This window comes from Bactrocera dorsalis, chromosome 2 (assembly GCF_023373825.1).
Source record: "Bactrocera dorsalis isolate Fly_Bdor chromosome 2, ASM2337382v1, whole genome shotgun sequence".
NCBI lineage: Eukaryota > Metazoa > Arthropoda > Insecta > Diptera > Tephritidae > Bactrocera > Bactrocera dorsalis.
In genome coordinates, this window is record NC_064304.1 from 93,459,985 (window position 1) to 93,604,163 (window position 144,179).

General features: G+C 35.9%; 1 protein-coding gene and 1 long non-coding RNA gene across 15 annotated transcripts; one reads left to right on the forward strand and one right to left on the reverse strand.

The window, feature by feature from the left end:
* Window positions 1-10,317: 10,317 nt before the first annotated feature.
* Window positions 10,318-116,717, forward strand: LOC105230845 (uncharacterized). 13 transcript variants are annotated; one of them, XM_049449740.1, is made up of 25 exons: window positions 10,319-10,668; window positions 15,516-15,792; window positions 32,313-34,407; window positions 37,156-37,360; window positions 41,214-41,336; window positions 41,402-41,734; window positions 41,801-42,563; window positions 73,803-74,749; window positions 78,241-78,463; window positions 79,761-80,027; window positions 80,470-81,002; window positions 81,149-81,286; window positions 81,403-81,537; window positions 83,407-83,598; window positions 87,816-87,938; window positions 90,540-90,950; window positions 91,013-91,353; window positions 92,610-95,719; window positions 96,751-96,873; window positions 101,250-101,433; window positions 105,523-105,703; window positions 105,772-105,939; window positions 106,753-106,884; window positions 110,459-110,576; window positions 111,047-116,717. In XM_049449740.1, exons 3-24 carry the CDS (start codon window positions 34,298-34,300, stop codon window positions 110,528-110,530), a joined length of 8,814 nt encoding a protein of 2,937 aa, XP_049305697.1. In that variant the 5' UTR covers window positions 10,319-10,668; window positions 15,516-15,792; window positions 32,313-34,297; the 3' UTR covers window positions 110,531-110,576; window positions 111,047-116,717. The 13 variants fall into 13 exon arrangements, 10 of the variants coding, with proteins under 10 accessions (XP_049305697.1, XP_049305699.1, XP_049305700.1 ...); XM_049449742.1 differs by having other exon boundaries at window positions 10,319-10,637; XM_049449743.1 differs by having other exon boundaries at window positions 10,319-10,510.
* Window positions 116,718-130,566: 13,849 nt separating this feature from the next.
* LOC109579869 (uncharacterized) lies at window positions 130,567-133,006 on the reverse strand. 2 transcript variants are annotated; one of them, XR_003846049.2, is made up of 3 exons: window positions 131,466-131,519; window positions 130,970-131,386; window positions 130,567-130,889 (listed from the first exon to the last, which is right to left on the reverse strand). It is a non-coding gene; the product is annotated as an uncharacterized LOC109579869 (long non-coding RNA). The 2 variants fall into 2 exon arrangements; XR_002184008.3 differs by having other exon boundaries at window positions 130,970-133,006.
* Between the last annotated feature and the right edge of the window lie 11,173 nt (window positions 133,007-144,179).

Genomic DNA, 144,179 nt, shown 5'->3' on the forward strand with positions numbered 1-144,179 from the left:
TCTTATATCTTTGCATGCAATATTTTCTTCTTCCACAAATCTTAGCTTAATTTTATAATGTTTTTTTGTTTCAAAAGTTGTCGAAAATACAAAATATTCGCACAAAGTTTACGATATAAGCAGGCTTTCGTTTTTCGGTGTTTTCGTTAGAAATAACCCTAATTTCTGTATAAAACGCTTTGCTTTTTCATTTCTGTAGTTTTCTTAAATTATTTTTTTTCTGCGGCCGCCACAAATCACTCATATATAGTAAATTTCACTGTAATAAAAGTTAGAAAATAGTGCATTGCGCCTAAAAGCGCACTTCACAACAATTGATTTTTATACAGAATTATTTTAATGTGTTTGTATGTGTGTCTACGCGTCGCATTCTTTCATTCACACTTAATTTATACTTTTGCGGCGTATTTCTAGACACAATCGGAAAGCAGTGTAATCAAGTTACACAATAACCGCAAGGAAACGGCACTTTTGCGAAATTTGTTTAAAGTTGGCTCACAAAACTGAAACACACTCAGCGCCACTTGAATTTGTTTAAAGAAAAATTATATCTTCTCACTTATTTTTCCATTTATTTCGGGCCTACAGCGTTACTAAAACGATAGACCATCGGTTTTTCCGAATTACTCACTGATGCTGTGTCTGCGTCGAGATGCTAAGCCTACATTTATGAATTCTTCATGAATTTTCATTCGACTTTTGGCGTGTGGAGATTGCGTATAGTGAGAGTAAAAGCGTTGGCGTTGGTAGTTTGGGGGTGGCCGCAAACATACATACAAACAAATATATTGGGAGAGGATTTTGATTGCGCCGTCGAGGCATTGAGACGGCCCAATTAACATAATTGTGAAAGTACTTGTTTCTTACAAAAGCTTCTGTAACAAAGTGTTCTACAGTTAAGTTCTTCAAAATCCACATACGAGTTTTTTAAGAAAGTTAGTTCATAATTCCTGTAGTACCAATCGGTGTTTACATATTTGGGGGTTGTTTATGATGCAAATAAATATATATGTGGAGTTGGGGTATGTGAGCGGCTCATGCTCCCTGCTTGTTCAAATGTCATATTTGACATATTTGACAGTTGCATTTCCATTTTCGTCATTCTTCGCTCATTGCGCAAGTGCGGAGCAAAATATCGAAATAAAATCTATTACAATTAAGCTTAAAGCTTCTTAGCTGCCCTCTCTTGGAATTTACATTGCATTAGCGATGGTTTGTGAATCCATTAATAATGCGGCATTCAAATAAAGCTATAAAAACATGAGAAAGTTTGACTAACTAATTTCCACACCGGAGTACTTGCGTTGTCCTTGTTAGTGGAATAAAAGGAGCTTTAATTATGGGTTATTTAATAATACATTTCTTTCAAATTCTGCAAATCAACATAATAATAAATTTAAAAACTGTTTTGATGTTCAATATCTCGATTTCATAATCATAAGGAAACCTTCGAATATACATAATAAAGAAGTAAACTTCTTCAGGAATAAATTAATCGGTTCGTGCTCACTTTTAACTGGTAGTACATTCCATCTTCTGGCATAAAGCCAAGACACACACCATCAGTAGTGGAGAAAGCTTGGTTTAGCACTTAACAAACAAACTAGCGCTAAACTGGAAGTTGCTACGATATTTTATGTCTAATTTAAAGGAAGCTTTGCAAATAAAATACAAGACTGTTGTTTTGGGAGGATAGAGTCATGTGTAGAAGTTCACGCAAGTGAGGAAGGTTTTCTGATCGCCATTCAGAGTAGCGAGAAACGATTCTTTTTTCTTTTTACATATGATTTAAGCAGCTCACGACTTCTGGTCCTAGACCAGGTATCCTCTGGGTATCCTAAGAACATCCGTTGGAAGACGAGCTAAAGTGAAAAGGCGAAACATCCCCTTCACAGGGTTGTGCGCTGGGTTTGGGACCCGCCATGTAGAAAACGCTCCCACTGAAAAAGTACTCGGCTATAACCACGTAAGCGGTTTCTACGACAGAAGAGAAGAAGAAGTTGTTGTGTTTTGATATTGCGTCGTTCCTTTATTCCTTCTTCGTTGTTTATGGACCTCCATCTTTAACGGTTTTCTTCAGATAAGGAGATAGTTTTCTGAGTAGAATCTTTAACAGAATGGTTTCAACCAGTTAGTAAAAAATATGATTTATTTCTCTATTGCCTCCAGAATGTTTTGCGAAACTATTCTTCGAAAGGTTTCGAATAACTTGCGCCGTTTGTTGTTTCCTATATTAAGTAGATAATAATGTACCAAAATTAATATTTATAATGATCATTTGTAATTTTGTTTTATTTGAAAATGAATCATGTAGCTCACTTCAAGACAGCATACGAAAAGCAGGCACTAAGATGGGGTTTTCAAGCATAGTATTTCATCCTTGTTTATGGACTTCAATCTGCAACCTAGCATTCAACATTTTTCTTCAGATAAGAAGCACATACTTACTTTTTAAATACACACAGTGCCGTTATGTATATTATTTTTGTCTTCCTACCTTAATTTGAATCCATCAATCATTAAAAAAAAAAAAATACCGATGGCTAAGTGCAGACATATGGTCACAGAGGGCAAGTGGCTTTCCATTCAAGGCACTTGAATTGATGATTGTAGTGTTATCCTTTCGCTGATATGAGAGATTAAGGTATTATAAATCAATTTACTGCATTTCCATTATCTTTTGCGTAACGCGAGCGCTTATCATATTTCCTCTTACGAAAGTCAAAGCAAAAGTTTAAGAAGAGATTAATCTTTACCGTGGAACACAAGTGCAGCGACAATTAACAAATGACGCTACGAATGAACAGTGATGAAATGATTTGTAAATTCATTTAACAAATTTTACAATCAATTAAAAAAAAACAATTTCATGTTAATCAAGTGTCGTGGAGATAGCTTATGAAATAAAAAAGTTTTGCATAGAAGTCTTTATTTTGATCGATCAGTTTGCATGACAGCTATATGCTTTAGTAGTCCGATATCGGCAACAAAGGTTAAATTTAAAATGTTGGTTGTATGAGGAAGGATTCATACCGACCAATATCATTAAAACATCTCACAAATTTTCTCCAACACAAAAGGTTTGAAGGTAGCAGAATAGTTTGTACTCACTATATATGTACATAGGCTATAGTGGGGTTGCAAAAGGACTGATTGTATTAATTTTTCAATTTTAATTTTACTTAAGTATAATGAACAACATGTTTTCATGCATAGATTTTTATTTTTTTTTTTTTGTAACTTTAATACCACTTTGTTGATTTTTGATCAAGAAAATTTTGTGAGCCCGAAAATGATCCGGTTACGTCCAGCAGCAACATCACCCTCGCAAAGATACAATTATATCCAAAATCGGAGATTGATAAGCAATTTTAACGAAATACTTGTTGGTTTAAGCCATTGGTTGGCATTTAATAGCACAATTGTGCCAGCATACATTATACAGTGTGACGAAAAAGTACCCGGAAATTGTAAATAAAATGCAAAATATTTAATTGTTCATCAATATATATTTTGACGCCTTCAAAGTAATTCCTACCAGAAGTTATACACTTATGCCAATGATTTTTCCCTTACTTGAAAAACATTTCATAAGCACTTTTTGGAATAGTCTTCAGCTCCTTCAGCCAATTTTATGTTACCTCTTCGATCGACTGAAAACGGGTTTCATTCCGATGATTGCAGACTTGCTTGCATGTCAAACTCATTAACTCCTGTGTTATCGACAGTTATAATGCTCTCCATGAATGTAAGATCGAAATTGGCAGGACCAAGCATGTCCAAGTGGACCTGTTTACGGTACTTTTTATGAAAAAATTCAGCTTTATCGGGTCGAGTCAAGCAAGAATACCAAAATATCCACAAAAATCATTCGAACGGACTCGCTAGAGATATCGAGCTCTCTTGACATTTCTCTGACAATGGTCTGATGATTTTCAAGCACCATATCCTCCACTTTTTTAATATTTTCATCACTTGAAGAGGACGAAGATCGTCCAGAACGAGGCAACGATCCCTGGATCGTCTTTTGTGTCTGCGGTTATTTCTCAAAATGTAAGGGTACATAGTTTGCATTGCATGCCTTTATTTTCATTCTCACTGACATCGTTGTAGTTCCTCTCATGCCGGCCACTTTGTTTGAACTTTGCTTTTCAATGCCTAGTGTATGTATAAGCTGTAAAGAATTCTTTCTGAGAAAGATGCGATTATTTGAAGCTTCTGAAAACAGCTACGTTCAAAATTCACCTTAAGGAGGGAGCCCGCTTGAGAGGTTTAAAAGATTCGACTTTTTGAAGCTTCTAAAGCAGGCTCCCTCCTTAAACGCCAGCACTTAGTTGGAAATCAAAATGTTATTTCGGGCTTACAGCGAATCTGCTACGCATTTAATTGAAAATAAGATACTTTAACAAATTTTAATAACATATACAATTCAAGCTAGTTGCCGATAAATGGGCGTACGAAACATTTTCCAAGAAACTCTTAAAAATTGCATGTATTATGAAACATTGCTACCAGAAAGAAAGGTGCAGTCTTATGTAAGATGTGGAAAAGTGAGTTCAAAGAGAGCAAATATGCCATGATACTATAAGTCTGAAAGCAGCGATTCCTGATAATTTTGCTACCTGATCTAAGAAATCTGCGAGCTGTCAACTTCGATTAATCGAGTCACGCATGCAGCTTGAATGGCGCCAAATGTCACTAACTCTGGAAATTAGCATTTCAGCGAAGATTATAATTGGAATCTTGGATGAAAACTTAACTAGTTGATTAAAATTTGGTTCGATTTTTAGACTAATATGTTAAAAAATGCACTGTTAAAGCGGTAAAATTTTTGCTTGTTTCTAACGGATATGAATGCGGACTTAGACGATACTACATAATTACTTAGATAGTCGGACATAATTTTTGGTCGTAATTATTATCTTTACCGAAATATTTGCGTTAACACATCAATGACTTAAACTTCCCTTATCCTCTTACATTTACAGAATTTGCTATTTAATTGTTTGTCACAACAAATATCTATGCATAAACATATTAATTATATTTACAACAACGTTAACTATGTTCACCAGCTCCAAACAATATACGCTGGAAAACAAAGTAGTTAATATGCAATCAAAGCTGTCAGTATATTTACACCTACATACACACACATATATGCATATGTATAATTATATGATATATTTGTATTTGTATAAGTGCCTAAGTATTCGCCCCAACTTCCCAGCATTTTGTCTATGTATATGCTACAATTTCTAGGAGTCGGACATCTGTTTACCAAGTGAGGACGGTATTGGAGAGTGAACGGTACATACAGACGAGCGTAAAAAATCGATGAAAAAGCTCATTGACGTCAGCCAAGTGCATGAAGCGGGAACAGAAGCAGAACACAGCAAGCAATACTTCATAGATTGTGGAACCGCAAGAGATACATATCGTAATCAGTTAAAAACAAAAACAGAAACAAAAAAAAGGCGAAAAAACAAAGGCATTGCGGAATGGCCAACAAAGCACGTGACTACTTGTATGGTTAACTAGCTAAAAGAACAACAACAACAACAACTATGGTAGTAAATGAACGCGTAAATGTTAGCCAAACTGAAACGGGATTTTCATTGAAGAGCATTTTGCGTAATTTTATAGCAATGCGTAAATATATATAAACTATTGGTTTACATTTGTAATTATTAGTATTTTTTGTAATTAGCGAGTAATTAACGGTTGCATAAATATATAGTTGCAGCTTTACTTATAAATTTCAAATTATAAATAATCAATCACTTTTCGAATTAATATGATATATTACCAAATACTCGCCACATATGCCATGAATAGTTTTAAAAGAATTTGAAACATAAAAAAGTTTATGAAGAAAGGCATATTTTAGCATTTAAGAGATCGCCTCAGTGTAAAATTTTCGACATTTTTTGCATTATCAGATAGTAGACACTGTAATAAAAGTTCCCTCAAATCGAAATTTAAATTATTACGGTCGCTACACCGTTTCTTGTAGAAGGGGAACATAATGGTAGAGGGTTCGAGCCCAATCTTTAAACGCGTTTTTCTCAGAATGATGTTTTTCAAAACAGTTTCCACTCTCAAAGGAAGAGTTTTGAAGATATCTAGTTCCAATTTGGAGAAACATTTTCAACGTCATTCGCTTATTTTTGTAACTTCTGCTTAGATTTACAGTCATTCCATCTAAAAACCAATCCGTTTTTGTGAGATCTTCTCATTCCGAAAATAAAATTGATATTGCTTACAACTCTTTCAAATACCAGCTAAATGATTTTTTTGAAAGCAATGTTGCATTACCAAAGCATTTTAGTGCAATGCTGTGGAAAATGATTTTGTACAGCAGCTTGTGTTGAGATTTGTGACTGTGACCAGAATTTTATACGCCTAAATGACAGCTTATCAAAGCTGCTAACTTCGAGCATATTGCCAAGAGTTTGAATTTAATTATACAGCTGGTTTATTATAGCATCATATTAGTTAGCTATCTGGAAACCGATTGATAAGTTCCTACGACTTTATGTGACAGTAATGTGGTTTCAAGACTTTATTGCTCGATTTTTATCGATTAAACTCTTGAGTCATGCTCACACGCTTACACATCTGCTCCGGGTTTTATTAACAAAAACTATAGCGAATAGTTTCTTTATTCCTCTTAAAGACAAAACAAACGTATGCTTCCTACAATCTTTAAATTTATTCATTGCACATAAATGGTTTGTAAACATTTCCTTTTAAGAAAAACAATTAGCATTAGGCTATTGTCACCGTGCCAGAAGTGGCAAATAATATTTCAATAATGTGCGTGCGCAACAATCGTGAACGACATATCAGCGGGATAGCCCACATTAATTTATTTGTATTTTAACCGGTTTGAATTTCCAATTCGATGTGCCTGTGTGCGTAAAGGCTCGTCGCAATTGCATTGCGTGTCCTAGCTGGCATGCGAGCCGATCTTTGGGCATGTATGTAACATATACATATATATAAAAAGAAGTAGATGAATTTGTATGAAGCATTTGCGTGTGAGTTGTCAATGATGGTGTTGACTCGTTATCAAGGTCATAAATTTAATTGTTATTTGATATTTAAATAACATTTGTTTAATCATAACTACGCTGCGTGTGTATGTATATTAGGGAAGTCCTAGTAATTTCCCCTAAATAATACCCAAGTTGATATTATCTCTGCAAATGCTCTAAAAGAAACCCAAGGTATTCAAGCTTTTGTTCAATTCAAAGTGCGCCAACATAATTTGACTCTTCAAAATTTTTTCGACTTTTCGCAATAAAGTTTTTATACTCTACAAAAAGTATTTTATTGAATTTTTTCATAAAAACATTCCTTTAAAAGTTTCTTCGGTTAAAGTTGTTCATCAAATGTACTGTGTTCATATAGTACACCATGTCGTATGAGCAACATAGAATTTATAAATATCTTGTAAAAATGTTCATCATTTGTTGTACGGGAAAAAAGCGACTTAGGCACACTTTGAATTACCAATAAAAAAATTGCTTACAGTGGCTCTTTATTTTTCCTCCAGTACTGCAGTGGTAATTTACAAAAACCAATATACTTTGTAAATAACGGTTACCCTAATGTACATTTATATATGCATATAATTCAAAACAGACGCACGACAGAAAATGGCCGCGAAATTCAACCGTTTTAATTTAATTGTTAATCTTTATCTATTACTATACCAGACTGGTCTTGCAAATAACATTATTTTTTGGTTGTAGGGACTAGAATGGATCGTGGGAGCATTCTCATATGATAGATTTATTTGGTAAAATTACTTTTTGATAAATTTGTTGCGAAAATTAACTTGCTATGCCAAATATTTGCGCGATCTGTAAATTGATTTGCTTATGGAAGCTGTTTTAATTGACGTACCTAAGGAGGACGTTGGGATTTTCACAATGGAAAAAAATATCGAAGAAAGAATTTGCCCCAAATTTTGTATCTCTAACAAAAGCACAAAAGCAAAAGCACAAGCCAACTTTGGCGTGATTTTTTCTTGTTCCCCAAACTGAAATTGCCGCTCCACTGAACCCGTTTTCAGTCGATCGAAGAAATAAAGCAAAAATCGCTGAAGGAGCTGAAGGCTATATGGACGATTTCAACCTCTTCAATTGATGAAAACATTAAAAAAGTGAAGGATATGTTGCTCGAAAATCGTCAGGCCAGTGTTAGAGAGATGGAGCTTGCTATCTCTGGTGAGTCCTACAGATTGATTTTGGTGGATATTTTGGGTGTGAAACGTGTTCCCGCTCGGCTCATCGCAATAAACCTGAATTTTCCTCACATCGAGCCACAATTATGGCCGAATTCAAAGCCAAAAACGCAATGAATACCATCGACCATTCACCGTGGTCACCAAATTTAGCTCCGTGTGATTTTTTCTAGTTCCTCAAACTGCAATTGTCGATGAAGAAGCTGAAGGTCATCCCAAAAAGTGTTTATGAAAAGTGTTTCGAGGGCTGGAAAAATCGTTGGCATAAGTGTTTACATCTGGTAGAGATTATTTCGAAAGCGACAAAATAAATATTGACGAGTATAGTAATTAAATATTTTGCGTTTTATTTAGCATTTCCAGGTACTTTCTCGTTACAATGTATGACACAATTTTAAACTAAAATTTACACTTTTCAATTATAGAAGGATCAATTAGTGTATCATCTTAATAAAATTTAGCATCTTAGCTTTAGCTTAGAATGAATAAAATCGGCGAAAACTTGCCCGAGACACACGGTAGCAAAAAACAAAAATACCAAAAACATTTTTTACACATTTTTTGACCGGATGAAAATCCAAATTCCCGCCACCGCTACTTTATGCCGCTTGCTATCGTATATGGTCACAAGCAAAGATTTTTTACTAAAATTGTTTATTGTTGAAACCGTAAAGGAACTAAAGAAAATCCGGCTTAGCAGTAGTAAGAGCGCAGATTCATCCAGCATACCTCTTTAGGCGTTCCAATATGGTAGCAACAGAAGGCTCTTGTACGAATAATTTGATTTTCAATTAAAACAAAAAAATGTCATAGGGAGAATGTCAGAAATAATAAATATATTTTGAATCGCCGTATTCCATGCTGAGTTGCACCGTTATATTTAAAAATAGGCATTTTGTTGCACTCAGCTTTATATCCTGGTAGTCGATTCGATGAATAACATGCTATATTTATCACAATATACTCGTATCAAGAGTGGACACTATTTCCCTTAAATTCCATGTTTACATTTGCTGAGTCCTCGCGCATCTACATATGCCTGCACATGTACCATAGTTTTAGCGAAGCTATTAACAGCAGTTGCCGCGCCATGAGCTTAACACTTGAAATGATTTGGAATAGAAAAATACAAAAAAGCAAAGCACAAAATATGACGTTTGAATGATGGATGCACTTGAAATTCAGCAGAATAATTATAAATAGGAACTCCTTGGGCATAGACAATAGTAACCAATAATAACAACTTAGTGTATCAAAATGTAAAAATATAAGGCGAAAATATATTTTGGGGCGCGACACGTTGGGCGCGTTCATACAAAACAAAGCAAAACAAAAACAATAAAAAAGACGAGCGTTGCGTATTATTTTGAACACTTAATGCGGTTTACCAACAAACAACGACAACAACACCATGCATGCAAATATTCACAAGCACACGGTGGCGCGGGCAGCGAGGTGAGAATTTAATAATTAGGCGAGTGTTCAAAGGGGAAAATGGAAAAATGTGGACAAAGTGTATAATGCAACAGCAACAACAAGCTAAAGGTGTTACGGTAAGCGATAAACATGCACAAAGTGGCCATTTTCACCGCCTATACCACAGCTGCTTTATGCTACACATACATACATACATATATATGTGGCTATTTCATATACACACACATACAAGTGCAACGCTTCACTTTTGTGGCGAGTGAAGCACAATGAAGTGGAGTGACGGCATTTCGCTGAGCATGGGCGCAGCTGTAGTTATATTGCGCAGGTTCCCACTCACACCTGAGCACCGGCAGGCGCAGGCACAATGGCCGCAGAGAGCGCCAATGCCAAAGTGCCACCCACAGTCTATATATGGATGTGTGTGTGCTGTGTCAGCGCCTGTGAAGTAGCGGAAAGTTGAAGTAACGCGTGGGGTGAGGGAACTCAAATTGAGTAGAAAAGCACAGCGAACAGCTGCTTTTATGCTCGCGCATCTACTCACCACGGCATGTTCGGCTCACCTTTCACACAACACACACACACAAGCATGGCATACATGCGTATATGTGTGGCTCCCAATTCAGGAATATTAAAGTCGGCGAAAGCTAACGACGACCAACAGCTCAAATAGCCAGGCAATGAAGAGTCGACGCGCAGTAGTCGTTGTCGTGTAGTGGTGTCGTCGTCGTCGTTGTGCGCTCGTTCAGCGTTTTGAGGAATTAACTACCAAGGAACACACAGGAGCAACTGCTCACTACATATACGTACGGATATACATATGTACTTAAATACTTATACATATGTGTATAAACACATACACAAACACACAAAGAGGAGCTACACGAACACACATACACATATAAAGTTGATGAACTTTGTGGAAAAAGTGCAGAAAAGCGCTGAAAAAGTGAGAAATTCTAACGGAAAATTATGAAAAAGTGATTTAATGAAAAATATTATAAATATGATTTAATTGTTTAAGGAAATATATGCTCGTTTTGGCTTTCAATACATACATATGTATACGAATTTGTGATGCAGTGCTTAAATTGTTGGTGAAATCTGTGACGTAGCCGTTTTACACACACACAAATGAAATTCCCTCACCCCCAACTTTCAAAACATATATAAATATGTATACGTAGTGAATATATAAGCGAAAGCAAACCAAAGGCAAACAAATAACGGTGTTAATTAAATTCTCTGTACACACAAGTCACACAGCATTCAAATAAATAAAAAAATAATACTTAATTTAAGTTGGAAACACATTTTTCCATAAAAATGTGCCATACCTACATACATACGCTTCAAACGTGTCCATGAAATATTTTTTCCCTACGACTTAGACACAAAGATACTGACGAAGGAGATACGAAAATGTATGGTGGAGTGAACGCAAAAAAGAAACGTGTGTAGAAAATGCAAATCAATGTGAGCCAAAAAGCTTAATTTTCAAAAAAAAAACAAAGGTTTAATAAAATTAAGAAATTTCAAATACAATATTATTATAGGAAATAGTCATAACGTTGTAGTAATGGCGATAACGGTACATAATTATATAAAAAAAAGTAGAAAGCTGAAAATATCTACTTACATATATGTTGATGAGTTGATGTGTCGCAAGTTGCAAATACGAGCCTTGTTTAGAGGGGTATGCGAGCAAGCGAGTGGTGTCGAGAGCGTTGTGCGAGCAACGCATGCGAAGAGCACAAAATTAGAAATAGGATAGTGAGAAAAGCGTTTAAGGACATAATGAAAGCATAATGATTGAAGGTGCAATTAGGAAGAAGAAGAAATATGTGAAAATAAATAAAAATAAAAAAAAATTAACGTGGCTAATAACAAACAAATAAGAAAACAACAAGCTGAATTAAAAAACAAAAAAAAAATTAATAAAAAAAGGAAAAAGGAAGAGGAATTCGAGTAGAAAAAAAAACTAAAAAATGAAAAAAATTAAAAAAGAACTTAAAACACAAAACCAGAAACAAAAAAATATATATACATATATAAAATATTTCACCTTTCCACTTTTCGTTTATTTTTTTCAATAATAACAAACAACGTTTAAAGCTTTTTAATCAAAAAAATCTGACCTCTCTCCTTAAGCATACCAATAACGTAGCATAAATGATTTCCCTCTATTTAATATTTCTGCGAACTCAACACACAGCTACCGCTCTCTCTAACTGCCGCGCTCACAACTCGCCATTATTGCTCTGCGTTTGTCAAAAAATAGTGGCAACACAAACGCACACTGCGACGAATATTTGCGCCAGTTTATCCTCAACATCTGTGTCCTTATCGCAGGCAGCCCGTGAAATTCTACCACACACACACACATAGGTGTAAGTTATACTTACAAAGCCAATTCAGTTGCCATCACCTTCAACATTGTGTCAGTCAGCAACGAGCCTCAGCTCCACTCGTATCGTCTCGGTTGCATTAACCCCAGCACAACGTCTAAGTAGTTTAAAACCGTCATTTGGCGCCGACAAAAGCCCATTCCGTTAACGAATCAACGCACTTACACGCATACATACATACTTGTATGTACAAACGTTGCGGATAGTGTATAAAAGCGCTGTAATGAGAAGTGAAGACGACCAGTTACGCGCGCATCAAAACGCATAAACGTCTATATAACGGTTTATGAAACGTGAAATAGTATTCACACTAGTCAAAAGTGTTTACAAATTAATGTATATTTGCAAATTGTGAAAACATTGCATTTACTTGGACTTAGTTGCGGTTAAACAATAGTGAATGTATAGATAAACGAATGCATATCTCTTTAATTTAACAAGTTTTGCATATTTGATAAACGATGAAACAGTTTGTTTTTAATAAATATTGTACTTTTTGATCTTTCACTTGAAATTGATAATCATACTATTACTGATAATCGTACTACTTGTTGCACATAGTATAATAATTTTGTACACTTAACGGTTAGTTGTAAAACCTAAACCTAATCGAGTTCGATATAGCGTAATGTACATATGTATATCAAATTGATCATAGTTAAGAGACCAATTGAATTTTTCGTCCGCGCAAGCGATAACTTGAATAAGAATTAAAATATTTTAATAAGTTTTGATTGAAACGGCATCGGACTATTATCACACACACGAAATTCTGTTAAATTTGTTTGAGATATTTCCAAAAAGTGGGCGTGACCACAATCTTGATATGTTTAAAGTCCATAAATCGCAAACCTCATAGAGTGTAAAAATGGGTAAAATGGAATAAAAATCAAAACCAGCGAAGAGTATTAACCCTAATGCACCGACTTGCGAGTTGACATTATATCGTTTATTTAAGTTAATTTTAGGGTTGCTTAATGAAATTGAATTGATATAATTTCTCACTCAACATAGTACCACTTGAAATGGTATCCCCTTGTGCATACATGTCATAAAAGTAGACATATTTAATAGTATTATATTTTTCAGTAGTAAAAATTATATGTATAATAGACATATCGTCACCTAAAATGCAAAATAACGTAACATCACTTTCATAAGATTACAGGCAGGAAAAACGATATGATAAAAACCACTCATATTTAAACAAAATTTGAGTTTCGGTTATAAAATGGTTATATATTGGTTATATCAGACAGTGAAAGCTGAAAACTTTATGCTACATACACATACATATGTAATATGATGTAGTGAATTGTAAGCAAAAAAATAGCAAATTTCGTTTTTTTTTTGTTTTTGATGATATGTTGGTTTGCGTTTTAGGTGACAATATACTCGTATACTATGGATGTACTTTCTCATAGCGCTGCTTTATTTCTTTTTATTATCTCTCACTTGAAAGACCGAATTTTAGTGCACTCAGGCTAACCTTTATTTTTCCAGTTTCTTAGTTTTTTTGTACTTATTTATTACATTTTTAGTATTGTAACAAGCCTTTCCTTCGATTGAAATTTAATCCTTTTATTTTTCGAAAACACTTTGACCAACAAATCACTTGTTAAATAATATGGCAGATTTGAAACAGCACAAACAAATTATGCCCTTTGGCTTTAATTAATGGAACACATAAATAGTTAATTTTTAAATTACCCCAAACATGGATATTAATTCATATACCCTCGCAACATGTGGTTTTCCAACACCTAACGGTTGTTTATATTATCTAAAACTTAAGGGATCGTCTCAGTGTGAAATTTTCGAAAAATTTATATTTTTTACAAATATTTTTAATAAAGAGTTAGGTATATGTGGGGATCGCAAAAGTGAAGACATCTGTGTGCGACAAATTTTCAAAAATTGGGCATGGCCCCGCCCCTAATAGCTTTAATGTAAATATCTCACAAGCATCTAAAGCTATATCAACCCAACTTGCTGTAAATAATTTCGAGCCAAGAAAAGCTATCTGAAGAGATTCAAGAGCTGTCAGTTTGTCCAAAAAAATAAACGATTTGGTTTGTAGGGGTTTGTGGGCCGGTAGGATTATCGGTCTATTTTTATTCAAAAATGATGCCGGTGAGACAATAACTGTCAATTGAGAGCGTTAGCGCGCCATGATAACCGACTATTTGATGCCTGAAATTGAAGCTCGTAATATCGACAAAATTTTGTTTCAACAAGACGGCGCCACATCGGATCAATCAATGGATTTATTGAGAGAACAATTCGGCGAGCAGATAATTTCACGTTTTGGGCCGGTTGATTGACCACCACGATATCACATTGTTGAACTTTTTCCTATGGGGATATCTAAATTCAATGCGCTTCGATTCAGGACAAGGCGTGAAACATCACGTGTGTCATTCGTCAGTTACCAGTCGAACCAGTCACCGAAAATCGGACTCAACGGATGGACCATCTGAGACGTAACTGCGACCAACATTTCAAACAGATAGTCTTCAAAAAATAAATGCCGAAGAATGTTCTTTCGTGTTTTTTCTTAAAAACAAAGGTAGGGAACCTCGAAATAGATTACCATTTATAAATACTTGAAAAGGTAAATGCAGTCAGTCTGGCCATCATATACGCATAATTACTTTCATCTTTTTTTACTTTAAATACTCGTAGGGATATCTAAGAACATTCTTCTTAGATAATGTTTCTTAGCGCAGAATGTAAATTAAATTGGTTTAGGTCTTGTTTTAAACCTCATATCTCTAATGTGCTGTTTTCTGATACTGTCTTTGTTCTTTTCCTGTATACCCAATATTAAATTAAATTGAGCCCCCTTGTTAGAGTTTTTATCACATACATATATCTCTTTTGAGTTAATTAGTTTGTTTTTAGCATAATTTTTTCGGACGTGGGATAGGTCTACATATGATATATACCTATGTATGATATAAGTTAACTTGATTAGATGTCAAATATGATTGTAGGATTGTAGTCCTTTCAGCCTTTCCCCGAATAATGAGACTAGAATTCTTTTGCAACATTTTTCAATCTAAAGCCTTGCTAGAGTATGCTTTTAGCCCTTCGAAATTACTACGAAATTGAATAATTGACATTTAATATAAATCTAACGATGTTTTCGCATTAAAAGCAATTCTCTCAAAAACCAAAAAAATAAATCGCAAAAATTAGCTGTAATGAGACAAAGTTTACAAGCTCTTCGAAAGTGATATCTTCTAAAAATAAATTAAACAGAAATTTAAAACTGAAGGTGGATATCAACTGAATACAAGTATATACGCAAAAACCAATTCCAAATAAATATTTACACATGCGTATGTATGTATTTAATTGTGTGTGTACAAACCAAATTTAATTTTAATATTTATGTATATATATAATACATATAGTGATGGTGTATGAATTTAACTGAAATAAGAAACCAAAAATATATAAATAAATACTTCATACAAATATTGCGTAAATGAAAGAACAACTTAAATTTAATAAATAATTAAACAGACTTATTGGCATTGTATTTAATAAATGTACATACCTACTGCTCCCGCTACACATTAGATAAATAAATATATATGTACATATTATGTATATCAACTAGTTTTACAATTTAAAGTCTTAACTAACAACGAATGAATACACAACGCCGTCTTAAGGAATCTAATATATGTAAGTATGAATATTACGCTTTGAAAGACTATGTACATAGCAAAATAAGAAACTACTTAAATCAATATCTCAAATAGTTTTTAAATTACAGCTTTCTAAATAGTAGCGACACAGCTCAATCGCTTTCTAATTTACTCGAATGATTACAATACGATCTGTACTCGTATGATCAAAAATCCAATTTAGATAGGCCAAAAGCGTCCAAAATTACTATTTTTTTAATTTTTCATAAATTTTGATGAGCACTTCTAAGCAAGGCTCTCCAAGCATAACCTTAAAAGTAACAGAAATGTCCTATGCCTAATGGGCCGCTCTTTTTCCTTTTTGTCTTTTATCTCGCTTCCAACCATCCGAAAAAAATTTTCATTTCATAGATTTAGTAGGAAATTGAGTGCTCTACAAAATGGTATTTTATGTTTTTTCGTAAACCAAACCAGTTTTGTTCTTCTATCGTCATATAGATAATGCATCGGTTTACCAATGTTGACACTTCTGTCAGATATACGGACGAGGTTACTGCCTTGATGGCTACTTGGCAGTCTACGCAGATGTTGCCTCTGGAATTGCCTGTAGGCCAGCTCCGCTGCTTTCGCAACTGCAAAGACCTCAGCTTGAAATGTTCTCCAGTAGTCCGGCAGCTTAAAAAGTTACTTTATGCATTATTCTGGACAGTATATTCCCACATTAACTCCATTTGCGAACCATCAGTATAGATGTTTAGAGTATCACGCGTAACTAACATAGCTTTACGCCAGCCATCTTATTCTATGTTTACTTTGAACCTGGTGTTTGGCCAGCCGCCATTACCGACCGAGCTATACCCGAATGTTCTATATGTAAAGTCACAGTTTTCAGCGAAGATGTGTTATATGTGGCAAGTTTAGTACCAGTTCAAGAGCCGCCGTTGGAGTTGTTCTTAAAGGCCCCATTATACACAGAGCAGAATTAGTCTAACAATAGCTGTGTAACACCAATCCAGTACTACTTTTTACTTTTTTATCTTTTGACCGTGGTTTTATATTCTTTACATAGTTTACAGCAATTGCTTCAAACAAATAATTTTAAAGTCTTAATGACAGCAAATAAAATCAACAATGATAGCCACGTGCCACGCTTATTACAGTGTTGGCGGAAAGTGCACTAAAACTGCGTATTTCCTCGAAGCCTGCCTACATAGCTAAACATCTAATACATGTTGAAAAATGTTCAGGTTTATTTACAGGGTTCTTTAAAGAGAATAATATCATTATTAAGGAAATTAAAATATTTTATATTTAATGTGAAATAAATACAATCGATGCAATTAAGTTCTGAATATAACATTATTCAAATGGCCTCCACGACTTCTTTTGCAGGAACGAATTCAATGAACCCAATTTTTAAGTACTTTTTCCACTAAATTAAGTCATGACTAGAACGGTTGGTTATCATCGATCTATACCGCTCTCCATTGCCGGTAATCAGTGACATCAGCTTCATTACGAAAGAATTTGTGGTATTCTTGGCACCAAAATTGACAGTTTTGTTTATTTATCGCGCCACTCAAATGAAAATGAGCCTCATTGAAGAAGATGTTTTTCTAAATTATTGAAAAATTGAATAGTTTGTAAGCGTTATTCTTGCGTATATCTTTCCTTGGTGAAATTGTAAACATTACTGAATAAAGTGTAAAAAATTACATATTATATTGAAAATGGCGAAACGACACTTTGAACTCATATCATCCCTATTGGAGAACCCGATATATAGATATACATATAATTATATACTTATGTATTGATTTATTTAATTTGCACCCACACATACGCGCTTAGCATAATAAATGAATTAAAAATGAATGAAACTAATAATAGCACGATACCGTTATCATAATATGATTGCTTATCTCCCCATTTGATAAATATCATCATGACCAAATAGAAAAGCAAGCTAATATAGTAACATAATACATGTATGTAGGTGTTAAAATGGCAATTACGAGTACTTCTTCTTCTTCTTTACTGGCGTAGACTCGAATCGCTTACGCGATTATAGCCGAGTCAACAACAGCGCGGCAGTCGTTTCTTCTCTTCGCTACGTGGCGCCAATTGAATATTCCAAGCGAAGCCAGGTTCTTCTCCACTTGGTCCTTCCAACGGAGTGGAGGTCTTCCTCTTCCTCTGCTTCCCGCGGCGGGTACTGCGTCGAATACTTTCAGAGCTGGAGTGTTTTCGTCCATCCGGACAACATCACCTAGCCAGCGTAGCCGCTGTCTTTTAATTCGCTGAACTATGTCAATGTCGCCGTATATCTCGTACAGCTCATCGTTCCATTGAATGCGATATTCGCCGTGGCCAACGCGCAAAGGACCATAAATCTTTCGCAGAACTTTTCTCTCGAAAACTCGCAACGTCGACTCATCGGTTGTTGTCATCGTCCAAGCCTCTGCACCATATAGCAGGACGGGAATTATGAGTTTGGCTTGTCTGAAACCTCCTTCGGTATCGAACGGCTCGGAGAGGTCCTTCCCGATCTTGACGGAGCTTTTGGTGCTGCTCAACGTCAGCTTACCCAGCCGTATTAGTTTTGCGGGGATACCAAATTCAGACATCGCGGCATAAAGGCAGCTCCTTTTCGTGCTGTCGAAAGCAGCTTTGAAATCGACGAAGAGGTGGTGTGTGTCGATTCTCCTTTCACGGGTCTTTTCCAAAATTTGGCGCATGGTGAATACCTGGTCGGTTCTTGATTTTCCAGGTCTAAAACCACACTGATAAGGTCCAATCAGTTTGTTGACGGTGGGCTTTAACCTTTCACACAATACGCTCGACAGAACCTTATATGCGATGTTGAGGAGGCTTATCCCACGGTAGTTGGCGCAGATTGTGGGGTCTCCTTTTTTATGGATTGGGCATAGCATACTTAAATTCCAATCGTTGGGCATACTTTCATCCGACCATATTTTGCAAAGAAGCTGATGAATGCACCTTACCAGCTCTTCGCCGCCGTGTTTGAATAGCGAGTTACGAGTGCTAATCATATGAAATTCATAATATTAATAATTTATTTCTTCAAATTCAATAATTTAATGAAACTCCCCTAAATGTTTATACATGTGATATAAAGAAACGCTAAAATCAAGCACAAAATAAATATATTCCTGAAGCACAAGGGGCTTTATCGATTCATTGTTTTTTCGAGCTCAATCACATACCATGTAAAATTGTCCAGCCTGATGATTAGCTTCAATAACTAATTTAGTCTTACCCATCTTAGGTTAAATAACACAGTACCACAGCTAATCCGGGGGGTGAGATAGTCCAAGTCAGGGTGATGGTACTAGGTCAGTATACTCGTAGTAAAACCCTCAAAGGGTTTGGCGTTCGTATGTGTTAGTTTTTTTGTATGACCTTTTAAATTTTTTCGCGAACCACTTGTCCGATTTTGATGAAACAAATTTAGAAAAATTAAGAATTACAATTTCTATTTGTTTTTTTGTTTTTATTCAAAAAAGTGTCATTTATCGTCTTTTTTATAAATTTTTTTTAGGCAATATTTATTAAAATAAATAAAAATAAATAAATAAAATAAAAATAAAAAATTATAAAAATGTTTACTTTATCCTTTTAGTAGTTTATGGCCAGAAGTCTGGAGTTATTGGGGAAAATTTATAAAAAAGGCGATAAATGACACTTTTAGAGTCATGTCAATGATCACAAAATGCTGTTGTTTTATTATCGATCTTAGCAGTTTTCACACCGCCGTTTCAAAGTGTTGATATGTGGCACGAAAAGAGTCCACTGTAATTTTAATTGAAGAATTAGTTTTTATTTTGCATCGGTTTTGTAATTGCTTTTGCGCTAGCTGCATAGAAAATTATTAAAAAAAAAATAACTTGCCAGAGAATCCACATAGCATTTCGTCAAAAGTATCAAAATCACCTTTATGCTCAATATAATCATGTATGACTTGTGGTTTTTTCATTACATGATTTATATATTCGCTGGCATGAGCAGTTGAAAGCACTAGCATGTTTTTCTTCGAATGTGTTGTTAAGCTTACTAAATGCATTGACTTTTAGGCACTGATTCAAACACACCACTTTTTCTCCGCTTGCTTTTTCAGAGGTTACATTGTAAATAGTTCTGACAGTTGCGGCTTATTGCCTCTTATTGTGCGCACCGAGGTGGTATTCCGTAAAAGCAAATCTTCCGCCAAGTCAAAGCTTGTGAAAAAGTTGTCCATCGTGATATTCACCCCTCTGTACAAATATCGGTTGCAGAATCGCATAACGAGATTGCGGGCAATACCAGGCGACGCTGTTCATTAGGCTGTCCACCCAAATTTACTTCGCCTTCAAGTGGATAGCTGGTTTTTGCGTCAACAAGCCAAACAATTTTTAAGCCATTTTTTCTAGGCTTAGAGAAACTGCATCGGTTTTTTGTGAAAGATAACTGCGCATCAACTATTAATGCTTTTACCTGCGATGAATGGTATCGCTAATTTTTCGTATCGTAGTCTCTCAGCACGAGTCCGTGTATCGTCAAAGCGTATAAAACGGCTTAATAGCTCAATGCCTTTCTATTCATCACTAGAGACGCGTATGAAGGCATCGTTTCTAGATCCAAAACTTTCCGTGCATAATGACGTTAATTGTCTATGCGTATGGTGCAATGCCAGTTCCGATCGCCGTTTTTCAGTTTGTCCACCATACAGTTTGATTGTTCCTTCCGTGACCACAATATTTTTCTCCACGATTACCTTCAATAGCCGTATTTGACAAATCAAATCTGCTTTCTTCAGGGTATATACATACATATGTATATACCTCCTCGTTTATATATTCTTCGAAAAGGGATGAGCATTATCATCTCCCAAGTCCGATTGCTCACTGTGTATCTATTCATGTAACCTCCAAATTTAAGTTCTCTTCGACCATCATCATCATCGCTATCATTAGTATTCAAAAAATTTGAAATATTCTCCTCCTCTTCATCCGTCATATAAATAACATGTCTATGTACATGAAGGTATTGCCCTAGCCGTGGTTCTGGCAAGTTGGAGCTGTATGAAATGTTCGGCTATACCTGAACTTAGCTCTTCATTACTTTTTGTTTTTGTTTTTTATTTTTTCGATTTTTGCTAATTGCGAAATTACTGATTTCGGTACGAATATGTGAATGACGTCACAAACAACGGGAAGTATTCGTCACTCGCCAATATGAAGACTATCAATAGCCATTCCAGCAGATAAGCTTATGCAAATTCAGTAAATACTTACGATATATTATATACTAGTATATAAGGGCAAATAACCAAATGACTTTTAGCTACTGCCTTTACAACTTTTTTTTTGCATTGACATCAACGGAAATTGATGACGTCACCAATGTGTCAGTGCTTATAATGAGACAATCGTAGTTAGTTGCGAAATTCCTCTTAGCTGCAGTAATAGAGTGTAAATATTAAAAGTTGCGTTAAATTCCTGCGGCTACGGAGACGCTGCGTAAAGGCATATCAATTATTTCGCAGAAAACCCACGTTCTTTTCTCTTTGTCTCCACACATTTTGGTTACAAGGTGGTATATCACCAGACAATTTCACGCCACCAAAGAAAGCAGCGTGTGCGCCCTGGCGTTAATGTCGTCACTAACACAATGGGTGGGACAATGGGGGCAATGATTATGGGTGAGTTCATTGCTTGCATTCGATGATTACACATCGCTACATTTACATAGCCACTTGTATGTAGTATGCGTGTTGTTTCATAGAAATGAGCCAACGAGCCAAAGCAGTAAGACGACGCCTGACACTTTGTCATTTTATTTGTATGCATTTTCTCAAAGAGTCCTTTGAACTTGCGCTTGAACCTAACTGTATCGGTTTTGTATCTAATAAATTTGAATTGTTGTTGTATAGTGGTGGCGTTCATTGCCCTCTGCCGTCATATTGTAGAATTCTGCAGAAATTGTTGGCAAAACTTGCTCGTTTAAGCGAAATGGGTTGTCTGTTCAGCACCAGAAGCTAGTAGATTATTGCATTAGTGTATTTCTAGTTTTTCTTAGTGATCATAAAAAAATTCTATTTTTTTATTTGAAATAAAACTCATCTAAGATTAAGAATAACGTGTCAATAATTTTGTTTTTTTGCATATTACAAGTTCTGACCTCTTCACACCTTAAAAGCGTTTTTTCGGAAAATGGTTTCCAGAGTCAGTGGGTTTAATTGCTACGAAACAGTTGTATGGAAATTTTGATATACTTTTTTAGAATCATACTTCTGGTAGTTAAAGAACGTTTCGTATTTTGTCAATAGATCTCGTTGCAGTCGTATATCTCCAGAGAGATTTTAAGCTTCACTTTACCAAAAACAAATTAATTAATTAAAGAAATTTTAAAATTTTTGTATAATAAAGGGAAGAATGCCAGGCAAGCCACCAATGATTTTTGTGAAGTTTACGAAGACAATGCTGTATCAATTCGTGTAGCACAACAATAGTTAATGGAAGTTTCGAAATTTGGATTTACAATAATGAAAGTTTTACACTGATGGAAAAATGTCTCTGGCGGAAAAACTGCTAAAAGTGGTCGACCTAAATTGCACATATTTCTTTATTTATTTATTATTATAAATATAAAATGAAATAAGTTAAAATGTGATAAGAAATACGAAAAGACTTTTTCGAATACTCGAATATACATGTATGAATATTAGTATACAAAAATTGGGATGCTCTGAAGTAAGCAGAGCGGCAAATTTCGATAGCTTAGCTATTACCTTTACTAAACGAATTTTCTGAGTTCATCTTTAACCATTTTTAGTTAATAATATATTTTTAAAGATCAGCTAGTCTAACTCTGCTCAAATTTACTCTTAGAAGCCTAAAGTTTGTCAACATAATTTGATGCTTAATGGTCTTCTTCTTCTTCTTTACTGGCGTAGACACCGCTTACGCGATTATAGCCGAGTCAACAACAGCGCGCCAATCGTTTCTTCTCTTCGCTACGTGGCGCCAATTGGATATTCCAAGCGAGGCCAAGTCCTTCTCCACTTGGTCCTTCCACCGGAGTGGAGGTCTTCCTCTTCCTCTGCTTCCCGCGGCGGGTACTGCGTCGAATACTTTCAGAGCTGGAGTGTTTTCATCCATCCGGACAACATGACCTATCCAGCGTAGCCGCTGTCTTTTAATTCGCTGAACTATGTCAATGTCGTCGTATATCTCGTACAGCTCATCGTTCCATCGAATGCGATATTCGCCGTGGTCAACACGCAAAGGACCATAAATCTTTCGCAGAACTTTTCGCTCGAAAACTCGCAACGTCGACTCATCAGTTGTTGTCATCGTCCAGGCCTCTGCACCATATAGCAGGACGGTGATTATGAGTGACTTATATAGTTTGGTCTTTGTTCCTCGAGAGGGTACTTTACTTATCAATTGCCTACTCAGTCAGTCCGAAGTAGCACCTGTTGGCAAGAGTAATCCTGCGTTGGATTTCCAGGCTGACATTATTGGTGGTGTTAATGCTGGTTCCTAAATAGACGAAATTATCTACAACTTCAAAGTTATGACTGTCAACAGTGACGTGAGTGCCAAGTCGCGAGTGCGACGACTGTTTGTTTGATGACAGGAGATATTTCGTCTTGCCCTCGTTCACTGCCAGACTCATTTGCGTTGCTTCCTTGTTCAGTCTGGAGAAAGCAGAACTAACGGCGCGGGTGTTGAGACCGATAATATCAATATCATCGGCATACGCCAGCAGCTGTACACTCTTATAAAAGATTTAATGGTCACCTAGGGAATTTTCGACTATCAAAAGAAAAATGAACTTTAATAAACCACTCTTTTTGGAACAATCATAACGTTAATGAGATCTACATCTTTCATGAATTGTCGTTTTTCAGAACTAACAAAGAGTCCACCTTTCAGCTTTTCCATACGATGTTCGAACATTTTCAACAAATGTCACCAAAACAACACCTTTACTACTAAAAAAGTCGATATTTTTCAAAGTATTAAATATGTAATTATCTTAAAATCATGAGCACGTCCAAATTTTTTTTGAAAAAGGCTGTAAGCTGGACACTTGAAAGCATAAAAATTTGCTAAGATAACCAGAGCAACAAAAAACATTTGTTTTTGTAGAGCTGTGTAATCGCCCATTTGGCATCTGTGATTTTGCAGTGGAGTTTTCGGTCGATATGTAAGATGTACATATCTGTACAAAACTAAAGGAGAATGTGTCTGCCGATATCGTCTGATACAAACCAATAAGGGGCTACATGGGTTTCCGTAGATAAAAGACAGCCTTTTTTCAACAATTTCTTTCTCATGTAAAAAATTAATATTTTATTAAAATTTTTTATTGTTACAAACATACACTGTTAACAAAGAAATTCTGAAGTTGATGAAAAAAAATATTTTAAGCTTGACCCTTTCGACACTATTTCCGGTAACCCGTCGGAAAAAAGATGCACCCGCGATGGCTGCATAACTCCTTACAGGATCATTTAAAATGAAAAAATGTGTTTTTTAGTTAAAACCTTTACTTAGAATTTGGACGAAGGAAATAAACTGAAAATTGGATTTTTAGCAGACATTTACACAGAAAAATTAAAACTTCAGTGAAAATAGTTGTAATCGATAAAAAAAATTCCTGGCGCAAGCCTTTAAGAATTGTATCTCAAAGACCTTAATAAATTTCATGAAAATTGATGAGGTAGTTCTCGAGAAATCTTGCAAGGTTGCACACAGTTTCGAGAAAAAACATAGCCTAGCTAGCCTCGAGCGCACAAGGCTAGTATCTCCCAAACTATTACTCGGATCAACTTGAAAATTTATAACAATATTCTAGAGTTGTTGTAGAAGTGTTGTTTAAGAAGTGGTTAAAAAAGTGAATTTTTTGAGACCCGTAAACCCATGTAACCTCTAAATATACGAATTACGGATATACGCATTACGTTTGCCGTAATCTTCGTTATAAATGCGAACAGCGACATATTAGTTATGTACTAGAGACCTTCAATATGCGAGTTTTACTGAAACGCTGAAACTTTAAGTATGTTTAATAGCTTAGCTAGTTTGTCATATTGATAAAGAAATAATGTTATGAAGCGAAATCGTGTACAAAAATATAGTAATTCGATGTGAAGCTTCACTTTATTTGGCACTATCAGTGCGTGAAGTAGAAATGGAAAGCAGCGACTCTTCTGCACTGCTGCTACAGCAGACAAACCTTTGACGGCCAACAATTATCTACACATTTGTCGCTATCAGCGAGCCTTTGCGCCCCACCACCTACCAGCACCGTTAAATTTGCTGGTATTGTCATTGACATTTCCATTGCGCTGTTACCTAGTTCAGCAGCTTTTGTTTGTTATGTTTGTATTTAAATGTGGGTTGGCTTATTTGTACGTATCCCGGGACTTGAGGTGAAGGCTGTTGCTGTTGCACTTTGACCTTTTCAAAGCGAAACCGAAATCTTCTCTAATATGTAGCTTGTAACTATTGCTGATAGTTTTGTATAAGTTTCAGATAAAAAAAAAAACAGAAACAAAAGAAACCAAATAAAATAAATAAAATAAATTTAAAAAAATAATAAAAATAAGTTAAGCTAACTAATTTTCCGAAAGATTTTTATTAAAATATTTGTATGTGTTTACGTAATAAAAATTTGCTGATATTTCATTGTAATAAATTTACATTTAACATTTTTTAAACATATGTCTGGCGAAATATTAATTTAGCTCAGACAGGAACCGTCAACTTTATTTTAATTGCACTTTCTTAAAATTTAATACTTAAGTGCATATACATGTATAATTTTTAAAAGTTTATAATCCTTCCAAAAACATTAACAGTCTTTCAAACAGCAAAACTTGATTTAGTTACATACATTGCAGGCAAACCACTGGTGCAAGTGCACTAGTGAAGTCAACCAAAGGCGTCAATCAGATTCATATGAACTCCTCTAACCTATCAAGTTTTTCCACAGTAATTGCGAAAAACAAGCAGGACTTCATAGAAATACAAAACTATAGGAAAAACCTATATATATATGTATATAATCATATGTATAGGTATATAAACATTTGTATAGCCAAAAAAGTTGATTACGGTGTTGATGCGGGTTATGGTTGGGTTGTGTGATAATACTCGTGTTTACGCACTTTCCTTTCGGCTACTCCAGCTATCTCTCTCTTTTATGCTCTCTGCTTTTCCTAGTGCCATTTACAGGGAGCGCTTTTCACCACACCTGAATTTCAACTAAACAACAAAATACTAGGAAATCTCTGCTGGTCCCCAAGGAGCTGAGCAGTTGGTGAGTTTCGACTGCCATGTTGAATTGGCTCTCATATTGCTTTTTTTAGTTATCAACAGTATCACATGTCTTTTTGCAACTGTGTGAATGCAACAACAAAAAGAGCAAACAGAAAACGTGGAAAATAAATAAAAAGAAGCAAATTGTAATGAAAGAAAACGTAATAAAACAGAACATAACTATTTATGGCAACACAATCAAAGCAAGTAAATTGCAAAGCTACTAATTTAAATTGTTTCTATTATTAGCACAATATTATTGCAAATAAATAAATGCATACAGTTATATGAATGCTTGTTTTATAGAATTTCTGCTTGCCACATAGATATTGCAACACGCTTATATTGCAAGAGTGCTTAGTAATTCATTCAATTGCAACTTGTGCAAGTGAGCAACGCACAAATATATGTATGTATGTGTTTGCAACAAGTAGCCAAGTGCATCATACGCATGCAACCGCATCCATTTATTAACTGCGTTTAAGGAATGTACCGAGGGTCCTCCAAAGCAGAGTATAATTTTCCATGTTGTGTTCTATTTGTATTTATTGGGTCACATCTTGCGTATTGGGGTCAAGTACAGGTTGCGCCACAGAATATGGCGGTATGTATGTATTTAATAATTTCGGAAAAGCGAAACATTTTTTAAACTTGATATTTTATTATTTAATTCCCCAGCTTATAATTCATTAGTCTTTAAATTCCGGTAATGCATTTTATCGGAACGAAAATAACCGACACCCGAATTTATATGGAAAACGCATAATTTTTCTTAGTTAAAAATGGCACTTTTTTATGACATCAAACATTCGGAGAAATTGCAGATTGATTTGCACGATGAAAATTTGCATCATCTCTGTTAAAGCCTATAACCCGCAGCACTTTTTTCATGGTTTTGCGGACAGGCATAAGGGAGAGCATTTTTTAGCAATTTCGTTTCGTTCAAAAAAATCGAAGTTTTTATGTCGGTACCAACCCAAATAGCCACTATAGAATCGAAAACCGGCGTCTCGTTGTTCTCCAAATATATTTTCGTTCACTCAAGTATTGCAATTTTGTCTTATAAGTCAGGAAGTTCGAAAATCTTTATAATAGGTATATAGAGGCTAAGAAAAGTATTGATCCGATTCAAACTTTTTTTTACAGAAGGGAGTGTTACCATCAAGGCATCATTCTCCCCAAGCTTCAATATTATATCTCATAGATTGACCCATATTTTCGGCCCATCTGCAATGGGATCAACATATTTGGCGTCTGGGTTCTTGAAAAGTTATAGTCTAATTTCGACAATTTTTGTTTTTTTGTAAGTTGAAATACCATTGGGTGCTGTGCAAAGTGTATATCGTCACCTGAAATGCAAAATAACGTAACAACATTTTCGGAAATTTAAAGTGGCATGAATGAAACACGAAATAAAATGGAACATGAGTGAAACAAAATTTTAATATTGGTTAAAACTGGTTTATATCTGACCGCAGAACCTGAAAATGTTGAACATATGTAATATTATGTGTGTAATTTGAAGTAGTGAAGTGTAATCAAAAAGACACTCAATTTCGGATTTTTTGATGATACGTTATTTTGCATTTCAGATGACGATATATTGATTGTTTCTAGATTTGTATAACGGAAAGTGAATGAATCAAATGAAATTTAAAATTGTGTTATTTAGGCAGTAGGCGGGGGTTTTATCTGATTTCGGCCATTTTCATACTATAATGTAAAAATTTCAGAATTTTTTTTATAAGTAATTTTATCTCAAATTTGGTTGAAATAGATTGAATAATTTTCGAGATAACGATTGTCATCCAAATGTGGGCAGTAACTCGAAAATCGAACATATTTAACATCGGCTCCTATAAAAAAAAATCGAACAAATTTAACATCGGCTCCTATAAAACCCTATTGTACCAGCATGAGTGTAAAACTGTATATCACTGAAGTAATTATTTACTGTCTTTTGGCGACTTTAGTAGTTTTTGACAAAACCGTTAAATAAAGGCATGGTTAACATCTATTTTCGCACTCGCAAGAAGAAATAATAATTTTTTTCCGAAAATATGAACGAATAATTGTGAACATCAGAATTTTCCATTGCATAACTCTTTCAACAATAATCAAATTCAGTGGAAAACCACAAACATGTCTGTTTAAATTTCCCGAAAAATCAAAAGGATTAAACACATCAGTATGACAGAAAATAACCACTTATTGTCATTTCCGCTGTATTTCCGCATCTCTCATATGCATACATAAATATGTATGTATGCACCGCTGAATACCGGGAATTAGTTTTGAATATATTATGATTACGAAGTATAAAACAAATATACTACTGTGAGCAGAAAATAGGAAGACTACGAGTATGTGCATAATTTTAAAATTCTTGATTTTTTCTTCAAAATCTACGTCGTCCCTCTCAGAGCTATTCGCCTTAGCACCAATACACTTATGCCAACGTTTTTCCGTGGATTTTTCGGCTTCGCCTCAAATTTGCCCCAATATTCAGCCGACTCATCGTCTATTTTAGGGTCATAAGCATAGATCCGAGATACATCGCCAGTAATAATAGGTTTCATGATAACATTTTAGTCGGAAAGCATCGTTTCACAGATGTAACACGACGCCGTTTTTCTAAAAATTTGACTGAGTTTGGAACCAATCGTGCCTTCACTTTTCTTATCCCCAAATGATCTTTCAAAATGATTTTCACTGATTCTTCCAATTTTCCAACGATGCCAGTAAGATCTCTGACTGTTAATCGTCGGTTCTCACGCAACAAACATATTAAGTTTGTCACGAAGTTTGTAACACCCAGAAGGAGACCCTATAAAATATGTACATATATATAAATGATCAGTATGTTGAGCTTAGTCGATTTAGCAATGTCCGTCTGTCTGTCTGTATATATACGAACTAGTCCCTCAGTTTTTAAGATATCGTTTTGAAATTTTGCCAACGTCATTTTCTCTTCAAAAAGCTGATAATTTGTCGGAACTGCCGATATCGCACCACTATAACATATAGCTGCCATACAAACTGAACGATCGGAATCAAGTTCTTGTTTGGAAAACTTTTGCATCTGACAATCTATCTTCACAAAAGATGGCACAAGTAATTTTCTAGGCCAACAATGTAATCTCCGAAAAAATTGTTCAGATCGGATTACTATAGCATATAGCTGCCGTACAAACTGAACGATCGGAAAAAAAGTAGTATAGATTATTTTCTAAGGCGACAATGTAATCTCCGAAAAAATTGTTCAGATCGGATTACTATAGCATATAGCTTCCATATAAACTGAACACATAGTTACTAAAAGAAATGCACCTGTGAAGGGTATATTAGCTTCGGTGCAGCCGAAGTTAACTCTTTTTTCTTATTTTGATGGCCGTCCTGGACATGGTTTGACGTCAACGTGTTCTGAACGCTCTTTGAGTAATTTGTACTAATCAAAAATTTGTATTTGAAGGACCACTTCATGTACTTCAGAAAAATCAGCGTATACACTAATGATAATTTTGTTGTGATATTTGGTAGAAATGTCACTGATAGTCATGCCAACCCAGAAAAAATATATATAGACTATTTATAGTCTTACTGTTTCTTGCCCACAGTAGTATAAAACACTAGAAATGCACTGTAATCCTATTTATTTCTGTGTCATACTTCCTGCAATATTAAACTCATACATACATACATACTTAAATACGGCTGATGTCAGCATAGCAAATCCGGAGATTCTCACTTACTTTATGTCTATCACATATATTTGCATTTTACATAACCAAATTGGATTGCATATCAAAAGGATATCGACCCCATTACACTGCGCCAATGCACCGCAATTGAATGAAGGGTTAAATTATGGTGTGCAACATTGCAACACTATGTGGCGACTACAGTCAAGCAACAAACTGGGGACTTATATGGTACTGCTGCGAATATAACTCCGTATTAGGGGTGTTCTAATTATGCAACTTCAGCACTCAAGCTATAATGTGTTGACATTTTAATTCGATAAAATCAGTATTCTCTTTTTAATAAATTGTATTTAGTATTTGTTAAGAATTTTTTGTTCATAATTCTGATAAAAGCAGAAAACATTAATGAGATTGTTTTGCGTGTTTAGGATACCCCTTTGTTCACTGTTCGCTGCTCAAAGCAATATACCGTATATAATAGAGATGAGATATAATCTTCTTGCTTTTAAATTGCACATTTCTCTCTTAGGACTTTAAAGGTTTATGAAAAGAAAGCCGCAAAAATCAAGTAACTCTTAACACTTTGATGTCTGCATTTTATATGAACAGTATTAGTTTTAACAAATCCTCAAGTACGAGGGTGGTCCACAGACGCAGAAAGTTTGAACATAACTAAAATTTACTAAGTTTCGACGCGAATAGATATCGTTACGGTAAAGATGGCTACGCAGAACACTCTACTGGAATTAACTACATATTTCTGCTTATGGAAAAGGTCACATTGTCACTTACATTCAAAATTTAGACAAATGGGTATGCAGGACGAGTATGCGTTGTTCTCGATATTAACTGTTGCTCAGAAGCTATAATACCACTCAAAAAAAACAGACGATTCCTTACATGAACTTTATTCTGATCGTTCTGTCTCTGCGGTAGCTATATGCTATCGATATCGGCGGTTTCGTCAAAGAAGCTGGTGTTAAACAGACCACAGACAGACCCATAGGTGAATAGACGGGCAGACAGATTGATATGGCTAATTCATATTGTCTCGCTCTCTCATTTATATACATAAAATGTATACATGTTATAGGGTCTCCGACGTTTGCTTCTGGGCAAACTTAATATACCCTGTTCAGGATATAAAACACTTTTCACATAAGCTTCCAAACTTTCAATCAATCGAACTCAATCAAGAATGATAGTAAAACTAGAGGACCCGCCTACGTTTTACTGTGGCTGATACATAGGTAGTACTACTAATACCATCTATATGATTTCTATTAGTTAGATTATAGGTATTAGTTAAGGAATAATCGCATTTTTTGATAAAGCAACAAAAATGAATCAAAAAGCATTTCGTGCGTTAAGAAAGAATTGGTTTTTGGTGTAAAAATACTTTTGAATTTGGCCTGTGCATCAGTGAAATCAATAGAGTCCAATCGATTATCAGCCTGGTGGACTGCTTATTAAGAAACGGTTCTCAAGCGTGGAAAGACAAAAAATTGGCTGGCAAGGTTAATGGCATCAGTCTTTTGGGATGCCCCTGGTATATTATTCATCGAATGATAAATGAGCCAGTTTTAATTCATTGTGTATTTGATTGCAGTTCTATTCTACCTTTCCCAATATTTAGCAATTTTATTATTTTTCAGGAAGGATCAGTTTGAAATTGTACACATATACATATATATTCATCGTTCCCGTTTAAATATTGTATTGCTCTGTGCAATGCTTCGAAAAGATTTCTGTATATTTCAAATTTTGCACCTTTTGCAATTTTAAATTGCCTGTCAAGATACCTCCCACCCATAGATTTTAAGGTTTGAATATTGGATACTGCGATGGTAGCGCCATCTATCGGTCAAACATTCCAAAATTAACAATTGATTAAAAATGAAAATAAATGATTTAAAAAACATTTTCCAGTGGACCAAATTGTAAATCTAAACCATTCTCGAATCTCCTTGAACATACACACAAAATTTCATCAAAATCGGTCCATCCGTTTAGGAGCAGTTCAAATGCAAACACACGGTCAGAAGATTTATATATAAAGATTGTTTCTATACACATAAAACAACACCATATTGCATTAGAATTCAAGTTAACTCTTGCCTTAGATGAAAAATTTTGAGTGCTCTTTTGGAGGCAATTTGTTTGTAAATTGAAGGACTTCTTATCAAAATCTAATAGGCGTTCTTAGACGTTTGGAAACTCATTGTATGCCAATTATTCGATATTATTGTGATTTTGTTGAAAAAAAAAATCTATTTGAAATTGCAATTTAGCTAATACAATTGAGGCCAGCAAAGGGACGGTATTTTGCTAGCGAACTGAAATTCAATACTGTAATGTTGTTGCTACTAAACGTCTCAAGTATTTGTCATCAAAATGTTAAAAAGAATCATTTCTTGCATTACTCAAACTAAATATTTCATACGCTTAAGAGCAAGTTGCCTAGTTTAAATGAAGTTAAAAAAAAAAAACAACAATTAAATCAATGTTTTGCAACATTTCAGTGTCAACAATTCAACAGCAAGGTGCCAATGATAAACCAAAAACAATTAAGTAACAAGGTGAAGAAGTTAAGTTGCACAGAAGCCAACAGAGAAGACGCACACGACGAATCACAACAACCACACGCACATACTAGTAAAGGGATGTACAATGCCGAGCTTACGCACAGACGATTAAATAAGAACCAATGTATACTCGTCTACTCGGTGCGCAGTGCGGATGATCTAACAGCGATATAAGCTTGAATCCCCAACAACAATACAACAGTAAAAACAAAAAAAAAAACAAAGTTAAAAGCGCTGTAAGGTACGAGGAGCAGCACAATAACCGTTATTGGTAACTATTGTCAAAGAGTTAAGGTGCACGAAGCTATAATAACGGCAACAAGATTCAATTTGCGAATACAAGCAAAAGTACACACATACACAAACACACACACACACACACACACACACACAGTAACAGAAGAATACTGCTGCTGCAGCGCCGGTGAACTGAAAGTGTTACGCAGATATTGCAGCAAAAACATTGGAAATTGCTAGAGGAATAACAACAACAAAAACAGCAACAGCAAAACAAAAACAACAGCAACATCAACATAACAAACAACATAATAACAACAACAAAAGCGTAATACAGCAACTACAGGTGACATCAACTGGTGTTCAACGTACCGCACAGAATTTCGGACAGAGTGAGGTGTAATAGCAGCAACAACACCAACACAAGAAACGCAATGTTGTGGACTTTAGCCAAATTAATTGACAAAGAACATAATTCAACGAATTACAACAAAAACCAAAACCAAGCGAAACAAAAACAACAACCAACACAGATTCCCCAAAATAGTAGCATAACGGAATATCATAGAGAAAAAGCAAATTAGCAAAAAATAAACTGAAAAAAAAACTAATCTCACCTTGGACTGTGATGAGCAGCAAACGGTTGACACAATAAAAACCGACAACAACGCCTGCACCACAAACATAAATTAAATAGAATAGGCAGCACTGTCGAGCAGTCAGCGTCACAGCACAGCGTACGAAGACAGCCAGATGGCAAAAGCGAGCACAATAAATGCAACACAGCAACTTGTAGAGGCAAACCGCGGTTTTCTAACCAAACTACATACACACACACACGTATTATATATAAATAGAATTTCGTTAATAATAAATAATTAGACTTCAAGGATGATAGAAGGCACTTCGGCGTAGCGGAAGAAACTAGACGAAAACTGCAAAAGCTTTAAAATATTAGTAAATAACAAAAACCAATACATGCATATTTAAATTATTACTCAAATTAATTAATTAATAATTGAAAAAAAGTAAATAATAACATTTAAAAACTCTACAAAAATAACTACAAAACATCATTAAAAAAAATAATATAAAATCATAAAAATTCAAACTGCACTCGCTCATTTCCAAATACAACACGCATAACGGCAAAAAGCAGTAGTAAAAACAAAAATTAAAATAACTACAAAAAACAACAACAAATATAAAAACAACTCTTAGCATATATTCATCAACGCAAGTACATAGGCCAGTAAAAAACGTCATTTGTCGCAACAACAACAACAACTACTACTACTGCTACAACAAACTACATACTACTTTTAATGTACATAAGTAGCTACATACAAGTATGTATGGTAACACTAAACAAAGTATAAATTAATCAAATCGAATTAGCGGGACAGCGGATATTGTAAACTAAATCAACGAAATTATTTCTATATGAATTTTTTTCACATTTCAAAGCCTTATTGAACTTTAAGCTTTAAGCTATATTAGAAGCTCTCAACAACTCACGTTTCGCCATTGTTAAGCGAACCTAGCGAGTTTTGTATACGGTCCTTACGCTACGCAACGGTACAACGGTACACATAGCAAGCAAACAAGCGTACATACATACATACATACATACATATACACATATATTGATAGTTGATTGCCAAACGGCGTAGTAGTTAGGAAAAATGGATGATATGCCAGATTTGTCGCACCTAACGCCACATGAGCGTATGCAAATCGAAAATGTACTCATGCGTCAAAAGCAGGAGGAGGAGGCGCACAATGAGATAATGCGGTGAGTATCAAATGACTATGAATATATAAATACATATGTCTTTACATACTTACGTAAACATATTCTTACTTATATATTGTTTTTAGAATTATAGTATGAAAGCAAGGAAATGTATTTATGTAATTACAAATGAGATTGTTACAATTCAGATACTGATTCCTCTAGTTGGCATCCCAGTACTTAAGTTTAATGTACAAGCATTCAGCAAATGAAGATGATGTCTAATTAAAGTGGTCAGTAATGGTGTTAGATACAACTTTTATAATGTAATGCTGTGGCCAAGATTTTAGCTTTATTATAATGACAAGAGTTTATCTCAAAAATTATTTCGGACAAATACCCGCCGCGGTTGACTCATAAAATTCCAGCCGAGAGGCCCAATTTTCGACCACCCCTTGCAGTGGTTGAAACCATATGTCAGCCATAACGCGTAAAATATACTCTCCCAAGGTGTAGAAAAGTGACTTTATATAAACCCACAAAATATTGTCGCACAATCGTGCGGGCCACGCCACAGGCACACGACGCGAGGTAATAATACCAAAAGTATCCTTCAATAAATTTATTGTTTCGTTGTCTGTATGGCATATATTGTCGTCGTGTTAGAACCAAATGTCGCCCACATGAGTATTCTTCAATTCGGGCAAGAAAAAGTCTTAAATAGTGGCTCTATAGAGTACCCCATTTATTGTAATATTAGCTTCATTTTTAAAGAATTATGAACCAATAATTCCTACAGGCCATAAACATTTTCTTGTGCTAATCGAGATATTATCGCAAAATCTTCCATAAAGTGGATGGACAAAGCTTCAATTATTGCCCGCCTTGCCGGATGAACGCGTTCGGGTCTTCTTCTATATTTTGCTATATATTCTGCTACGCAGCAGTAATAATGTCCCTCTTCCAGAATGTTCATTATCCACCAAAGTAAAGGATTCTCGAAACCGATAGATAGTTTCTCGAACCACTGAGTCTACTAGGCTATAACGTCGGCCGAATATTGTTCCTTAATTACGCCGCATCAATATGGTCGCCTAAATGCAGTGAAAGCAGACGAAAAAGCTCCAGACTTGTCAGAACACTGCACTTCGGACTACGACAGGATGCCTCTAATGAACTTCTGTCCAAGCAGTTCCTACTGGAGTGTTTTCGCATAAATCAGCCACGTGTTTGGAGCGGAACCGCTTCCTAGGAACGTCAAGAGGTCATTCCTCAATTACGTCGACGACATCAAACAATACGCCGACCATATCTCGGACACAACTAACTTGCGACAATCACTGACCGCTAGTCACAGTGGAGCCAACAACACTTTAACCGACTTCCTTTAAATGAATGACGAACTTGAAGTCAAACCACCACCCATTGGGGACGAATAGCCGTGAGGGACCCTTGCGCAGCTTCATTCTAGATAATGTAGCATTTTAAACTTTTATTTATCTAGAATAGATCCCGACATAACCAATATATGTACTGCGTACAATAAGTGTCCGCATGACACTGACCACCTCTTCGCATGCCCCCACAAACTACACTCATCTGACACCCCTCTCCCGTTGCTTGGGCCTAAGGTTGGACGACGTCGACGACAACATAGTTAATCCTTACCATCCTAACGGAGATTAGGTACCCTTTACAACAACAACACCAAATATTGCACTCAGCTAGAGATGCGTCGCGCGGGCTGAACCATCATTTTGGGAAAAAGTTTACACTGAGTATAAGTCAAGCAATAGCTATCAAAAAGACTAAATCCGAAAAAAGTATTGTTTGAATGAAAACCACACGTCTAAAGCAGTAAACAAACTATGTCAGCTGAGCAAAAAGACAATTAATTTTACCGAAATTCACCGCAATTTTAGAACTCTCTATCGGTTGCCACACCTTCTACGTATTTCTATTGTTAACTTGCATTACAGTTCGGCGTTTTGTTCTCTGCGCAGATTTGCCATCGTTGTGTTTCCAATTCTCTACATTGATTCGTTAATGCAGTAGCTGAACTCGAGTTTAGTAGAAAATTTTAAGGTCTACTGCGCTGTGGCGATGCCCGTCATACTAATTAGTTAGTTCGGTTATGCGAATTTCAGTAACATTGTCAAGGGCGTCACATAGGGGGATGCGATGCGATGAGATGTTAAACAGCGGCTCGCAGAGAACAGCAGCGAATTAAAAATCTGTCAAACGGTTTGCTTTTATAATGTTGATTTCTCTGTGCGTTCTTAAGGCAAATGGCTGTGCAGATTTCAGTTAATAAAAGGCGATGACTCTTGCTTTATTAAGAAACCGAGATAAGCAATAAAGCAAGTGGAAAGGTCCTTAACCTAATGGATTATGGTGTCGAACTCTGCTCGCCAGCTGTGAGTGCTTATAAATTAGCACGAAATGTGCCATCATTCGAAGGGTCAACTAAAAAAGTTGTTGAAAATCCCATTCATACTCGATTCATTTTGTGGTAAAGTCCTCATTCACAATCTTGAACACTCGGCATAAAAAAACTTTCGATAAGAACAATAAAGCCAATCCTCTCCGATCCATAATGAGCTCCTATTGACGGATCTCCACACATCGACAGTCAACTCTCTCACAATGATCAATAACGTTGCACATTGTATACATGCGTGGTCGCATGAGCAAAGCAGAGCTACACAGCCGAGAAATATTAACTTAATTACTTTTTTTCAGAAAATTATAAATATATTATTTTTAAGCAGTGAGTTTAATTGTGTATATTTAATAATATGCTTTCAGCCGCAAACAGGATGAGGTCGTCTCATTAGAAATGCAAATACGCCAACGCTCCGAGGAGCAGAAGAAATCTGGCATCGAATTGGGTGCAATCTGCCACATTTGCCTTCAAACGAAATTCGCTGATGGAATTGGACATATTTGCCATTATTGCAACATCGTGTGTTGTGCGCGTTGTGGCGGAAAAGTGACACTGCGCAGCAACAAGGTAAGCGTGTGCTATTGACGAACTGTACCGTTGTTTAATTAATACTCTGGCACTGACAATGAATGACAGTCAACGAAAGCCGTAGTCCGATTAGCTGAGCGACCAAGAAGTTTATGAATAGCTTCAAGCTAGTTCTGCATAATTATATGGTAAATGCACTCATGTTTCCATTTAGGTGGTTTGTTACACATATCATAATAAGCCTATTTATGTACATTTGACAGGTTGCTAAGTTCTAAAAGCAAATCTGACAGGCTTTCATGAAAGTTTCTCAACGTGTGTTCAGATGCATTAATGATTTGAGGAAGTTCATTTAAACTGTTTCGCTTTTATTTTTGCTTCAAGGTATCAAGAAAATATAGGCATGTCTACAAAAATAATAAGCGAACTCGCAGTGGGGTTGACTTCGTTTTGTTTCGAAGGCGCGTGGAAGCTAACGAGTTCGCGGATTTAATAAAACTAAAAAAAGAGTAATATCGATCAGTGATGGGACTATTTTTAGGCTTTTGAAAGAGAACCCGCGCAGCTATTGTTTGCTGTGTACGTTGACTCTTTACCTATTATGTTGGATATGGTTTAACGTATTTCAAAATCAACACATCCCAAACATCTAACATGAACGATGACGTGATAAAATTTTCATATGGACATACCGCCGATTGAACGTGTTGTTGGAGAAGGGATTTTTTAAGAGCTTGATAACTTTTTTTAAAAAAAAAACGCATAAAATTTGCAAAATCTCATCGGTTCTTTATTTGAAACGTTAGATTGGTTCCTGACATTTACTTTTTGAAGATAATTTCATTTAAATGTTGACCGCGGCTGCGTCTTAGGTGGTCCATTCGGAAAGTCCAATTTTGGGCAACTTTTTCGAGCATTTCGGCCGGAATAGCCCGAATTTCTTCGGAAATGTTGTCTTCCAAAGCTGGAATAGTTGCTGGCTTATTTCTGTAGACTTTAGACTTGACGTAGCCCCACAAAAAATAGTCTAAAGGCGTTAAATCGCATGATCTTGGTGGCCAACTTACGGGTCCATTTCTTGAGATGAATTGTTGTCCGAAGTTTTCCCTCAAAATGGCCATAGAATCGCGAGCTGTGTGGCATGTAGCGCCATCTTGTTGAAACCACATGTCAACCAAGTTCAGTTCTTCCATTTTTGGCAACAAAAAGTTTGTTAGCATCGAACGATAGCGATCGCCATTCACCGTAACGTTGCGTCCAACAGCATCTTTGAAAAAATACGGTCCAATGATTCCACCAGCGTACAAACCACACCAAACAGTGCATTTTTCGGGATGCATGGGCAGTTCTTGAACGGCTTCTGGTTGCTCTTCACCCCAAATGCGGCAATTTTGCTTATTTACGTAGCCATTCAACCAGAAATGAGCCTCATCGCTGAACAAAATTTGTCGATAAACACATTTCGAACCGAACACTGATTTTGGTAATAAAATTCAATGATTTGCAAGCGTTGCTCGTTAGTAAGTCTATTCATGATGAAATGTCAAAGCATACTGAGCATCTTTCTCTTTGACACCATGTCTGAAATCCCACGTGATCTGTCAAATACTAATGCATGAAAATCCTAACCTCAAAAAAATCACCCGTTACTATGAATTACTGATGCATACACCGTATACTCTGAATTGGGTTCCGTCTGACTTATTATTTTTTTTTTTTGAAACTCGCAAACGTCAATCGCGACCCAGAAATTTGAGTCAAATAAAGAGAGTCGATAGCCTCCACGCCAACTGTTTAACCAACAATCGAGCTGCTGTAAAAAATAACTGTTGAAGCAAACGCAAACTTCCGAAATTATATCTGCCATAGAAAAATTTCTTAGACACTACTTTAGCTATTTGGAGTAGGCTTAAAACAAGTTCATTTTTAACAGAAAATAAAGACACGTGAGGTGGAATTGTACATATCAACTTAACTTTTTGAAATATTTGGAACGTTTTAATTGATAACCACCAGAAACCAAAGCGCCAACTGTCCTTCAACGATAAATGTATTTAAGCATGAGTAAGTTGATAGTTGCCAAGCGGTATGTATAGTACATAGTAGCATATACTGCATCACTTAAAACATATACATATGTATATATATGTATACATATAAGGCATCATTTACCACAGATTTGTCGTCTGTTTGTGATTGCTTTCTTTTCTGTAGCCATTGTCTTAGCGAAAAGTATTAGCACTTACATGACCTTGAATTCAACTTAATTTATGTGCTTGACATAACGCATGTGATTCCGCGATGTCTTGCGGAATATGGGTCAGATGAGAGTGTGATAGGCGAGTTGCCTGCAAAAGCGACGTAGGCCGAGTTAAAAAAGAAATTTAATATATATAATTGTTTTTGGCAAAATATCGAATTCAGTGCGGCACAAACACATACAAATAAGCGTATGTGTAATGTTTCTACGCACATGCTTGCGTTGAGGGGGGCATGGTGTTACATGCCGTCTGAGTCATAATGCGGTTCAAGCCTTACAATCTATATTACATGGAGGAAATTCATCGTTTATTTTTTTTTTATTAATCAAACTGTGACTAACAAGGTTCTTATTTTAAAACTCGCAATTGCAGTGAGTTTTGATCACTCTTCCTGTCTATAAGGTACGGATTTTAGCTCTATTCTTCATTATTCTTCGGCCTAACTCTATTCTTCTTATAGTTCACTCATAGGCGTGAATCTATGTTTCCTAATATCAGCGCCATTATGATCAAATCTTACCCAGCAGCAGAGTGTCCCGCTGTCACAAATAAATACTCGTATAAGACATATTACGCAATTGCGTTTCCTAGGCATGAAGCTACTAACGTTGAATATACCAAAGTTGCGATCTATAGTCGCCACAGAAATTAATGTGAAAAGGCGATTCGAATAGTAGCCAAAGAAATGCTTTTGACATCTGGGAAAAAAAAATAATCGCTGGAGGCCAGTTCTGGACTGTACGGTGCGTAACGAAGCAATTCGAAGCCCAATCGTTTTCACTGATTTGTGAAACAGCATTTTATTTTTCATCGGATTAGGTAATTTTTCGTCCTTCAAACGGTCCAATAATGCTTTGTAATAGTCGCTATTGATAGCCCTTCTTATTTTAGGGCAGTCAATAAATATTATTCCATGCCCATCCCAAAATACAAACGGCTTAACCTTGCCAGTCAACTATTGTATTTTTCCTCACTTTTTAGCAGTCCACTCCGACGACTGTCGATTGAACTTCGGAGTGAAATGGTGAACCATGTTTCATCCATAATCACATATCAGATAAAAGCTCGGGTTTATTTCGCTTGGACATCACCAGACTCTGTTTCGAATCATCAAATCGTCGTTGTTTTTGGTGAAAAGTAAGCTTGCGTTCGTTGAGTTTGTATGGCAGATATATGCTTTTGTGCTGCAATCTGAACAATTTCTTCGTAGAATGCATCGTTGCTTTAGATATTAATCTTTGTCAAATTTCGTAAAGATATCTCTTCAAATGAAAAGGTTCTCAATACAAAGATTTGACTTAGTCGAAGAGTTTGTATGGCCACTTTAGGATATAGTGGTCTGATATTGGCGGTTCCAACAAACGAGCAGTTTTTTAGGGAAAAAGAGATATGTGCAAATTTTAAGATCTCAAAATCGAAGGCGCTAGTTCGCATATATACAGACGTATGGACGAACTAACAGCCATAGCTGAGTCGACTTTGCTGGTCACACTGATCACTTTAGTGATGGACTTCGTGAGTTCACATACCCTCTAAAGGGTATAATAGCAGTACTAGACTGAGTATATAAAATATATTTTATACAATTAACTCTCACATATATGTATATGTATTTTTGTTTTCCAAAACAGGTAATATGGGTCTGTATACTCTGTCGCAAAAAGCAGGAACTGCTTTCAAAGACTGGACAATGGATGAATAAGGGACAGCAGCAGGATAGTTTCCTGCGACGCATCGAGCCCGATGGCAGTAGTGTAAGTACAAAAACAACAACAGCAATTTGTCCATTATACAACTCAATTATAATTTACTCGAATAGGATATCTCGCAGCAGGCCATTGTCGATCCACACGACACACTGGACAAGCGCCCAAAACTGGAGCGAACGCGCAGCGCGGCCGAAAAAGAGAATCTACCAATGCAACGAACGGGAAGCGTGTTGCGCCGGCAATATTCGCAGCAAGAGACGCCCACAAATCGGCGCATGTCTGCCTCCGACAGCGGCGCAGATGTGAGTCCCGGACAACAGCGTCAACGGCCCATGCACCAGCAGCAGCAGCAGACGCAACAACAGTATGGCACGCAAGGTGGACAGCAGCAGGCGAGTGGCGGACAGCGGCCATTTCCTGACGACGATCCACGCTATTATCAGGTATGCATTTGCAATACAACTGTTGTTGTAGTAAGATGTTAATAAGATATTCTAATATATTTACAGGGTGAACTGGACGGTCTGATGCGGCAACATCCACACCTGGCGCATCCAAGCCAGTTACAAAAGCAGCAGCAGCAACAACAAGGCTATCACCAGCAGCAGTTGCAGCAGCCGCCCCTGCAGCAGCAACAACAACCACATGCACAGCATGCGCAGTATCAACATCAGCAACAACAACAACAACAACAACACCAGCAGCAGCAGCAACAACACAAATACCAGCAGCCAACAGTGTCACAGCAGCAGGCGCAACAACGCAATTTACCACCACACCACCAGCAGCATCTGCCGTCTCAACAGCAACAGCTCTCACAGCAGCAACAAGCGCTGCGCTCGCATATGCAGCCTGGATCCGCACAGGTGTCGGGTGGCATGACGCAACAACAACATCAGCAGCAACAGCTGCGCCAGCAACAGCAACTGCAACAACAACAACAGCCACTGCAACAACAAAGACTTCCACATCAACACTCATACAGTCCACAAACGGCACAACTGCCCACGCCACCGTTTAGCGGCGGCCCAAGCGGCGCACCGTACCAGAAACCGGCGCCACTGTCGCGCAATCTCACCATAAGCGGCGGTCACGCCATGGATACGGCCAACTATCCACAGCAACAACAACAACAGCTTCAGCAACAACAGCAACGACGCCCACTAGTCGGTGCCCAATACGGTCCACCGCAACAGCGCTCCTTCAGCAGCTCGGAAGAGGAGATACAAGCTCACATGCTAGCACCACACTCGGCCGAATATAATTACGACGGTGAGTCGGCTCGTTTTGTCCAATTTGCATATGTTTTCTACTCTCACTCTCTAACTTTCCCTCTACAAAGTACACTTGCCACTATTTACTTGCTATTTGAAACATTTGTGGTTTAACTTAATACAATTGCTCGCACTCACTGCTCATTGCGTATTCGATTCTACTTTAATATTCGATTTTATGTTTTGAAATTTTTTGCTAAACAAATTTAAAATAAAATGCTGTTTTTAAGATTTTAAATTACTATGCAACAAATTTCAGTAATTTTCAATTCTATTCAGCAGTCTTTTCGAACTTGCTGCTCGCGTCAGTCTCCAATAACCGCCTCATTGGTTTGTTGTCTCTTTCGTTGGGAATAACCGCTCAAATTTGCGAATGCACATTGTTTTTATTTACATAAAAAAAAAATATTTTGTTTATTTTTATTTATTACACTTCCAGCAAATATAAATTATTTTGATTATTTGTCAGCACGTATAGCACACTTTATTTTCAGAAACTACCTAGAGTGCTGAACACTAAGTTAGTTTAAGTTAGACGCAACCAGAATTTCGTTCAACTATTTGCATTGCATTCATATCAACAGTTATATACATATATATTTATCAAGTAAGTTATCTAAGCTTATGGCATAAAAAACTATGGACTTATGTTTTATAAACTTATGTCGGTATTCTGCTTGAGACGATTGTCTCATGTTTCTAATTGTCACAATCTTCATTTAGTGACTCTGTTAGTCAGGAGTCTCATTTTAGTATTGTGGCAGATACAGTATACTACTATACAGTATACTACTTCACTGTATCTGCCAGAATACCAAAATTAGACTCCTGACTAACAGAGTCACTAAATTTCTATTGTGACAATTAGAGACATGAGACAATCGTCTCAAGCAGAATACCGATATTAATAAGATCTAGCTTATTTGTATGCTAACTTTAGTTTAAGGAGTATATTGCATTTATGGGTACATACTAATTAATTATAAACCTAAAGAAGTATTTATGTCAGAGCTTTTATTCAGTACTTAGACCCGGTATATTAGCTTCACGAAACAATTTTTAGACCCTTTGGTTTCCAAATAGGAGTATAAATGATTAATACCGGGTACTTAAATAAATTATGGTTATTAAAAATATAGTTAGTATTAATAAGAGTGTTACGCAGGCATAAAATACTAATTTTTGACCGTTAAATCGAGCACCAGGACAATCGGGTCTGCGTAACCGGAACGATATCACACTTTTATTCAGTCAAGGATTGTCCTCACAGCAGATATCCTCTACATTACTTGTATTTAACGATATTTTCTGCTGCAAAATGAACAACAACTTGAAAATGTCTATTCTCTAAAACATTTCATCTTAAATACATCTCAGTAGAGTTTGGATATTTAACTAAGGCTCTACAATAAAATAAAAGGCTAAGGCACCTTCCATATATTTTAGCCGCTATGGCAAGTGGGATTAACTGAAGCCTTGGTCTGAACACGCCTGGTCTCTCTCTCCCTATTTTGGGAGATCTGGTCTATCTCTGTCTCTCTATTACAGTGTCTGATTTTTACAGTGGCTTCAAAAGCTTTTCCCTGCAGGCAAATCAAAAAAATCCTTTGTCGCTTGTTTATATTTTGCATGTTAAGGCAGATAGGGGTATTTTTATATCAAGTCTTGGACACATCTGGTCTCTCTCTTTCTCCCCCTATTTTGGGAGATCTGGACACTCTCTCTTTGTCTCTCTCTTCCTATTTCTCTGATCTTTATAGTGGCTTCAAAAGTTTATCCCTGCAGGAAATCGAATGAAACACTAAATTTTATTTTTACACAAAAGTTGGATGCTTTGATGAATAAAAATCATTATACAACTAATATTCAACACAGTTAAGTGCCACAAGATACTAATAAGTTTACATTTTTGGGCACTAAATCAGAGAGTAATTATCGATCTACAGAAATGTCTTGATTTTGAAAGCAAAAACTTATGTTTAATTTCCTGCATCAAGAAGAAACTTCCTGGTCAAATTACAGTTCGTTTAATGGACCTAAAAACTAATTTACACAACCGAAAAGTAGTTCAAAATAGTCTACGATGTTGATACCACGCACACAGTTTCAAGCATAAATATACATATATCTAGGTTCCGCATGCGACTAAAGAAGCAAGTAGGTATGCCTTCACCCCTTGATCCTCAACAATGAGTGTTGCAAAGGCGTGTTACAATGCAAAATGAAGCAGCGAAGAAGCCGACCAAACGAAGTAGGCTACGAGTCCTTGTTGTTGCTGCTGTAAAGTTGTACATCTTTTTGTTGTATGTTGTTTTTCTTGTTGTTGTTTTGTTGACTTTTGATAATTTTTTTTTTGTTTTTGTTGTTTTTTTTTTTGTTGGTAGTTGGCGCTACTTGGCTGGCTTGTTGGTTGTTGGTAGCTGCTGCCCTCTTCGCTGACCTGAAAACACAATTTACAGGCGCATAACAATAACAAAAACAAGCAGAAGAACAGAAAAGTCATAAAATATCTAGCGCAACAACAAATACAAATTGTATGTAAACCACAAAAACAATTATGACCACGGCAAAGCTAGATATGACGCTCCTTTGCTGGTTTTGGCGCAATTTTACGCCACAAACATACACATATGCATGCATAAATACAGTTTTACATGCACACACAAACACAAGCGCATATGCAGAGCGCTACAAAAAATGTACAAACTTCTTCAGTCGTTGTAACAATAGCAAAACATCAGCGATAGCCACGTCAACTGCAGCACACAATATGCATTCCGTTACCATTGCTGCTGTGCGAATGCGCGCGTGTGTGTGTGTGCCTATGCGAGTGTATCGTGTGCACACAATATTTCGAGATTATTACTTGCATTTTTAGGTTATTTTTTGTATCGAATGCTGAAACATGTTGCCGTTATTTTCCGCTCTTTTTTTCGCCTGTTTGGCTCTTTCTTCGAGCATTTCCTTTGCTTTCGGACTGTGCCAATTTTTGGTTCCTTGCTCTTGGCGGCGCCATCAATGTGGCTTACACAATTCGCGCGGATAGCATTTACATTTCTAGGCAACGCTAGATTCATTACGCTAATTAGAGAGCAGCGACGAAGCGGTCGCGCATAAAACACGCGCACACTTACACACGCGTGCGCAAATATGTGTGTGTGAAGTTATTGTAATCGTTTGGCGTCAGCGCTTAATTTGCACTTGAAGCCAATGCAAATGCAACTTTTCGCAGTTTTGTTTTTGTTTTTATTGTTTTCGCCTTTAATGCAGTACGCGAAAATCGGAATAGTGTTGCAATTGCTGGAACACACCTACGCGCTTACAGAATATATGCATGCATGTGTTTGTGTGTAAACAGTGGCTGTACGTTGATATGTGGCTTGTAGTAAAAGTTATTTAATGACTATTTATGACAATCATAATTGTTGTTGCACTTCTAACTGTGCTCATGCATGCCACACATCTGCAACGCATTGCGAACTTACTATCGAGTTGCTGCAGTTGTTTACCGTTTGATAGAATTCAGTGCGAATTAGTGTAAATTTCCTATCTCTCATGTTCCGCGAAACAGTGATGAACTGTGGTTCTGATTAAAAGAGACGCGATGCAAGACTTTTAAATAGTGCTAGCTGCCACAATTTGATTTCGCTCGAATTTTTTTTTCGTTTGAAAACAAAAAAAGTTATGCAAAATATTATTCTCGTTTTAATTGCAATCCCATATACTTTATTATGTAAAAATGCAGTAATTAGTTAGATTCCAGGTAGTACGGAATGATTTTTTTAAATAACAATGGCAACTCCATTATGGAGCAGGGAAACATAATTGTGTGCGAAAGAATAATTAAGACTAAAAGAAAGCCATTACATGCCTCTTTAGGCAGTTAAAAAAGCAGCAAAAAGCATATGGCCAGTTAAATTCAGGCATTCTCTGAACCTCCACATGTTAACCAAGCCATTTATTTGACTGAAAGCAAAACTTTTGTCTTTGTTCGAAAACACGCATGCATTTTTCAGTCAAATTCCAAGTATTTCAAATGAATTTTTCTTTATTAGCTTTCACAATGTTAGCCAAGTTTAATGAGAATGCGTTATATGCCCAAGAAGTATTAGAGTTCGTAGCAAGATAGACAGCTGGGGCATGGAGAGTTTTATAAACATGCAGCCCCCGCGAGGCTTGATGGGTTTTTAATAGATTTTTTATGACAGTAATACCCTGGCGGCTAGTAAATATCTATCGCCACAGCCTTGGCCTCCTTTAAAAACTATTGTAGGTCTAATACTTTGAGTATAGTTAATAAACAATTATGTTCCGGTCGAGTGGCCACCAAAATCGTTTGATATCACACCGCTAGACTATACAAGTATGTTAAATCTAAAGCCTATATGCACAATCCCGCTTCGATTCAGGCCTGGGAGCATAATATCACGAGTGTTATTCACGATTTACCAGTTGAAATACTTGAACGAGTAGTCATCAAAAATTGTACTCAACAGATGTACGTAGCGGCGATCAACATTTGAAAGAGATAATTTTCAAAAAATAAATGCCACAGAATGTTCTTTCGAATGATAATAGATATTGCCCATTAAATTTGAAGTTTCTGAGTTTTTCCTTTAAAAAGGTACGACAGCTCGAAATGAATCACCCTTTTTAATATTTTTTTTCTTTAAAAGTTGTTAACTTCACAGGCTCTGAAGATAATACATGCATCAAAAAAAATATATGACTACCGGCTCGCAGGATTACGAATTAACTCGGTTTAGCTCTGTGCTAGATAAGCACGGTATCATGTCTTTCAAGCAGAATCACTTATTTAGTGTAATAAGATCGTCCATATCCAAATTTTTTCATCATTTATTATTTAACAGTGCTCATTGTCGTCCGCAAAAACCAACAAATTGCGTAAATGTTCAACGGGGCGTATGAGTAACGTATAAATTATATCGGAAAAATACGGTTTAATAGATTTTGAATGAAGTTGTATGAACGAAGCACAGTGGCACCGCTCCATACATTTCTTGGAAAAAAATAGAAGGAGTGGTCGTACCACAATGAAACTTTGCAGAAACACTTCTCTGGACTAAATCAAGAAATTTTGAAAAAATCTTGGAAAACCGCCCACTGCCACACCCACCTCCCATACAACTGCAATTGCCAAAATTTTTATTTTTGGACCTAGGGACTTGAAATTCGGGACACTTCTTAATTGAGTTCTCCTGATGAAAAAAAATTAAACTTAAACGCAAAGTGACGTTATTTATACCTTTACCTTTATAAAAATCCAATATAATATGCAATGTTTTAATTGAATATGTAACAGGGGAAAAATTGTGTTAGTTTTTATTTGTAATATTATGCAAGCACCATATCTTTAACAATGGGATCTAGTTCTAAGGAAATTTTGTTCGAATGACGCCTTAAGCTACTTATGTAAGGATCCGAAGTTATGAGAAGTCTGTTGAAGACATCAGTATTTGTGGAAATTCGATCACACTTTCTCGAAAACATCAATCGATACTTCCTGTAGTCTTTGTTTCTGGCTTCCTCGGCTTCCTCTGAAAGCATTCCTATTGGTAATACGGCAGCATCCATTATATCCTTACCATGCATTAGTACTTCGTGCACAGTAACAGGCATATAAAACCAACTATAATTTTGTACGAACAGTTTCGCAGTGTCCGACGTATATAATTTAAATTTGTCACTATCAATTTTTTCGCCACATGTAATTATTTGAAGAATTATCCTGAATCGACTGATAAGTTCTTCATTGACGCCAGTAATATCCGCAACCATTTGTGGGTTTAAAAAAAAAACCTTGAAGTTCCTGTACCTTGTTGAACAAAATCAACTCGCAACCGCATTTTATCTTTAAAGGCCGCTTGTATTTTCAATTTATTTTGTATTTTAATTTAATACATTCCATAATCTTGATTCTAGCATGTAAGGATGAAATTCCCAAATCACATGCCTCAGGTTTAATTGTTTTCATGGAAACTAACTCTAAGTTGTTCATTTCAGTAGGTTTCGCCATACAAATGTAGCATACTGCTGCTGCAGTAGTATGTGTCACTATCTGAGCGGTTTTACCATCCAGCATTGTAAAAAGGAGCTTGTGTAATACATTAATTTCCTTGCCCTTTACATGAGCGCCTGAAAGTATACTACATTTTTTTGGCTTTTTGACCATTTGTATGAAATATTGGAAGCGACTTTTGAAATTAAAATCGATATTACTAAAAGGGACGGTAATTGGCGGTTGTTTTTTTGTTTTTAATTGAAAGTACAGACTTGGAACTTTCATTTTTTTATAGTAAGAGGGCTAAGCAAGGCAAAGCACATAAAGTTTTTTTCCATCGAAAAATGAAAAGTTGATATTTTTTAGTATAATTTTTGAAAAATTATAAAAATTAGCTTCCTTTGCCAATTTCAATAAATCTTTTTTTTATAAACAAGTAGGTGCTATATTTTCACTAAAAAATAAAAGAAAAGTCAAAGCTATAAACTTACACACAAAAAAAAATTCTTTATTTGGACAATAATTTTAATCTGATTTTATTGAATAACTTTCCGTCGACTTCTGTTAGTTTTTTTAACTATAAAATTTCACTTTTTATAAAAAACCTTATTGAATTTTTCTTATCCAAATATTTCTTTACAAACCAAAGGCATTAAAGTTTTGAAATTGGAAAGTGGAAAAATCCTATTTTTTCCGCCGAAATGCCACTGTGCGGAGCTTGTCTTCTAACTTAAGTGAAATATGTACATATAATATTACATAATTTATTATTGCTTTTTCCCACGAACTCAATCAACGCAATATTCTATACAGATAACTGTCAATTTGACTGCAGATCGTATATTGCTATCCATTGTCAATTAGACTCGACCCTCCATTCAATGTATAATGAAATAAAGTTATTCTCATAGAGAAATTTTTAACTTGGATTCGATTTCTTCTTGTAAACATTCATAGTCTTTTCACTTATTTGAGAGTATAATCCTCTTGAACTCCTTTGAATTATATTAGTTACACTCTAGTTTATTTATATGGTAAACGTTTTTAACTTAAATATGTCTGAAAAAATCAAGTATAAACTGTAAGACTGAAATAAATTGTTCAAATATACCAAAAATGAAACAAAAAATATCCAAAATTAGCAGCAATTTCGCTCAAAGGCCACCAAGCAGATACGACAGGCGCCAACATCTGATGCCGCAGCTCAACACAGCAACTGTGGTGAGTTTAAACACAAACACAGCTCAAATACACTCAACTCATTTTCCCACTCACTCAGCAATACTGGAAAGCATATGACCTAACGAATCGTGCTCACTCCATTGCTGTGTTGCATGGCATGTGCCACATACGGTGGAAAGCTTGGTAGCTGCGAGCATGTGGCATATGCTGTGATAGTTGTATGCTGTTTGTGGCGTTTACGAATCGTAAAGCTGCCAACCATTGACAATGCGTGTCTTCCAAGCGCCGGCCACCAAGCCCCGTATAGTGATTGCCCTCTTCTATTTTTACATCGCAGTCTCGTAGCACAAACATTATTGTCATTGAGTTCGCGTTGAAATGCGGCGAATTGGAATGCGCTCGTGTGTGGCGCAATGAGAATGCAGAGCACCAGTTACGGCGAAATGCAGCGAAAAAAGTGAAACAAATATTTTCATTGTCATTGGAAGGCAAGTGTTCGTTCATATGAGCATTGTAAGCACGTTGGTGGTGAATACGCTGGTTTGCTACTATTTTTCTTATAATATAGTCTCACTAACTTAAGCAAAACTATGCTCCGTTTGTAGTTATGAATAAGTTCGTGTGAGTGAGTTTATGTGTTTGTGTAGGAGTTGGGGCAAGTCCTGCTTTTATCAGCGGAACGCTACGCATTGCCTTTGTATCGTAAAAAGCATAGGCACAGTTGTTGGCTTTGTTGCATTTACACATCCAGAATGAGACTATATATATATATATATATATGTGTGTGTGTTGTGCATGAAGTGGGTTTTATAAAGTGTGCTTTGTTTCGTTTTGTTGCAGCATACTCACATATCAGTCAATCAAACGCCACAACGTGTGTGATTGGCGTGCCACTGCTGTCCATTAACGTTTAAGTGTGCATATTTATAATGTAAAGACCCATTTAATATCTAAATTGCGGAAATGTGCTGATAGTGAAAATGAAATAAAGAAATGTTGCACAGAGTTCAATGACTTGACAATAAAAACTTCTTGAAAGCGGTTTTGAAGAAGTTCTGTGTTTCGAAACTGGTAAGCAGCTTGCGGTACACTAGTTGGCGACAAATTTAACGTCACTTTCAAACTTGAAATCACCCTTAAGGTGGATCTTTCAAGTGCCTACATAGAAGACGTAGTTCTCTGAGTACTCAAATACTTAGATAGTAGCATAATTGGGTCCGTAAAATGCCTCATGCTGCCTAACATGAATAGTTTTAGCTAATAAATAGTGCGTTGTGTCGATACCACCTTACAGTGACTGCAATCTATAGCATTCTTTAAGTCAGTTTGTCTTCCTTTTTTACAAAAAGTATTGACTGATATTCACTTATCACTTTTTATTGTATTTATACAACTTTCACAATTCAGTCGCGAGCAATATCGTCTGTAAAGTCCATCACTTGACAAGCTGACCCACATTACACGCTCGAATTGGGCTCTATTTCAATTAGCGCACAAAGATGTCCACAACGCTGAAGCCAATGGCCAATAGCCAAACGCCGCTGCGTATTTATGCAATAACAACAAGAACAACGCAGCATTTAAAAAAGATTTACTAGCAATAAATATAAGAACAACAATAATACAAACAAGCAGCAGCTGAAAGCAACTCATTCACAATAGAGCGCACTTCCAGCGAAACAAATGAGAAACAGCACAGAAACGAAACGGAAACGAAACAGAAACAAGTGAATGACAGAAACAGCAGCTTTACATGCGCGTACAAGTCATGCGTCGCGTGGTAAACGAAGCGCTTGCAACAGACACACAAAGCAGCGACGAGCCAAACACCCACCAGTTTCGTTGATGTTGTTTTTGTTGCAACATTTGGCCGAAATAATTCACATGCAAACGAAGCGTTTGTTGTTATTGCTACTACATGTCGTTTATGTGACTGCGCTTGTGTGTGTATGTGTGTGTGTGTTGGTTTGTGATAGCGTGACTATATTTTTAGTTGAGGCAGCTCGTGGAAGCGTTGCCGTGGAATGACACTGGAAATGCATAAAAATATTCTGCCACAGCTTTTAGCAAAATCGAAATGAAATTAGTTTTCGATGAACTTCAAAACGGTGTAAACATTTTGGGCGAGCTTACAATGCGTGCATCAAGCACTCAAGTGTTGAAGAGGCTGAGCGTTAGAAAAAAAGCAGCTTTGCGCACCAAATAAAATAAATTCAAAGCAATTTCTGTGAAATATTTAAACAACAAATAGCAACAATAAGCCAGCAAGCAACATAAAGCAGCTGGCATACAACGGATTTCGCTGCGTGCGCTGTGAGCCAAGTGTACAGCGTGGCGTATGAGTAACATATAAATTGTATCGAATATTTCGTGGCGCTGCAATATGTGTGCGTTACGCGTGACAGATGTTGCCCTAAAAGTGTTAAAAAATTATTAACTAATGCATAAATGCTACAGCGTTGTTGGCTTTTAACAAAAATAATTTCTTGCAGTTGCGTGCTTTTAACCAAATATGCTTGGAAATATGTATTGTGAAGTGTTTTCGCTAAATGTCCTTGAGTTGACGGGCATTCAGAAGGTGGCTCATGGCAAGCAGCGCCACGCATGAAATGAGCAGGCCTAGGGTTACACTTTACGCACAAAAAGGTGTAAAACTATATGTAACTAAACATATATGTATGTATGTATGTATATGTTGAATATAAACAGCTAATATGTGCGCAGCAGTGTTGCCTGAACTAAACTAAAAAAATATATATTTTAATATTTGCTAATAAATACTTGTGCTGGAAAACGTCATGCAAAGCGCTAAAGTTAAGCAACCTTACAAAGTGCTACTAAAGTGAAATAAAAAATTAACAAAAATCAATGCTGAATGTAGTGAACGAAAACGGCGAATACGCGAAACAAGCAATAGCAACCAATAAAATTCATGAAAAAGAGGTAAAAAGTAAAAAAAAATGCTTAAAAGTGAAATCTAATAAAAAAAGTGTAAATAATTAATTAAAGCATGTTATTTAAGCAAAATCTAAGCCAAAAAGTGCGCTAAAATATATTATATTGCTTACGCTGTGTAATTCTAAGGAAGTGCACCTAGCAGCTGTCGTGCCAAGCGCAAGGAAAATCAATGAAAGCAATCAATTTTGCGCGTCGTCTCGTTAATTTCTACTGTTTTTCCAATTCTACTTCATTTTGATTGTGTTGCTGCCGAGTTCGTTGCGCTAAGGTGCTCGACGCCAGTTAATTATAGCGCTGCGTACACCCACCCACGTTCCACCTCGGTTATGCACAATATATTTACAACAATAAATTAAATAATTAACAATAGTTTTCCATAACGGTAAACTCCTTTAAAACTCTGATGTTGAAACTGGTCCCGTTTTCCTTTGAATTTAGCACCAATACATATGCTGCGTTGCTGCCATATGCTCGCTGTCGCTCACAGCACAAATATAGAGGTCACCTACTCCACGACAGCGGCGTTCAGCATAGTTTATAGTATGAATTGCTGATTTCTTTCTTCGCTCCTTTATGCCGTGTTTCGCTATGCATAAACTCGCTTCATGCCACTGTGTTGTATTGGGCTGCTCCAATTACGTCCTACGCCAGCTGGCATACTCCCACTCACACATACACGCATACGTGTGATGACTTGTAAAAATAACTCACATGTACACGAAAACACGCACACACACACACAAATTGCTCTACATGTATCTACTAACACACCCACGCATATACAATACGATATATATATAGATTATATATATATTTTTATACACTCCCGTTCGCGTCTCAGCGTCGTGTTCGTATTGCACGCTTGACTGCTTTGTGTTTCTTCCTAAGGTCATCCGCATTCTCTAACCAGCCACTTTTGTGCCGCCCACCAATGGCACATGCCACATGCCACATGTCGCTTTTAGGCATGCCAAAGCGTGGAAAATTTGATGACTCCTTCGTCTGTATGCACATGTGTGCGTGTGTATAATATTAATATTTTATTTGAGTTAGAGTTAGAGTTGTTAATTTCTTTGCTAAGAATTCTCTCGGTTAGCTATTATATAGGTAAATATTGCAGCTTTTCCTTTACTACTGAAATCTTTTTAAGGTTAGTAGCCTTAGTTTTCCACTCTAACTCAACTCAAACTCTAAATCGGAGTTCTAAAATATTTTTAATCCCAGCTTCTGGCTTCCAGCCCACACATTCTCTTTGTATTTAGTATATGAGATCAACCAATTTTCATTTCCTGATGCCAACATTGTTACTTTTTACCTTTATATTTATATATTGAAGGAGTATTAGAACGGCACTGCTTTCGACGTGCTAGTTCGTTTTTAGTGTCTTTTGTCGAGATTACACGGGTAATGACTAAAAGAGCTATCGAAAAAGAAATCCACTCTCACCACAATCTGAGGAGCGTCTATTTTTGGCCATAGCCTACCCTTTCTGTATAATTTTGCTAATATCAACGAGTTACTCCTGATTCATGCCGTTATTTAAGCCACTTAAACTTAACTGTCATAATGATTACAAGCAAATGACAGGAGTTGCTGAGAGTGAGCATTTGATGAGATTTAGCTTACTCACAGTTCCTGTATAGATGTCTACTATGAGCACAAAATAATAAGACTTTGTTCATAATATTAAAATTCATAATTTATTCTTCCAAATCTTCGTCGTCCCCCTCAAAGTAACCGTGCTGGTCACAATACACTTGTGCCAACGTTTTTCCAATCCTTCAAACACTTGTTCAAGTCACTTTCCGGAAATGCGCATTGCGTTTCATGTTTAATATATTCAATTGACTCAAAACGGTTTCCCCGGAGCGATCGTTTGTGTTTGCTGATTAGCCAGAAGTCACACGGAGCTAAATAAGGCGAATATAGTGGTTTCGGCTTTCGGTTGAAAGTTTGGCGAAAAACTCACAAAGAGTCAATGCAGTATGCATTATCGTGGTGCAAAAACCGACAGTTGTCGGCTTTTAATTCCGTCATCTGTTTACGAATAGCTTCGTGCAAACGACTAGTATTTCTTGTTGACAGTTTGTCTGATCGAAAGGAATTGGCAATGCACCACATCTTGATAATCGAAGAAAACTGACAACATAACCTTTATTTTTGACCTGCTTTGGGTGGATTTTTCGGCATCGGCTCATCTTTGCCACTATACGAGTATTCGGCCGATTGATCGTCTGTTTCCAGATCATAAGCATAGCTCCAAGATTCATCGCCAATAATAATACGTTTTATGATATCCTGGTAGTCGGAAAGTATTGTATCAGACGTTGTTTTTCTAAAAATATGAGTGATTTTGGAACCAGTAGTGTTTTCACTTTTCTTAGGCCCAAATGACCTTACAAAAAGGTTTTAATTGATCCTTTTAATATTCCTACCATGCCAGTAAAATCTTTGACTTTGAATCGTCGATTCTTAAGCACCAATCCATTTATTTTATTGACATGTTGATCGTCAGTTGATGTTGATGAGCTCGCTGGACGTGGTTCGGCGTCAACGCTTTTTCGACCCTGTTTGGATAATTTTTACCAATCATACACACTTGCTCGCCCTAAACAATTATCACCGAAGGCCTGTCAACATTCTGAACGTTTCGGCACCAGAAATTTTAATCCACATACAAAATTTAAAGGATCTACCATGTAGAATAATTTCACTCAGCGTAAAAATCGCCGAATGCATTTTAAGTACTTCACAAAGACAAGCGAATACTAAGCACTAATTATTATTTTGATATGACATTTGTCACAGATTTCACTGGCACTCATACTTACCTAGAAAAAATAGTTCAACGAATGGTTGTTTGTGCGAGGTTTGAATTAAAAAGTCCTATTCTTTATACTCACAGTTGTAAGCACACTTTCCGATGTTATCAACATCAAGTTTGGGAGCTCCGTAACCAACATATATTTTAACGCCAATGGGACGTTCAATTCTCTAGCTTGTTAGCATTTCGGAAGATATCCCTATATAACGTTTACAATCCACAGAATTTATCGTAAACAGGACAAAGGTGAAGCCTGACTTTTTGTAATTATTTCTATAAAATAATTTCCATTTTCATGGTTTTTATGATACACATATAGAAATCTCTTAAACTAATTTGGTAAAATGTGTGCGCCTAGTATGTAGTAAACAATTACAGAGTACATTTTTTTTTCGAAATACGAACAATCCTAATACTTTTTAACCAGATAGGTTAAAATATTCCAGGAAAGCTACTTAGTTACTCAAAATTACAGTTTAAGTAATGTTTTTAATGTACAAATAACTGCGTATAAAAACACAAAAAGCAACAAAACTATCGCATAAAACTACAAAAAGTTCCACGAAAGGTTTTTACACTCAAAAAACAGCAACACTTTGATGTGCGTGAATTCAACAAAAATGCCGTAAAAAGCGCCAAGAATCGTTAATAAAACTTTATAACAAACGAATGGAAATTTTTTAAACAAAACCTAAAAAAAAACTCTACTTTGGATATAAAAAGCGCAAGGTAGGTCAAAATAACAAAAACAAAGTCTCCTTTAAACGCTGTGGCAGCATTAATAAATCATATAAAATAAATTTGACTGCTACCTACATATTTACCTATATATAAATATTTACATTTATGTCGAATACGAAATGTTTTGTTGTTTTTGTACACCAACAAATAGAAAAGTGCTTATGCCTGGAAACAAAAAGAGCAGAACACGCTTACTTTGCATTGCTGTAAACGCCTCAATGCCAGAATTGCACACAACTACAAAAACAACACACAAAAAAATTTGGACAACAAAAAAAATTCAGAAAAAATTTCACACAACAAAAAAATAACTAAAAGAAGCAAGTCATGGCACACAAAGAAACATCCCAATAATCACTTATTTGTTGTCATTAACGCCGCCATCAGAAAATAAATACATCTGCATCACAAAAAAAAAAAAAAAAAATAACAATAACAAAAGCAAGCAAACATTAATACCAAATGTAAACGAAATAAATCAATAACCAAATAAAGACACGAAAACTAAAATCATAGCAACAACAACAAAGCAAAATTTCAATACAATATTTCATGCATAGATACCGCCATACCAGCACCAGCATACATACAAGCCCACATGCATACTTACATAAGTAGCTCCATATACTCGTATATACTAGACAAGCTATATACTAGCGCAAAAGTTACGAAGTATGTATTCATAAATATGTTTGCATCAACATATGTACATTTATCAGTTAATAAGCAATTATGTAGCTTTGTAGTCATAGCTGAGACAATGTATGCGAGAGAGGATCAATAGAATATGCTACGAATGATTTGTGTGCACCACAAAGCGCCGCTAAGCAAAGCGAAAGTACATAAGCGCACATAACAGTAAATATAATGCACCAGCGCATACATGCAAACAATCATACACACAACTGGTTCAGCCTTTTAGACAAATACTAGCAAATATTTAAATTTGTATGAGTTTCTAAAGCACCGTTAGCGACAATTTTAGAGCGAGTCTGTAAAAGAGTTTTAATATGCGTTTGAAATTTGTGTTTCCTTAACCGCATTACTGCACTTTTAGTTTATTTAAGCAGATCTTATTAAAGATATGATTAATTTGTGATGTAAGTACTAGACTAGCAGAGACTCAATTTCGAAGAGTTGAAAACAAAAATTTTTTAATTTTATGTAGATCATCTAATCAATTCATTGAAACTTGAGTGGTTCACTGACATCTCACCATATCACATTAACAAGGATTGCGTTGTTCAACTCGAGATATACAGTTTCCATTGCATCACTTTATTTTATTCAGGCAACAGAAATACTGTGCAAAAACATTCACTCAAGATAGTATAAACTCTGAAAAGTTTCCGGCACTACAAGGGTCTGGAAAAGGCACCTTGAAACCCTTGTGATCACAGAAGTGTTAATTTTCACATTTTATGAATGAAAATATTATGAATTTTTTTTTAACATGGAAATAAACCGGGGTTCCAATAATACTATGCATCACAGTCGATTTCCAAAGAAGCTTTGGTACAAGGTCAACAATGATAAACTTCTTAAATCCCTAAAAATATGCAGTTTGACTTTTGGAAACTATTTTATTGAGGTATCATTTTTCAAGCCGATGTTGCTGCCATTATCTCCTTCAGAGCAGTGACTATTTACTTTGATAGTAGGGTGGCGATACTTGCCTTGCGCTCACTAACAATGCGTTCAAGGTTGGTTAACGAATGTCTAATCTCGTTATCAATAGCAGCGAGTAACTTCGGAATTAGACTAGTATGGGTCCAAAAGCTACAGTGGAATCGCAGGTATCAGCTAAACCTGTTAAGACTAGGGTACCTTTCCCGTTATCACTATAATAGGAGCGTTTCTGTGCTCCACGCTTCTCGTATGTTCTCCAACTGGAAATTTGAGTTTAGCGGGAGCTTCTCCAGCGCTGGACTACCATCGGCTCATGCGCTGATGGATCGTAAAAGAGCCAGTCAGCACTTAGCCTTTAGTAAGGCTAACCATTGCTCACTCGGCGTCCACGCTGTAAGTTTGAGAATCTTATCGGATCCCAGCTGCAACAGATGTAGACGATATAGAAGAATTTAACACTAGATTGATTGGCATGGTCAAGGCTAAAATATTCGGCAGCTCATATTTTCAAATATATACCGGGAATTGAAATTAATTGCCTAAGCAAATTTGTATTGATCTTAAGGCGCTTTGACTTATAAATTCGGGCAGAAGTTCTATTGTTATGGCTGCTGTAAAGGCTGCATATAGAAGTCCAAGTGCAATCTCTGGATTCGCCTTGGAACTAACCTAATCAATTTCTCTTCTTCTTCTTCTCTTTTCTCAAAAATGAATACAAAATATTTCTTGTAAAAAAACGTCGAGAATTCTGTTCACTCAAAACATTTCTGTCCATTTACTGATCTACTGAGTTTTTTTCATTGAAGTACACTGAAAAATGAATAACATTCTCTTTGATCATTAGTAGAAGAAGTCGTAAATTTAACTACCGTGATATTAAAATGGGGATCGAAGTGTAGCCTACTTTAAAAGAAGATATCGCAGTTACTAAACATGAATCGAATTAAATGATGAAGCCAATATATTTGGTTTGAGTTTTTTAAGTATACATTTAGGGGCCTCCTGGTTTTATTTTAAGGGGGTATTCTACTCTAGAAATCAAATTTTGGGCAGTTTTTTGAATTTTATTTAAAAAAAAAAAAAAATATTTTTATTATCCATTTTTATGGTGTTTTTATTGATATCTTAAGAATACAGAAAAAAAATTTTACAAAAAAATATTAAAAATTAAAATAATTAGAGGGGGAGAGACAGGTGTAAAAAAATGGCGCATCCTGGTGACATTAATCCTGGTGGTCTAAATAAAAACTAAAGGATATTCTTAATCAGTAAGGATACTGTTATAGTCCCTGCCTCAGGGAACACGAAAAAAAAAATTTGAAAAACGGCGACTGCCTGAAAATAAAAAACATTTTTTACGCTTTTTTCTTGAAGTTTTTTAAAATATTAAAAACAAAGGATTAAGGAGTATATAAAGATAAAGGATTATATAAAGAAGGTTCACACAAAATTTCAAGTAAATCGGTTGTATAGAACTTGAGATAATGCCGGTACCGTGTGGAAAAAAGTAGAAAAACGCGTTTAAAAAAGCGAGTCTACCTACCTGCCGGGCTAGGTACTGCGTAACTAAAGTAACTGTAGTTTTTAAAATAATTTTAATTTTTAAAAATCCTTTCGAGGATATGTTATTAAGGGTCTAAACTTTAAATATATGAAAAAAAGTCGAATTTTTCAAACTTCTAGAGTAGAATACCCCCTTAAAAATAATATTACTACTGAATATGTTTTCTTTTTTTTATCAATTCATTCAAGGTAATATACATATTTGTGGGTTGTATAAGATCGTCGAAACTCGTACATAAGAAAATGTTTCACACACACTAAAAAACGAATAAAAATCCAAATATTTTTTATTCTACACTTATTGACATATTTATGCAAAGATAATTTTGAAATTAAAATATTGATTATTAAATATACAAGCATACTGTTAAGCAAAGAATATTTCGATTTTATACCTTCACACAGATTCCAATTGCTTTCGAAGTTTTCCTTCCAATCTAACCTTAATGAAACCGAACTTGTAGCGAGAAATTTTTTTCCAATAAGAAACTTTTATTGATTTCATTTAATTAATGTTTCAAAGTCACATTGCTTTGTATCAACACTAGAATGCTTGGTTTCTACCATTAACTAAAACCGTCTATGAATATTTCATTGAAATCAATCGACCGTTCAGTTTGCGACGCAGACAAGAATTACACGTTGCATTTAATTGATTTTTTTCCTTGAATTCTAAGGTTGCACGGACGGCCAGTAGTCAATGCTGTAACCGTCGCATAACATTTGTCTTAAGACAACATTTACGCCCACACGCAATCGTAACGGTAAAAGCACGAAAGTATGTAGAAGTCGCACAGAAAAAGTGGAAAAAACTCTTGCCATGGCATTAAAAGTATGCCACAACAACAGCAAGAACAGCACACAATAAGAAAAATACACACACGCACACACACAAGCAAAATAACAGCGACGAGGTTAAAGCGAAGGCAGGCGACGAACGCGAATGTAAACGAAAATGCTAAATCAACGAAAGTGCTGAAAGTGGAATAGAAGAGACATGGGAAAGCTGTAAACGTGAACGAAATCGCATTTATACCAATTTTATAATGATAAAATAAAACGGAACGACTTACAAACAGAAATACCTGCAAATACACAGTATACATTTAGTCATGCGCGTTCATTTCGATGAACTGCTATATTTGTTAATGTGTATGTGCGCGTGAGTGTGTGTGTCTTTAGCTGTATGTGCAAAGAAGTCTGAGGCAAATTACCCTATTTGTCAAGCAAATAAAACCAACTAAAACTAATTATTATATTCGAAGAATATTTCATCATGGCATCGTGTAGGCATTCGGGTTTTGTGTTGGAAGATTGTGAGATGTTATTGTTTTATAACTATATTCGTAGTATAGAGTTTAACAAAAGCCTAAAAGGTTCATTATATACCAGAAAACCAACAACTAAGTTAATAAAATGAGTTATAATGGAAGTAATTTAAGGAAAACTTCCCCAATGTATTTTTTTGCCTTATTTTTACTAAATCTGAACATTTCAAAACTCTTTTCACTACCATATAAAGAGAGATAAAAAGTGGGAATTTCACGAACCTCAGTTGTTGAAGTGAACAATGATAATGACATCCGGCAACTGAACTGTTGAAAATAAAATCTGTTTCATCAATTTACAAACCAAATTTGTACTCGTAATGCTTTGAACTGAACTCCAGAACTTAGAAAGGACTCCAAGCTTTTTTTCTTTGGTTACTACAACAGTAGCGTCTACATAATTTTGCTATGTCAAGATTATTATCTATCTGTATTTTCAATTTAATGAGAAGTTTGTTTTATACCTCCACAGAAGGAATAACACTGCATTATAATCGAAATGAGAGACTTCACCAAATAATTTTGAGTCATTAGCCGAAAGAGTCTATTGTGGTGAAGCAAACTTTCTTAATCGATTTCAAATTTTGCCTATCGAAACTACATAATTTTGAATGACTTTAGACGTCACAAGCTAACTATGAGCACTATCTTTGCATCAACGGACCTAGTAGTCTTCAATCTGTTACAATCTCAGTGCTGAAATTCATTATATTATTATGTAAACTCCATTAATACGAGTACCTGAACATAGTAAAAGATATTGCACCAAAGCTTAAAGTTGAATTGCTAATCCCGCCTCACGGGTAAGCTCAGGTTCAAAGCAACAATAACAGCGAATGCCAAAAGAGCCAGCAACGAATGACCAAATGGCATATGAAAATCAGAAAAACCTTATGTGAAATGTGAGGTCTCCAAATGCAGGCACAGACGAAAATCACTAACAGAAATATATAACTGCATACGTACATATTATGGCCTGTACCCATGGCCCAGTCTTTGGCTGACTTTGGTCACGACATCACAAAGGCGAACAAAATAATAACTTTACATTCTTGTTGCGATTGCAGCCAAAATAAAATATAACCAGAAAATAGCAAACGAGAACCAAAACTGAAAAAACACGCTTAGATATATGTATATACATATATATACTTATAAAAAAGTGAAAGTAAACTGTGACAATGAAATAATATATGAATAAAGAATACACCTGCCTGTATGCATGGTTATACTTTGCAAAATATATACAGCAAACGACCACAGAAGAACAATATCAGAGCGAAAGCGTGTTGAACGCAATATAGATATTTTTTTTTTCGAATTTATTAAATGTTGTTTAGGTATATAGTATTCTTTGGATAGCGAACACGGCAAATTAATTTAATGTGGAATTGTTGGACGAACTGGTAGGAGTAAGGCATACATGAGCATGATTTTTAAACCGAATCCAAAGTTTTGAGGGAAAAATTGATTTTCTTCAAAGAACTGAACCTTGCACAGCTGCAATTCGCTTTTGCAATCATAAAAAATAGTCTAAAATATTTTTTTAATTTATTTCCAGTTCAAACGAAACTTGGAATTGAAGTACAATCCAATCAGCTCATATCCTTTCTCTCTTCTCACAAACAATTTTCAATAAGATAATAGTTTTGGGATTACTTTCAATGCCGAATGATGTATTCTTCCCTCAACCAACTCTCAAGAGAAGCACTGAACGCTTTACTTCAAAAATATTGCTCGCTGATTCAGCTGAAAACCCATTTCTATAAAGTAGCATCGAGTATTTGAGTCGCAAGCTGTTTCTCTTTAATGATAACATTGACAATGTTAAAGTGCAATCCAGAGGGCAAAGAAAAGGCTGAACCATTCCAAAATTTTTTTTTGAAAAGAACACGAAGTTTTTCCAGAACTGCTAATATGAGTGCTCAACATGATTTTCCGGTCAAACTTCTGCGTGATAAATTTCACTTCACACAAAAATAAAAATTCCAGCGTTTTTCAATGTCTGGAATCGAAATATGAGCTTCATTCAGAAACTCAGGATGCAAGTTCCTTGGCTTTGAATTTGATTGGGTACGACTTGATAACAGATAACGCACTTTCTTGACAGTAAGAGTGATTCTTTAAATATATATACAAATTTGAATGTTAGAGGTAAATATTATTTCTTAAGAAATCCCCATAAGTCCAGTTTCATTCACATATACATGTGTATGTACGCAGCAAATCTAATTTCCACGTATTTAACTATTCTCGGAAAAAATTGATTTCCTACTAAATCTATTTTGAATTCCTTTATATGAAGAAGTCCATAACTCAACTCGACACACAACACGACCGAACGGCGAATCAACAGCCGGCCAGTAGAACTCACCCTTAACTTCAACAAAAATAGCAATTTATATTTTTCGTAGATTTGGCAGCCATAGGGCTAGCTTAGCTTGCGTGCGTGTAAGAGCATTAAATCGCCAATGCTGCCTTGCTTGCTTATGACTTCAATTGCGTCGTATATAAATTTGGCATCGCTCGAATACAAAGCTCGTTCGAACGTACGTAAGCAGGCGATAAAAATAGCACCAATATATATGTATATATTGGCGTGAAAATATATTTTAAAAAATATTTTAGGCCAACAATGGCATGCGTATGGCTGTGTAGATGTGCTTGTAACTAATACGATGTGTATGTGTGTCACATGCATATATATACATAATGCGGCAACGCATTGTTAGCTTAGCATGAAATCAGCGAAAGAAAGGTCAGGCCTTGATATACTTGGCCCTAAAAGCGAATACGTCTGCATATGTATGTACAAATATGTATTTAAACGTGTGCGTGTGTGTGTGTGTGTATGAATATGTGGCTAACTGTTAAAGCACTTTCATTGTGCGGTAAATCGCTTCAAAGGCAGCACAGCTCTAACGCGCCTGGCACTGCTGTTGTCGCACTACTTCCCTCAGATGTACACCCGTGCGTATGAGTAACATCAGTGTAGCACACATATGTATGTATACAGTTATGGACAATAAAATAGAATCATCCGTGGTACTAATTTTCCGTTCTCAAAAAAATTATGAATTTGATTTAAATTCAACTAAGTTATATTTTTATTATGTACTTCATATCAAGTGCTATTGGTAGCAGTAAAAATATTGGAACAAAAGAATTCATAAATATTACAAAAACAAAGGTAAACAATATATTTCAAAAATTCGATGGACAAAAAAATAGAATCAAAAACTTTTTCAATAAAAGAAAAATATTTTTTTAAGGGAACTAATAGAAAAATTGGTAGTACATTGTAGTGTATTCTTAATCGTGTAATCCCGATGCACATCTTCTAAGTATAGACCTAATTAAACTACCGAAAGTGTTCTGTGGAACAGAATACCAGACCTTTTTACCTTCTCTCAGAATTCTGCTTTATTTTTCGGTTTAAGGGGTGCAATATTTTCCTTAACAATTTTCCGTAAGTTTTTGATGAGATTCAGATCTGCTGATTACTCTGGCCAAGCCATCACGCTAGCACCATGATCTGAAAACCACTTTTTGGCAAGACCCGAAATATGTTTCGGGTCGCTCTCTTGTTGGAATTGCCAAAATGCAAAGCCAATTCCAGCCAGCATTTGAGAATATGAGATTATCTAAAACCTTAACGTATATATGGCGGTCTATGCTTTCTTGTATCCAAAATATAGGTCCCGGAACACAATATGAGAAACAATACTAAACCAATTTATTGCCCCCACAGCGTTTGAAAGACCTAGTCGTGTAGCGGACGCACATTTCTTTGTTTTTTGGACGTCGGACTCATGCATAACTATCATTTCCTATCATATTAATTTTGCATTGAGACTATAAAATGTCGAACCATTTTTTCTTAATTTTCAGCTCCGCCCTAATTAATGTGTCGTTTTGCAAACTGAGTACGATTGTATCTATGCCATTTTTTCAGCATTGGCACCTTTCGGGACCATGTGCCAAAGCAATTTTTCTCCACAAGTCGTCTTCTTACTGTTCTCGAAGAAATTTTTGCAAATAATTCTTATTGAATGGCTGCAGAGGCCTTTAACGGTACGCGCATCGGCAATCATGCAATATTTCGAACGACTTGCGCAGTCATTTTTTTTTAATCGGGCTATTTTTTCAGACATTTTAAGGCATCAAACACAAATATTTGAGACATATTTCATATATTTGCAATTTGCCGTTACGCATGACCCATCCCTTGCAAATTTTGGACGCACAATCTTTCCCCCTCTAAACAATGATTTGCTTGACCCATTTTTTTAAATAAATTCATAATTGATACAATTATTCATTCCACAGATCTAATTAAGTTAATATAACTTCTTTTTACGCTTTTTAAATTCAACATTTTTCATTTATGAAACTATTTCGCTATTGATTCTATTATTTTGTCACTAAGCACGAGGCACGCTATTTACACTTTTTAAATTACAGTTAACTGTAAAACTCGACAATGCTATCTTTTCCTCTTTTTTTAAAAGTACATATTATTGCCTTTGTTATTACTCCGAAAAGTTACTACATAGATGAAAAATTTCAAAAAAATTATGATATTGTTTCAAAGCAACACCTTTGATTCTATTTTATTGTCCATAACTGTATATATTGTATGTACTTTCATTTATTTTCACAAGGCACATTTTTATTTTCATCTTGACCCAAACTCGGTCCCTAGCTGTTACTTAAGTTGCATGCGTCAAATAAACAACAACAGCACCATAACGCGAGCCGCAGTCGCCGCATACATACGCACACAGTGTGGTGCCTGCTCACGCCGCTGCGTTTGCAACTGTGTCACAATTGCTCTCACCCGCTTGTTGTTGTTAGGCGCGTGAAGTGAAAACAAAAACAAATAAAAAAATTAAATTAAATCCCTACACTATGCGCCGTCCGATGCCTTGATGCAATTAAATTGCAGCACCGCCAACATTATTGGCGCGATGCATGGCCTCACATCCTGTCAGTAGGACAAGCACATCCATGTTGCCCCGCCATGCACTGGTCCACTTTACTGGAAGTGTAATTTTTGGTTGCACTCACTTAATTTTAAATCCACTGGATTGACGCGTGTTTGCGCCAATGCCACATACAAGGCAGTAAACAGCCTTTGTTGCGCGCATGTATGCCGGAGTGTGTGGGTATATGTGTGTGTGTGGGTGTTTATTTATGTGCCTCGGCCCACGGCGCATCATTTTCCGCTTTGTCCCCACAGACTGTGGGAAGGTTCGTGGTCGCTTCAATTTAATTTCACACCGTAAGTGACCACATCAAAGCAAAATGGATTAATGTGCAAACCCACACGGACCTCCCAGAGTAAACATGTACGTACACATGTACACATATTTTTGCACAAATATTTATTTTGTGGAGGTGTATGTTTTCAACAAGCATATAATTGAAATGACTTGTATGTAATCAATCTATTAACAAGCATGTGTAGATGCACCGCCCAATTTGAAATGAATGAATGTATAGAAGAATATTCTGTCACTTGTTGGTTTTAATGCTCAAAGCAGCGTCTGATACTGGGCCTGTTCACAGATTTCTGCAATGCAGAACATAAAACAATTTCGGTTGGTTAGTCGATTTCTAGATGGCTCCACCTCACATTCCTCATGGCAACCGAACTGCTTCTACCTTAGTCTGGCAAAAATTGGACAGTGGAGAAGAAAGTGTCTGGATGTTACCGCCTCATCTTCCTCATTGCAACTTTTCCAAGTAACAAGCAAAAAGTAACGCAAGCAGGGGAACCCCTGCTCGGTTCAACTCATCCGCTTTACAATTTCGACAATTCTTTGCAGATAATTCAGACGGATTTAAGAATTTAATATGAGATGACAATGCTGAGAAATTAATCGTTATTTTTCAAAGTTTTCATTCTGTTTTGCTTTTATAAATACATACTTATTCGAGAATTTTTTACTGAATACTATATTCTGACCAACAGACCTCTCAGGGTTTTTCAAATATAATGAAAGATCTCTTACTGGGTCTAACATCCTATTTCACGACAAACCTACAATGGGTTCCAGAACATAGTGATATCTCTGCTCAACTGTGACGCAGATGAACTAGTCAGAGATGAAATTTATTTGGTTCGGGCTACTTGTAGATATGCAATCAACAAAGATGTTATAATTATAGCTGAGTCTCAGTAGAGTCAATCTCTGACTTGCTCAACAGGCAGTCAAACGTGTTACAAGGTACGTTCCAAAGTAAACAAGACTTAAAAAACAGAAGGAATGATTTTTTTCGACAAAATCAATTTATTTTATTCAAAATAATCTCCTTCTGCTTCAATACAGCTTTATTCACGGTACAAAAGCATGTCGAGCGAGTGTTTTAGCTCGTTGGCCGACAGTATGCCGGTGCAAGCCCTTTGAATAGCCTCTACGTCTGCACAACGCCTTCCTTTCATGAGCAAATGCATTTTTTCGAAAAGGAAGAAGTCGCACGGTGCCATATCAGGTGAAAACGAAACGTGATTTTTGGTCAAATAATCGTCCTTCGAATGTTGGATTTTGGGCAATTTTTATTCGTCAGTCAATTTGTGCGGAATAAACCGTGCACACTCCTTTCGTAAGCACAAATGTTCGGTCAAAATGCGGTAAATTGATGTTTTGGAGATGTTCTATTTCCATGAATTTCAATGATGATTTCGGCTGATTTTTGATGCATTCACGCACAATTTCGATGGAATTTCCGGTGATCACCGATTTTGATTGGCCCACATGTTGATCGTCATCTATGTCCTAACGACCACTTTGAAAACGTTGAAACCATTCATGCACTCTGCTACGGGATAGGCAATCATCGCCATAAACTTGTTTCATCAATTGAAACGTTTTGGTAAAAGGTTTACCAATTTGAAAACAAAATTTAATGTTGGCTCTTTGTTCGAAGCTCATCGCACCGATAACACAAACACACTGACACTTAAAACGCAATAACTTCACTTCCAATAAGTGAAATGTCATGAAATTCTAACTGGACAATCGATAAAGATGGCAGATTCTAACGCACCAGTCGACATATAGATGTCGCCACCAAGGGATGCTAGTTTCAAAAAGTCCTTTTTCCTTTAGAACCCATCTTGTATGAATGAAATATGAGCCGCACATGCCGACTATTAAAATTTAAAACGAATGTTATACGTAAGTACTCTGTTAGGAGTCACACTGAAGTCACTATATAGATTTGAAGGACATGTCAGCAGCTTGGGAACACCACAAAACGACTGCTTTAGAACCCGTAAGGCGGTAGAAGAGAAGGAAACAAAAAAGCTTTGTATAGAAAAAGAATCGTAAATGTCGGTCGAGGGTTTCTTGAAGACGTTTCAGAGGCTGCACAGATAATACTTTTTGTACTGGTGAACTTATCATACTCGTAAGCATGGGATGGTTCCAAGAGGAGATAATAGAGTAGGGCGACATTATTCCGGTTGGGATCACAATTGGTTTTCTAAAAGCTTAGGTGTGTCATCAGACACGCACTCTTATTAGCTACCTACGTATTACAAGTATTATTGTTGCTATTAGTTTACATTTGAAGTAATGTGAGAGGTACATTTGATCTGACCTTTCAAGTTAGAAAATAAGATATTTTTCAAGTTTATCATCCAGACTACCTTGGAGGTTTTATACATATAATATATTTATTATTTTAGTGTATTTTTATATATAATATTTATATTAACTAAATCTCAGTATTTTCTATTTATATTTATATACTAGATTAAGTCAGGTATAAGCAAGCCCTTTGACATTTTATTGCGGAATATGTATGTAGTTTCCTTATAATTTAGTTAATTTACTTTGGTCAACGTGAAAGTGAAGATTTTCTAAACTAAACTTAAACGATCAGTGTGACAAGCTCACGCGATTTATCTAAGTCAATCTGTCTGTATATACGCGAACTAGTGTCTGAGTTTTTGAGATATCGGTCTAAAATTTTCCGCTCACATTTTTCTTCTCAAGAAGCTGTTCATTTGTCGGAACAATCGATATCGGAACACTATAGCATATAACCGTCACACAAACTGGACGATCAGGATGAAGTGCTTGTATGGAAAGCTTTTTTATTTGATGAGATATCTTCACGAAATTTTGCACGTGTAATTGTTTAAGGCATTGGTATATTCTCCGAAGGAATTGTTCAGATCGGACTGCTATAGCATATACTTAGCTGCCATAGAAACTAGCGAATGAAAATCAAGTTCTTGTATGGAAAACTTCTTCAGTGGGGAATATATCGTTACAAAATTTAACATTTATTATTGAAGGAAGGCAGTTCTATAATATCTGCGGAAATTGTTCAGTTCAAATCACTAAAGCTTATAGCTGTCATGCAAACTGAGCTAACAAAATTAAGTTCTTGTATGAAAGCCTTCATATTTAACAAGATATCTACACGAAATTTGGCATGGATTATTGCCTAAAGCAATTCTACAATCTACGAATAAATTGTTCAAATCGAAACACTATAGCATATAGCTGCCATACAAACTGACCCGTCAAAATCTTGTACTTTTAGGAAAACTTTTTCAGTTGAGCAGATATCTCCACAAAATTTAAGATATATTATTGGCCAAGGGAACTTTATAACCTCCGTAGATATTGTACATAATAGACCACTATAGTGTGTAGCTGCCATACAGACTGACTGATAAAAACAAATTTTTGTCTCGAATCTTTTGTATTTAAGAGTTTTTAAGTATTTTTCTTGTAATTTTATAACTAAAATGCGCAATAAATAGTGCAATATTATTACTTAAATTCATAGAAATATTTATACAATTACTTGGCATTTAATTTATACATACATACCTACATTTTCCACGTATAACATTTTCTATAGAATTTAGCGCTAAATTAATTGAAACCAACAAATTCTCCACAATTTCAAAATCAAAAATAAATTTTCATTATATTTAAATTTTACTTTAATTCTGGTAATATAGCCAAAAATAGAGCTTTGGCAGCAAAATAACCGTATAATTGCGATGAAACTGCAAGCATGAATAATAGCATACCCACATATGTACATATGTACGTACATAGAAGACGTACTGAAATGCAACCCACAAGAGCACGCCCACACATACACAAACACATGCACGCCAACACTTGGGCGTGCAACCAGAAAAGACAAGTTAACATGCAACAAACAAAGCCCTTTCGTACACAATATTTGTGGCAATGTAATTTTGCAACAGACACCACCACACAAAAGCAAACACATATATATTCACTCGTGTGTGTGTGTCCATGTACAAATTGCACACGCAACGGTAAACAAATACTTGCACGCTGTGTTTACCAACAAGGCAGAGGCACACACGCACACAAACATACAAATAGCTTGCCACCAACTTAATAACAGTGAAACTCCAATACAAAGTCCAGCAAATACACACACATATGTACATACATACATAGAAAGCTGTTTGCGTTGGTTGCCCTTTAATAAATTGTATTTAATTTGATTTCTTCCTCTCTCTTTTCTTTTCGCCCCCCCAACACCCAACTATAAATGTCTCTGTACTCGTATGTTCAACACAATTAAAACGCAAAAAAAAAAAACAAAACACGAACTTAATCGAATCGCAAACACATTGATCGGCCCACTCGTCAAATTGTGCTCGTGTGTGTGCTCGCCCCTAAACACCCATTCTACAAACTTCAGCATCTGGTATTATAATTGGTGGTGGTGTTGGTGTTGGCGTTGGCACCGGCAACGACGTTGGCGTCGGTGTCAATAATGCCGGCGTACATTTCGTACTATCGCCGAGTGAACTGCAAATCCATGGGAATGTAAGATAATAATTTAATCTACAAATAATGCTAAAGACCTCTCTATATCTCTCTCTATCTCTATTTCCCTATACAACTGTCACTCTCGCGTGACGCTAGCTCGCTCGCACGCTAGCCTGCACTCGTTAACAATTCGTTACCTTTTTTAGTGTGTTAAATGTTTTGTTGTGCCGAGTCCTACTCACTAATACTACAAAATTAATTACGCTTTTTTGATTGATTTATTGAATTATTGAATTATGTATGTCAGGCACCCTTTGGAATGCTGCAATTGTGTGTATTTTTACAAAAAGTATTTAATTTTCATAACAAACGCCAACCAAGTTTTTTAGTTTTAATTTTTTAAAAATTTAAATGTATCTAAAAATTTATTTTTATTCACTATTCACACTTAATATTTTTAATTTTTTGTAATTAAATAAATTAATCCTTTATCGATAATGTTGTTATATGCCAAATGTGTCATGTATTGTGTTTATGTGTATGTGTGTGTGATAAGTTTTTTAAATGCCTCACAGAAACTCCGTTAACCTGTGTTGTACAACAAAGAATAATCCAAAGTTTGACATTCTCTACACGTACTGCTATCTCTTTTTCTCTTATGACACCACGTTACACACCGCCTCTCACCTTAACACACGTTCCCACGTTATTTGTACGTATTTATACCACTCGTTTACAATTCAATTAAACTCTTAAAAGACTTTAAAATAAAAAAACATTTAGTTTTCTCTCAACTCAATCTCAACTTGTTCAGTGTTTTTTTTTTAATTTCTTAAAAAATATTGTAATATATTGATATGGAAATGTGGAAAATTTGCATGGCAACGCAACTCAATTACTTTTTACTTATACATAAGTAACGCTTATGACAACAAATTATACATATATAAATTTATTACTAAATATGCAATTACCACCACCATTAAGTCACAGTAACAAAACTTATTTTATTTTTAGGAGAAGTAATTTTTATTAAATATTCTAACTACCAAAAATTGTAATCGTTTATGAAAATAGTTTTGACCATATTGCTTTCTAACAACACTTTTAACAAACTTGCGTTCCAGTTTATATTTTCTTTAATATTTAATTAAAATTTTGAAATATTTTCAAACAGTCTGGTAACTCTGCTAATATCGAAATTAACTTGCATGAAGCACAAAGTTTGAAAATGTTTATAGGAATTGAAGGCTTGATAAGAAAGAAATTGTTATGCTCTATTTGGCCACAAATTTTCGTATTCGAGCGTTTTTAAAGCTTTTTGAAGGCGATTTCACATAAAATTTAAACACACGCAACCAAATGTGTTTGAGCTACATTCCAGAAAATCAGCAACTGCATTTTTGGTGTTTAACAAATTTTGACGAACCCAACCGAATTTCCTACTTGCTTCCAAAAAAAACTCCTCAAATGTAAGTCAGCTTTAACTGGAGTACTAGCGCTATGGTCGTAATCATTGGCCGCCTAGTATTCGCAAACAATTGAAACCTTGAAACCCATCTTTTTCGTATCTACAATTATAAAGCTAGGAGTAGCTTTTACTTCTGATTACAATACTCACTCCAAATGTCGAATTTGGTACCAGAAATTTGCTTTTCTTTTACTCTTTCCATATTCTCGCGACTAATAAATGGAGTTAATTGCTTAGGTTTATTAGGTGCGCAATTACGTTCTCGCTGTTTTTTAACGAAAGTTTTACATATGTTCTCATGTTCATCTCGTATTGCTATACAAGAATGTAGACATTTTTCGTTGTCGTCTTGTAGGTGGAAATGCTAATGAGCCAGACCATTTGCCATCGAACGGAAGAAATAATAATCGGACGGTGCAATATCTGAGGAATATAGCGGGTGGGGTAAGACTTTCTATTTAAGCGTGTCCAAGTAGATTTTACACAGTTTGGTATCGTAAGGCTGAATATTGCCATGGAGCTGAATAACTTTTTTCGTGCTTCTACTGATATTAAGTCATAAGAAGCACAAGTTCTTTGATTCCATTATTCCCAATACATATTATAGCTTTGAAATGGCTTGACGGGTAACTCTCAATTTTAAAGCAGTCTCTTCTTGAATTGAGACAGATCCTCATTGAGCAACGCCTACAATGCACCGTCTTCGAAGGCTTTTGGCAGTCCTTCACGCGGTTAATAGCGAAATTGCAGTCATTGAAGCAACGAAACCAATCATGGCATGTTGTTTCACTTGGAGCAGCCCTTCCTTTAAATTTTTTAAGTTCCTGATGTGCTTCAGTCGACGATTTCTTTGATATTTCCTTTTTCTCTTGTTCACTACCAGCCCCATTTGTTTTGCTTCTTTGTCCAACCTGGAGAACAATGCAGTTGTACACTTTTGTGGAAGATTGTACCTTCTCTATTCAGCTCTGCAGCTCGAATTATTTTTTCAAATGTCCAGGTTAAGTTAATCACGTTTGGAATGTATCAGAATCGATCGCTACTAACTGCTCGAACAAACAGCGGGAACTTATTTGCGCACATAAAATGAAGTATCTTAAGTTCCATAATAAAATCTACAGTTTACATATATGAAAACACTAACAGTCCACAAATTAAAAGGAAATTGTCTCTTGGTACCAAACTATAATAGATATTAATTTTCTAAGCCAGTCCTATCTCATTTCGAATAGCTTATAGAAATAAAAATATTGATGAAAGCTAACTTCAACAAACGATGTTAACTCACTAATCCTAAATGATTACCTCTCTCTCTCACTGAGCCGACAAACTAATGCATTGCTCATATAACAGCCGCGCGTTCGTTCGGACACTCGCTAAGTGTTTAAATGACAGTTTTGACTTCTTGCGGCAAATAGTGATTTTTCCACCTCTTTTAATTACATATATGTACATACATCTAATGAGATTATGTTTGGTTTTTGCTATAAAGCAAATATACTTTAACAAATTCAGGCAAACAATTTTGATTTTGTGTTCTTGCTTATTCATAGTACTATGAAAATAACATCAATATTTGACCAATCAATCGGGCGAAGGTGATAACAAACTGATGAGAATTCTATTTGAAACTACAGTTTCAACTCTGCCATTTAACACTTCTACCCCGGCTATTTACTTTATAACAGCAAGAACAACCATTTAGCATAAACCACTTAAAATTTCACTCTACAGGCAATTTACGCGAACCTTGGAGGCAACAGCGCAGTCTCAATGAACGCGATCTCTTGAGTGTGACGAACTCTTATGGCGCTAACGACTATCGTTTGACCACCACAAATCGTCTGTACTCTTCAGCCGATCGCGATCGCTACGATTTGCATCGCGAACGACTCGAACGGTATCCACTAACACGCACCGCACGACTGGATGTGCAGCAGCAGAACATCTACAATCGCACGAATCACGATCGACAGCCGGTGAACGCCAACAGTGGAGCATACACGGCGCGTCGTGCGCCAACTTTAGCCACGGCTACGGCAACTACAGGTGGCGGTGGTAGCAGTAGCAGCAGCAGTGCCGGTAGCTACCACCACCAGAAACAGTCTCAGCAACATCACCATTCCAATCCACAAATTGTAATCGATGATAAGCCACTACCTACAAGCGCTTATGAACGCTACGGCATCACAGTTGGCGGTGGTTCGCGCGGCGAAGAGGGTAGTGCGCGTCGCATCGGCGCAGCGGCAACACGTAGCCTCGGGCGCGATCGTTCACTAATGGCAGACCCCTATTGGGATGAGACAGTTATGTCGACAAATGCGGCACAGGACTCGCGACGTTATACGGAGCGTAGAATAAAGAAAACGGTACGATTTGATGGGCATGATGAGCCGCTGTTAAGCACCGCTACAACAAAATCCGGTTCATTGCCGCCAGTAACGCAAATCTTACCATCAACGGCTGTGGACGTAGGCGCCGCCACTATACTGACCAGCGCTAAATTGGGCGCAAACGCAAACACTGCCAATACGATTAGCATTTCGGATGCGGCTGCCGATTGGGCACGCTGGGACGCTGAACGGCAGGGTAGTCAGGATTCGGCAACTAAGGATTCTGGCATCGATACGTGCAGTACATTCACGAGTAGCGAAGACTCAAATCGTGGCGATGGGCCAAAGGTAGAATCACTGCTCTGTGTATAAATTATTGTCGCCTAACTTGCCAAAGGACTCATGAAAGTACCTCTCTGTCTGCTCAAAACTCCTACCAACACCCAAAATACTTAAACTGTTATTTGAAACGTTATCTCTTCATTGTGTTTGTCCTTAATGAGTCGCTATAAGCAACGGCGCATTTATATTATTTTCAACTTTTTGGTTCTGAAGACCTTCCCATTATCCAGAACTAGCGCGAACTGTAAACCTGGTATTCCTCTCCATTGAAAAGTCCCTTTAACATGTTCTTATTTCACAACTTCTTGTTTTGTTTCTATAAGAAATGAAAGCAATACAATTTTGAGTTATTATGTGCTTATATAAATACAATAACACATATATATTTTACACAACTGCATGTTAATTTGCATTGCTTCTAGTCGAAATCTGTGTTTGTGCTCAATCTATTTGCTTCTTCCACCATGCTGGTATATGATAGGCGTTGATTTCATGCCTGCTTCTTCTTGTTCTTTCTTTATTAATCCGCACATTTGCTTAAAATATTTTACTAAAAGATACCACTATATACTAGGTATATGTACATATATACAAACTGTGGATGTATATATGCGATATGTATATAATTTAATATATTTATGTTTTCTTACGAAGACTTCAAACAGTCTCCAAAAATAAGGTATGCATATCAAAAGCCATTGTAATTTAATTTAGTCAATTTGCTAATTTTTTCAAACAGTATGTGGGTGAATAATTGGCTTATTAACTAAACTAAAGGCCTCTCTTAGGCATTTTCAGTATGATGTATATAAAACAAAGACGGATGGAATTGCATACAAACGAGATGCTTTTTTATCTCAAGTTCAAAGTTAATTGAGTGTTTAATTAACAACGACATTCACTAATTGCATACTAATTACAGTTAAAAAGGGGCCGTGTTCTGAAATCACATCTTTCAGCTAATAAGTTATCAGTATATATTGTTAATTAGCCGTTTTCTTGCGAGATCACCAATCACCGATATGAATAAAAATAAAGCGATAATTATTATTTGTGATCTGAGAAATCTTTGTTAAGGATCAAGTTCTTGAACTCCTAAATGGCACACAACATAATTAGAGGTTTAATAGTCTTCCTTACAGACTAGTAGAAATCAGAAAAGAATTTACTTTCATCAAATCAAAGTATAGTCAGAGTATTTTTATAATATGTATGCCTGTAAATCATATTGAGAGTATGGAGCTCGAAGATCGTTAGCATGATCCAATCACTTATTTTATCCATTAGCAATACTAAACCGATTATTTCCATTCATAATTTCTAAACGGTAGAGTAAATACCACCAGATTATGTCAACTGTTAAAAATATGTCACACGTTTAGTTCTATAAAACATTTTCAGTGATCTCGCTTTTTTTATATTCCAACTGGATATATGAAGTTTATAACACCCAAAGACCCTTTAAAACTTATGTGAATAAATGCTCAGCATGATGAGCCAAGTCGTTTTTACTATGCCCATTCTCCTCTCAGTTTTTGAGATATCGAAAATGAAATTTCTCAACCATCCTTTTCTCACCAAGAAGCTACTCAATTTTCGGAAGGGCCGTACTCGGACCTCTAAAGCATATAGCTGTCATACAAATGAACGATCGGAATAAAGTTCTTGTATGGGAAGCTCTTTCATTTGCCGAGATATCTTCACAAAATTTTGCAGTAGTTATTGTTTAAAGCATTCATGTAATCTCCGAAGAAAATGTTCAGATCGGATTGTTCTAGCTTATAGCTGCCATACAAACTCAATAGGAATCAAGTGCAGCGGCGCAATCTAGGAATTTTTTTTCGGAAAGTTCATGCAAGGTATCTGTTATTATCTATGAAGGTAGGGAAGGAAGGTATGATTTCCTCAAAAAGAGTGATTAGGCACAGAACAGATATTTTTATTGTCATAAAAAGCAAATTTATTTGCCTCACATTGCAGAATTATAATTTTATGTATTTACATTATATCCATTTGTTTTTTGTTAGCCGCTTTATGATAATCTCACTCTCTCTCGCTTAATCGACAAAACGTTATAGAAGTAATAATCATTTTTACTACATATAATGTCTTAAGGTAGCATTAACAACTGCTCAATTAGCTAATTGCATACAATTATGATAAGGCAAAGTTAGTCAATTAGCCAATTATATGCGATTAAGCAAGGCTTAAATTATCTTATAGACTATACTTTTGTGCTGGCTGGAAGGCTTTTCAGGCAATTTAGAAAATTGTGTTATAGTTAGACAGCAATAATTGAATAAATTAACATATTGTCATTTACATGCCAACAAGCACATTATGAAACCCGCATTACACTGTAAAAAAATACAACGCAAAAGTAGTATATATCAATTTCACAATTTCTGTTACTTCTGCACACACATATTAATTTTAAAATATACAAAAATCTATAGTCTATATATACATATGTATATACATATATATAAATATTTTTAACGGTACAAATAACACAAGTTGCTATATATTTTTCTATCTATGTGTATACACCTACTGCATAATTGTTATACGAGTATATGTATGTTCTGTATCTTGCATTTTTTCACAAATATCGCATGCTATAAAAATATGTCATGCAATATGCGCACCACACACCTTTGCATACTTTTTAGCTATGTACATTTAAGGTGAATTTTGAAGCCTGATTTCATTAAATGTGTATGTGTTCTCATAAATTAAAAAAGCAGCAAACTGAAATGAGTTTATATTTTTAGGCAAATATTTACTGTATTGAGGAAATGTAAAGACAAATTCCTTTCTATATATTGTAGTGAAAACTCTATGCTTACCACTAATTGTACTAATACATTCATGAAATTGTATGTATCTATGTAAAAAAAAAGCATTTATACCAAGAATGTATTGCATATGCATTGAGTGAAGTAAATTTTATTGTTTCTTAACTCTATTTGTAAAATAATTTAGCAAAATCGTGCGTATGTGTATATAAAAACAACAACAAATTGAGTGTAGCTAGCGCAAAGCTACCGAACACCCAACTACTACTAGTGTAGTACTAACTTTAAGCATAATGTAAGAGTCAGCATTATTGTTTGACGCCGAAAACTTAAATTCCTTTATATACTAACAATTTATAGTAACGAATATTTACAACAGTTATTGATGAAATCCAATGCAACAATATTCATAAAATTTTTATTTACCCTGTTTTATGCAACTTCCATCTCCGCCACCTACTCCTACCCACAAAAAAAAAAAATCAAAAACAAATAAAAATTGTAACTAAACGTAAATGATTGGTCACACCCGTACCATTCCATCAACGCACTCCACCAACACAATCATCATAATCAAATATATATATATATATCACCTGTGCAAACGTCCGTCCAATCAACCAACCGTATATCTACGAACACCGTTAACGCTTTTAAAACAAAAAAACACGAATTTTCTGAAAATTACAAAACTACTAGCAACCGGTGAATTGGCAAATATCCACGGATAATACACGCCTAATTGGTCGTATGATATTGCGAAAGTACTATGATGGTGAGGATATTCTCGGCTTGAAAGTTGTGGGCGGTCAACGGCCAACAGCAGCAGCGGACGCGCACAATAAGTCAGCCGATTGCGGTGCGTTCGTTGAAAAGGTGAAGCGCGGTTCGGTAGCCGATGTTGAAGGACATATACGACCAGGTAAACAATGTAACATACATAGCAGACAAGCACTCATGAGCATGCATGGCCTTTTCACAGTACATTTTGAAAGCACATACTCGGGAAAACCCGGATTTACGTTGCTTGAAAAGTAATTATTCTATTAAGCAGTCAACATTTCAGTTAGTGAGGGCGATTATCTTAGAAAAATGTGATATAAAGTCTGGGGTTCTAAATATGTATACAACAGATATGTTAAACGAACTTCAAGGAGTTCAGTCGTGAGAGAAATTGTAATCTCAATATTCACCCTATTAACACGAAAACTCGAGCCTTCTTCAGAAGGAACACTTCACGTTCTTGGTTCAAGTGATAACTCGGCGGTCGCCAATCCGCTCTAAACTAAATGAAGTTAACAAATCCACATATGTATATCACAGAGATTATGACATTCTTAACATAAGCCACTTTTCTTCAATCCACGGTGCAAGGTTATAAGCACCTATGTGGTCGTAAACGCCTTTGTAACAAAATATTAGAATATATGACCGGGTTTTAGAGAGTTCAAAGAAACGAGCAACTTCAAAACTGTTTAAAAAAGAGAGTATTTCAAAATAGTTCTCCATAGAAATAAAAACTTTTGAGCTAGAGTCGAAGATTTTAACTCGTGAAAATATTCTTTGAGATGCCTGTTTCTACATTTCGATAATTGATTGAAAAAACAACCACTTGAAAAGTTCCTAAAGACCACTTCAAAATACCCACTACATAATATATTGACTATAAAAATTTTGTTCTATCTAAAGCTGCCAGAAGGTTATCTTCTATCGACAAAATATATTATACTCTAAAATTTCCGTCCAAAACGAGATTACTTAAACAATGATTGTGTTAAAAGCACCCACTAGCAGCATCACTTCCTGAAGACAATAGCTGTTGTCTTCGCTGCGCCAAGTCTTGGAGAGTAGTGAATCGAACTAGCTTAACCATTTTTCTACCAGAAGTTGCAAACTAGTGATAATATTTTGCGATTGCGATGAGCATCTGTCTTTCTTGGCATTTTCCTTTTTAAACGTATTTTATCATTTGAGCTATTGACAAAACTTCGAGCCCTCGACTCGACGCTATCCAGTGTCGAATTCAACTTGTTAACTTTGTAGTTTCATTCACATGTAAGATTTTTGAAAACTGAGGCGCGTTCGAAGACAGTCCATATGTCATTCATTCACACTTGCACGCATTTATATTTTACAACGTCATCTTTCTATCTCACTTTCTCTCTCTCTCTCTCTCTGTCTCTATCTCTATCATTACATTTATATATCATTTGTATCAGGCGACGAAATCATCGAATGGAACGGTCGAGTGCTGCGTAATAAGTGTGCGGACGAGGTTTATCAGATAATTGACGAAAGTCGCTTAGACGCGCAGGTCGAATTGGTCGTTTCGCGAACTCTACCCGCCAACGCCGGCGAAAACAATGCCAAACGTAAAGTAGGCGGCCAGCAGCAACAAGGTGTGACGGTGCAAAATCAATGTCTCGCGAACACCATTGCCAGTAGTGCTGTGGTCAGCAGTGGCGGACGCTATTACACACGAAAAGGTACACAGCACCAACTAAATATAATCAAAAAAATAATAATCTTAGAGTTATATAGATAATTTATAAGTAACAAGGTTCTATTACTGAAAGTTTTGGTTTACTTAGTTGCAATAATATTGCACTCAGTAGCATTATAGTCATAAATAGACACATAAACCAATCATAAGATTTGCCAACTCAGTCATCCGTCATCTGAGAATAAAGCACACATCTCACTTTCACTTAACACTAAACACCCTGAAGAAATCTGGTATTTGAGCGTGTTTGCAGCTTAAGCAGTTAGATATGCATATGAGGTGCAAGCCTTTGCAGCAACAATAAACTATCAATACCTAATTCCACGCTACCACAAACAATTGCTTTGCACTAGACTATATCACTTACAAATATATATCTTGAATTCTAATTATATCATTTACATTTCAATACTCTCCCCGAACAGCGCCCGCTGCGGCAATCGAACATCATCGCGACAAGCCGAGCGTACTAATCACATCGCCCGGTTCGCCCGATTTACACGCCACTAGCGGCGGTGCGCACACATTGCGGCAGACGAATGTGCAACAACGTGGCTACAGCGGCGACGCCGGTACGTATCAGCAACACCCAACGCATCCACAACCGAAGCAGCAATCGCAAAATCCGCAACAACAACCACCAGCACAACAACGGCACGGAGCGAACGTCGCGAACACAGCCAGTGCAACAGCAGTCGGTACTACAGCTACAACGACGACGGCGGGCCACCATCATCACTACCACCAGCCACCACCGCCATCGCATACGCATCCGCATGTCGCCGCCCACCACTTGCCCACAGTGGGTGTGGCGCATGTGCTGTCCATGGCCGTCGAAGGCCGCCTGCAGATGAAACTCGGCTACGATCAGAATACCCTGCAGCTGATAGTTACTATCGTCTGTGCGACGGGCCTAACGCTGCGTCAGAGCGGCGCCGCTCGCAATCCTTATGCAAAAGTGAGTGTAGAAATGCTGCCCATGCCAGGACAAAGAACGAATATCAAACGCAACCAAATATCTTTACACAATATACCTATAATCCACGTTATACCTATAAACGCAAGCGCTTAATCGTATGTACATTTTCCCTATCGCACTACTAGGTGTTCCTTCTACCCGATCGGGGTACAAAATCGAAAAGACGCACCAAAACTGTAGCGACCACATGCGAACCGCGCTGGGGCCAAACGTTCGTTTACACAGGCTTAAGGCGTTCCGATCTCACCGGTCGTTTACTCGAAGTAATTAAACGCTGTTGCAATTCGAATTTCATTTTATTTATGGAAATTGTTATTATTATTTTTTTTGTGAATTTCGTTTTAATTCAACGTGTGCTTTTGATGGCCACTTCTATTAGGTGACGCTGTGGGATTATGTGCGCTATGGAGCCAATGACTTTATCGGCGAAGTGGTCATTGATTTGGCGCATCACGTGCTCGACGACGAAGCGGAATGGTATCAGCTGCAGCCCCACCAGGACACTTCGTATCTCGTATGTGTGAATTTATACCGTTTCTTTTTATTGCAGTTACTTTATACATACTCGTTTAAACTAGTGACGGATGTTAGCATTGCCGAGTGTCAATGTTGACAGCTCTGTACGCCAAAACTTATTTAAATAGTAACACAATACTGAACACATTATACACCACAGGAAAATGCTTAAGTGTTTTAGAATCTAGACATTTATGTTACATACATACTTTTAATTAGTTATATACTTTAATTCAGTTTAACACACAGGTTTTTTTTGACAACTGTGCTTGCCTCGTTGATCAGGTAGCGCTCTCTTTTATGTATAAACAATCCAATTACAATAAGCTCATCGAGGACAGTGCTAAAGCACTTTTTTCTAAAGCATCAGTAATCCGAACGGTGACAGGAAGCCATGGAATATATATAAAGCACATTTCGCTAAATCCTTTATTGCACTTACTAAAGTTCCGTATCCGAGTAACATTAAAATTGGCTGCTTAAACCCAATACTAAAAAAATTTCGATTTCTTCGTGCTCAAAAGTTATTTCTCAATCCTACAGTGGGCAAAAAGATATTGTTCACACTTAGCTCTCATATGCAGAATAAGCTTGTCGCCAGCAAGTTTCCACAAGACAGCAAGTTTTACGTACTCTCTTTCAAGAAACTCAAACTCGTTTGATTCTAACAAAGACCCGAACATTTACATATTTCTAATTGAACGGTGAAACTTACCACATTCCCAAAAATAATAAAACCTGAAACTTCACAAACATGTATTTAAGTTTCGAGGCCCCTCTCTTTCTACACTACATATATTCTGAATCCAAGTAGATACATATATACATATTTTTGTTAAGAAGCTTCCTCTCTATCAACGTCTGTCGTGGCACTGCTTTAACTTCCGCACTATAAAGAAAGTGCACAATACATAGATTCATTTAAAAATGCCTCCAAAGGTCCAATGTTTAGATTCTTTCGTTGCTAATAAGTTGAAAAGAGTTTAAAATAAGAGAGAGGGACACAACAAGAGAAACAAAGAGAACTGACTCATACCAGATTTTGTTTTTTCAGCACTGTTTTGCGCTATCACTTTTTCTGGTTGAACAACCGTTGAAAATTTGGAGGACTATGATAAGCCGAGTCGATTTGATTGTGTTTTCGGCAGTAGTGACCGATCTAACTTAATCATACTCGTTGCATCTCTCTGAGTCAGATATAGAGTTGTACTTTTCAAGCTAATAAAGCTATTAACCCTGGACGGTAGTCGATTCGACTAACAATCATCGTGTTTTGCAAACAGCAGCAAAATAACGATGCCGGTCCAGAGTTAAGATAAAAGTAATATACAAATTCATTTCCTCCGCATTTACTGTAATCGAATTTGTGTGTGTGTGTGTGTATAAAAACGCCTTCACTTTCGGCCCAACAAACGAAATTGTGTTAATAAAATAATAAGGGCATTAAAGTAGCCGCTGTTTGCTTAGCTGGTTTTGTTGGAGAAAATTTCATAAACGAAAAATTAAATTTTTTAAACAAATATTAAAAAAAATTAAAAAAAAAAATATTATTAGAAAAGTAATAGAGTGACACCTAAGCCACTGCTATAAATGATTGATAATCTCGCACGAAAATGTCCCACATACTTCAGCATTTCATACCACATTGAGCACAATAAAGTTAAGACACACGCACCAAAAATTTTATTGACGCCTGCCATCCTCCTTTATTGGTATGTAAGCGTGTATATGCAAATACAAATGATACAAGCAAACGCACGTATTCGCATATACTTTCAAAAACATATATGTGATATGTGAAGCACCTTCCATTTTATGTATGTATGTCGACTAAACACCGCCCTCTCCCTTTCCTATCCCATCATAGTTGCATCACGACGACCAAAGTGAAGCGGACATTATGATTTTGACACCGACAGATCATTTATCACCACCCAGCACAATGTCACGTCTTAGCGACTCCGATGCGACGTCTGAATGTGACATCGATGGACTGACGCCGGGGCGTGATGGGGCAAGCATATCCTCACTGGGCAGCTCATCAAGTCCACCACCAGAGGTAACACACACACAATAAAATCCATCAGACAGCGCATTTTTAAGAACTACATAAGTCGAATTGTGAAAAATACTTTATGTGTTTCTGTTGATGATAATAAAGTAATGTAACATACATTCACATCACATAAGAATACAACAAAAAGCTTTAATAAAAGCTCACAAATGAAATTACACATTTCCTCCATATACTTATATCATATAACAATCTTATGATTACTCTTTGCTTTCAAAAAACGACTTCAAATTGTAAGCATATGCCCATACAATAATACAATCATACAATCATTTACATTTCGATCCATAACTGCGCATCATCCACAACTTTTCATACGAAATCGCATGTATACTTCCACAAATACATACATACATTGTTAAACAGTGAAAGCTTTTAAGTAAGAAGCGGAGAAAGCTGCTTACCAAACTCTTAAAGCTTAGCTTTTAGAAGGATTTTTCTACAATAATAGGTGAAAGCTACGCAAAAGCTTTGTGAAGACATTTCGTGTTTTTACCAATATTTCAGAAAAAAAGCTCTTAACTTAATCGGTTATACGTAGTGAACAACAAGCTCAGATGGCTTAAGTTCAGGCAACTGGTAATCGTTCCCGTAGCTCGCAATGAAAATTTGAAATTAATATTAAAATATTGCGAACTGTTTATTCTATTTTAAGAGTTTTGTCTGTTCCCTACTTATTTTTTTGTGCTTTTAAAAATAGAATACATAACAGGTAAGAAAGAACTAAGTTTGGATGTAACAGCACATTTTATATTCTTGCAACTGGCAAGAATCAAAAACTGACAAATTCCTTTAGAAAAATATGGGAGTGGGGGGTATTATTGACCCGATTTTATCTATTTTTGCAAATACCACATACTATTACTATGCCACATACTAAAACAATGTTTCCTGGGTTTATATAGTCATCATATGGATTAAAGTTAGCCGTTTGTTCAATAATCCTGATATTGGTTATACGGTCAAGTTTTCCCCTAATTCCTATCTTGGGCATTGTTATGAGTAAAGCACGCTCTCTCATTTTCATTGAGATAACTCAAATATTGGCCGATATTTGTGGTATAAAGTCCGGCGCAAGTTTTAAAATATTTATATTATGTATATATGGAGGCTCAGGGATGTATTGACCCGATTTAACCTATTTTTAATACACATATACAATTTTCAGGAGAGGCCTTTTTTTATTTTTATTTTACTATATATTCCATACAATGAGCGATATTTTTGATTAAAATTTAACTATAGATACAGGAGTCTACAAATCCGGAATTTGGGGGCTTGAACAGTTTTAGATGGATTTGAACAATTTTTGGTCATAAGATGGCATACTTTAATAAAATTATTAGTGCATTGTTTTATGCCGTTATATCAATTGATTCTGGAGTTTAAAATTGTACAATTCGGAAAGTAGGCGTGGTTTTAGTCCGATTTCGCTAATTTTCGCACTATGAGATAAAGTCAGAAGAATGTCATGTACCAAATGTAGTCGAAATCGGCCAGTCAGGTCCCGAGATATGCAATTTTACCTAAAAAAATGGGCGTAGTTTAGAAGTTTTTAACAATACCGTTATATGGGGCGTGGACGGAGTTGTCCTCCGATTTCAACCACTTTTGCAGTGTCAATATAGATGCTGAAGAGAGTTATCCTTAGTGACTTTGGCTATTGCAGCTTTAATGGTCTAGAAGATATCTGTCGTACATTAATTCTATTAGATTGTGGGGCTACGCCCACTTTTTCCAAAGTTTTAACTCAGAGATGCACCTAGCCGCTGCGAATCCCAGTGCTAATATATAGTTCCAAATCCCAAAAGTGTGCATGGGAGACCCAATAATGTATAAATAAGTGTGACCATATCCACATGTCTGTAAATACGAACCTAATGCCTTCGTTTTTGGTATAACGAACTGAAATTTCCTTCACAAGAAGAACCGGAACTGGTGGAACCGCCTATATTGGATCACTACAACATACATAGCTGCTACAAACTGAACGATTAGAATCAAATTCGTGTAAGGAAGCTTTTATATAAGTGAAGGTTATTATAGCTTCGATGCCACCGAAGTTAACATTTTTTCTTCCATTTTGTAAAAAATCTGCCACGTCAGATTGAGATTTACGAAAATATTTTATTTATTAGTTTTTCGCTTTTAAACTTCACTCTTTAGCTGAATTTTGAGTTTTGATTAAAATAATCGTATCTTAACTTCTGTTTAACAGTGTATGTATATCACATTATAGCATGCGGCCTTGGAGTCTACGATAATGCAACAAATGTGCCGCAGATATAGATTTCATTCTGAGCGTAATGTAAGTTGAAGTTTTTCGAAATTCACCACCTTCTAGAAACTTCAACTGCACATTAAAAGTCGAACTTATCGTCGATTCTCTAAGTGCTCTAAGTTTAAAAATACAATTCTCTGTCATCGCTCTCGCAATGCATAATATATTTACATACATTTATATGCATTATATATATGAATTATAAGTGTAAATAATATACATTTTCTTATTAGTAAATTTTTTTCTGATTGGTGTTGTATAAAAGATTTTCTCTCAAAGCCAGGCTTTCTACAAATGTTTGCATTAGCTTTTAAACTTATGCTCGTCTACAGACATACGAACGCACGAACTCTCTATTCCTTACTGGCTGCCGATGTTTTTACATAAATATACACACACACACGTACACACCGAAATACATGCGCGCTTGTAAATGCAACTCTGTAGCTCTTTCGCTAGCTCTCTCTCTCTCTCTCTCTCTTAACTGTGCGCTTGTATTTTAAAGGAAAGTGTGCTCCTTTTGAACAAGACTTTGCAGATTTAAACTTTTGCGTGTACTTTTGTGGATTTCTTTTGGTATTTTTGATTGTTTGACAACTACAACAGCAACAACTTAAAGCGTAATTCATGTGTGGTTTTATGAAAAGTGGTGTTATAAGCGATACTTCTATACACATATAACTATTAATGTAAAACTGCGTATTTTATTATTTGTGTTGAAAGAACTGATTTATGTAAATTTATAATAAATATTTAAGAATGCGAATTGTAATTAACTAGTAAAGTAAGCAATTAATTTAATTTAAGCAAGCAATTTAATTAAGAAATGTCAAACACATTACGGGAGTAATGAGAACACATGCATAAGAATGTTAAGCAGCAAGCATTGAAACAAATGCTTTTGTTAGCTCAAATAAGTTTAAGAAATATCTATCAGGCAAAAATGATTAAGACCGCACTTGTGTCTGTGTTTGAAGTAATTTTTGTTACACGTATTTAGTTCATTGTTGCATGCGTAAATGTATGTTATGTAATCATAATCATATTCAGTTTGCATTACTATTTTCAGTGTGCTAGTTAGCATAGACGATGTGTGTTTTAGCTTTACGCCTAAATGTATGCTTTAAAAATATTAAAACTGCTCCAATAATAGATTTCCGACACAGTTTTTTGTTTACCTTATAAGCAAACCGTTAATATGCCAAAACCCGTTATCAACATCCATTGCCATGATCACCCGCATCCACCAGAATTCACCATTACACCTGCCAAATACAAATAATAATACACCTACTTGTTAATGTGTTCCAACACAAGCCTGTTTAACACATAATAAGTGTTCCACTAAAACTAATCACCTAACCCCACTTAATCACCCAACACCCATACATACGTACACAACTATCTAACTATAGTCTACCACAACAGCTCCGTGTGTACACCTCTTCAATTTCATAACATACTGTGAAGTAAAAAAAATGGAAAAAACTTAACCTCACCCCTTGCAATCCTGTGTGCATTAAAATTTGAAAATTGTACCCTCATTTGTAAATAATTCCCGAAAATAGTTTTCTCCAGTAGCTTAATTGTTGTATATGACTTTATTGTTATTAATGAAATTCTCTCATTCACTTATATTATTTATATTTTTTTTTCTCTTCTCTCTTTCATACTCTTTTAATGACATTCAAAATAATCACGCTCACCTATAACCTAAAAATTTGACAAATCAAACAATTATCCAATTCTGCAACGTTTTAACCTCCCCAACCTACGCTGCACCAAAATTCATACGCCTTCATTTCAAAACCATTTTTGTATATATAAATATATATATATATATACGGTTTCGCCAACTTAAATTTAATCGCAAACTTGGGCTGCAAACAACAAAAACTTTCGTAATTCACCACTACATCAGATCGATTTGAATGAGCGTCGCTCAAGACGCGATATGTCGCCGCAAGGTCGCAAGCGTGTAGCTGGTATGGTATCGCGTGATTATCGTACGGTATCTGGCATTGGACAAAGTTACCACAATCAGGTTTGAAAGCAATTACAAATACATACATATGTAGGTCTTTACATATATACGCGTATGTAATTGGTGTGTTACTTGTGCCAGGCAACAAAGCCCTAACTAAAGTCCTTTAAGACAGCTGCATATAAATATTGGGAATCTCGTCGCAATTTAAAAAAGAAATTTGAATAAAAATATAATGCAAATACATTTCAAGTATTACATACTAGGCCGATACAAATATTAGGAAAGTTAAAATAAAGTCATTATAAATAACACGACACGTTGATCTAGAAATATTTCGCGGAAACTGACCGGCCAACAATTATTATCAAATTCCAAAGTGGGTTAGGTTAGGCAAATAGACAAGACAGAAGAAACTTGCAAACAGTTGGTAACAAGTCCTTTAAGGTGGACCGGTTTAAAGAGATGTCAATGGAATATTTACATAAATAAATTGAAGACATCTAAGTCAGAATCTTTGGAAACAGTAAATCCGATGAACGCGCACCAAAATCCCTTTTAGATGGGAACAAGCAGGTGCACCCCTGTTTTCGGGCACTCGGGCGCTTCATCCACCTGACGCGAGTCTCAACAAACGCTTTCGGGTTTCCGCAAGCCTTCTGACCTACACTGCAACTGAAAACATTTATAGAACTACCAACTCTTATCCAATGTCTGGTCATATGAGAGCAATTTCAACTGTTAAACAAGATAATTTTATGTCTCAACTTTTGATTGTCTATAGTCATGTCAAAAATGCAGTTTATAAGAGCTTGAGAACTAGTGTATATCCCTGGGCACAGTAAAACGTTCTCACGGGTTAAAACTAATATTTCTACAGGGTTTGTGCGGAAGGTAATAGGGCTTAGTCGATTTAAAAAAAAAATTATTTAACCAATCGTTACAATCATTTAAAAACTTTCTAAATAGGCTCCTTTTGCGTCGATGCAGCGCTGCCACCGCGATTTCCAAGCATTGAAGGCGTCACGGAAGGCATTCTCCGGAATATCCATGAGAGTCGAGGTGCATGCTACTTCCCCTCTGTCGTCTCAAAATGCTTGCCTTTCATCGGCCTTTCAGACAAGCAAACAAAAAACGTCCGGGGGCCATTTCTGGGCTGTTCACAAGAAACACGGTGAAAGCCAATCGGCTGCGACGTCTTGTCGGGTCCGATTGATCCTTCGTTTAAGTGTCTTGAGGACTTCCACGTAAAGCTTCGAGTTGACGGTTTCTCCAGGAGGAAAAAATTCATGGTGGACGATGCCTTTGATGGCAAAAAAGACAAGGAGCATCGTTTTCACTTTGAATTTGCTCATTCTTCCATTTTTTGGACGAGAAGACGCCGGCTCCCCAAAAAGGCCTGGTGCCACCGAAATACACCACTTCTTGCTAAAGCTGCATGTGGGTAAGCCTGCTTGATCACATCAAACGTCTCTGTCGCAGATTTACCGAGTTTCACACAGAAATTAATCGCTTACCTCTGCTCTAACGAACGCTGCATTTTCGGCTTGCTCCACTCACAGAAACACGTCGCGCGAAAATGTTTGTCCAAGTGCTCGCAGACAACTGACCAGCCGCTCGTTCGTTAGCTAGGAACGCCCTCTACCGAATTTAGTCAGTGCGCGCACGCTCCGAATACAGTCGCGGCCGAAGAAAATCGGTCTTATTACTCTCCGTACAAATCCTGTAATTTCCGACTAAATTTTGTAAGGTTTTTACTATGAACCCACTTTACGCCAAGTCAGGGCTAGGACTTGTCGAATTTTTCGTGTTAGCTCTTAAAATAAGGTTAGATTCAAAAAAACCTCTCGCTCTTTATACTTTACTTTTGAGACCCCAATAAAACCTGAACCAAGGATAGCTATGGTTTATGAGTGAAGATCTGTTATAGCAAGAGGATATTAACAATAGCGATCATAATGATGCTAGTTTGAGCCTCAAATTACGAGTAGATACCAAAAAATGTTCCTAGATGAGATATAGAAAATTATATTTGAAGTATTTATAAACTAGGTAACAAAAGGTTACTTTGTTAAGCAGATATCATCGCTCTCATTAACTGCAGGTGACACTTTATACATTCCAGCCTGACGCACAATCATTACGCCAACGCATTAGAATACTCGCCTTTGCCGCGTCGCTACAGCCTCTGAGTTAAAGCCCACATTTGTATGCCTTTACTAGTAGAGTTTTCATATAGATAAAACTTAAATATCGATACGCTGTTGTAATATAATTTAACTGTATTTAAAGCGAATTTTCAACTACATTTTAGAAGTTTCTTTTGTAAGTTAATGTCTTTATAAGTGTGTAACTATTGATTGCAATTATATACGATTCCTTTAACGTATGCCACACAACCGAAATGAACTTTTGCTTTCTTTTGAATATTTTAGAATTTTCTCAGCCAAGTATTTACTTTTCAGTTAAATGAGAACATTTCTTTAGTTAATAAGTGAGAAACAATTGTCCCCCTGCAACGTGCACGAGTGAGGCGTTTCGCGTGCGCTAAAACGTCTAACTTACCTCATATATGACAAGGCATGTCTCCATAATTCCATTACAATAATCTTTTTATATGTATTTACAACTTTTCGCTGCCGCAACGAATTTTGTCAACAGCAGGTGAACACTGGTTACTTGCGTCGCAATGGCGCCATCACTGGTCCCAGTGGCATGAGCCTCAGCCAGCGCAGTCATTCCGCCGCACCGACCGACAGCTATCACGGTGTGACCGGCAGCGGTCACAGTTATTATCGCAGCAGCAGCCCGCGACGCGGTTCACTCTCGCCGCCCGACGATCGCTACATAGACTATCCAGTGCTTCCAATACACGCAACAGGCGGCTCAGCATACGGGCATTCACTGTCGGGTGGTGCGAGTTCGTTAAGTGCCACCGCCGGTGGTATTCCCTTGGGTGGCGTAGGCGGTGCTGCAATCGGCCCCACTGGTACAGCGCAACAAGGACGCTTCCAGTCGCGTTCCGCTACAGCCACACCGACGGGTTCGCCTAAAAAGCGGCAGCTGCCACAGGTACGCCCAGCAATGATAATTTTACTGATTTTACTCGATTTGTTTCTGCATTTGCATTTTAGGTGCCGCAAACTTCACGCAGCGCCATGTTACGCGATCGCTTGGGTCAAGAGTTCGATGAACGCCCGGGTGGCGGTCGCTTCGGTCGTCATCGCACGCGTCAAATTCATCATCAGGCCACTTACCGCAGCACCGGCATGGGTGGCTGGGAGCGCCACTACACCGGCCTCTCGGACAGCGATCTACAATCGATGGAGGCGCGGACACGACCGCGACACTCGCTATCACCCGATAAGGACTTCATGGGTGAATTTGGCGATTCTGATATGGAGTCGGTGGTGAGCGTGACATCGAGCGCTTTCTCTACTCAATCGGAACGGCCGCGTGGCTCACGTGGACTGAGGTAAGTAGCTGCTTATTGGCCTGCTAGCCGAGCGGCTTTTCCCTTGTATCCCACAAAAAACGCTTTCGTTTTGGTTGCTGTGTGTTTGTTGTAAACAGCCGAGAAACAAAATTTCTGCACCAAAACCATAACCAAAACAAAAAATATTAATATGAAATCGTGCCAAATCATAAAAACCAAAAAGAAAATCAAACAATTCAAATCAGTCGAACAATCAGCCGTTACAAACCGAAATTTGTAAGTTTGGAATTAATTTTGAATCGAAATCAGACACAATTTTGAAGCAAATCCGTACAAAAAATTTACAATATTTCTTTTACACACTTCAGTTTCATTTTATTTTATTTGTGCAAAGCAAAAACAATTGAGTTGTGACAAAATTTGGCTCAAACAAATGCAACCCTGCCAATATTATTAGTTTTTTTTGACACTTCACACTTTTTTCTCGATATGGCAACTTCTGCTGGAAAACAAACAAAAATTTGTTTTCTTTTCTTTATTATTTTTTACATACCTACATACCTACTCTACTCAACTCAACTCAACTCAACCAAACTCAACTCAACTCAACTACTCAACTCAACTAATTCTACTCTACTCAATCCAAAAAATCTACTCTACTTCACTTCAATGACGCCCGCTAATTTTATGTTGAACTGCTTTATATATGCCAACAACAACAAACTACAACTAAAAATGTCAACAAAACAACAACAACCACAACTAAATGTTCAATCGATTACACACAACAAACACAACAACTTTTTCATAATTTCACTACACGAAATGACTGACTGACGTGAACCAACAACAAACAACGTACAAAACACGCCACTTTGCACCGAACAACCGTTACATGGCAATATGTTAAACTTATTTGCATTAATTTTTAACAAAATCCATAATTTTAACTCTTTAACGCAAACGATACGAATTCAACAACAACAAATACATTAACAAAAACAACAAATTCCAACAAATATACAAACAAACAACAATAATCAACTCGTGATGATCCTTCATTGATCATTTTGCATTCTTGCATGCGCATGCGGATTGAAACCACACAAAAAAACAACAACAACAATATTAAAAAAATGTAAAAATACAAAATCCAAACAACATAAAAAATAACCACCACCAACACACACCCGTTATCAAATGCACACGCGGCTTCATGAACATACCGTGAATCGAAATCGAAATTGCAACCACCCAAACCCAACCAAACAATCGGCCCTTCACACCATCAAAAGTTTGCCACGCAATTGGCGCACCTTGTACGGCGCCGACCCAATGCCCGGCAGTGTCCCCACCACCACGCTTGCCGGTCACCATGCACACGCTCGGGGACGCGGATTCTTTGAGCGCTACCGCGCCAATACGATCGAGGTCGATGATTGTGATTTTTTATCAACCAGCTTAACGGGCGCGCCATCACTGTACGGTATGGGGCAGTCGCCGCCACACCTCAATACAGCGTCACAACAGATGTTGTTGCTGGAGCAGTTAGAGCAGCTGCAACAGCTAGCCGAACTAGCAGCTGCTGATTCACCGCCGAACACGGCTACTTTGGTGGCGGCATCCAATCCACACAATATCCTCAGTACAACCGCAACAAATCACCTATTACCACCACACCGACAATTGCAACCGCAACAACTGCAACAATTACAACAGCTACATGAACCAACACAACTGCCAAGCCAACTCGTCATGACCGGCAATAGCGGCAATTTAGTAGTGGATCCGTATATGCTTGATGGAAGCACTGAGCCGGGTCTGTTGTTAATGGAGCCGGCGGGCGTAACGGTGATACCGCCTACACCACCATCCACATTACCGCCGCCGCTGCCGCCGCCAGCGCACACTGTCAGCACACAATTGCAACAGCAGCAACAACAACAACAGCCATCACTTTCACATCCACAGCCACATCCCCATATATTTCATCCACATCAATACTTACCTCACATACCGGATTCCATACATTTCCCAGAGTTTCTAACTCATGCTGCCGATTTCAGTCCTTTCGCCGAAAAGTTATTTCCACGTGATAGCTCCTTAGGGTCCAGTAGCCATTACCCATTCTACGATCATTTACAACGTATCACCACGCCCGTAGTGAATCTATTTCGTCATAGCCCAAGCTCTACACTAAGTACACCGACTGCTGCTGCAGTCAATTCTCCGCATCAGCACGCCCATTCCGTATCATCATCGCCCTCATCGTACATTGCCTATGTGCGCGATCATTATGACAATACATGCAGTCACTGCCAAAACGGCAGCCAGCCGGTCGTACTGTCGACAAATGCTGCACTCACCACACCCGGCATAGCCATAGGCGCTTGCGACAATCCATTTTGCATTGCTGAATCCCATCCACATCCACAGCATCATCCGGTCGCCTATCCTTATACAGCCGAACAACTGCTACGTAGACCGTCATTGTCCATGTATCAGCCATCGTCAGAGCCTTCACTGCCAACTATGGATCCGGCAATATGCGGCGAATGTGTGGATCAGCATTTCGTGAGCGGTCTTACCGCACCACAAATTGACTTGGGCGCTGTGCCCACCTATCACGTACATACCCCAACGCCAACGGCGCACAAAAAGGCCAAGTCCTCACTGGCACCGCCTCCTCAACTGCCCACACAATCGGTTTTGCGCCTGTCGCGCCAATTAAGCGAAGATGCACTTGTAACGGCTATACCAATTGCCGAATCGAAAGCGCAGCCTACTTCAATATTGAAAAAACCGAAAGTTGGCGTACCAACGGGCACATTAGATCGGCGAAAAATGTTTCATGAGGGCCAATCACGTTCACTAGATTACGATGATTTGCACGCGAAGAGTTGGGGCCGTCGTCGCATAAGATACGAAGACGAGATATATAATCCGCCACTGGAGGAGCTATCTCGTCGTTACGGTTCCGAGACAAATATACGACAATCTTATATGGGTGCCAATGTTGATGCAGTCAATCCGCTTAGTCACTCACACTTTCTTGTCACTGACGACAAGATCGTCACTATTACCTATGACTCGGATGTGGGTTGGACGCGGCGCGGTGTTGCACCGTCTGTATTTCACGATCCGCGACGTCGCTTCGATGGCCGCGAACGTAATCATATGTCTCTAAACTTACAACGCACCAATCAGGAAAAGCTTTACGGAGCTGCACTGCCATACCAAAAGCGACGTCGCAATCTGCCGCATCCACCAAGCGCACAAAACGCCCACAATTTCTCACCCGTTGAGGGTTACGATGACGACCCCATGTTAATGGAACCCACCACACATTCGTCAGCTACGCTGCCACCACATAGTGGCGAACCAACATCCATGAACGGTACAGGCTCCGCCGAACGACCGGGACCAATTGGCGAACATCGCGATCAACGTGATCCACGCGATGAACGCGATCCGCGTGATCTCAGTCGTTCAGTAGGGCCAGGCTCGTCACCTAGTCAACAACAACGTCATCCTTCATCAATTATCTCCAAACGCAGTAAATCATCAATGGCCACCGCTGGTGGTCATCGTACACGTGTAGAACAGTTACAGCATGAATCGGGCAGTGATCGCAGTAATCTCGTTAGTATCAATGACCAACCCGAATATTTCGAATACGATGATTACGGTGATCCCTATATAGACTCGCACACTAGTCGTAATTATGCAACAACAACAACAAATGCAAGTAGTAATAGTTTTGTTAGTAGTGGTGGTAGTGTTAGGCAAAAAGGGAAAGAAGTTTCATACGGCGCGGAACAACAGACGAAATCTAGTAGTGGGAGTGGTAGTGGTGGTGGTGCTTCTTCTACTGCTGCTGCTGGTAATATCGTCGTCGGTGGTAATATTTCTAATAATGCTTCTTCTTCCTCTTTTGCAAATTCCCATCATGGTGTCGCTAACTCCACATCACCTAAACGTGCCTCATTGAAACATACAAATACAACTAACGACGCAAACCTAAACGTAAACGTTGACGGAACAACAACAACAACAACTACAACTCCCATACAAACAACAACTACATCCACAAACATCACAACCACATCATCGTCGAATACAACAACAACAACTAATGCGATGGCAACAACAAATTCAACCTTAACAACCTCAACAACAAATCCTGCTGCCGCAACAACAACAACGAATACTGGTGATACAACAACTGCGTCTGGCGATGCCGCTGCCACGGATGATGCCGATGCGCCGCTTGACGTCATCGATTGGGATGCCATCGACGCTATGCTGGACGATGACTTCAGTGAATACGACAAAGACAAAAACGGTGGTGGTGAGGAGAAGAAGGACGATGCCAACTTTAGTCAGAGTGTTGATGAGAAAGTTGGTAAGCTAATATGTATGTCGATGTGTATGTACTTTCCTGAATGTCGTGTAGATGTAAATATAAGTGTGTGCGTATTTAGCATTTAGTATGTGTTTTTACTTATATTCCAACTCATAAATTATATGAATTAAGCAAAAACTGTTAGCTATTAAGATTTATATGTAAGCGATCCAAAAGCTTCTTCTTTTCGACTCCCGGATCCAAGAGTTCATAACAGAAGTCAGAAGTAGGTTTCGCACTTTGGCACCAAAGTTTAACTACCTCCTTTGTCCTTTATTTTTCCACTTTTATGGGACATAGCTTTTGATTTGCTGTTAACGTAAATGAACTAAGCCCTGTTTTTAATTCAGTCTTAATCTAAATCAAGCAAATTTGATTGATGTGTGATTCCGTAGCCCAGCAAAGCTTTGACCTTTGTAAATATCTGTATAAAATTGAAGCGGTTCATAAGTCTCATACAAACTCTTACCTCAAACACAGTTTTAATAAGGCCTATGTAACACAAATTGATATTTTATGACCAGAATAATTCTACATTGAAGCTATGACAGATGAAATAGTTAGGGATTTCCAAGATTTTTACAGATATGTCTTCATGGAATCTTTCCTTTCATTCTCTTCAACTATTCAAAGACCGAAATTGTTTGTATACAACAAAGTTAGGTATACTCGTATAAAGCATTTATGCAGATAATTCCGCTGCAAAGACTCTTGAAATGTTACCCAACTAGAAGGTCGTCTTCCAAGACTTCCAAACAGGACCACAGTCTGGTTAAGAATAATTTATGGTCTAGTACCTCAGAATTGACAAAACTTTAACAATTTCATCAAAGCCTTCTTTGTAAAGCCTTTCGAAGTCACCGCCATTATGAAGACTAATGTTTTCGAGCGCCAAAATTTAATTGCATTTATTTCCAATTTTTTTTTTTATTTTTTTCTATATCGTAGTTGTATACTCGATGTTTTTGGATACTTCTTTTACTTAATATTAATAATTTGTAAACTAACTAATCCTATGATTATTCCATCAGATGGCAGCTTATCTGATACAGCAACAGATCGCAAAAAGGGCGGCGTTGAGCAAGAGCGCTCCCCCAAAGGCGGCAGCGGTATGGGTAAAAAATCCAACTCCACCTCGCAATTATCGGCTACAGGTAAGAGCACGCCCAGTTTAACTACCGTTACACGCTTATACCTACATATTTCAAAGGTTTTCTCTAGCAATTTAGTAAAAAAAAAATCATACAACATTCATACTAACCATTTTATAAAGTTCGAAGATGATATTCATGCAAATTTTATTTAATAATAGCAAGCAAAGTTATAAAGCATTTCAAGACAGTCTAAATTTTTACGAACACAACGCCATTAGTTCGTACCTTTGGTTCGACATTTTCATTTTCACCTTCATAGTATTATATTCGAATTCATTACTTTTTTATTTGGCAACACTGTCTTTCTGTTTCCATTATACAAGTACATCATTTTATACACACGCTAGTATGTGTCAAAGTGTAAATACTACGTAATTTATAGTCACATTTAAAGGAATGACATTAAAAAGAGAACATTTGCATACAAGCTAGTTGATTTTCTGGCAAAGTTCATATCAAATTAAGACAAGACATTTTGAAATTACCAATTATCAATGTACATACCATATATAAAGGTCGTAAAAGACGTATGGGCTTTGGAAAGAAGGGTAAGAACTCATTTACGGTGCACCGCAGTGAAGAAGTTCTGCCAGGTGAGATACGTGGGGCGCTGTCGCGCGGTTCGTCATCTGAAGCCGATGGCGGTGAGGCATTAGCTGATGGCGGAGCCGGCACTGGTGGGGACAGGTTCGCAAAAATCTATTGCTATTTTCGTTTTTATCTCTCTTTCTCTCTCTCTCTTTCACACACCTTAACTATATATTTATTTCTATTTCGATTTATTGAGTGCTATAGTTTATTAGCAAATTTTGTTTCGAATTTAATTTCAATACTTATGTTTTTTAAGATAATTTGTTTTATAAATAATAAAAATATATACTTGAAAGTAAATACGAAAGCGCTCACGTAAAGATGATAAACATTACTACTATGTTAAAGAAATCGTTTAGGACATATTACATACACAAAGGGTGCTCACAAGGTGTGCTGTTATTGATTAACAACTAAAAATATAAAAACAACTAAAGATGTGATCAAAAGAAAAAACCAAAAAGCCGCTGCAGCAAAATTTCAGAAAAATTTTACAGTTTTGTACTTAAAAAAAATCGAAAAATCTATATTTTTCGGTGTTTTTATATGCATTTGTAATTTTTAGACACCTTGTAAGTTCGCCTTTACCAGTTATCCCCTCTGTATACCACAAACAATATTGAACTAAGCTTTAACTCCCGAAAGCTTGATGTTAACGAAAAGTATTGGAGCCTCAATACGTTCACATTTCACCACACTTCTACTGTAAATAAACAACAATACATGTATGTATGTCTATATGTACACCAAAAGCTTATTAACTCCCTCAAAAGCTTGGCATGCCGCGTTTAAACAACAGCTAGCGTCGCAAACCAAACATTAAAAAGCGAAACCAACGAAATAAACGCGCGTACGCAGCACATGCTAATGAAAGCTCTTTTTCATTCTATAAAACAAATGAAAGCTCTACACAAAACGAGCCTCCTTACCCAATTCTTGCAATTTAAATTAATAATTTAAGTTCCATATAATTTAACGTCCAAAGTCGATACGTATTTTTAGGCTCTTTCTGCTATTCAAATAAAATGGCAAACAAATATTGTATGCGTTTCAAAGCGAAAGCTTTTCAAGCTTTTGCTCTGCCAAATTCGCAAAATGTAAAACATGATGTTTTTGAAAAGCTTTCGCATTTGAAACGCAGCTCTTACAACAACTTACGCTTCATTCTGTTAATTAAGCTTTCATTATGTGATTTTGCCCTGCATTAAGCTGCATACGATTTGCTCATTTTCAATTCATTAGAAAAGCATTCAAGTTTAATATTATAGTATTAAAAAAAAATGTTTTCATTTCATTAGTAAAATGCTGTAGCTAGTAGTTCAAATTCATAGTTTATTTGTGAAGCGTGCCATTTCGCCATTGCAGCATCACATGCATTTCTTTCTAGAACGGCCTTGCTTTCTTTTTCAACAAATTACATAAGTTAATAACATTTTTCTCACTTAACAATAATAACTTATAATTAATATGTATTAACATTAAAACCGCATTACATTAGTTGAAGAGTTTGCATGCTTTTAAACGCTTTACAAGAAAACCTAACCTTAAAACGCAAATAGAAAAAACTTTCAGGCTATGAATTCGAAGGATGTAGGTGATTTATAAAGAACACGGTAAGCTCGCTTTATGCATTAACTTTCTTCACAACGGATTGTGAATAAAGTATAAAAACACTAATAATTAAGAAGTATTATCAAATGTACTAAACGATGAACGATGAGAGCAAAATAACGTAAAATTTAAAATATTTTGAAATTGCTTTGCGAATTTTATTGCATTTTGACATCTTTCTATATCAACATTAGTTTTAAGATATTTACTAATATACCAATACATACTATACATTTATTTATGTGCGAATCTGCACTTTAAAGCTACCACAATCCAACGAAGTAGCGCGATTCAAAGAAGCTGGGATTTAAGCATTGGCCTCTTCAAAATTCTCATAGTCTCAAAATTCATATTTAACGTACATATACTCAACAAAGAATGCCTAGAACCGCACATAAGATTTGATTCCTGTTATGCGATTATTAAATATTTATTCATACTATGGTATGAAGTACACAGAGATCACTTGTACCTGAATTGCTTTAAAAAAAGCAAATAAAACCGTTGAACAAAACTTTCAGATCAGAGCAGCAGAAGTGAGGATATTTTAGCAATATGTGAGGGATTTCAACGTTTGGAAACTTTAAAGCTATTAATATATGAAATTGTATATTTTCTGACTTAAAAGAATATGTAGACAATTTTGTTGTGCTGTAGAAACTCTACACTACGACCAATGTAAAATCGGTAATGTTCCTCAAACGTAAAAAATATGTGAGAGACTTAGTTATTATACAACTAAAATTTATAAATTCCAACAGAATACTCTTTATAACAAACAAAATATTTTTAATTTTTTGAAAACGACTACTCCGCTGGACCTTTGCTGCCTTTAATATTAAAATATTTTCATTGTATGCGCTTGCTTTAGGTTCCTTGGGATCTAGGCTTATCGAACACTACGCGAATTCCTTTTGTTGCATGCTTTGACGAATTACTGAGAACTCTAATGTTTATCATCTATTACTATTGCCAATTTATTATATTTTCTTTTGTTCCTATCAAGTATACTTCACAATATTACGTAATCAAATTTAACTATAGTATACCATATACTTATATGCAGGGAGACATAGAAGGGCGCTCATCTCGTACTCGCTTACACTCCAATCCACTCCACTCACTCACTCGTACACAACCAACACACTCATGCATATCTACGTATGTATGTATGTAGGTGTGACCTTAGAGGCAAAATTTTCCACTGGCATATTGTAGAGAATTGCCAAAGATTGGTCGACAAAAGTAGTTGTAATAAATTGTCTAATGGAATTGGTGATAATTGATAATAGAAAAGTATTGGCTTGAGTACGCTAAGGTTACGCCGAATAAAAAGTTTTAAAAAATATAATTAATTTTCAGGTTGTTCTTTGCTTATACTAGCTGAAATATGTATTCAATATTTTTACTCTGCGATTTTATAATCCTTGTACTAAGCATTCAAATGTTATCAACTATTTATTGACAATAAAAAATTCCAATAATTTTTTTTAACATTTTTTTTTTCTTAAAGCATATGTATAACAAATAATTTCTTAGAATGCAAGTGTAAAAATTTCTTCATTTATTTCAAACTGCTTTTCATGCTTTAATTTGCGCTGTTCTCTGTCCACTTGTTTTATAATTTTTCTTTTGAAGTACTCAAATGTTCGTAATTACATTTTGGTTTTGTATTTTCAATACAATTTTCATTACGTTTTTGTACTTTTTTTTCTTTTGTAAATTTTGTTGGTCTCCCTTTCTGTCGAATACATGTCCGAAATGGCAGTGTGTGTACAAAGATATAAATACGTTGGCGCCTAAATGTATGCATATCTACTTGTGTGATCGCAGTGATCCTGCACAGGGGCTTGCTTGTGTATTTTGGAAGCCCATTTGCATTATGGCTGTACTTACATACTTATATAGTGCCTGCGTTTCTTGTATGTACATACCTATTTACAAACAATAAAAATAACAACAACCACACGCAGTGTTAACCAAATATTCGAACTGTAAAGTAAATTTATAGTAAAGAGTAAAGCAAAGGCGTGCAACTACTACAACAACATGAGAAATTTGAGGCAGCTTAGCTTAAACGGCATTTAGCATAATTTTGCATTAGAATAGTACCATCACACATGTCTAATCAGTGTTAATCATTCAATGTCTTCCTACCAATCCCGTTAATGCAGACCAATATACGGCTTCATATAATGCAGCAGCCGCTTCCAATGCATCTCATCATCATCATCATCTTCGCCAATCGCGCGGTTCTGCCGGCAGCATACAACGCTCTGTGGAGGTGCCGCCCGCAGCATCGGCCACGCAATACCGCACCGGAAGCATACATTCCATATCCACCTCTGAGGGCTCATCGTAAGTGCAACGTCTACTGCGTGGTGCGCACGCAATCGATATTGATATACAAAAAAAATGAAATTATAATAAGAAATATCGAAATTTTACTAGTAAAATTTCTTTCGTGTAGTTGCATTTCGCTGTATATAAATTTAACAGATTATCGCATGAGTACACTCCACTCTTTTCATGAAATAAAGGAAATAAAGAGAAAGCCTCCTGGCCTGCAACTACATTACCATTTATATTGAAAAAAATTAAAAATAACATAGCTACATAAAATACTTTAAGAATAACCAAAATATACCTTTGAGCACACATTTTTAATTCCAACAAATTCAATAACGACTTAAAAGTACAAAATGTTAAAATAAAGCTAAAAGGACAATGAAAAAAGTGCTAACCTTTACTACATTCACATTCTTGGAAACATTTTAAGCATACTTTCAGGCGCATAAGTTTTGGAACGACATTCCTTTACCATTTCGAAGCATAGAGATTAAGTAAAATGGTATGATTAGTAAATAAAAGAGTTGGGTGTGCTTCTGAAAAAAACAAAACAACAAAAACAAAATCTTGTTATAAATGTAAGTGAAAGTGAGCCTTGCCTTTGCTGCTGCCTGACTGCGAACCACTACATCTTTCCTCGCTGTCAGTTGCTCTATTATCGTTCATGTTTATTTATTATTTCTTCCCACATTCTCTACTTTCGCTTACGTCTAACTATCGCCTCCTACTGCTTCATCTGTGCCCCATTTTTATTCAACTGCTCCGCTTCTCGCTTTTTCACTTTTTTAATTTTCGCTCTCTGTCCTACTTCGTGGTCGCAACGTGCAGCGGCAATCAGCACGAAATTGAATTGCGATTCTCTATTCGTTGTGTTTCAAATATTTTTCCAAACTATTTCTGTGCTTTTGTGTAATTTAAAGTGATATTTGTTTCCTATATTTGCGGTGAAATTATTTATAGTTTTTTTTTATTTAATCTACAAAAATTGTGTGTATATATTTCTGTGTTTATTAATTTATTAACTTTTTTGTTATCTTTTATATAATTGTAAAAAGAGATTTCTGCCAATATCTTACGCATTTATGTATATAATAAATGTATACAGGTTTAGATGTGTGGACTTTCAGCTTTTTCGTAATATTTATGCTTAATAATATTCTTATGATTTTGCATGCCTATTTTTACTTCTTTTTTCTACATATGCAAACACTTTTTTATTGATTGAAAACATAGCTAACCTTTTATATCATAAGTAGCAACTCGTCTGATATATTTATTTATCACTTAAATATTTTATTTTTTTAAATCATAAGCCTTATTCGACTATATAAGTTATCTTAATATAACTAATATTATAATATTCAAGCGACAACACATAGTTCATGCCATTCATATCTTCTGCTCAATTTATACTCAAACTTCGGTATTTTAAATTAAATTTTCGAAAACTAATATTAAAATCTGTACCAAACTTATAGAACACACAACTTGACCCAATTTAAGTATTTTATTTGATTTTAACAACACACCGGTTTTGTCGGAAGACCTTATATTTAAGGAAGAGGGGAATCGCATCATCATCAGAATAAATTTTACAACTCAAAAATGCTGTTAAATTATTCTTATTCTTATAAAGGCATAGATGTGATATAGTTCTATCTTTATTAATACCTATTTCTGAAAAGGAATTCTATATTGTAAAACTTGAGAGTTGACTTTGTCACATGATTCTCGAATCTTCAGAACTGACCGTTGACCAATGTATATAAAAAGTGATGCATATCGAGATTCCCCTCTTTTTTAAAGAAAAATTACAGAAACTTTAAATTTAATGGGAAATGTTCATTATCATTCGAAAGAACATACTTTGCCATTTATTTTTTCAAAATTATCACTTTCAAATCTTGGCCGCGGCTATGCTTCAGATGGTCCATCATTTAAGTACAATTTTCGATGACTTGTTCGTTTGATCATTAAGACTGGTAATTGGCGAATGACATGCGTGATGTTTTGTTCCAAGGCCTGAATCGAAGCGGGATTGTCTGCATAGATTTAAGACCTTACATAACCCCACAGAAAAAAATCCACGTTCTTAGTGGCCAATCGACCGGCCTTAAACGCGAAATTATCCGATCACCGAAGTGTAAATGCGTTGATTGGTGCGAGTAGTGAAAAGTAGCGCTGTCTTGTTGAAACCAAATGTCGCCGAGATCACGGGCTTCAATTTCAGGCATCAAACAATTGTTTATCAAGGCGCGATAACGGTCTCCATTGACGGTTATTTTTTCACTGGCAAAATTTTTGAAGAAATATAGGCCCATGACTCCACCGGGTCACAAACGATACCAAACCTTTTTTTCGGGATGAAATGGCAGCTCTTGAACCTCTTCATGTTGCTCTTCTTCCCAAATATGTCAATAGAACAAAATTTGAAAAAGATGATTGTTAATATCCTCGAAAGCCAAAAGGTCGCATAACATTTTACTCTGGCAGTCACAATTGTTGGACATAAACTTTTGCTGAGTTCAAGGTTCTATTCAGGGCTTTAAGCACTTCAACAGCATAACAGTTGAATTGAAAAGTCTCCGGCCTACCATTGTAAAACACATTTTTTGGACAAAATTGCTTTTTTTCACAAAAGTGATACACTCATTACAGCATAAGAATCTTCCAGTCGTTCGATACCATTTTTGTAGTACGATTTACAGTGGCGAGCAAAATTGAGTGCATGTTCACGACGCAGACTTTCGTCGCCCATAAAATTATAATCACACAAGCAAATCCAAAAATCTTTTTTGTATTACTTTTATTGTTTAATTCTTAATGAATTCTAAGTAAAAATAATGATGATGGAGATGAATTCGAAAGAGACTTAAAGTAAAAAAGACAAATAACCGCATATTCGTGATCACTTCGCCACATTTTCAACCAATATCGTGCCGCAACCACCGCATTCGCCTGATTTACCTTCGTGTAACTACTCGCTATTCAGCAAATTCACATGACCACTCCGAGGACACCGTTTTGACTCAATTAAGGATATAAAAGTTGACTCGAAGAAGGCTCTGATGGCCATCACGACGGAGGATTTTTTCAAGTGCTATGATGACTGGAAAATTCGTTGGCATAAGTGTTTTGTATCGAGAGGGGATTACTTACTTTGAAAGAGATGAAATGGACAAAATTCTCCTTTTAATTTTATCGCAGAACAAAAGCTCATTGAGAAATATTTTTATTAGCATAATTTTATTACTTCTTAACTACGGCATTTAGTTTTTTGATCTCTAATAAATGAATATAACAGTCTGTTCTATTTAAAAAAAAAAAAATAAAATATTTCTGCACAATATTATAGCTCAACTGCTTCATTTTTATTGTGGAAACATTTTAAACTAATTTCCTAAGAAAAAAAAATATATATACATTACATCTAGAAACAGTATTTATTACTAAGCATGCATTCTAAATTTTTCCCTATATTTCCAATATACATGTATACTATGTCTTCTCTACCACCAAATAAAGCAACTTTTTGAGCACCTAAGGCACTTGACTATGCAAATTTATAAACGAATTATTCCGAACTGACTTAAGATTCTGGAAATGCATGCTGTGGAACAAAGTATTTGATAGATTTGTTCAAATTCCAATGAAATTTTTAAAAATCTTCAGCACCACCACAACTCACCATCTACATCACCAAAATATTGTATGCCACAACCAGAATAAACTTACAAATACTCGTATACTCACATATGTTTCTCTATATCTCCCTGTGTATAACTGGAACTTGTAAAATTGATATTGTATACTTGCTCTTCAAATGTTATTTAAAATATTATACATATATGAATATTTTTTATTTTAAACATTTCTCAATTCTCTATTTTATTGTATTTGATGCAATATTTATTTGTGTATTTACATGTATGTATTTAAATACACACACACACTTTGCACCCATTAATTATTATAATAGACTACAAGTATCAATTTTCTCTCTTCCAACGTGTGCTTGAAAAAACACATATAAAAAATATATGAAAAAAAATTTGAAAAAAATATCCAAAAACGCCACGAAAATTGCGAAATGTACAGATTTTCACCATCGCTGCGTGGCAACGATGGTCAGCTGTCAGAGTTTATAGACGGTTTGGGGCCCGGTCAACTGGTTGGGCGGCAAGTGTTGGGCGCACCATCGCTGGGTGATATACAGTTATCAATGTGCCATCAAAAGGGTTTCTTAGAAGTAGAAGTTATACGTGCTAGAGGCTTACAGGTACAGACACAAAAAAACAATTTATTAAAAAAACATTTAATATTGCGAAATTCTTTTGTATTGCGCAGCAAAAGCCAACGTCGAAAATGCTTCCCGCTCCTTATGTTAAAGTATACTTGGTTTCTGGCAAACGTTGCATTGACAAGATGAAAACTTCGACGGCAAGGCGCACATTGGATCCGCTCTATCAACAACAATTGGTATTCAAGCAGCCATACCAGGGATGCATTCTGCAGGTAATTTTACATTTTACAGCTCAAAGTTAACTAAATTAGTTTTAGTTAATGTAAACTCAGTTTTAGTGTACCCAAAAAAATTTTAGGGGGGGTTCGAGTAAGAACTAAGAGCTTATTTAAAATGGCTTAAGGGGTTACATGGATTTCCTCGGATAAAAAACAGACCTTTTTCAAAATTTTTTTCGCTCATATAAAAAATGAAATATTTTATAAGAATTTTATATTATTACAAAAATATACTATTAACAAAAATATTCTGAAATTTTTGAAAAGATATATTAAATTCGGTAATTTCGACGCTATTTCTGGTGACCCATCGGAAAAAAAATGTGACTGCGTTGTTAGGATAACTCCTTATAGGAACATCTAAAGCTAAAAAAATACGTGTTTTAGTAAAAACCTTAACTTAAAACTTGAAAGAAGGAAAAAAACGCGTTTAACGAATTGAGTGACAATATAAGTGGGATACAAGTTCTCAAGGCTGTATCTCCGAAACTATTACTCAGATCAACATGAAAATTTAGGACAATATTCAAGAGGTGTTGTAAAATTTAACAAGACAGTAAAGAAATAGATTTTTTTAAAACCTGTAAACCCATGTAACTCCTTAAAGCACATTTGGTTTTGTCGAAGTCAAACACTAAAAAATATTACAACAAATGGATCAAGCTGCTGAAAGTAACATTTGAAACATAGTGCAAGTTATATATCAGTAGCTAAATCTATGTAGCTATGATACAGCTGATGAAAGAAAGCACATATATTTTGCAGCTTCAATTTTTACTCATACTAATTTTTCTCTCTTTCCTCAAGGTGACCGTTTGGGGTGACTATGGCCGCATCGAGAAGAAAGTTTTCATGGGTGTGGCACAGATAATGCTTGACGATTTAAACTTATCGAACATCGTCATCGGCTGGTACAAACTCTTTGGAACAACCTCACTGGTCAGTTGTCCCACTAATTTAGGTCTATCTAGGCGCTCATCAATTGCATCACTTGACTCACTCAAACTATAGAGCACACAAGCTTTCTAGCAAAATAAAATATACAAAACAAACTCAAGTAGAAAAATTGGCTTATACAAAGAAGTTGGTCTATTTTCCAAAATTTCTTTCAACACCGTTGCAAATTTCAAACAAAAACACTCTGCAATGACAATTATTTTACAAAATTGGACTCATAATTGGATTTGAAATTGCTAACGAATACACGCAACTCAAGAACTACTCATACAAAATATATTGTTTTTGTAGCTTAGGCGTCGGCACAATGCAGCGCAAAATTAAAAATTAACAGTAAATTAGTAATTGCAATTGTTGATACTGCAAACTCTATACTTGAACATTTCACTTGACTTATTTCAATATGCTTACTCTAAACATTATTTGTACTTAATTACTTACTTATATAACCTCTTTCAAATGCTTCGTTATTGCTTGTGTCCACATATTTAGTACTCGTTCTCTACGCTCGAGCTACAAGTAGAAACAGAAAAAACCAATTAAGCAACAACACTTATGGGATTCACTATATTCTATATATACATACACACTTCCTTATATACGAGCGTATAGCATACACGACATGTATATACACTGCACAACAAGCACTCAAATACTCAAATAACTATATCCAATATATGCATAAACAACAACAATACTAAGACTACTTAAATCATTAAATAAACCTTAAAACCAAAAAACAAAAAAAACAAATAATAAAAAATGTAATCCGCAACAATAAATTCGTAATGTAAACTTATAATGGAAAATATAGTTAAAATGTGCAAAATTACCGTAGAGTTCACACTCGTTCAGTAGACATTTCACCGATCGTTTTAGTGGTTTGGCATTGAATCGCTCAACGTAGTTTCTAGGTATGTCCTATCCACCTTTGAAAACATGATAACTTTTCCTATGAAATTTGTATTGTTTTCTTCTTTTTTTTTGATATTTGCATGCTTGGAATGTAATTTAAGCGATTCCCTTTTTTGGCTTGCGCAAACCCCTGCAACTAAATACCTACCATACACTTGATAATATGATTTTAAATAATTTCAGATTACTCGATAAAAATTCAATAGAATTTATTTAAATTTTGGTTCTTTCTTAAACATTTTTTACTTCTTCTCTTTCTTAAACATTTTTTACTTTAATTAAATTACAGAATCAATCTTATAGTACAAAAAGTTAGTTAGTTTAACATTTTGGAATATTTGAATAATCACTTAAATTTGACATTACTCTTAGCATAAAATATGTGCCTACTTTTGTATATATCTAAGCGTAATCTGTAATCCCTCTATCAATGCAAATATGATTAATATTTCGAAGCACCTCAGGTTGCTCATAATATAAAATATTACTTCTGTCCATACTTAGAGACCCTCTATCGATACAAATATAAATAATATATCGAAATCCTTGAGATTCTATTTACTAGTAACCACATTAAATGCTTTGAAAGCCGTATTGTTATTATCAATATTCACATAATGCTAGTGTAAAGTCACTAACTGAAAGATTTAGCTGCCAAACGGCCTAAAAAAGTTATGAGTTGTTACTATAGTGGCATCTACTTCTTCCTTGTATTATATGCCATGCATGACACTCGCCATATCTTACAAAACCTTTTTCTCGAACACTTGCAAACACTTCGGCTATCAATGAGTTCGTTGGATTGAGATTTTCCCACCCAAAAATACTTACAGCTTTTTTCTCCGCTAAACGGATTAAAACAAAAAATAGAAATATTTAAATGATATCAAGAGCTTTTCGTTAAAATATTTTACTTGAAGACCCATAGTTTTTTTCGAAAGAAAATAAATAAATTGCTCCATTTCTCTGCTCTGCGCTATTTTCCTCACATTAAAGTCGTATTTGGTTTAGTTAGGGCGCTCCCATACCCGTTTTCACAGACTTTTATTTTTTTCTAAAATGTTCCAGGCGATTTATTTACATTTTAGATTAATCTTAAACCAAGCGGCTTACTTTATAGCTTAAAATGTTCCTTACTACAAAAATCGTCATAAGCCATACGAATGGCCTATAACGCAAGACGATGTAATTTTAATGCCATTTTTCACTGCAATTCTTAGTACTCTCCTATCTTTTAGAGAAAAAAGTAAGAGTTCTAATATATTTAAGCAATTTCTAAATACCAGATCGATTATTTAGAATAGTTTTCATATAGAAGACTACAGTCTGATAATCTACCATCCCCTTACCTACAAAAAAGAAAGAAATTTTAAAATTTAAGTGTACTTCCTAAAAAAATATCTCAGTAGAAACTATATATTCTAAATATTTTTATAATTTTTTTTTATTATTTTAAACAACTTCATTATTTTATACATCTACTGTAAACAATTACACTTAACAATTTTAAATTGTAGTTAAAATCCAATTACACACATAACATAGCTTCAAATCAAAAAAAGTCAAAAATCTAATATGTAGAATAACGGCGACATTCATCAATAATCTGACAAATCAATAAACTATCTGTACATAATTTAGTCAGCAAAAGCTCAAATACTACTGTCATAGCTATAAAACATTTAGTCTGTATATACTTCAATTAGTGATTTAGCGCTAACTAATATACAAAGCTGCCTTCGATATAAGAAAGAATCCCCTGTAAATTGTAAATTGGAAAGAAACCTTACAATATCAGATGAATTTATGCCTCTATTCACCGAAAGCTACATAGCACATACTTGTATAGGCTCTAAAACCGCTACGTATATTTGGGAATAAAAGTTCGAAAAAAGCTTTCAGCTATCACGGTATTTAGTACCATTAGCGATGATACATTCTTTCAAAGCACGATCCAAAAAAAAAATTTAATTTTTCATACATATTCTTCCAAACCGATTTTGAAAGCGCATGAAAGCAGGTTCACATGAACTATGCAATATAGAGTATATTGAAAGCTTTGGAGCTTTCATTCAAATGAATCATATTGTTGCCCAATCAATCAAGGTAAAACCTAGTACACCAAAAGGCACTCGTTGCTGCGACTTTTACTCAATTGTGGTAATCAACCAAAAACATATGTATATAATGTAAACTAATATGTATATACGAGAGTAATAAAACAAGTCTTCTAATGCGACATCCGCTGCCTCGAAAATGAACAGTCCAGAGTAACGCAATAGTATGTTAACTGTTGTGGAGCTTTTTGTCCGTACTAAACACAGCTTTTTTAAAGCTTTCCGAAAAAACGTTTGGTTTCATTCGTAGCTTGAAAGAATGTATGTACATATGTAAATAATATATACGCTAAATAAGACAAAAAATATTCGGCTTGACTGCACATAGACAGAGTTTATAGAAGCGATAGACAGGATATGTTTAAGCATATCAATTTATTAGCATACCAGTAAAAATAAATAAAAAAATAGCGCTCATTAACTGCAATATGTAATCATACTTATAGCTAGTTTTCAAATGAAATAAGAGAGTGCTCACAAAAGCACAAAAAGCTTATTAAAAAGTTTCGCAATTCAAAACCTAGGGACGTCCCATTGTTTGGCCCGGTGAATCGGTCATACTCGAAGAGGAAGGCGAAGAGATGCAGGTGAACTAAAGTGGCTACAACAGAGCCAAAATAAAAGCAACCACTACATGGCGAAGTAAGTGTGAAGTGCACGTTAAAAGTGAAAATAATTAAATGCGCTGCGCTTTTAGACAGTCTATAAGCTGGGCTAGTTAACGCCATTTTGCTTTGAATCGCTGTATTGCTGACACTTACATAATGGTAAACCCGTTTTACATTGAAAACATACACACACACCTTTTTTTGTCTATTTTCTTTATGACTTTTCTTTTTTTTGTTGAGTCAAACAATTCGCATATAATCAATTTAATCAATGATTGAAGCTCATTTGGCCTGCAAGTTCACTTGTACCCCCCTAAAACTTACACTAAAGCACCGTAACGAAAATTGAACAACCAAATACAACACAACTAAAACATTATCCTCGTATGTACTCTAAATGGTCTTCACGTTTGCCACCAATGTTTGCTCATTATCCATCATAACCCCCGAAATATACAACACTAACATAACAGCATTACTGACTAAATTCATATGTGCTTACAGTAACCCCTGCATCGAGCTGCTTCCACAGCAGCGGCGCGAACCTAAATCGCTGGCTTAGCTGGGAAACGAATGCAAGAAAGAGAGTTTATAGCCAAATACCGAACGAGCCAACACGTTACGCGTCGGATAAAGTGGGTGTGCAAGCACGACCTACACGTGGGCGCATAATGGCGCTCGTGGTTTTGACGTCGAAAGCAGCTCAACAGCAACTTTTTGAATTTAAACGAAGTAGGAAAGCACACAACTAACAAAAAAAAAAACAAAAAGAAAACAAAGAATCAAGAAGAAAACAAAATAAATTGCATATAAATATATTTAGAATATTTTTAAATTATGTTTTTCTAAGCTAAATATTACGATAAATATGATAATGATTATAACGTTGAAGATAAATATAAAGCTAAAAACAGGACTATGGAGCGTGTGTAGTTGAAGTTGGGCGCGTAGTTTAAAGATACGACTTGGTGATTTATATAATAGTGATCATAGTTGTAGTGCTGACAATGACGTTGTTTAAGTAATGAGAACAGATACAAGATGCATTTAATACTACAAACTTGTAAAATATTACATACACACATACATACACACACATATATATATACACGTATATATATACACGTATATATATGTACATATATACATATATATAAAGAGCAAAGCAAGTGAGTAAAAAAAGGATTTATTATTAATACATAAATTTAAAGAGCTAAAATATTGAAAATTGGTGCAGTTTTGACGGCATTATTTATTACGTCTTATTCTTGTAATCATAAGTGAAAGAATATGTAAAACTATTGTTCGAAAATATGCAAATAAAATCATAATATATTCATATAAAAACAGCAGCTAAAACACAAAGAGAAAAACTCAACTTAATTGGCTATTAATTTCAACCAAAAAAAATAAAGAAAAATCAAATAAAAACAAAAAATACTAACGAACAAGAATTTTACCATAAATATTTATGAAAATAAAGTAAATCGGTGAACACTCAGTTAGAAAAAAATTCATATATTTCTAAGAACAAATTTGTGCTGTACTATATTGATGTGGAAAAGGAAGAAAATCGATAAATTATATATTTGTAAATATGTATTAACTGAGCGGTTATCACTATATTAAAAAAACTACATACAAATACACACAAACACGCGTATACTAATTAAATCTACAAAAACAAGGAAAAACAGAAATTGAATTTTGGCATGAATTATTTAAATTATTATTTATATAGTAATAATAAAATAAAAATCCATAATAATTTTCTACTCAAACTACAGACTAACACGCATGGCATAAAGCGCAGAAAACTTTGCTTGCATACACATATTTGGCAAAGCTTTATGAATTAATACAAACCTGCCTCTTTCTACATTAAACTAACTTTTAGTGATGTTTTTAGTGACTAAAACCGACGACCCAAACAGTGCAGCAGCAAAACTCCATTGACTCACTTCTTCTTCTTTACTGGCGTAAAGACATTGACTCATAGTGTTGCAAAAATCAAATTTACGCTAAAATTTATATTATTGTTGCACACGTTTTAGGAACAAGTGCGCTTCAAGCAGTGTGCTGCAAACAATTTTTCAGTAATTCAATGTGTTTTTGCTGCGGCACTCATTACAGCGTAAGCCTAATAAAAAAGTATTAAAAAATATTGAAAACTCGTCGGTCGCAGTTCAAAAATCTTGTCCAAAGTATGGACGGAATATTGTTTTAACTTCGTTGACTGTGAGGAGATTAATTGAGATAGCGGCAAATTTAAGTCTTGTGTTAATTTTGGAACACGCTGTACGTACATACTATGTAAGCAAAGAGATTGTTTGGTGCCACCGAACTTTTGTCGACTCCATCATCATCAGCTATATTTATTTAAATTATGTCGCATCCTATACATGACAGTTCCAGGACAAAAAATTTCCAAATTGTTTTCCTAAAAAATTTAAGAGGTTACATGGGTTTCCTCGGTTAAAAAAAGACTTTTTTCAACACTTTTTTCTCTCATAAAAAAAATGAAATATTTTATAAGGATTTTTTATTGTTACAAACATACACTATTAACAAAGAAATTCTGAAAATTTTCAGAAGAAAATATTTTAAAGTCGGCCATTGCTGCGACATATCCGGTGATCCCGCGAAAAAAAGATGCTCCCGCATTTGCAGGATAACTTCTTACAGGATCATCTAAGGTGAAAAATACATGCTTTTGTTAAAACCTTAACTTAGAACTTGGACGAAGGAAAAAAATACTTGAGTATTTGATTTTTGCTAGACATTTTTAGAAAAAAATTAAAGATTCAGTGAAGTTTCGATACATTTTTTTTTTTTTTTTTCAATAGTTGTAAAAAAATCCGTCGGCCAAGTCTTTAGAAATTGAATCTCAAAGTCATGTGTAAAATTTCATGAAGATTGGTGGAGTAGTTCCCACAAAATCTGTTCAACCGACTTCAAAAGCACAGTTTTGAGAAAAACGCGTTTAAAGGCGACCACTTAGCCTAGCTAGCCTCGAGCGCATAAGTTCTAAAGGCTGTATATCTGAAACTATTTCTCGAATGAACTTGAAAATTAAGGACAATATTCTAGAGATGTTGTAGAATTTAATAAGATAATACATTTTTTGAAACCCGTAAACCATGTAACCCCTTAAGTACAGCGTGTCAAAAATGGCACTTATCTTTTATTTTAAGCCAATTCAACTGTGGTAAAGTTAAAAGAAGGGAAATGTTGAGATAAATTTTCTTGTTCCCTATTAGTTACAAGATTTCGGAACGGGAAACTATTTCGGAAGTAAGATCATTAATACCTCACCGTAGCGCCGCCTGTAGTATATAGTATTTCTGCTGAATTGTCTACAGAGTCTATGACATATTTTAATTTTTCCTTCCTTTAATCATACATTTACAGCTTATACTTTCTCCGACAAATATACACACACATACACACATGCATATAACTACACAACTAATATATATAAATGTATATACTAAATGCATACAAAAAATGTTAGCAAAATTTTGTAATCACACAAAAATTAAATAGCTTTTTTTAATAATACTTATAATAAAGAGTATTTAACAGAAGAGAAAACAATAAAAAATACATTTAATAAAAATCAAAGTACCTTCTAATAGAATGAGCTGTAAAAACGATACCTGCTTGCAACTAAAAATCGAAAAGAAAACAAAAAAATGCATCGCACATATACATCATACATGCATATACATACATACATATATTCTTAATTTTCTTTTTGAATTTTTCATCATGTAAACCAAAATACTGCTTTGAAAGCTTGAAACCGATTGCAATTTAGCGAAAAATGTAGGCACAGCAAACGATCAAATTAGAAATATTGCTTTCATTGGCTTTTAGTACTGTTATTTCAGGCATTCATTCATAAATATTAAACAAAAAAAATTATAAAAACATTGACAAACAAATAGCATTTTCTCGATCCTTACATAAAAGCACACAAGAGAATTCCTTCAAATCATGCTTAGAGTATTCACAAAACAGCGAAATGGCTTAGAAACCGTATTCAACTCTTTATAAAACACCAAAAACATTTTGATTTCAACTGCTCATTCACTATAACATACATTTTTTGGTATTTTTTATTACGGCCTAGTACTTCCAGCTCCCTAGAGTAACATGCACAGAGAACACTTAAAACTTTCGACTTTCTCTCATATACATTTGAAAGTACACTTTCGGCCATTGGATTTTTAAGTCGAATACCTAACGAAAAAGTCTGCTTCACAAATCTCTTAATGAAGTTTTTCCTACGCTGAGCCTTCATAACCTCAATCACATGCCAAGAAAACCGTCGAGTTTTTGATTCGCCAAGGGCTAGCACTAAAGCAGCGAATGTGATAACCCTACTGGTATCAATTGTTATAAGAGAGCAGCGCCCAAAAATATGGCAGGCGGAGAAAGAACGAATCGAATATGGCTTATATATGAACGAACTTAACCATTTGACAAAACAAAAGTTCGGTTCTTGTTTCTAGAGAATTTATTCTTTCGCTCTTCAACGTCGCACTTAAAACGCAATGGCAAAACTCCGAGCATATTTCTCTCAATAAAATGCTCCACATAAAATTTAACAACAGTTTGGAGGCGCTTGAAAGCTTTTTGCTCTCTAAATTTGGCGAATAAATTCAAGCCACATTCAACATAAGCTTTAAGCTTTGTCCAGCATATGAGAATAGATAAACATATAGCATAGAAGAGTTCTTCAGTAAAGGCGTAATTAAATAGTTTTGTTCAACATTCAACGCAAAAAGTGTATGATTCTCTCACTAGCCTGTATTCTTCTTAGAAACTTACGCTTTTTAGTACAAAAATATATAAATATTTGAATCTTCTTCTCCACCAAAATTAAAATAATTAACTGAAAACAGTATTTATTTCTCAAATAAAATCAAACAACTTTATTTGGTGTAAATCAACTGCAACAAAAAGGTTTTCTGACAAAAAACGAACGCACAAATGGAAAGTGAAATGAGTTTTGGAAATTTTGTAAGTCCACCGTGTAGACGTTTAGTAGCGTAGTAAACTTAAATAAGGATAAAAGAGGTGAAACGATTCACAACAACTAGCACACATCCATTATTTAAAAACACATACACGCATGCACATTTTGCTTTTCAACATTTCTCCGTCCATTCATTGCATACTCAAAGGAGAAATTGTAAACTCGACAAAAATTTTCATAAGCACAAAACATGAGCCATCCATTGAAAGCATCCTACTTACAGACACTGTGTGCAAAAAGTATGTCTACATAAACTGCATACAGTTATGTAGTTATGTTTGTACGAGAATTCAACAAATATATATACATATATAAACACATACAAACTTACTTGCATACGCCCCAAAATAGCACACATACATACATATATTTATACTGCATAAGCAATGTGAAATATTCACCGTTGCTATGCATGCAAATACGTAACATACATAGCATGCTAGCAATATTGATGGCCAATGAAAATAAAAATAATTAAATATAGATATAGCGCGCTTTATTTTACATACATACATACAAACATGTTGACATCCTCTGCAGCATTAAGTAATTTGTCATAAAAATATTAAAATTTATAAAAATCACCAAATGAAATATTTACCCAACTACATAGTACATAGAAATGTTTCACAAGTTTATACAACCGTTAACTTTTTCTAGTTCTTCATACTCAAATACCCACGTACATACATATTTGTGTGTCAGGTAATTTTTCTAATAGAATTTCGATAAGAAAATTGATTAAAAAGATATATCGGAAGATATAAAAAATGCATAGAAAATAGCTTATCATTTTTTTATCATAAAAATACATACATAAGTACATACTGGTTTGCATATTCAATAGTTTCTATGTAATTTTATAAAAAAAATTTAATTAACAAAATCCATTTTTCAAGTGAAAATATTTTTTTAGTTAGCAAAATTAATTTACAGCATTTTTCAACTGAAAATATTTATCAAAATTATTTTTCCTCAAAATCTACACCAACATTTGAATATTTAAAGGAAATGCAAAAAAAAAATATATTTTAATTTTTATATTTAAGCCAACATACAAACTGGCATATACTAAGTAATCGTACATAAAGCAGATACATATTTTCACTGTTTGTATGCAATACATATGTATGCAAAATGACAAAAACAAAAGCAAAAACCAAAAATATTTCAATTCCTCGAACCATCCTTCTTTTCATATTAAAATATAAAAAACAAAATGCATTCACACTTTTCCCAAAAAAATACATAAATATAATTCATTACCGAAAACCAAAAAGCAAAACGATACTTGATACTTACAACCTTAAAGACAAACAAATACACACACTATGAGAATGGTACTAATATAATAAAATCAAGAGCAAGAAAAAACCGAAAATTTAAATGCATAATATTAATTATAACTACACTATTATTATTAACTATATCTATCCTTTTCTCTCTCGACGCTAGAACGAATGTCGAGAAACGACAATAAAACTGTGAAAATATATTAAAACCAAAAAAAACTTAAAAACCGTAACACAACAAACTGAAAACTTATAAAATTGATGATACAAAGCAAAACTTCAAAAAAAAAAAAAACAAACAAAAATAAAATAAATGCAAAAAATTAAAACAAATCTATGTATACAAGAAAATATATATATATATTTAAATTTAAAACAGCTGATGCAGACGAATATTATGATAATGATTAAAAATACGATTATTATGCGGATGCAGTTGACGATGAAATTTTCTTGCAACAAATGCGAAAAAGTGAAAAACCAAATATTATTAAATATATAAATGCATAAAAGAGAAATTTAACAATAAAAAAGAAGAAATTATTATTACATATTAAATAAATGAAAAACCAAATTGTTTTCTAATAAAGAAAAAATCCATACAAAATATGCAGTTGTAATTTTTTTTCAGTTTTTAAAGTTTTTTCATATAAAAGTTGTTTTTTTAGACATGTGACTTTCAATTTATTGCTAAGGGCAAGAATGTAGCTTTATAACATAGATAGGGGTTAGTCATTACGTTTTAAAACTGCATTCAGACTAATTCGAATAAATTCCAGCTGAGAGACCCAATTATCTACCACTTTATAACAGTAATTGGGGCCCTATGTAAGCAATAACGCACCGAATACTCTCTTCCAAAGCGTAAATCGTCTCAGGTTTAACTGCATAGACAACACACATAACCCCCACAGAAATTGTACTGCCGTATTAAGTCACACCTTCTAGGAGGCTGGCGTTGCGAGATATTGCGCACACCAAAAATTGCCTGCAATAAATTGATTGTTTCGTTGGCTGCATGGTATGTATCGTCTTGGAGTATCTTGTTGGAGTCAAGAGTCGCCCACATCAACATCATACGATTCAACCACTCATTACTCATGACTCTATAGCCTCAGCCCATAACGTACACCAAATAGTGACTTTTTGAGGATGTAACGGCGTCTCAGAAATGGATTTTGGATTATCATCCCTCCAAATGCGACAATATTGTTTAATAACGCACCCATTCAAACAAAAAGTGAGCATCATCTCGGAACAAGGCTTTCTTGTGATCCTCCATCAAGTGGATGGTTACGGCTCCAATTGTGGCGCCATATGGCGGATGGACGCTTGCGGGTCTTCTTCGTCTCTGTTACAAAGCAGAAATAGCGAGTTCGATGTCGTACCATCAACCACGTTGGTGCGAAACTGATCCATGGTTGCTCTAATTATCTACACCTCTGTGCGATTATGACGATGTTCTTTAGACGGGGTTTGTCCAGAAAGTGATAGAACAGAATTAATTAAAAAAAATTTATTGAACCAATCGTTACAATTATTTAAAAACTTTCAAAACAGGCTCCATCTGCGTCGATACAGCGCGATTTCAAAGCATTGAAGGCGTCACGGAAAGCATTCTTCAGAATAGCCTTAACAGCCGAGGTGCATGCTGCTTGGATCTCCTTTGTCGTCTCAAAATGCTTGCCCTTCATCGGCTCTTACTCAAAGATCCATGACTCGTCACCTGTGATTACGTTATTCAAAAATTTAGGGTCACTTTCACACATGTTCAAATTTCCTTGGCACACTTCCACTTGCCGCAATTTCTGATCGTCAGTGAGCACTTTTGGGACCATATTCGCGCACACCTTACTCATGTTCAAGCGCTCCGTCACAATGTCATGAACCACAGATTTTGATAAATGTAACATCTGGGTACTTAAACGAATGCTTATTCGACGATCTGAGTTCAAAACTTTGCGTCACATTGTCGAAGACGCAGGTCTCCTAGCATAGTATTGGGTTGTCAAAAAAGTCTTGCGGTATTTTCGCTAGTTGGCGCTGAAAGCGCGTGTTCTAGTTTTATTCGTCGCATCGGGTCATGCTATACCTTTTTTCTTTTGAGTCGTTCGTGAGTTATAGCGTCGCAAACATGGAGCAAAATAAAAAGAAAATACGGCATATTTTACAGTACTACTACGATAAAGGCAAAAATGCATCTCAAGCCACCAATAAAATTTGTGCACTTTATGGACCCGATACAGTCTCCATTTCCACCGCACAACGATGGTTTCAACGTTTTCGTTCTGGTGTAGAGGTGGTCGAAGATGCGCCACGCTCCGGAAGGCCTGTCGTCGAAAATTGCGATAAAATCGCTGAATTGGTCGAAAGATACCGGCATAGTAGTCATCAAACCGTTATAAACCATTTGAAGAAGCTTGGAGTCACTAAAAAGCCCGATGTATGGGTGCCACACGAATTGATTCAATAAAAATACCGCAAGACTTTTTTGAGAACCCAATATTCATCAGCGATCTCTGCCCGTCACTCCAAAAAGACCTGGTGCCACCGAAACACACCACTTCTTGCTAAAGCAGCATCTCACAAAATTTAATCGCGTACCTCGACTCTAAAGAACGCTGCATTTTCGGCTTGCACCACTCACAGAAACAAGTCGATCGAAAATATTTTTCCTGACTCTCCAGGTTCTCGGAGACAACTGACCAGCCGCTCGTTCGTTAGCTAGGAACGCCCTGTACCAAATATAGTCGGTGCGCGCACGCTCCGAAGTACCGTCGTGACGGAAGAAAATCAGTCCTATTACATTCCGGACAAACTCTGTAAAATGGCAGATGGAAACTAAGTTTAGATCTAGCAACAGCTGTCAAAATGGCTAACTCGGACCAAAGTATTGCTGCATTGAAAACAAGACGAAGTAGAATTAAGCAAAAAGTTATCTAATATCATGCGGTCGATTTTGAAAAGTGATGCTGAAAAAAATCGTTTAACAACATCAAGCATACACCACAGTATACGTGTACATTTTATGTAGTTATACTTGTAATATGTCATCAGCTTCAATGCATCTGGTTACACTTGAGTTCAGTCAAAATCTAGTCAGGAATTGGAATTAATAGAATTTACTTGAAGGATAGTTGTGTTGAGAGATAGGTAAAGAACTTAAAGGACAACCAATCCAACTAAGATTCTCTTTAGTAGCTACAGTCTGACAAGTAAGAGCGTGGTCGACTTTACCGACTGTTAATGAAAGATTTTGCTATAAGTCCTTCGCGTGCTGATAGAGGGAAGTTTTGTCCTTGATGCATTGTCAACAAAGGTTCAGTTGTCGTTGATATTTTGAAAGAGAATCACGTTGAACGCGATGAGTGCTAAGTACGCGTCACGCTACGAGACTGTGTTCCTTCGCATCCACCCGAAAGTTCCCAGAATGTCAGCGGCTGCTAAATACTTATATGAGAAAGCCGAAGGTATTTGTACAGAAGTGGATACAGCGATATATAGTACATATGTATATAGTGGCTAAAAATGTCCATGATTTACCACGTGGTTCGATAGCAAAAGTGAACAAAAAAGATGAAAAAGAATAGTGAATCTGTTTTTGCGGAATCCTGCTTTAATACTGCGGCAAGGACAAGCAAAATTAATGGCAAAAGGTTTAGCCATATCCTACGTAACTATCCGAACCCTTCTTCATACTCATGATCTGAAATGGCGCAACACAATGAAGAAGCCTCTGCTGATTGAAAAACTTGTGACAAAGCGGCACGCTTGGGCGCATGAGAATGTTGATAAAGATTTTTAAAATGTCATTTTTACTGATCAATGTTCTATATGGGCACGTTCTATCATCACGCGAGCCTGGTCAACTTCCACCAATAGGCTTTTTCAGCGGACCGTAAAACATGGAATAAAGGTGCATATTTAGGGCTGCTTCTCAAAACAGGGATAAAGATTGGATTCTGCAAGCGCTGTACTCAGTGGAAAACTCAATCTGGCATCGTTATATTGGATTGGCCGTCGCAGTCGCCCGATGTAAACCCTATTAAAAATGTGTAGGCATATATTAAACAGAAGCTTCGTGGAAGGCGCACATACACTTTGAAGCAGTTGTCTTACGAAATTTGTCGGATCTGGAGATCCTTGCCACTAGAATACGCCGTCAAATTAGTGGAAAGCATGCCTCGGAGATGCCAGGCAATTATGACTGGACATATTATTGACCAAATTACATCATTGTTTGTAATATGTACAATAAATATATAAATATGAAAGTGTCATAAAATAATTTTTCTATCTTGTAATTTGTGCGCCAAAAACAATAATAATTTCTAAGTTTTTAAAACTGAAGATAGAATCAACATCAATGAGCGCTGCAGAAATTGATTCTCGTTTTTTGGCTCCCTTATCAATACCAGTCGCCTAAATTGTAAATGGTTCTAACAGGAGAGTCAAAAAAGCCATATAAATTAAAAAAAAAAACATTATTTTCATGGGATGGATATTATGATATTTGAATAATATCAATTCGATACCCTAGCCACATAATTTGACACCTCTTGGTATTAGTAGTTTGTACTAAATATATGTACATACATAAGTATTGGCTGATAGTTCCTCTACATCTCTCCAGTTTGAAACCGAAATTCGATTTATTAATGTGAAGTGTTTTTACCACATAAGTAGATATGAAAATATGTATGTACTTAAATAAGTAACAGTTCCACAAAATATTGGCTTTAGGTATTAAAGAAAAGAATTTGCTTGGTATGTGTTGAGATACATAGCTATAGAAAGCGATTATACTGAATACTCGTACAATGATTTACGAACCTACAAATGTAAATATGTATGATGTACAGTGAATTTGCTCATGCACTTGGAACAAATACAAGCCAACCATACATATATTGTACATACATACAAACATCTAACCAGCAGTTTTCTAAAAATGCGAATATCAATGCAATAGCAAACACTAGCGCAGGGGGTAGCGCCGCAAACGGAGAGTCGATAACGATGCATTGCAGTTTGTGAACAAAACGAACGGTAATTGCAAAAGCAACTGTCTGCTATCGCCTGCACGCCTGTTCGCTCTCAGTACATGTTGTTACTCGGTGTGCCCAATGGTTAATTTTTTTCTGCACTCAAGTACAAAGCACAACGTCAACTCCCGTCACCTCTTAGTGTCAATATAACAAAACTAAGTTTAGACAAATTGAGATCTTGATTCACAAGGCTTTACGAAAATAACAAATAAAACTGTAAAGGACAATAATACTCCTGTAAATAAGTCTGTCAGATTTGTGGGAAAATGGTGAAAATCGATTCAGAACCACGCCCACTGCCTTAATATTACCTTATTAAGCATATAATTTGTGCAATTTGTCGTTTCATAAAAATATATTTAGTATAGAGACTACGTAAGTATACAAAAACATACCCGCGCCAACAAAAGCGATCAGCTAAGTAATAAAAAACAGTGTTAATTTTAAGGTTAATTTTACATGTAAAAAGTTCTTGTCTACCGAACACATTTTAATCGCAAAAAACGCACTGTACGATGAACATAGCCATGCACACCCCGTAAAAAGTATTATCCGGTCAGTTTGAATGTTGAGCGAGTACTTAAAGGTTAATGGTAATGACGATAATTATGCCTTGACAACGTAAAAAATTGTACGATAGATAAGGCCACGTAGAGTGGAAGCAAAAAATGTGAGTGTCATTAGACAGTGACGAGAATGTCAGGCACACAAGCACATGTGTTGTTATTGTAACAGTCGTAAATTGCTTAAATAGGTTCGCTTATGCCCTGAACGTTTCGAAAAATATACTTACTTAATATAAAAAAGTTCGAAAATAAATATACTTAAACAAGAGGTAAACGAGAGTAATGACAGGAATCAGTTCTGGATGTGGGTGTCTGAATACCCAGATATAACTTATACAATCCCCTAATAGTATGTATATTCACATAGCTTATATGTATGTAGGGTATAGCGCGCTTTCCAAGCGCTCTGAGTTGTGTCACTTTATCGCGTCGCAATGGCAACGTCTATTCCGCGCATAATCAACTAAAAAAAAATACGCCGCGACACGTTACAGAGGGGCGGGCAATTGCGATACGAATAGAACGGGCAAAAAAAATCCAACTATTCAACGAAACTTCAACCTGCACTTGTTGCTGCTAGCCTGTTCAGCTTGTTGCTCAGTGACGCCGCAAAAGCGCTTTCGAGCGCTGAAAAAGCGAATTCGAAGCACCGAAAAGACGCCTCGACAGCACAGCAAGTGGGTTGGCGCATTTCCACTGGGACATTTCGTTGAAAAGGCGTTAAGCGCTTGCAAACTTAATAAAGAGGGCGTATGTTGTGAATTAAATGAAAAGCAAGCAAAATGAACTTCGAATATTTCAATATCTAGTTCCCTTTAGAAGCGAAGGTGAAACAACAGGCACCTGCAGCCTGCTGTTCTGGACCAACTTGATCCACTTAGATGTTGAGACTGTCATTCGAACTAACTTGATTGCCTAACAAAGGTTTCATAGAAATTTTTGTAACCAGAAAAGGTTTTTAGATAAGATATGAGAAGATATAAGAGACGGATGGTGTCTCATGGCGGAGTCATTGGATATGGAAACATGTTGTGTATGTAAAGGTCGAGCCTCCAAAGATTACATGTACATAAGTATTTTTATCGATGTAACTTTCAGAAACAGGTGAAGATATTAAGGTTTAAGTAAAACATTGAGGTGTCAACGTTTTGAGGTCGGTGAAGTAGCATATGTATATTGTCGGTCTTTCAAGTATTTCGCAGTGAAACCACAATTTCGGAAACGGTTTTCCGAAAAAACTTGGCGAGCAAGAGTCGACAGTCGGTGGATTTCTTTGAAAAAAAATATCTGATCAACATTAGACTTGTTTATTGGACCGGTAAGTCACAGCAGTGCGTGTTCTATTTACTAGACCATGTTACTATGGAACCCGAACAAGGCATAGCTTAAATTTTTGATTTCTTCCAATATATCGTCACCTGAAATGCAAAATAACATCATCAAAAAATTCGAAATTGAGTGTCTTGTTGATTAGGCTTCTTTACTTCAAATTACTTACATATATTACATATGTTCAACAATTTCAGGTTCTGCGCTCAGATATAAACCAGTATTAACCAATATTAAAAATTTTTTGGGATGCATGTTCCATTTTATTACGCGTTTCATTCACGCCACTGTAAATTTTCGAAAATGTTGTTACGTTAATTTGCATTTCAGGTGACGATATGTACATCTCAACACACATTTTACACATACAATATGTATATGTACACATTGTATGAACATAAGTATGTATGTATGTGCCAAGCAAGGTGTAAAGGTGCTTGCTACACAATCGATCAATTACCGTTAAACATTACAAATGCCGACAACCAATGAAGCTAAACACCAATAAAGTTAAATAGCTAACTATTTAAGGAAATGGACCAACAACAATAGCAAAGTATACAAAAACTTCAAAGGTTAATGAGATCACAAATAAGCAGAAAACCGAAATTTGATGGAATACAAGCGGGACATTGATGAATGAAAACATATATGTATGTGCTAACATATGTACATATGAACATATGCTGAAGCTATTTGTAGAGGGTGGAGTGGGGAATGCACGTCGGCACTTAGAAGCGTACCGCGCTGCAGCGCGCTGCCAACAAAAGAAACGTGCTGTGTTTGCAAACGCTTGGCAGTCAAGCCGCGAGTCGAGCTCATTGTTAAGTGGTTTGGATGATTTTTTTTTTTTTAATTTTTTATTTACTTTTTTTCTTGTGTGTATTTTTTTTTGTGCTTTATCTGAAGGCGCGTCTATACATATCTATGTTTGTTTTTGTTTACAAATATGTTTGTGTGTGGTAGTAAATGAACATGAGCAGAATAGACGATCTAAGGCTGTGCGCTGCGTTGAAAAAGAGGTGTGCTATTCGAAAACGCGAAATTCACGCGAAGTAATGAAATTTCTTCCTACACCAACTGGCTGCCAGCCTGTTCCCACTCGGTACAACGCATTACCCGGTAATGCCATTACACATACCCAATGTAAGGAAGGCACCACTCACTCATTACTCGTGTGGCCGCCTTCAAACCCAAAATAAGCGCACAATCATCGCGGCATTTGAAAGCAAGCCATGACTTTGAAAAAAAGTAAGTAGGTGAGGTAGGCCTTAGATTTGTATATACATACATATGTATGTATGTGGTGTATATATAAATGAATATAATAAGTATATAAGTATTTTCGTAAATTTTAGAGACTTGTTATTTTGCTTTATATTTTTCTTTTTACTTACTGTTGAGTTTATATATGTATGTATATACATATTTATAGATATATTTGTTTGTTTTATATGAATTTTAGAAAATATACCATATATCGTATACATTTGTTTAGAAACATAATTTTATTTCTTCAGACTTTTTATAAAAAAAAACTTTTATAAAATATAGACTTGACTTAAAGTGCTAACGCTTTCAATAGCCAAAGTAGTCCCTTTAATCTAATACATTTACAACTACAAACATAATATATCATTCTAAAATATCGTCCCAGTTATGACAATATAAAAATATTTTGAATTTTTTACCCGAAACCCGAAGTGTTCGAACCCCACACCCTTTTCTCTATATACTACCTACAGCAATATTTAAAATATGTTCCAAACTAAGTATATTTGTCTGAAAAGGGTATACAAATAACGCAGAACATACGATGCAAAATCAGCGAAGAAGTAAAGCGGCTGTCAGCTGTCAGTCACAGCATCACTTAAGCCGACAGGCAGCCTTATTAGAAAAAATAGCTGTCAACAGACAGTCGACGAAGAAAAGTAAAAAAAACAACAGCAATAAGCCATTGAAATATTTTCAATAAACTTTTGAAACTGCAAAAGATGCTGATGAAGTGGAGGGCATTAGAAAATCTATGTTGGTTTTTCTGAATACATACATACATACAGATCTAGAGATATTTGTTTACGCAGATAAGCACACTTGTTGCGGGTGGAGCGCGTTAAACATGTTTACATATATAGAAACTGAATGTATATATATTAGGGTGGGTTAGAAAATAAAAAAAAAATATTTCTCTCCGTACTCTGAAAAATTGATTGGTGACACTTCAAAGACCAACTCTACAAAATTGGTCTCGTTTTTTTTCTCTTTTTCTGATATTGATAATGTAATAATCAAACAAAAACACAAAAAATAAAAGAAAAACAAATTTGAGAATGAATATCTCTTAAACGTTTAACTTTATCGAAACATTCTATGAACCATTTTTTAGAGCAGAAAATTTCTTATAATACTAGGAGCTATGCGCTTCTACAATTATGTGTTTTCATGGAGTTATACAAATCAAAAAAAAAATTGTCTTAAAATAGTCACATTTCAACGCTGAATATCTTTTAAACGGAAAGGTTTACGAAAATATCGTTTTAGACCTTTTTTGAAAAACACTCAATTTTCTACAAAATCAACAATATGAACGATGTTTTCGAGTAGTTGGAAGCGAGATATGAATTTACCTATCTGATAATAAAGAAAACTGTTAATCCGAATACCTTCCCGTTAAAATTAAGAGCTCATGGAAACCTTGGAAACCGTTCTCAGAGGTGTCTGTCAACCAATTTCTCAGAGAACCAAGCAAAACAAACACATTAGTTTTTTTGACCCGCCCTAATATTTATTTACATATATATGCATAAAAGTACCTAGATATGTCTATATTCCAAACGTAGAGCCGAATCTGTTTTGTTTACTTCACTTTTGTGTCCACGCCCAAAAGGAGATCTGCCCAACAACAGCAATATGGTTATGTATATATGTATCTATGTTTGCGGTGGTTGCTTGTGTAAATTAGGGCAATTGTACCTGTGTACTGACGGCAGTCGAAAACCGCGAAAAATATTCATTGCGAGTACTTACTTAAAAATACGCTTGTTGGACGAACTGCTACCCTAGTCCCTCTCGGTACATCTCATTATTCGGTACCGACACTACCAAAGCCAATTTGTACCGCCAAAGCAACACTGCCATGAAGATACTGGGTAAGAGTGTACGAAAGTCGCAAGTACACTCGGTTATTGCATTATTTGCACAGATATTGGCATTGCTATTGTTGTTGCTTTCGCTACGCTATGCAATTGTAGTCATACTCGTTTCTCCACTCGTAAGCGTGTGTGTGTGTGTGTGCACTTTCTATTTGCAATTCTCGCCGACTTCGCAGAATTGCATTATTGTCATAGAAGATGTTAGTTTGTAGGTTTGTTTGTGTTCGAAATGAAAGGTGAGAGGAAGAGCAACTCAAATGTTTGGATTTGTAATGTAAAATCGTCGTGCCTTCGTTGGCTGCGAGCCTGTTTACTCTCATTACGTCTTTGTACTCAGCGCTAGCATTAGAAACGCTAAACACAAACACACACACAAATAAAATGTAAAATTGTGCACCGCATTTCTTTTCCACACCATTTCTACACACACTCGAATTATCTGTAAACGGTAAAGAGCGTTGTGGGAACCGTTTGTTATTTGATCGATGATTACCTTTAATGAGTGGGTTAAGTGTTTGAAAATTAGATAACAGCGATATTCCCACGAGATGAGCAAATGCGAGTAGGTTTCTTTATGAGCTTTACGGCAGCGGAAGACATGGGGCGGTAAGAAGTTTAGTTCGAATGAGGAAACGTAAAAACTGAAGTAATTCTTTATTGCTGAGAAGAGTTTCGGCAGCTAAATTGTGCTCTTATGAGTTAGATTATGCCTTGATTATAGTGTGTAATGATTATAATTATAATTTCTTGTCGCGAACAATTGTTTTTTATTGGAGTAAATTATTCAAAAATAGTCGAGAACGCGTTGGTGACGAACCACCTCCAGGAGGACCATCGACATCAACAGATGATCAGCTAATCAATAAAATAAAGCAATTGATGCTTGAGAATCCATTACCAGCAGAGATCTTTCTGACATCGTTGGAATATCGGGAGAACCAGTGAAAACCATTTACGTTCACGTCTATGAGACAATACTTTCCTACCACGAAGTCACGTGCCGTATTATTACTGGCGACGAGTCAATGCTTACGAACCAGAAACAGACGATCAATGACCGAATATCGTGGGAAAGATGACCCGAAGCCGAAAAACACGCTAAGACAGGTCAGAGTACAGAAATCAAGGCTATGTTGACAATTTTCTTCGATTATCGAGGTATGGTACACTCCAAATTCCTTCCGAACTGCCACACTGTCAGAAAGGAATACTATTTGAGTATTATGCGTCGTTTGTGCGAAGTATTCGTAAAAAGAAGCAGTAGTTTTGGGTCGTGGTTTTTGCACCACGATAATGCACAGTCGCATATTGCATTTGATGAAGGATTCTTCTGGAGTTTTCACCAAACTTTCAACCAATATCATGCCGCAACCACCGTATTCGCCTGATTTAGCTTCGTGTGACTTTTATCTATTCGGCAAACTCAAACGACCGGTCTGAGAAAACCGTTTTGAGTCAATTGAAGCCATTAAGCATGAACTGTTATAGGCATTGAAGGTTCCTCCGGAAATTGATTTTAACAACTTTTAGACAAGGGGGTTACTTTGACCCCCGAACCGAAGGGACGACATCGAAACGTTTTTGTAAAATAGTAGCAGAATCTGGGCAAGAGTTCTAAAATGTTCGTGGACATTAAAATTTTTTTTCAAATATCAATATCATCAGAGATGCTTTCGATAATAATCCACCAAGTCATTGTTAAGTAGACAGCTCTGGTATGGGCAAAAACATGAATGAAACCATGGAAAAGTTCCACGAATCTACAAATAACGCTTATACAATATTCACTTTTGTAAGAATACATACATACAGGAGGCAAAGACGTTAGAAAATATATATGTATATATAAAAGACATAAGAACTTTCATACACATACATAAGTATATAAAGAAAGTATAAATATATAAAAGAATGGCAGCTCACTTAGGCAAACAGCGAAATTTCGCAGCACTTTGTATACATACATATGTACATACTTAGCTATACAGAACTTCTGAAGCGCCGCTGTTATAATACAAAAACATTTTTTTTTCGAATAAAATGCCAAACGCAGACTCATTAACAAATCATCCCACCACCTTATTTCATAGCATTTGCATATTCAGCACCGCCTCATGTTCGCAAACATACAGACACCTTTATATACAGACACATATACTCGTACATAATACCCCACTGTGCACTGTGCATTTTGAACTCGAGTTGCCGCTTTTAAAGCTGCTGTCGCTGTTTCTGGTTCACCCGTAGGCGATATTTTTTTTGCTTTCGTACTTTTATCACAATTACTCGTGGGGGTCGCTTGGTGTTGTGCCTATTATGCGGTATATAACCGAGTTTATACATTTGTATGTGCATAAGTATATAGAGGATATTGAGAGTAGCTGTCGCGACACGCAGAGGTGTACGATTCTAACGCGAATTTTAACAAATTTCAACCGTGCACTTTATGAAAAATCAACCTACTCCGAGTGCTGCCAGCCTGTTGACTCTTCGTACATCTCATTACATGATGTCACTGACGGTGAGTTGGCACACAGTTGTGTTATTTGTAATTGAAATCTACTGTTGTGGTTGTTATTATTAGATGTTGTTGGTAGGGAAATGAAGAGCTTCACTTTGCTATGTTTTGGTCTTCTTTTCTGCGAATTGAGGTTCACGGATATCAAGCTACTTATCTTAGCAAGGACTAGTAGCCGGAATGGCGTTCCAAACATTTAGGATAATTAAATTGAAAGTATTTTTTTTTTACTTCGAATCCTTTCGGTTTCAATACTAGAAAAAGACCAACATTTTGTTCTGTTATCCAAACCAACTGAGGTCGTTCAAGACAATATTTTGCCACCTACAGCTTTCTCTAGCTGATTATACATCTGTTTTAAAATAGGATCTTCTTTACACATTAGAAATTGAAGGAGGAACACCGAAACAGATATCATATGCAGACGAATACATATGTACATATGTAGCACCACCAGTGAGTGGCAACAGTTCTGGGATGTTTCGAAATTAGTTATCAAGTATCTTTTAAACTTCGTAAAAACTTCAGCTTCAGCTTGTACTAATAATTTTCCAACTGGCATAACAAAATTCCTGTAGATCGATCTATGGTGTGTATACTTAGCTCTCATGAGAGAAAATTCCTTGTGGATTTGACAATGTTGTCGAGCAAAACCTCTAAAAAAATTGTACGCACGTACTCCATAAGTCATCATTGCAACCCGAAAAAAATTACGGTTTGGTACAGTTTATGGCCGTACTTCTTCCGGGATCAAGTTGTGAATGGGAAGCTGTTAGGCTATTTCCTGGGGGGCTACGTCAAGCCAGCGGCGATCAATGAACTTCCTACGAATATCAAAAGAGAAATTGCAGCAGTATTTGAAATTGGGTTCAGCGTCTGGACTTCTGCAAGCGTACCCGTGGTGGCCATGCAAATCCTAATCCTGAACCGTTTTTCTTTATTTAAAAAAAACTATTGTAGAGCTCTTATTCAAAGAGCTTAAATATATCTCTTGGAAGAAAAATGCGTTGTTTAACAAAGATTCTATTGATTTATTTTTAAAAAGATGCCTGAAATAGAAAATAACTTTAACACATTTTCTTATCTTTGCAAAAAAACGTTGAGCGGGATTTTATTATATATCAACTTAATTATTTTCAAATAAGTTATAAATTTGATTCCAATACAGAGTCTTTGCATTTTGCTGTAAGCTCACAACTTTGCTATAAACTTCCAAAATGATTTTATTTATCACAATCATACTCTTTGACTCTAGTATGGCACAAAAATTTCAAAATCACTAAAAACACATATTTGTATAATAAAATAATATTCCATTCGTAATAGCGTTTAGCCCGAACTTTTTGAAACCGAATGCATATTTCACTGTCTCATTTTCCACTGCAGTGTTCTGGTGCTCTGAAAAAAAAAATTCAAATATACATACTTATATAAAATACATACAGTAATAAATAAAATTTCCCAGTTTTGTTATTCACCTTCGTTACTTGTATAACGAATCAGGACACATAGCATGAAAACCATATTATGCCGACGGCAAAGCTGGACCCTGCATTGACTTCTTCCCAAAAGCAATTCCTCAGAACGTTCACATTTTTGATAACAAAGTAAGATTTATACATATTATGCTCCTTTGTAGCTCAGCAAATTTGAACATGGATCCGCTAGCCTCCACTGCGAGTGCCCAATCAAGACCAAACGTTTCCATAACATGCTCAGTATTTATTTTCTCTCCAAACTGCTTGCACAAGAGTTCTTACCGCTTCAACCGTAAAAATGCGACTGGCAATGCATTGCCGCCAATGTCGACCGACGAACCCACAAAGTCACATCCCATTGCTATGCTTTTGAACGGTCGGCCTGGGGGTTGCTTGACTTTCGGTGTGCAACAGGCTCTGTGTGTGAAGAGTAGCAACAACAATAACGCAAGATAGGCAGATGTAAAGTGAAATTTGTTAACAGCGCTATACTAACGGGCTGCGCGACGAAAGAGGAATATGGGCAAATGCACTTGTTCCAAACGCACAGTGTTCAAGTAATGTAAAAAATTAAAAAAAAACAGGAAATAAGCAAAAATCAATTTAAGTGTGTATTTTTAGAGAGAATAAAAATTAAAATAAGGAATAGGGAATAATTTATTACTTGTACTCATTTTATAAGTATTGCCTATTTCATAATATAATATAAGCCTAAATAAATACCTGGTATATATGTTTGCTGTTTGCCAATTAAAATTCAATTCCATTAAATAAAGAAAAATATTTTTGCAAATTTGTTGCTATAACTAAAGTAAATACATAACTTTAAGTTTTTTATATGTTATACGCTAGCTTTAAATTTTGAAATTCAATTAAACATTTTTAGTTGCTTAGCAGCCAAGTGTTGACATAATTTTATAGATGATATTTTTTCAATATTTTTTTTATTAATAATTTTATTAATTTTTTTAATGTCACACCGTGCGCGAAAACTCAATTCCACCCATGGACGTATTTTTATACAACAATTTACAAATATACAGAGAAAACAATTTTAGACATATGTTTATACTTCTGTATAGTATACTTATATTAGAAGCAATATGGCAAATATATAATAATAGCTCCACTTGCCGGCATTGTTGTTTCTGTAGATTTTTTCGCCGAGCTGCATTTGCGCTTGGACTACAATGCTAAGCATACGCTGGCATACAAATATGTATGTATGTTGGCCGCATTGGGCGGAGGCAGACGTCGCTCAAGTGCATTGCAAAAATAACAACATAAAGCAAATCGAGTGGACGGTGTAAAATCGGCCTACTGCAATCGTTGTGCGCCTGTTACCACTCCGTACATGTTGTTACTCGATGCGGACGTTGGTCCGACGAACACTTTCAGTTGTGTAACACAACAAACATCATCATCATCATCCATCCATCCATGCAACCATGCAACCGCTCAACCAACAACGTTCAGTGAACCTTGCGAATCGGAAAAACTGGTTTATGCCAGCCGTTCGACGTTAAGAAAATCGTTGCTGCGCTTGGTCTTTTGCTGGACTGCAGAGCAAGCGGCATTAGGCTTTGTGTGCAAATCTAATTTGATACGAAATTAAAGCGTGTTGTTGCACTTTTTTGCATTCCGCTTTGTAGTATACTTAGTTGTATGTGCACCTATTGTTTTTTTGTTGTTGTGCAGTATAAGCAATTTGTGTTGTATACATAGCTGTTTGCATTTTATGTATATTATTACATGTCTGAAGGAAGTGTGTACATCAATTAAATCGGCAAGGAGAAGACTACTCCAAAAACAATGAGACTTGATCTATTTGCAGTTTTTTATAAGAAATTCGGTTATTATATTGGGTAGTCGAAAAAGTCTTTTCGTATTTTGTCAGTAGATGTCGTTGCAGTCATATCTTAATCAACCGAATCAAAAGAAATCATCATTGAAATTGAATAGAACATCTCCAAAACATCGATTTATCGCATTTTGACCGAACATTTGGGCTTACGAAAGGTGTGTGCACGGTGCAAAAATCACATTTTAACCATTAAGCACTCTCCTTATTCACCTGATATGGCACCGGGCGACTTTTTCCTTTTCAAAAAAATGCATTTGCCTATAAAAGGAAAGCGTTATGCGGACGTAAAGGCCATTCAAAAGGCTTGCACCGGCATAACTGACCAATGAGCTAAAACACTCGTTCGACATGCTTTTGGACCGTGCAAAAAGCTGTATTGAAGCAGAAGGAGACTATTTTGAATAAAATAAATAGATTTTGCCGAGAAAACCATTTGTTCTGTTTTTTTTTTAAGTCCTGGAACGCACCTTGTATGTATGTACATATGTATAGTATATCGTGGTTATTTTCTCTTAGTGTTACGGAGTTTACTTAAAGCAATCCCCAGCCTATTGAGGACTACTTACCCAAATAAAAATATGTCAAATATTATATGTGTATTCAACTCTCGACTGAATGCCATAGCACTAAGCACTCTGGTCTAACACGAGCTCATGCACAATTGCATTTATATATTCATATATACATACATATGTACATATTATATGTACAATTTACATCTACACATAAGCTCCAAATAGCGCAATAGCATTTTCCAACAACAAATACTTATATTAAGTTATATGGAGACGTACAGCGACGCCAGAGCGGTGGGCAATTGCAATTTCTGTCAGCTTTTGAAATTTATAGTGAAATCGCTCTATTCTCAAGTCTGAAAGCCTATTAGCACTCAGTACATCTCATTACTCGCTGTGCCTATTTGAGCACGCCATAATTATTGTAAAAAGTAGTAGGTAACAAACAACAAAGCGGCGAATAATGACAATTGAATACAAAGCTCTATTGTACTTTTGGAGTTATATACATACATACATATATACTCATTTAAATGAAAACAGGGTGCACCGAATTTTCATTTTGATTTTTAACGAAAACTTTTTTTAACCATGATATAACTACATACTTACATATTTAGAGTTTTTCGTTCCAGCGCTTTTGAAACTAACGTCTATCTGAGATTCCTGAACTCACACGTACTCTTCTCCCAATAAACTGCTCATTTGCTGAAAACGCCGATATCAGATCACTGTGGAATATAGCTGAATATAAACTGATCGATCATAACCAAGCCCTAGGAAAACTGCTTTATTTCACGATGTATCTTCACGAAAATTGACATAGATTACCTTCCAAGGCAACACTACAATCTCCGAACAAAATTTTCTGCCAGTTGCTTTTATACATTTATAGTTTGAAAAATACAAAAATCTAAATTTTCCGAGAAAATTTAATAAAAGATATAATAATTTTTTATATTTATGGAACATACATATGTATGTACATTAAGGTGGGCCAAAAATTAGTTTATATTTTATTTTTCGTAGTTACCATGAAAATCTCATTCAACATGACTAAAAACAAGTCCTGGTAAAATCTGAGCTCTTTATATTAATATTAAGAGGTGTCTCATCGACATTTTCGATTTCCCATATAAATTACATGGAAAAAAAACCATTTTTTTTTGTGGTGGTTATTGTGCGGAGGTTTTAATGTGCACGCGATGGCGACCAGTAGGGATGGTAAACTCGATTCCGATACTACTCGAGAATCGAGTTTTCTCGTAAAATAATCGATTTTGAGATTTTCATGGTAACTACGAAAAATAAAATATAAACTAATTTTTGGCCCACCTTAATGTACATACATATATAAATAATAACTCACACTAATAATAGGTGCGGTCGCGATTACTCTTGTTAAATTTGTGAGAAATACATATGATGTTCTACAAACTATAACCAAAACTTGGAGAGTGACGAATCGAACAAACAATTGGTATACATACATACATCTTATATATTTTTTTGAGTTTTGGAGATTGTCTGGTTAGCTATAAATTTAAATTGCTCCGCTAAGATCTTTAGACATTGAAAGTATCTAAAATCTCTAGATTTTCCGAACCAGAATTTATCCACCATTTCCATAATCATTCGTTTAGAAACTACTTCCGCTCACAATTTCACGATCTTATCTAATATCTATTTAAGAATGAAGATCATATATAGCAGATAGGGTATAATGAATAGATTAAAAAACGAAAGCTACCAAATCCAAATCCCACACAGCGCAACAACAATAATACTTATGTATGCCAAAAATGTCAACGACAATTTTTACAAAGTCTCGTGCAAAACAACAACTCTAATAGACACTATATCGCTAAAAAATAAACATTTTGTTGGTTTTTGGAGAACACTGTATAAGTAAGCCGCTGGTATTGCCGTTGCAGGGGAAAGGGTAAAGAGTATGTAAATGAGCTGCTAGCAAACAGAGGTGATGACGACATACACGAAACGCTCAGGAGTGGGCCACAGTTGTGCTGTCAGTCATGCAAACGCGCTGTCATTTCAAATTTTGCACAGTGGTTGGATATGCAACAAATCACCAACAATATTGACAGCAAAAACCTCAATGATCTATTCAAATGCTTTATTTATGCGCACGAAAATAGACTTCTGTGCGATGTTCTGGCCGCTTTATCAGCGGAGAATGTCAACGAACTTTCGCAATGGCAGCGCTGCAGTCACACAAACACACATATAAGTTCCACGACTGTGGCGCTGCGTTGCGGGCAGTGTGAGGAGGTGGTGGTGCGCATTTGAAACGCGACGGTTTGAGCAAAAATCATTCATGAAAAATCAACGTTCGCCAAAAGTCTGTCAGCCTGTTCCCGCTCGGTACATCGCTTTACTCTGTGCCGCATCAAAGCGCTGCCGCCGACGACACATATGTAGAATCAAACGCGATAAGCCGCAAACGCTTTACGCGGCTGTGAGATCGGTGATATGACTGAATGAATCGGCGGGAAAAGCAATTGAAAATCTACATACAATTCGGGCGAAATACTTATCAATGAGCGCTGAAAAAACTCAATACAATTGCATTATTAGTATGTGGTTGCCGGCAAGGTCGCCAGTGGTGTGAATATTGCATTTTTTGTACGCAAGACTGCTGGTGCACCACACAAACAACAGTTCGCTGAACGTTTTATTTTTTATTGTACATTGTCAGGTGTAGGGCAACCACACCGTAAATTGGAGAGTTCTCACAACAGACTGTTTCGCATTACGTGTGTATGTATAGTGCCCTGAATGGCAGTTCAGGGATTAGATTCGGCTTTCCTCGTTATACCTTGACTATTGTGTAAGATAGAACTTCTACACATTTTTGTGGCAAGCTTCTCGGAAATTACCGACCAATTAAGGCTTCCAGAGATTTTAAACCACATTTCATTTAGTAACTTAGCTTTCTGATGCTTTCTATAACCTAAAATATTCACATCACATACATAGCTAACTGAGAATGTACATATTTATTTTACAAGCAACACACTTCAGCTCCATAATGGACCAATGCTGTCTTTGGCAGCGAATCCTTATATTAACTATGCATTTGTATTTATTTGTAAGTTTGTATATGTATGTTCTCTATTCTCTAATTTCTCGTCGCAACGTCGCACGACCATCTAACCACTTGCAATATACTCATACCCATGCATGCCTCACCACTGCAATTACACGATTACTCTGTCGTAGCGAGGGGTGGTGAGACGGGGGGTAATTGCTATTGCAATGCAAAATTCGCTATATTGTCGAGTACTTGCTGTAAAATCAGCCTACACCAGCTTGCTGTCGGCCTATACCCATTCAATACAACTTGTTACTCGATGCCGACGTCAAAGGAAGCCGCATTGCATTGTAAAGCATCTTCATAATACTCGTGTGCAGGGTTGATTCATATAAATTTTCATACAATAGCGGTTACAACAAACAATTCGTTCAAATTGGTGTTATTTACGAGATCGAAAGAAACGTTTTCTTTAATACTGTTATAGACTTTTCAAGTAACCTGAACTAATTTTAAATAAATCAAATAGTATACCCTATACGTGAGATAGCATAATGCATTAAAAAATCTCCAAAACACAAAAATTTATGTGGATCATAAGTCGATCTCTTAGTAAACTAGTTTTTTGTTAACACTTTTGATGATGATATTCGCTTATGTTTTATATTTATTATTCAAGAAATTATCATTTTTAGGTTATATCGTAACTTTGTAAAATCGGGTATCGCTTAGTATGCAGTTTTAGGTCTCCGAAAGCATCGCCTAACTTTTTTACACAACACAAGAACTATTCTAAAAAGTATAGATTGACATATCACATACGGATTTGATATTCTCATTTTGAAGCTTTGGAGATCAGATTGATCATTATCAATTTTATCATTCGTTAGGAAATTCTTTCCGATCATATTTTCACAATCTTATCTAATATCTACTTAAGAAAATATCTGCTATAAGGGTATATAGCAGAAAGGGAACTATAACTTTGTGAATATCGGTTGGTCTGCAATTTGAGGGTTTCCAAAATCATCCGTGTAAGCAAATAGACACAAACAAGTCAGTTTTGGAGACCAGTTTTTCAAACCATGACTCTTCCTCTGAGGTACTGTTAAGAGACAGAGTTGGAAGTGTGAGCGCGAGTTTTAGTCAAGTTGTAATGATTATAAGGTATGTATACTATGCATTTTAGGTAACGATATGCTTCATGCTAATGAATGACTTAGGGTTAAATTACTTATGTATAGTGTATATACATAAATATGTACATATATATATAAACATGTATAGTAAATACGCTTGTATTCATTTTATCCAAATTGGACATAACAAACTGTTGTCTTGGCAATGTCGGTTCTAACCTCAATAAAGACGCAAATTTATGATACTTCGACAATATTTCGTAGATACTACATACATACATACTTATGTATGTACATATGTCTAGTATATAAGGAGCTGACGATGAACTCTTCTTTTAGAAGCTATAATTTAATATATACATATGTACATATGAACAAACTTTTATATAATATATGTATGTAAGTATGTACATATATACATATGTATGTACCTATCTACACTCGTCTAAAGGCAAAAAAACCTAGCTAAATCGAAAAAAACGCAACTCACCTATAAAAATTTCCCTTGCAGGGTATAGAATTATACGCCAACAGAAGCAACAAGCATAAAAAAGACAGTAACCGCAATGAATGCTACGCATGTGTATGTGTTAGTATTTGTGTGAAGGCAGACAAAATTGAGATTGAAAGCAACAGCCGTCAGTCGTCAGCCATCAAGCGACAATTTTTATGAACACTTCCAACAACAACATAAAAAGCAAATAGCACAGAAGCCGTATAACGGTTATGGAAAAAAAAGTACGACTATGGTATGTCGAAATTAGTGGTTGGGGGCAGAGAGGGCGGAGTAGCTTTGACTGTATATTCAAAGCGTACTTTTGTAAGTATGTATGTGTATATAACTATGTGCGGTTGTAAGCATGAATTCGTTCGTGGGGTTGGGGTAAATTATGAGTTTCGTTGGAGAGTAAAGAAAACGCAAAACGGCAGTAATTGCTGAGATCAAACAGTGGTGTAGAATAGAGCAAGCGCAAAGCAAAAAGTTTAAAGGAAAATATTTCATAATAAAAGAGCTTTATATAAAAAAGACTTTTTCAGAACCCTATTGTTCAAAGAAGTAGTTAACAGAGTCGCGTATTTTTTATTTGTCGACTCGATATTAGAAATTGTCAAATAACGGTTTTTTACTGAGGCGAAAAGTTGGACCAAAAAAAGTTTCCACATTTTAGAAAATATTCGAATTACTATTTAAAAATAAATTTTGTCAAATAGAATACAATGGAATTTACAATACATATACATATGTATGTACATACATATGTATGTATTTGTTTGTTGCTTAAAATTACTAGTTTTCGAGTTATGTATTCAAAAAATAAATTTTTTATACAAACATTTCTATTTACGCTGTATATAATTAAAAGAAACTTTTCAAAAAAAATTTTAAAAATATTGAAAATTTCGAAATTGTTAAAAATTATTTTTTTCTTGTTCGCTGTATCTAATTTAAAAAAATTCGAAAAAATTTTGAAAAATATTGAAAATTTCGAACTTTTAAGTTTGATTTACACAAACATAACATGTATAAAATTAAAAAAAGATTTCCGAAAAAATTTTGAAAGTTTTTGCAATTTTTGAAACATGTTGAGCTTGATTTTTTCTTATATAAAGTTCATTGCAGTGTAATTATCAATATAGAAAGTTTAGAAAAACTGTATTCTACGAAGTCTACTTGAAGGAAGTCAAGTTAATATAAGACCAAAATCTAAATAGGAGCATTATTTTCTGTGATTGTTGAAATTCTTTGATACGGTATAAACCTAAAAATGTTGAGACATAAGGTAGATTAGATTAGGTAAGTAAGTTGATTTCCCGTGAGGTCACAAATAACCCCACTTGGACTGCTATAGATGCTTGTCAGTTGAAATGCACAGATCTCCTAAGAATGGATCAAAAAGCATATCGATAAATCGCCTAGAACCTGCTATAAATTCATTGAGGCAGCTAATATCTACTTCAGCTAGGTCGCCGGGTTCGTAAAAAGTATAGCAACCGAGATGCCTCAATCTTAGTCCAGCGAAAGCTGGACAGTGGAGGAGAGAGTGTCTAGATATTTTCATTTCAACTTTGTCAAACCCAAATCTTTAGCCTAGAAATAACACGAACCCTGACATACTGTAAAATATATGATATACATATGAACTTACAGTCACGTGGATACATTCCCTACACTTATGTTCATATTCATGCTAAACATTGTGGAAATCGATCCAGTATTCACTCTAGAGGGCTCATAAAACATCCAGTTTCTCAATGAGTCGTAGTTTAAAATCCTAGGTATTACGAGTAAAAGTGCATTCTAACAGCGATCACTTTTTTTTTGCCAAGGGTTCATTAACAGCTTTTAGATTTTACGAGATTAAAAAATTTCGCAAAAATCGACTGCTCAGATCTATAGTGTTGAATTTGTATTTTGAGAACATAAACAGTTAATTAGAGATTTCAGGAATCCTGTTCGTTTATTGGGCCTCGGTCTACCTCGTTACTGAACCTGAAATTTATGTACTTTTGTGTTTGTATAATGCCCAGAAAGCGTCTAAAAAATGCATAAAATATATGCAACTTTTTTTTTTCTTTGAACAAAGTAAAAAAAAACAATATTCAAATGCAAATATTATAAACCATATGTTCCAGCGTATGTGTGCCTACCATAAATTGCATTGCCATATTGATAAAAATTAGCGCGCAAACTTGTTTTGGATTTGGGTCAGTGACAGTCTCAAGGCAACGAAATTATTCCCGTTGCTTTTTAATTTATAATCAGCATTTATATTTGAGACCATATATGTATAGTATACAAGACTTTTCGAGCCACTGTCTATGTATAAATATATTTGCACCGCTTTGAAAATTCAAGTCTGCTTGTTTGTAAGACTGTCTGGTTTTTTATGGCTGAGACTCGACATACACACAAACGGTATATAGCTATGCATGTATTTGTTTGTTTGTTAGTATTTATGCATTTTATATGGGGGATCTCCGAGCGCTTGCCTTGCTAGTGTAATAAAAGGAGGCGGAGGGCGTGTGGCGCCTTATGGGGTGGTGCGGTTCCCGGTAAGTAAGCATGTATGTATGTGTGTGTATTTGTTTGTGGCAACGCGAATTCAACTAAGTCAAGCAGTTCATGAAGAATCAACCTACAATATAAGGCTGTACGCCTGTTACCATTCAGTACATCTCGTTACTCAGTGTTGTCGTTGTCATCACCGTGCGGTGGTCTCTAAGTGATAGCTGCCATCACGGAAACGAAAACGCTGCTCGCTATGGGAGTGAATGTCGGTTTCTTTACTTACGTATTTTACTTACGTACTTTTCATACAAAATAGCAACTGTGCATAGTAGTGCAATTACTTACATACATACATACATACATACATAAGTATACTAGCTTCTGTTGCAGGTTTGCTTTTGCAATGTTTGGTGCCGTTGTTATAGTTGCCATTGTTGTGGCCTCTTATTTCCTCCGCTCATAACAAACTTTCACCATAGTGATATTGCAAATGATATCTTATACTTATACTTAGATACATATGTACATTTGTATGTAAGTATATTTGAATGTTGAAGTTTGAATCTTAGCCCCGAAGTTTCTGTTTGAGCAGCGGGCTAGGAACGGGATACTGCTTTACAAATAGTTTGAATAAAAACAAGATATTTTTGAAAGCAAAAAGTCTTTAATGTAGCTTCTACAAGTGACCTTAACCGGCACTTGAAACAGGTGAAGCCTTATCCTCTCGTCATAAGTTGAGAAAACTACGATATTTTGCATAAAAAGTAGAACAAATGCTGCCCGCATTAGTTCTAGGTAACGCCTATTTTGTAAATAGAGAAAATATTCTTCTCAAATACATCTTAATTTATGCCGCAGATTTGCTGTTCTTAAGGATTCTAAAACACAAATTAAATAATTATTTAAAGTACATAAAAGATAGCTAAAAAAGAGATAGGGAGAACCTCAAAAACCGATCTCCATGCTGATTGATATAAAATTCTGCTTTTTCAATTATGACTGATTGAACTATTAGTAGGTGTTGACATGGATTCGTCATCTAAATACATTGCAGAAGTTCACGAACATAACCAGCGTTCTTTCAGAGTCAAAATATCATAAATATGACTACAGGAAAAGTATATACATACATATGTATATTTTCTGATAGAAAGCATTACAAGCTTAAAGGTGCCCGTAGAGTGGACGCATAAAACCGAGTAGGTTTACGAAACACGCGAATTTATGCTCGGTTCGCTTTTGAATGTTCAGCTCTCTGCGGGCACCCTTAGCGACACCAGTGACCAGATCTAGAAACGTAGAAAATTGAAAGATGAAGCCTGAGATGGATACAGAACATAGAAGAGATTGAGAAATTAACGATTAGCGAGAAAAGGATTATATATGTATGAATTTGAGGCAGAGTTAGTTATTCAGCCACAGTTCTTAGAACGAGCAAAAGTTTGATGAGTACGTTCTGCGATGGTAGTGAGGAATCGCTGAAACATTTTCAGTATGGCTGCCTTACTGTGGAATGATTTCGAGCATCAAATGTTATCTGTGGCCCCCTTTAACCGTAAATTGTTTCAAATTTCACATCGCCTTCTAAAAACGAATGGATTTCTCTAAGAAGCCAAAAAATGTAGGGAAAGTTTTGAACAAAATTTAAAATTATCGGAGAGAAAAATATTTTAAATTATATTTTCTAAAATTTTTCGTTCATTCCCAAAGCTAGTATGGAAGTATCACGCACAATACTACAGTTGTAATCACTTAATAAATAATTTGGCGCTTCGAATCCTGTGCTCACATACTGGAAACTTAGATACACGTCTATTATATTTGTAATATGTATTTCATGAGTACCTATGTACGTACATAAGTACTTATGTAAATCCATTCATGTAGGTTCACATATGCCAATTTGTCTACATATACATACACATGTATGTATTTATATTTATGTTGCTACAGATTTTGTCTTTCAAATGCACTTTTACTTTCCACTGTATTTTACAGTATTTTCTGAGTTTCCATTACCATTGTATAAGATCCAACAACAACAGAGCGACTGACCAACCAAGTACACTTCAGCTACTCGTATGTTCATATACACATACATAGAGACATATGTACATACAAAAACAGCTTATGTACATATGAGCTGTTGTGTTTATTTTTTATTATTATTTTTTTTTTTTTGTTATGGGATCAACAGAGGCCACAGCGATAAAGAACCTTGCAACATCAATGAAAAAGTGGCGCGCATAAAAACCATCAGCCTGCAACGGTGCAACGTATCGGATACAGACATACATACATACATTTTGATGAACAAGACACCGCGTTGACAATGGGGAAATGTGCACGATTGCAGATAACAGAGCAAAGATTATGGGCGCGGGATAAGAGCAAGCTGCTTGGCAGCAAAAACATGCAACAAACAACAAACACACATGTATGTATACATATGTGCATACATATGTATGTGCCTCTATAGAAAACATGAGACGACGGAGCGCTTACGTTGCCTTGCAACCACGTTGCACAATGCGGCCGTCACGTGCTGAAACCGCCTATGCCCACATGATTATATGTTGCTGGAACGAAATTGTGTGGTTTGTGGTCGTCTCGGTGTTGCAAGCAACATGCCTGCACGCCGTAGCAATTATGTGCAGACATATGTACAAGCTTGTGTATGTCCACAGACATACAATCGACGACACCACTGCCATAAGTGGCTTACGGTGGTAGGCTTCGCTTGCAATTTGACTGGCTGGTTGCATGTGTGTGTATATGTGTATGCACACTCGTTTGTATGCTTGTTAACTGCTGTTACGTGTTTACTGTTATGCGACAATTTTCCCTTGCTGAAAACGTATATGGCGACGTCGGACGGACGGGCAATTGCTTGTCGAGTTTAAAAACTTGCCAGCGTTGCATGAAAAATCTGCCTTCACCATTTGCTGCGCGCCTGTTCACATTCAGTACACTCGTTACTCTGTGATGCAGACAACAACGGCTACGCGATATCTATTCATTCACCACCACCATTCGCGTTCACCATAGCAACAACACAGCGCAGAAACCATAACAATCCGTGTAATCAATAAATGAATGGAGATTGCATTTATATGTACATATGTACATACATAAGTATATAACCAGGGGTTGTTTCGGGTAAAGTCAAAAATTGCGATACCTTTTCTATAAGTATGTACGTATGTTAGTAGTGACAACCAACCGCAAAGCAGGCGCTAAGTGAATTTCCGCTGACCATGATTTTTTTTAATAAAAGCAGTTTTCATTATTTGACTGGAAACGTCTAACCACCGAATCCATTTCCGAAATACGAAACTCTCTCGTAACACCCATCAGCTTTTCAGAATCGTCTTTAAATCCCGGCTTGTAGATCCCCCTACTTGTTAAATAAGAACAAAATGTTCATCACTAATAGACGGGAAGACAGATCAAACTTCCAACCGAGGTTCGAAATGAAGATTTTCGTAAAGCCTTACCATGCAAAGTTGTTAGCACTGTTTAATAATAGTATGTAGTTGGAACAGGAGGATGGTGTGATGTGTATAAGTTCACGCAAGTGAGGAAAGTTATCTGATTGTCATTCACTTGTAAGTGGCCAGGAACGATTCT

Bases quoted from the DNA above. Each gene is read 5' to 3' on its own strand.
- LOC105230845 (XM_049449740.1), top strand. From the start codon at position 34,298: ATGGATGATATGCCAGATTTGTCGCACCTAACGCCACATGAGCGTATG. The intron at 34,408-37,155 runs GTGAGTATCAAA...ATATGCTTTCAG, and splicing joins GCGCACAATGAGATAATGCG to CCGCAAACAGGATGAGGTCG. The intron at 42,564-73,802 runs GTGAGTCGGCTC...TTCACTCTACAG, and splicing joins GGCCGAATATAATTACGACG to GCAATTTACGCGAACCTTGG.